This window comes from Tiliqua scincoides, chromosome 10 (genome assembly GCF_035046505.1).
Source record: "Tiliqua scincoides isolate rTilSci1 chromosome 10, rTilSci1.hap2, whole genome shotgun sequence".
Taxonomy (NCBI): Eukaryota; Metazoa; Chordata; class Lepidosauria; order Squamata; family Scincidae; genus Tiliqua; species Tiliqua scincoides.
The window spans coordinates 22944146-23086480 of NC_089830.1; the positions used below are offsets into that span (position 1 = coordinate 22944146).

The 142335-nt window shown below is 47.9% G+C and overlaps 6 protein-coding genes across 6 annotated transcripts; 3 read left to right on the plus strand and 3 right to left on the minus strand.

Moving 5' to 3' along the window:
• Window positions 1-15929: 15929 nt before the first annotated feature.
• LOC136661023 (sialic acid-binding Ig-like lectin 14) lies at window positions 15930-51138 on the minus strand. The gene is made up of 11 exons (XM_066638044.1): window positions 51126-51138; window positions 42385-42505; window positions 32812-32924; window positions 32280-32651; window positions 31419-31706; window positions 29570-29620; window positions 29024-29275; window positions 27772-28068; window positions 25830-25938; window positions 18972-19062; window positions 15930-16136 (listed from the first exon to the last, which is right to left on the minus strand). Exons 1-11 carry the CDS (start codon window positions 51136-51138, stop codon window positions 15930-15932), a joined length of 1914 nt encoding a protein of 637 aa, XP_066494141.1.
• A 3199-nt stretch (window positions 51139-54337) lies between these two features.
• Window positions 54338-72768, minus strand: LOC136661024 (sialic acid-binding Ig-like lectin 16). The gene is made up of 11 exons (XM_066638045.1): window positions 72644-72768; window positions 71447-71516; window positions 68933-69071; window positions 61158-61562; window positions 60156-60458; window positions 59974-60027; window positions 59191-59457; window positions 57152-57217; window positions 56766-57026; window positions 55684-55983; window positions 54338-54393 (listed from the first exon to the last, which is right to left on the minus strand). Exons 1-11 carry the CDS (start codon window positions 72766-72768, stop codon window positions 54338-54340), a joined length of 2046 nt encoding a protein of 681 aa, XP_066494142.1.
• A 9351-nt stretch (window positions 72769-82119) lies between these two features.
• On the plus strand, window positions 82120-102737 carry PPP2R1A (protein phosphatase 2 scaffold subunit Aalpha). Its single transcript, XM_066638631.1, has 15 exons — window positions 82120-82231; window positions 89761-89851; window positions 91271-91371; window positions 92024-92256; window positions 92382-92529; window positions 92640-92795; window positions 92890-93004; window positions 93974-94044; window positions 94858-94992; window positions 96151-96324; window positions 96659-96719; window positions 99530-99684; window positions 99945-100087; window positions 100263-100354; window positions 101370-102737. The coding sequence occupies exons 1-15, from the start codon at window positions 82154-82156 to the stop codon at window positions 101384-101386; spliced, it is 1770 nt and encodes a 589-aa protein (XP_066494728.1). The 5' UTR covers window positions 82120-82153; the 3' UTR covers window positions 101387-102737.
• A 7983-nt stretch (window positions 102738-110720) lies between these two features.
• On the minus strand, window positions 110721-118618 carry LOC136661715 (chemerin-like receptor 1). The gene is made up of 2 exons (XM_066639094.1): window positions 118553-118618; window positions 110721-111733 (listed from the first exon to the last, which is right to left on the minus strand). Exons 1-2 carry the CDS (start codon window positions 118564-118566, stop codon window positions 110767-110769), a joined length of 981 nt encoding a protein of 326 aa, XP_066495191.1. The 5' UTR covers window positions 118567-118618; the 3' UTR covers window positions 110721-110766.
• Window positions 118619-126831: 8213 nt separating this feature from the next.
• LOC136661025 (fMet-Leu-Phe receptor-like) lies at window positions 126832-127923 on the plus strand. The gene has a single exon (XM_066638047.1). The coding sequence runs from the start codon at window positions 126832-126834 to the stop codon at window positions 127921-127923; it is 1092 nt and encodes a 363-aa protein (XP_066494144.1).
• Window positions 127924-133092: 5169 nt separating this feature from the next.
• Window positions 133093-133719, plus strand: LOC136661026 (chemerin-like receptor 1). Its single transcript, XM_066638048.1, has one exon. It carries the CDS (start codon window positions 133093-133095, stop codon window positions 133717-133719), a length of 627 nt encoding a protein of 208 aa, XP_066494145.1.
• Window positions 133720-142335: the final 8616 nt, after the last annotated feature.

A 142335-nucleotide genomic window follows, 5' to 3' on the forward strand; every position in this document is an offset into this window, starting at 1 on the left:
GTTATGTGAGAGTGTCAAGAGCATCTCTCTATCCACTCTTTCAGGGCCAGCCGTAGGAGCTGCAGGATCCAATGCAAAATAATTTTTGGGGGAGGCCACCCCTGTGGGGTCTCCCTACACACCAGGAGGAGCAGCAGTGGTGAGGCCCCTGGCAGCAGCATCACAGCTTCTGGGGGCTCTGACTCCAAACCAGTCAGATCCAGGGACAGGCAGGAGGGAAGGCTGTCCAGCGGTGATGCTCTGCTTGCCATGCTCTCCTTGTGATGCATGGGCATGGTAGATTCCATGCCAGAGTATTCCATGCCAGGGCCTCTGATTGGCATGATTGGACAAACTGCCCGAAGGCCGGCCCTGCAAGGATATATTCTGCCACTCAACTTGAGCCCATCTCCAAAAGTATGAATGAGTCCATGAATTCACTAAAACTGAGAAGATGTACCAACAAAGCTCTCCTTAATTTGATGGCAGCCTAGTAAACCTCAGAATGCCGGAGATCATATGGTTCTTTCCACGCCACGTAAAATCCCATTGCAGAAGCCAGTTGCAGAAAAGCACAGAAGCCCCTCCTGAGTTGAGGCCCTTTAAAAAAAAAGGGGGGGGGACAGACCTTGGCCATCTGGTTGCATGGTCCCATATGTAACGAGATAGCTGCCACCCTCTGCTTCCGGCCTCATCGCCAATCACGCAAATGAGTAAGCCCACAAATGGTGAAGGTGGAGAAGAAAAATCTGCCCCGATTACTGTCCCGACACTGAGCGTGACATGCCACTTAAAGGGCGCAAAGGGGGTAACTAATCTGCATTACGTGACCGTCCCGCATCTGCGCCCCTTTGCCATCTCCCGGCTGTAGCGCTCCACTAGTTAACCCTGATGGAAATTAATTCCCTCTCGTTTTTGTCAGTGGCTTCACTCACACTTCATTTTGCAGGGTCTAAATTGGATGATCCATCACCGCTCCAAAGAGACACGGTCTTTTCCCCGCCATTAAAGGCAAGCGCAGAAGAGAAGTGCCGTTAAAACTATAACTTATTCTGGGCTTTTTGGAGATTGCAGAGAAAGGAAGCTTTGAACCGTGGGGGGCGCAGTGGGATCTTATGGTCACAGAGTGGCTCTGTGCAGTCCGGTCTCCTGGGGAGTACCCGCAGTTCTGGAAGGGGAAAGGGTTCTTGTGCATTTGAAAAGGATGTTGAAGATTTCACAGGCCTCTTGATTTCCATGGCCAAGCTGGGGAGTGACCGTAGTTTATTGGTGGTCTTCATACTTAGTACCTGCAGAAAGCCTAACTTCCATTCCTGGCAACTGCACACCTGACTCTGAAGCAGTGGTGTAGGCTAAGGGGGGCCAGGGGGGTCAATTTCCCCAGTTGCCATGCCTAGGGGGTGTCAAGGGGGTGCCTTTTGGAGGCTTTCTGAGGCCAGGTAGGCTGTGTGTGGTCTTCCAGATCCTGAGAAGGCCTGCTGGACAGGGTGACCAGATACAATGGAGGACAGGACCTTTAACCATTGTAGAGAAGAGGAAAGTTTGGCAGGTGCAGCCCAACATGGAAGGGTTTGAAAAGCTGCACCTGCCAAAATTCCCTCTTCTCTACAATAGTTAAAGGTATATCCTCCATTGCATCTGGTCACCCTGCTACTGGGTGACTTAGGAAGGCACTTCCTGTTTTAGTGAAAACCTGAAGTGCCTTTTGAAGGCATCTGAAAGCCTTCTGAGGTCCGGGGAGGCCTCCCCATACCTCAGACCCTGTATGCACCAGGGGGTACTCTGGCATCTGGCCCCCAGGGGGTGAGGTGATAAAAACGTTTGTGCCCCCAAGTGCTAGATCCTTTAGCTACTTCACCACTCTGAAGGAGCCCTCTCTGAAACCTTAGAGATGCCTCCTCAGGTCCTCTGCCTCTTCGCAATATCAAAACAAAACGAAAAATTCAGCTGTGTACAGCGCACCCTGTGTGGTTTCATCAACAGCCAGAACAAAAGATCTCCTTCATTTTCATGGTCCCTGTAAAGCAAGCAGGAAGTCCTGCGCTTGTTTGGTTTGTTCCTGGATGGTCAGCCACCTCAGACTTTCCCGTGAGGCTAAAAAATATGGGATGATGGTTGAAAAAGATAATAATAAAACATAGAAAGCTTGCAAGGCACAGGGAGAATCTGTGCTGGCCAGCTCAAGCCACACACACAAGCTTCATTGAGATGCCAGCTTGTAAATCCTTCACCTCCATCTTCTCCTTTCCGGCTAATCAATATCTGCTCTTTTTGCCAGAGTGACTGAACCCGTGAGCAAAATGAAAGAATCCCAGTTAATGGAGGAGGCACGAAGGTGATGCTGCAGACCTCTTCAATGGCTTGGCTTCTGCCCAAGTCCTTCCTGAATGTATAGGAAGGAACCCCCTTGCAAGATCCTGATTGTAGGGTAACCAGACCCTCTGCTTGAGATCTCCTTCAATGCAGAGAGGCAGTGGTAATGATGTGATACCTCATCCCTGTTTTTCTAAGGCAGGGGTGCCCAAACCCCGGCCCGGGGGCCACTTGTGGCCCTTGGGCACTCCCAATCCAGCCCTCAGGGAGCTCCCAGTCTCCAGTGAGCCTCTGGCCCTCCGGAGACTTGCTGGCCCAATGCAACTGCTCTCAGTGTGAGGGTGACTGTTAAACCTCTCACGTGAGCTGTGGGATGAGGGCTTCCTCCACTACTTGCTGTTTCACATCTGTGATGCAGCAGTGGCAGCGAAGGAAAGGCCAGCCTTGCTTTGTGCAAGGCCTTTTAGAGGCCTTGAGCTACTGCAAGACCTTCATTCATTCATATAAGTTCCATCTCTAATATATTCATTTATGTAAATTTATTCAAATTTTAAATGTAAATGAATTCTTTTTCTTTCCCGGCCCCCGGCACAGTGTCAGAGAGATGATGTGGCCCTCCTGCCAACATGTTTGGACACCCCTGTTCTAAGGCAATAATTTTCAACGGTTTTGCTCTCATGGCACACTGACCTCCGTGGTCATCTCTATGGTCTTCGCCTTTTGTGATGTCACTTTCGACTTCTGGGAGAGGGCCTGATCCAGAGACCTGCGCGCTGCCTCACCACCGGTGCGCACAGTCGCAAACCTGCTGTAAGGCACATTTGCGAGCCCTCACAGTGGGCCCAGCGCTGGAGCGACCCCAGCGTGAGCCTGCACTGGGCTTTGCCTCCGTTCCACTGCCTGGCAGTTGTCTGAACATCCTGGAGGCAGAGAGGTGAGTGAGGGTGTGGGGAAGGGGACATTCCAGGGCAAGGCGAGGCAGGGGAAGTTGGGCAGAGAGCGGGGAGGAGGCGTGGCAGGGGAGGGAGCACAGAGGGTGTGGGACCAGGGGAACTCCACTCCACCAGATCCTGAGCTCCGTGTGGGACTGCGCGGTCCGACAGGGGACTCTCCGATTCTGCAACAGCTCCAGAGCTACCATAGAATCAGTTAACCCCTTTGCAGGGCTGCTTCCGTTACCCTAGAAACAGACCCACAGAACTCGGAAGAGTTTTTTTTAGCAATTTTCAACGCTGTGCTCCAAACGCTGGCACACCTGCAGTCCTTTCATGGCACACCAATGTGCCACAGCGCATCAGGTGAAAAATCACTGACTTAAGATCTGCTCTTCCTACCTACTTTCTTGAGCTGCCTGAGGCCATGCTCAAGCTCTCCAGGAGTCACACCTCTCACAGCCCACCACACTGTGCGCCTACCTTACACATCCGCACCTGAATGCTCTTAGGCAGAGCCTGTACATAGGAGTGTTCTCCTTCACGCCCTCTCTCTCCACTACCCCAGCTCTTGGAGAGTCATTGCACCATAAGAAAACGCTCCTGTCTGCATTCATAGCCATCTTTCCGAATGAAATAGCTCCAGGTATCTCCAAAAGCCAATTAATTAGATGACAAATGAGTACCTAATCCAATTAAGACCCATTTTCCAGGGTGTAATGAAAAGGGTTTCCGTGCAGGAGAGGTAGCCGCGGAGTTAATTTTTTAAATGGTCAATTTGGCCTCCAAACAGGAAAAATAATCATAACATCTTAAAAGTGTTTATACAGAAATCCGTCACCCACTGCTGAGAAGCAGGCTGCCGTGGAGAAGTCGGAGGCCGCGGTCGAGGACGCGGGGGAGCGTTCAAACGCGGGGTAAATAACCAGTCGCTTCTGCAGAGACTGGAGGGCTGGGGAAGGGGCAGGTATTTAACCGCACCATTTCGGGGAAAATCAAAATCCGTTCCGCTGTTTACGTGGCAATTGGGTTCGCAGTGGCCGCGCCAGGATGACACTGTACCAGCATTTCCCACAGAAAATACATCAAAGGCGGCAAGCGGGCTTGGAGGGCCTGAGTCAGCGGCTGGCCCCATGGATTTGCTACTGCTGACCAACTCTGTGCCCGCTGTCTCAGGGCCCAATCCTATCCATCTTTCCAGCCCCAGTGCAGCTGCAATGCAGCCCCTTGGCGAGGGAACAAAAGCTCCCTGACCTTGTGGCAGCCTCCAGAACTGCCCTCCCACCACAGGATGCAGTGCACGCCCCATTGGCATGGCTACGCCAGGACTGGAAAGATGGATAGGATTTGGTCCTCAGCTTGTTGCTGCCGGTGGCGAAAAAGCCATCTCAGATTGTACAGCCAGTGCGTTGTCTGTTTGACAGCCAGCAGGGCACAGAAGGTAGAGAAGGGCTTGTGGATCCGTGGTTGGGGTTGCCAAAAGTTACCTCCCCACCTTTGCTGAGGCATTACAGAGTTCAGGATGGGATGCCAAGGCTAGGCTTGATTTGCAGGGGGAGAGCACACCCACCTTCGCTCTCGGTGTGCCGTGAGATGGAAAAGGTTGAAAATTGCTGCTGTATACATATACACAGAGGACCGTTCCAGCATGTGAGTCCCTCCCCCCCCAGTGTTCTGAAGTGGTACAGCCCAGCCAGAGGTTTACCGCCTCATTGAGAAGTGGGCCCCCAACTCCATTAAGTTTTGCTGGATGGCACCCAAAGGAGGAAACAGCTTGCAACTCACAAGGGGGTGGTCGAGCCAATTAGGGCGATGATGATGATGATAATGATGATGTTCCTACTTCCATTCCCCCTCCCCTTTGGTTGCAGGGAGGGCCATAACAGCTGGGGAAAACTTCACCGCCAACAGCTGTGGGAGTCTTCCCAGCAGTGACTGAGTGGGGAAGAAAATGCTGCTGCGGTTGGCCTCATTTCCTGGAACCTACCGATCGAGCTGCCAAGTTTTCCATTCTGAGTGGCTGAGTGCTGGGACACACAAGCCTGTCTGGAGACCACAGGCTGAGAAGCTAGACATGTGTGACCTGCTTATGCTTCTTGGACTGGAGCAGAAAGGATTCTGTGCATGCTCAGAGGAACTCTTGCCATTCCTTTTCCAGTGTCGAGATGAAGCTCTCTGTCCGAAACAGGGGTATTCCAGGGCAACCTTAATAGTAGGTGGGATGAGGCAGCCTGTCTCAGACAGCTGATTTGGGGAAGTCAATCAATTGAGTTATTGATGAGGAGAGTGCTAAACTAGAGTGACTCCTTTGTTCTCCATTTGCAAACGGCACACCAGCATCAACAGCATGCAAGAAGGTAGGGCCAAGACTCTCTCAGGGCCCAATCCTTTCCAACTTTCCAGCACCAATGAAGTCGCAGTGCAGCCTGGAGATAAGGGCCCAATCCTACCCAACTCTCCAGCTCTGGTCAATTAATTGACTTCCCCAAATCAACTGTCAGACAGGCTGCCTCATCCCACCTAATATTAAGGTTGCCCTGGAATACCCCTGTTTCGAAAAGAGAGCTTCATCTCGACACTGGAAAAGGAATGGCAAGAGTTCCTCTGAGCATGCACAGAATCTTTTCCACTCCAGTCCGAGCAGCATAAGCAGGCCACACATGTCTAGCTTCTCAGCCTGTAGTCTCCAGGCAGGCTTGTGTGTGCCAGCATTCAGCCACTCAGAATGGAAAACTTGGCAGCTCGATAAGGCGGCTTGACCTTTACCTTGAGGAGGCCTCTGTGACTGCCTCCCCACCAAAGGATGCAGCTCACATCCCACTGACACCACTGCACCGACCCTGGAAAACTGGATAGGGTTGGGCCCACAATCCCTCTGAATCAGGTGGCAGAAGAGGTAACAACCCCCCTCCACCCCCAGCTTTCTGAAAATCAGTTCCCTGAGGCATCTGCCTCAGTTTGCCTCATTGTGAGACCGGCCCGATCTACTTGTCCTGCTCTCTGCGCATTAACTGCCCAGGCGAGGCTCTTTGGTGCACTTTGCCATTCGCCTGCCTGCCCGCTCCACCAGCCTGGCAAATGGGAAGCACAGCCACCTCACGGTACTGCGGTGTGAACTCCACGGGCAAGCACCGTCTCCCGAGGCTCAGCGGCACACATGCAAAGGACTGCATTAGACCCTGCGCTGCAGGTGTCCCCGCTGAGCGCATTCACACAACAAAAAGAGTTAAATCTCTGTGATAGCACTCGGGGTTCACAACTTTTCTTTGAACAGGAAAGGGAGACAGATTTAAAGCCACACCAAGCGTTTCGGATGCGCTCTGCAGATGTCTTAAGAGCCCAGACAGGTTCCTTGTCAAGTATTGTAGTCATGGTGGGAATGCTTAAAGCGTTAAAGGGACGCTGGCGAGGCCGAGCTAGATGTGTAGCTGGGCTATTTTTTGGATCCATTTTTTAAAGCTGTAAATAGCAGCAACTGGGGGGGGCGGGCAGGACGACGACAGTCACTAACAGAACCATGACATCTAAGGAGGGGGGAAAGCTTTTCCGTGAGCCACAGTTCCAGCAAAAAGCACACACGCACCCAAAACTGTGCGTTTTGGCAGCTTTTCCTCTCCTTAAGGCAAAGAGCAGTTTTAAATGGGGACACACTTTTGTCAGGATTGCAACACAAGGGGAAAGGGTTAAATCCTCCCTCACGTTCTGCAATCCTAGACTTGTTCAGAGTGACGCATGGCTGCAGTTTGCAGCTGAAAATGAATGCAGGAGGCCAACCAATGGGTGTTACATTGCATGTGTTGAGTAGACCGGTCATTTCAGTGAGGCCTGCGGAAAGACGAGACCAGAGGCGTAACTAGAAGCTCTGGCACCCAGGGCAATGACATCATGGAGTAGTGTGACATTGTGATGTCACTTTGGGGTTCTCCCCGGAGGAGGAGGCACTGGTGGGTTTGCACCCACCAGTGGAGGCTCCCACTGGACAAGGAATGGGGGTGCAAAGTTGCCAGCACCTCCTCCTCTGGGGAGAACCCGGAAGTGACTGCCTTGCACTGTTTACAGTTCTCCCAGAGTGGCTTCTCACCCCTGTTTTTTCTCCTGTGGAGGTTCCCTCTTGAAGGGGGCACCCCGCTTGAAGAGAGTATGAAACCACCAGCTCCTCCTCCTCTGGAAGAAACATAAGTGATGCAAGGCAGTCATTCACACACACACACACACACACACACACACACACCCGGTATAGCATCTGGGGCAAGTGCCCCTCAAACCTCTGCCCCTCACCTTCACTCTTGTCACACCTCTGAGCGAGGCAGACACTGTGAACTGGAGGGTCCACCAAATGACTCATGGAAACAATATCAGAAGACATATTCACACCTAAGGTGGAGAATTCAAAAAGCATTTGAATCCTTTGGCTAATTAACAAGGGGCACAACCCCCTGGAAAGTTCCCCTGCCCAAGCCCCACATGAGCGGGAGCTATGCTGCACGTGGGATCTTGCACAGCTTATGTTCATTCTAGTAGGGCGTCTGGAAGACAAACTCCCGGTAGACTGTCAACCCATGGGTTAGACCGGTCTGGTCTTCCATTCGGCATTGTGAAGGGTGCCCCCAACAGTCCTTGAATTCTGGGGAAGGGGAGGTGGAGAGGCCTCGAATGGACTCTAAAAGCCCCACCCCTTTGTAACCTCCTGAAAACAAGCTAAAAGCACAGCCCAAAAGCTCCTGTCTCTGTTGGCAAGGCATGAAATCCAATCATTCCCTGCAGTGATGCCCCAACCTCTGCCTCTGCTCCTACTGCTGTTACCTGAAAGAAAGATGATAATAGCATGGAAGAGAGTATCAGGCCAACACTCTAGCCCACCATTCTCTTCTCCTACACACTTCCTTTTTCACTGTGGGCTAGAGATCAGACACCCAATTCCTCATGAAGAAGTCTGACAATTAAATAACTTGCAGCATATTTGGCTGCTGGTATTATGTTCTGGCTGCTTGGCTGTGATTTGCAGCCCCCTTCTCAGAAAAAAAAAAACCCCTTCCTGTGGGTCTACCCAAATACCACAGAGCATCCAGGCCCCAGACAAATCCATCAAATGCACCCAATAGGAAAAGCAATGCTCCCATTTCAAGGTCAATTTTATCGCCTGTGATATTTCTTAGGGGTCGGCTGGTCACGGAGCTGAAGGGGGGAATGAATCCATATAGCGCTTTCTCCTTGCCTTGCCCGCCCTTGCTCTTGTGCGCACTAACCTGTGCAAACCCAAGGCCTTCAACCCCACAGGCCACCTCATCTCCTCTCTCCCCCCCTCCTCGGCCCTTAAACGCTTTGCCATTCCCCCATAACCTCGCTATGATTAGTGCCTCATTTGCATTCCATTTGCATAATTAGCACTGTGGCGATTACAAAGCAGATTACAGGGCAATTTCCAAAAGAAAATAAAAATTTAAAGCCAATAATGTGCGCAGCAGCCGGAGCATTTAATTGGCAGGGAGAAGTGAGGTCTAGTGGTTAAGAGCAGGGTGGGAGCTGCGAGTCAAGAGTCCCAGCTTCTGAGCTCGGCTCCGGCCAGGGAGCGTCGCCTAGTGCTTAGAACACGGGATCTGGGCATGTGGTGTTGCTTCCTGCTCAAAAAAAGGCAGAAATATTGTATGGAGAAGGTGTGGATGGGCTTTGTGCAGCCACCAGAGGGTGGGCACTGCAGAGGCAGATTCTCCAAGATCTACCCAATGGTGGCCCTGGCATGAGGCAAAGTGAGGCTGTTGCCTCAGGCAGATAAATTTGAGTTTGATTTTCGGTTACAAAGAGGTAGTTCGAGCAGGTACAATTTTATTGGAAATTCTCTAGTGCAGGCCCAATGGAAATGAATGCAATGTAAGCCTCCCAGAAACATTCATCCATTTCATTTCACAAGAGAATTCCCAGAGAATTTACCACCCACGTGCCCTTCGTGATTGTCTGTTTCAGCCTCCAGTGTGCCTTTGGATGGCCTTGGGATACAGTCTGCCTGCCAGTGGGTAGCATCAGAGGTCTTCTAAGAGCCCTTCTGGTCACACAGACCTTAACTCTCAGCAGCAGAGATGGCGGTAATGCCCTAAATGGGGCAATTCCCAGTGCAGTGAATTGCCCCAGGGCTTTCAGTTGTCTGTCTGTGGGTAGCATCAGAGGTCAGCCAAGAGCCTGTCTGGTCATGCTGACCCTAACCCTCAGCACCAGAGACAGCAGCAGTGCCCCAAATGGGGCAATTCCCAGTACAGTGAATTGCCCCAGGGATGGCTGGCTGGCTGGCTGGCTGGCTGGCTGGCTGGCTGGCTGGCTGGCTATCTATCTATCTATCTATCTATCTATCTATCTATCTATCTATCTATCTAAGCCATTTGAATCTCCTCCTCTAACGAACCCAGTCTAATCTAATCATGTCTAATCTCACATTCTCTCTCCCTCCCTTTATCTTTCCCAACTAATTGATAGCTCTGCGGATTGTCACTGCCAGCGAGGAAGAGGCACAGACCAAATGAATGCAGATGGGGAAGATAAGCAGGCGGGCCTCGGGTGCCTCCCTGGTGACCCCGGCAGCCTGGCCCGAGTCAGGAAACAGTGATGGGTGGGGAATGGGGGAGGGATGATTAACAGGCCCAGAAAAGCCTGGAATGATGGAATCAGCTTGCTGTGAAATTGGTGTCGAAGGTTGGGGAAGAAGGGGAGGCCGGCGGATGGGTTGGCAGTAAGTGGGGACCGAGAAAGGAGGCACCCGCTGGTCGCAGGCACACGCAGTCTGGCCAGGAAGCTGGCATTTTTCGGTGGTACCTCTCAAGTGTCCGAGGGATGCCTGTCATTTGGTAACAGCTTCACTGGGTTGTCAGAAAGGGAGCAGCCAAGATACCCATCAGTGAGCAGAGCGATGCGCTTAGAGCTGCAGCAAATATTGGATCAGGAGCACTGGGAAAAGCAAAACCCCTTGGAACGCTTGTGAGCTGCATCGAGACAACCACAGGGCTGTCCACATATGCTCAAGCCTTTTTTTTATTGTTTTAGCAATCAAATAGACTGCATGCAAAAAAGATCTGCCATGCCTAAGGTGGTGTGGTTCTGTCTCATTTGACTGGGGGGGGGGGGCGCAACCATTCCTATCCATCCCAGTACTGCATCCCTCCCAGTACCTAGTGCTGGTGCCTTGTCTTTCTCTTTCCATTGTGAGCCTCTTGGGTCAGTGAACCACTTTCACATTCCTTTTGCTACGTACACTGTAGCTGGACCTCCGTATCCATGGGGGTCTGTCCCTGGACACCCCCGCCCCCATGAAAACCTACAGATACTTGAATTTGTGGGTGGTCACATCCAGGAGACCTCTGAGGCCTGGGGAGGCTGCATATGGCTTCCCCAAACCTCAGATGGCCTCCTGGAGGTCTTAAAAGGGCACCTCCAGTTTTTGTGAAAACTGTAAGTGCCTTTCTAAGACCTCCAGGAGGCCTTCTGAGGCCCAAGGAAGCTGCTCTCTGCCCCTCTCTGAATGGCAAACTGGCAGGTCTTGGGCAGACTACCTGGGCTTCAGAGTCTCCATTGAAAATACTGTCACTCTCTGGCTGCCTAACCAACAACAACAACAACAACAACAACAGTATTTATATACCGCTTTTCAACTAAATGTTCACAAAGCGGTTTACAGAGAAAAATCAAATAACTAAATGGCTCCCTGTCCCAAAAGGGCTCACAATCTAAAAAGATGCAAAATGAATACCAGCAGACAGCCACTAAAACAGACAGTGCTGGGGTGAGGTGGGCCAGTTACTCTCCCCCTGCTAAAAAAAGGAGCATCCACTTGAAAAAGTGCCTCTTACCCAATTAGCAGGGGTTAACCAGCTGCTTGAGATAGGGGGAAAAAGCCACATTGAGAGCCAAATTTTGCCTTGAACTTACCATGTAGGTTGTCTTGAAATCCAAAAATTTCAGATTCAAACCAAAGACTTGGGCCCCAGAATGTACGTATGAAATGGTACCACTCTGGTTCAAGCTATGGAAACTGGACAGCCTAATGGGCGAGCACTACCATAATGCCCTAAAAAATAAAGGGGCACCTGAACACCCAAAGGCCCACCACTCAAAGCGATGGCTCCGATTTGCCCATCTGGTGGTCTGTCTCTGAGGAAATAAACACCCCCAATATGGATTCTGCATTACTACTGTATTAGAAGCCAGTCAAATTCACTCGGCGGCTACAGCTCCCTGGAGGCTAATTCCGGCGACTTCACAGAGGGCTAATAAATTTGCTGGTGACGCGCTTTTGATTTTGTTTGGGGGAAGGAGGAGGGGCTCCCGGGCGAGCCATCCGTCAGCCTGAATGCCTTCATGAATAAATGATCAAATAAAAAAAGGGAGAAAAGGACCCCCATTAGAACTTAGTAGCCAGCGGATAAAAGTGTTTTGCCTTCTCTCCAGAGAGCCATTTCCCTCCCCGGAGCACTGAGGAGGAAGACAGATCGGGGCACTGGAGAACCATGGCAGAGAACGGCAGGTAGCTCTTTACGGGTCTCAGCGAATTTGGTGCTGAAAGGAGAAGGGCGTCCAAAGTCAGGCCTAAAGTTTTGGCTTGAGAGCAGGGAGGTGAAGTTGTGCCGATCGCCTCCCACCAATGTAGGCGCGAGGTGGGAGGTGGGATCACCTCCCACCCTATGCGGTCTGTTCATACAGTTTATGGGGGGTCATTGAGCGATAAACATGTACAAATGCAACCTAGAGCAGCAGTTCCCACACTGTATGTCGCGACTAATTGGTGGGTCCCAACTGGATTTTCGGTGTGTCACATAGGACAGAGCAGAGCCTCCAGTTGTGGAGAGAACAGAAAACTAATCACCTCAAGCCCTGAGGCTATTCAAAACTCAGATAGCTGCTAACTGCCCTGCAAAGAACTGAGCTCCTGCAGTTTGCAAGCTAGTGTTGTTGGCAACCTTCAGTCTTGAAAGACTCTGGTATCGTGCTCTGAATGGTGGTTCTGGAACAGCGTCTAGTGTGGCTGAAAAGGCCGTTTTGGGAGTGACAATCCCTTCCACACTGGGAGCAAGTGCAGTCTGTCCCTGGTCTGTCTCCCTGGCTAGGGGCCTTCCTTCTTTGCCTCTTTGCCTCAGACTGTTGGCCAAGTGTCTCTTCAAACTGGGAAAGGCCATGCTGCACAGCCTGTCTCCAAGCGGGCCGCTCAGAGGCCAGGGTTTCCCACCTGTTGAGGTCCACTCCTAAGGCCTTCAGATCCCTCTTGCAGATGTCCTTGTATCGCAGCTGTGGTCTACCTGTAGGGCGCTTTCCTTGCACGAGTTCTCCATAGAGGAGATCCTTTGGGATCCAGCCATCATCCATTCTCACAACATGACCAAGCCAATGCAGGCGTCTCTGTTTCAGCAGTGCATACATGCTAGGGATTCCAGCTCGTTCCAGGACTGTGTTGTTTGGAACTTTGTCCTACCAGGTGATGCTAGTGTAAATATAGGGAAGTAAATGTTTCAGAGTGCAATCCTAAGCGCCAGGCTGGGAGTACTATAAGGAATGTTTACACCTCCTTAGGAGTCAAGGAAGCTGGCTTGAGGAAGCAAGCTGGCCTCGCCACACCATATCCCCACCAGGCAGGTGTAAGTTCGTGCTGGTCTCAGGAGGTTGGCATGGGGATAGGGAGGGTGGGGAGGGCAGGCAGATGCCCAGGTAGGCAAATCGCTCATCTGCAGTTGCTTCCTAGCAGCTGGTATTCAGAGGCATACTGCCTCTGAACCTTGAGATACTACAGCGTTTCCCAAACTGTGGGTCATGACCCTCTAGTGGGTTGCAACCTTATTTTTGGTGGGTTGCAAGCCCACCAAGGCCAGGAAGCTGCAGACCCAATGTAAGAAATTTGGGGACCTCTGTGATTGTATATATGGCTGATCTCTGGCATTTAAAACAGGTTCAGAGGGCCTGTCCATATTGACAGAGGCCCAGACATTTGGAGACAAATGTTGATGAGCTTCCCAGGAGGATCCCAACAGAAGAGAGTCCTTAGGCATGCTCAGTGCACCAGAAACACACAGATTCCCCCAGGCACTTTCCAACACTTCCCTACAGAGCAGATTCCCACATCCTTTTGGCATGAAACATTCAGGCACTGAAAAAAAAAAATGTGCTCAAGGCACACACTGGAGAGAAAGAAGAGAAGCATCTGGCAACAGCCAGGAAAGCTGAGTGTGGAACATCATGCGTGTGAGCACATCGCCACCTACTGGGGCTTCTCTTGCTTTGCATCTGCGAGAGTTCCAAGGAAACTGAAAACAGCCAGTAGCTGTCACCAGAACAAAGCCCCACGGGACAAATTGACAGAAGCATTGATGAACCTTGATTAAGACTCATTGAAAAGTCACAGAGAACATAAGAAGAGCCTTGCTAGGTCCAGCCAAACGCCCATCTAGTCCAGCTTCCTTTATCTCACTGTGGCCCACTAGGTGTCTCTAGGGCAGGGGTGCCCAAATCCCGGCCCTGGGGCCACTTGCGGCCCTCGAGGTCTCTCGATGCGGCCCTCAGGGAGCCCCCAGTCTCCAATGAGCCTCTGGCCCTCTGGAGATTTGTTGGAGCCCACACTGGCCTGACACAACTGCTCTCAGTGTGAGGGCGACTGTTTGACCTCTCGTATGGGCTGTGGGATGAGGACTCCCTCCACTGTTTGTTGTTTCACATCTGTGATGCAGTAGCGGCAGCAAAGGAAAGGCCAGCCTTGCTTTGTGCAAGGCCTTTTATAGGCCTTGAGCTATTGCAAGACATTCATTCATTCATACAAGTTCATCTTTAATATATTCATTTATGTAAACTTATGTAAATTTATTCAAATTTCAAATGTAAATTACTTATTTTCTTTCCCGGCCCCTGACACAGTGTCAGAGAGACAATGTGGCCCTCCTGCCAAAAACTTTGGACACCCCTGCTCTAGGGGGTGGCAGAATAGCACTGAGGAAAGAAGGCAATGGTTCGGTGCTTTTAATTCTCACTCCTTTGGGTCCGGCTTGCCCACACCATCTCAGAAGTTGGCCAGGCACATGTGCGGACATTGGCCCCTGGTACACGCCCCACGCAGCCCACCCATAGAACTACTGTTATCTATCACTCTGGAAACAACATTTTAAAACTCACTTTTTAATTTAATTTCGGTATATAAAATATAAATCCCAATGAACACAAACATTTCCAAACAAGCTTCAAATGTCACATGTTCCTTCATTCTTAATTCGCTCCCCCCCCCATTCCCTCCCTGGCTACCTCCAACTTTCCTCCCCATCAGCCCAACCCAAGCCTGTCCCCTGCCAAGGGGAAGGGAACCCAGACTTAAGGAATCAGAGGGAAGTGAAATAAAAAGGAAAGAGCGGAAGGCAAACACACCCACACCCATGCCTGACCACACAAGCTTAGAATCAGGCATGGGAGACACACTCACACAGGTAATGCATGTTTGCTTGGAAGTGAGCCCTGTTCAAGAGTGCCTACTCCCAGGTAAGCAGGCATAGGAGTCCAGGGTAAAGAGGTAATTAATTTGTCAAAGATTAAGAATCGGTTCCTGACGATTTTACCCAGAATCCTGGATTCTCTCCTTTGGCAGCCTGAGATTCCAGGTAGTTCATTCAAAGTCAGAAGCAGGTAATAAATAAGTGCCTGTGACAGGCATGAGAAAGCTCATGTGCCATGAGTTGGCACCTTTGGTTGGCAGGCAAAACAGAGATTGGCCTGTACGACTTCTGAGCAACAGTTTTCTCTGCATCCCCAAGAGTCCAGTAAAGCTACTGCCTACCTTAACATTTGTGAAACAGAAAAACAAAACTTTTCTCAGAACTCGCGGTGCCCAGCAAGTCGGTGCCCAGCAAGGCAAATCTACCGCCTGTTACTCAGTGGTGCGTCAGCAGCTGTCACTCCTCCACCCCACCCCGCACCCTGGCTTGAGCAGTTGTTCAAAATTTTGTTCCTTTGGAGTAAGAGGAGTGGTGGAGACAGGCAGCAGACACCCCCAGCCAATCCATCACCTGAGGCAACTGACTCATTTGGCTTCACAGATGGGCCGGCCCTGAACCTTCTTCATTTCAAACCAACGTTCGATGGGGCTGCCAAATGGTCAGATTCCTTCCTGCTTTTTGTGGCTCAGGATTAAACACTGTCATTGACCGAGCGTACCGTGCAGCCATACATAGAGACAAATCACTGGTCCATTTAGCCTAGTGCTCTCAACTCTGATGGACAGTCTCCAAGACCAGAAGTCTCCCAGATTTCAGGCAGGGATCTTTCATTGAATTGCTGCTACCTGAGGCCTTTTAGCCAGAGAACCTGAGGTCCGAAGCTTAATTCTTTTGCATGCAAAGCCTGTTCTCCGCCACAGGACTGAAGACCCTCATCTCAAAGTCTTGCAGATCAAACTGCTGAAAACAGCGCATGGTTCAAATATTAGGGTTTGTAACAATCCCTTCAGCTTAATTAGATCTGATTTTTGGCTCAGAGATGGGGGGAAAGTGGGCAATCCATGCCCCCAATGAGGCTACATTTTTCTGGACAGAGAAAGGAGGAACAGCTGAAGTCCCCCGAAGAAGAGATCTCTTCCAAGGACATTCAGCACCCCTAAACTAATTATCAGAAGCAGGAGGTTTCCTTATTCCCAAGAGCCAGTGACCTGAGGAATCCCCTTGAGTCTGTTCATCCTGTCTCCCCTGCAAAGTCTGTAGGCTAGGAGGTCCTGATTTCAGCATATTCCGTGGTGCCCTCTTCCGAAGTCACCTCCAGCACAGGTTTCAATCCGCTGAACTGAACGGTTGCGTAATACAAATCTTGGGGGTCGGCGTAGCATTCATCAGGAGATTTTTCCGGTTTCTTGGGCTCTTCCGGGACACCCTTGGCTTCCTTCTGGTTTGGGGGCGTTGTGACATTGGAACCCTAGCACAGCAAGAGACAGTATTACATAAAGAAACACACGCCCGACAAGGGGGGGGGAATTCTGCAGTTTACCCACAAAGAGGGTGATGTGTATTCCAAAGATCCACCCTCTGGGTTCAAGGAACCCACGTTTGGCATTTCAAAGAATCCAATTCTGCATCCTGAATAAATGATGCACGTTTGCACAGGCTGATTCTCAAGTTGAAATCACATTTCATACCAATGCAGAAGTTGGTGAGATTGGCTACTTGAAGTGCCATTCAACATTTTTAATCTCCCCGCCCCCCCTTCACTTTTTTAGATTTATTATTTCGAGCAGCTTTAAAAGAAAGACTTTTATCTGCTTGTAGCTGGGCTGCTTAAACACACTCTATTAGGATTTGAACAGGGATGGGTACCCAACTCAACATACCGTTTTTGATGACTCGAGTGATGATTGTCATTGCCCTGACTTGTCTTGTGACTAGAAAATAGAAGCTAGATTTGAAATGAGTCCCTCTCTCTTTAGCATATATGTGTGTTCTTGCTTACTTAACACCCCCCCCCAGCACATCTTCCTTTTTTTCTGTGCGTTTTTGCTTAAGGACATGTGACTTGAAATGACTCCAACTTGCAGGCCTTGAAATGTTTTCAAGTCAAATTGTGATGGGCGTGAATGATGACTCACGAGTTGAGTGGCAGGATCAGTGTCTCATGACTCAAGCTTAGTGACTTGGGCACATCCCTGGATTTTAAGGGGCTTAAATGGCCACAAGATTGCCAGAAAGCTTGTTTAATGGGCAAAGATTCCCCATTTGTATTTCAAAAAAGGGGTTGTTCCTTGTATGTATTTGCAAAAATCACCAGGGCTGCAAGGGTTTGCCATGATAGTACCATTGATACGCCTGCTTTTTGGTCACAGAGCGGTTAACAGTGTAGCAATCATTCCATGGAGGTGCTTGGCAAAGTGAACACGCCTGTTGGAATGCTGGCGCAGAATGGAGACAGATACAGGACTGTTCACAAAGGTTTGAACTTTTATTAGCAAGCACATCGAGAGCTCTTGGAAGCTCAGATGTAAAGCATCTACCACCACTTCCCTGTTCCATTTTCCCCCAAAGCAAAAGTGTTTACCTTTCTGGGTGGGGAAGGCAGCAGCTGTGGCTACCTGAAGGGCCCTGGTTGAGAACTGTTCCTGGGTGGGAGCTGGGACTAACAGAATATACACTAGGGAACTGACACTGTTCGCACCTGGGAGAGGACCCTTGGAGACCCCTTCCTGAGAAGTGACAGAATAACCTTAATTTCTCCCTGGGGACTGAGAAGACCAAAAAAAGATGGTTCTGGGGTTCTAGAAGTGTCCACTGCCTTCCCCATACCTGAAGGTAAGTACTTTACCTGGGGGGAGATGTTTGCACACTGCAAACAGTGACCCTAAAAGCCGCTCTCAGCCAAAACCATGCAATGAAAAGACCCAATCCGTTCAAACACAAATTCAATGCAAAGAACAGTGAAGAATCCATGTTAAGAGCGCATCTTTTCTTTTCTTTTTAAGTATACTTTCATAGTACTTATAGGAGCCTGCAGAGAGGAGGTTAGATGTTACCCAAAGGGGAGATAATTCCACAAGATCCGTGTTGAGGATCTTTCTGGACTCACATGGGTCTTATTAACCAGTTACTGGTTAATGATCAATCCATTTCACGAAATTATTTGAGTGATGGGAAGGCCTGACATTTCTAATTAGGGAGCTACTCAGTCCCATTTTTAATCCACAGTCGCCAAAGAGGAAACTCACAGGTAGAACCTGAAGGTTCTAGCTTCCATTCTCCACCATTTGCCCTTAGCCTCTTCTGTTCAAAGGCATACGTCATTGGAACACGGGCAGGCCAGGCTATTTAGCTATTGTGACTAATAATCTCGAACAATTTGCCTAATCCCCCTTTTAAAGCCATTTAAGCTCACGGCTATCACCGCATCCTGAGACAGCAAATTCTGTACGATAATTGCGCATTGTATGAAGAAATAGTCTCTCTTTTGTCTGTCCATAATCTACTGCCAATCAATTTTTGCAGAAGAGCCAAGTTCCAGTGTTATGGCCAGAGAGGGAGACTAATTTTTCTCACTCTGCGTTCTTCATAATTTGTTAAGGCTCAATCAAGTCTGCCTCACCACCCATCCACCCCCCTCTCCGGCCTTCAATCCTAAATGCACTTCCTAGACAGTAAGTTCCATTGAACCAAATGGGATTTACTGCTTTGACATGCCTATGATTGCATTGTCAGCCCTCTTTTAATTTTAAATAGAAAGTCCCAACTGCTTTAAAAAATAAAATTAAGGTTTTCATAAATAGATCTGAACTTTAACAATGTGCACATAAGTCTAGGAAATTGACTCCTTTCGCCCCGGGACCCACTTTTTAGAATGAGAATCTGTCAGGGCCCACCAGAAGTGATGTCATGACCGAAAGTGACATCATCAAGCAGCAAAATTTTAACAATCTTAGACTGCAATCCTACCCACACTTAAAAGCATCTCCATGGAAGCCTGTTAAACCTACAGATCTGTGACATTTCCCCAAATGCAGTCAGGGTATAATTTCAAGGTATATCAAGTTTAATATATTAGTAGTAAAATATTGAAATGAATGGGGACCCACCTGAAATGGGCTCACGACCCACCTAGTGAGTCCTGACCCACAGTTTGAGAAAAAACTAGTCTAGGGGTATATGGCTCTCCCCCACTACTGGGGGATCCAGCTACTCACTGAAGACCCTCCATTTGGGTTGCGTATGCAAATCAAAGTGATGATGCAAATGACTTGGAAAAGGCAACAAAGAAACAGAGATTACAGACCTTAACATCCGAAGGGTTCCCGTTGAAAACAAGCATTGAACGGTCCGGGCTCAATTCTGGGTCAGTTGTGGATTTGCTCGTTCGCCTGCACCTGTAGAGAAAATGCAGTCCCTTTGCATTCAGTTTAGCCCCGATGATCTCCGATCCGCCCATACAAGACCTCTCCTTGACCAATACAACGTTCGCCTTCCCCAACAGCGATAGGAGGCTTTTGTTATTTTACTTTGTGATTTCTTGCACCCATTTATACCTTGCTTTTCAAACAAACAAATCCATCCAAGGTGCTTTACCATGGAAAAACACAAACTAAATGGAATTATGGAATCATCGAAGCAATGAGAGTTGGCACTGTCAAAAGCCTGGAAGAATTAAGAGCAAAAACAAAGTCTTTGCCTGGTGCCAAAGGGATAACAGAGTAGAAACCAGGTGAGCATGTATGGCAGTCCCATATGTTTGTTGTTGGCTGCCTTGAGAGTCCCTTAAGTTGAGCCCTCTGATGGGTGTGGAGTCTTGGCCAGTGAGCTGCTTGATCAATCCCCGATGTCACTCCTTCAAGGGGAAGAGCTACCTGAATAAGGGTCTCTGAAGGCCATTGTAGTGCATGGGAAGGTTGATCGTGGCAGCAGGCATTCCAAAGGAAGAGCTTTCCCTACAAGGCTACAGGGTAAGTGTGTCTTGCATGGGGACAGCCAAAGCGCCATACAAATTCTCAGTGCCAACAGATTGATTTCTTGACACCGTGCATTCCTCTCCCTTCAATTTAGCTTCGAATTATCACAGAAAATATTTATTTAACACATTCATACCCCAAAGCTCATCTGGTTCAAAACTAGACAAGGAAACTGAATTGATATTTCAATAGCACACACACATTGCCACGAATCTGAGCAACAACAATAACCGACATTCACGCAAAAACAGCTGCATCAATACAGAGACACGTCAAGAATCATAAAATTAGCTCTTTTGAAGGCCAAGGTGAGTGAGAACATCTTCACAGGGTGATGAGAAGGCATGGAGGTTCAGGCATCATCAGATGAACTTCTCTGGAGAGAGCATCCCAGCTGTGGAGTGCCACAACAGAAAATACCTAATGCCTACCTAATTAGGTAGTTACTGCCTACCTAATTTCAGAAGGTTCGGTGGGCACAGAGAAAGACCTTCTGTCATGTTCCCTTCCTGCCAGGATTGGCACAGATCTAATAAGGCCACAGAGGAGGAGGAGAAGGAATAGTTTTGGAAATGTTGGTTCTTAATCTGGCCTTGTTGGTAAAAGAGAGCATCCCAATGGGATGGCAGAATGGAATCTCTCTACATTTGGGCCAACTCCTACGAAAGAAGGTGATCCTTCAGACTCCTGGATCTCACATCATTCAACTAGTGTTTCTCAACATCTGTCCCCTGCCATACCACTTCACAAGGTCCACCTACTTGAAGTACCGCAGGACGTAACTGGCAATGACATCATCATCACCAGTTACTTCTGGGTTGGGAGGTCAGACATGACACAACAAACACCAGTAAGACTGGACAGGAGGGTTTTTTTGAGCTCAGAAAAGCTTGCTCTGAAGCCTCTTACTGGTGTTCGTTGTGTTACATTCCTGGTCTCGCTGCCAAGTGGCAGATATCCAGAGGTCCCACAAGCAGGGCTTTTTTTGTAATGGAACGCACCGGAACGGCGTTCCGGCACCTTTTTCCCCCCCTCCTGGCCCCCACCTTTTTTCTCCTCCCTGCGCTGCCCAGCTCTGCTGGCTAGGGAGGGATTCGAACCTCCAACTTTGTGCTCCAAAGCCCAGCACTCTCTCCATTGGGCTATAGGAAAGCCTAGAGTTAAAGTGTTCAGAACTAATATATAAGGTCTTGAGCCCAGTTGGTGGCTATCAGTGCCCCAAGTATTACTTCCAAACACTTTGAGCCTAAGACTTTCTATAGCTCAATTGTTAAAGTACTGGTCTGTGGAGCTAGAGATTGGGGGTTCAAATCCCCGTAAGGGATAATTTTTTTTCTTCTTCTTCTTTTTTTTTAGGTGGGGAGGTAAATAAATAAAAGATTACACTTGTTAATCTTAAACTTGCTCTTGTAAGTGGGTTCCTGCACCTTTTATTTATTTATTTTTACAAAAAAAGCACTCACCGCACTCACAGCTCTCGCCTGAGCCCAGCCTGCCTTTCCTCTCCCCGCGCTCTGCTTCCCACGCAGCTACCAAGCCGGTGAGGGCGTGGGGACATGTGCTGAGGAGGAGGAAGAGGACGACGAGGGACAGCCAGCCAGTCAGCCAGCCAGGGAGATGGGTTGCCGCACCCAGGTACTGGCTTGGCAGAGGAGGGGGGGAAGGAAGCTGGCTGGTGCAGCCCCTGCACCTGAGTAGCTCGCTGGTGCAGCCCCTGCACCTGAGACAACCTAGGCATGTCTACTTAGAAGTAAGTCCCCTTGTGTTCAGTGGGGCTTACTCCCAGGAAAATGTGGATGGGATTGCAGCCCAGGCCTATGCAGGTCTACTGAGAAGTAAGTCCCCTTGTGTTCAGTGGGGCTTACTCCCAGGAAAATGTGGATGGGATTGCAGCCCAGGCCTATGCAGGTCTACTGAGAAGTAAGTCCCCTTGTGTTCAGTGGGGCTTACTCCCAGGAAAATGTGGATGGGGTTGCAGCCCAGGCCTATGCAGGTCTACTGAGAAGTAAGTCCCCTTGTGTTCAGTGGGGCTTACTCCCAGGAAAATGTGGATGGGATTGCAGCCCAAGCCTATGCAGGTCTACTCAGAAGCAAGTAACTCATTCATTTTTATAGTTATTAATATAAGGCTTGGCTGATCTAAATTAATTAAGCAAAAATTATTACTAATAATTTAGTAGCTTTGTAATGTCATCAACAGGAGATTTAGGTTTTTAACTATGAATGGGGAAGCTTAAGTGTCCTTGCTGCATTATAATAACACTTAGGAAATATGTATTCCTCTGTGCAGTAGGTCAGATCACTGTTGTCTATTAATTTTTGGGTTTTTTTAGACTATATTTAATCACTATTATTATAATGGGGACATAGTACACAGGGGAAAGGGGAGAACCACAAAAGATGGGTTAATGAATTGATTAAGTTATGAAGTTATGAATCAAAAATCATGTGGTCACACACCCTCTATTGGTTCAAGATGAGTTGTAAAATAGATTATATTCCAGTATTATATAATTTATCTATTTTACAATTCATCTTTTGTGTTTATTCTTCTGCTCCCCCCTTGTGTGCTTATATTGCGCATTCATTGTTATCTGATCATATATTTCTCTTTTTTTTGCACCAATCATGTTTCAATGTCTTGAGCCAATAGAGGGTATGTGACCACATGATTTTTGATCCATAACTTGTTTATTAATCAATTAATTAACCCATCTTTTGTGCCCCCTCTCCCCTGTGTGCTAATTGATTTGGGTTCAAACAAATCTGTAGAGTGATGTAATGTAATCATTTTTTATATTTTGCCTTCATCAATTGTTTTAACCAATATTTATTAAATGTTTTAAAAGTTTTAATTAATTTTTTTGGTTGTTACATATTTGCAAATACATGCAACAAGCCATGATATAATCCTTGGTGTGCGCTCCCGAGGTGGTCCGTCTCTTTTTGTTCTTCTCTTTTGAAGATCTCCCCTCATTTTCTAGTTCTTAAGTAGTTGGGGAATGGGGATTTAAAGAGAGAGAAATGAGATGAATAAATAAATAAATAAAAGATTTATTTTATTTTAAATAAAAAAATTTTTATTTTAAATAAATTTAAAAATAAATAAATAAATAAATAAATAAATAAAAGATTAACAAGTCATGAGTTCCTGCACCTTTTTTTTTTTTTTTTTTTTTTTTTACAAAAAAAGCACTACCCACGAGTACCACCAGACACCACCTCAAGTAGCGCTGGTGATACCCCTACCACTAGTTGAGAAACACTGGTTTAAACCAATTTATTTATTCCTCTTTGCTGAAGCCCAAGATACTCTGATACCACCCCTGTTTATAAGGCATCTGTCCTTCCCACCCACCCCCAGAGGTTATCGTGTCCTCTCTTAGAACTGTATTTGCAGTTCGTACATGACCCAATATCCCTCATCCCCATGTAGCAGAAGGGGAGGAGAACACCTGGTAAGAGACATGCTCTGGCAAAGCTCTGCAATTATCACAAAATTAAAATAGAGTGAGACACGGCAGGAATCAAGGAGAGGCGCACTGCTGCCTGCTCTCCTGCAAGGAGTCGCTGCAACTGCATTTGAAGGGGCTTATTCCCAAGAAAATGTACACAGGAGTACGGCTTCTACGAGAGCGACAACAAATCTTGACATCTCAAAAGAGTCAGGGAAGTTAGTGGTGATCAGAGATTTTCAGGAAGCATAATTTGATTTGTGTAGAAGGAGGAATGGCATTTGTAAGGAGGCAAAGGAGCATTTGATTAAAGTTAGAGATGAAGACCAAGACAAAAGATAAAGAGAGAAAAGGAGGCTAAGAAGGAAGGGGCTTACCTTACCAGCTGAAGGACTAAAATTAGCAGCAAACCTGAAAAAATTACATGCTGGTTCAATAGGAAGGCATTTCAAAAAGCAGCGCTACCAGAAGCCACTTTTAGAAGTCAGATTCTATTCCTGCCGACATGAAGCACCCAGTGGCGCCATGGTTCGGTGTGAGCGCCACCATTTCAAAAGATGCTGCTATGCGAGAAAAGCAGGGTCGTCTCCGACTGACAGCAAGTACAGCAGTGCAGGCTGGCAAGTATCTCTTTATACTTGAGATCAGTTTGAGAAGAGGAAGGAGATTATTACCAAACGAATTAACTGGAGAGAAAATAGAGTATGGAGGAGGATAAACTCTTAAGGTTCCAAATGGATACAGGGTGGAGCGTTCTTTTTCTTTAAAGAAGACTTTGGAGGAAGGGAAGCCAAGAATTTCCTGGAAAGATTAATATGAAATTTTGGTTCATGGTGAGGATCCAGGACTAGCCAGCAAGGCCAATGGGTGAGCGAGAACAAGATGCTGTGCTGGTTGCCTGCCCTCTAGTTGAGAAAAGAGGCTTGTTTTATAACATGTAGGATCTTACCCTAGAATTGGCTATGTGACTAAGGGCGCAATCCTAACCCCTTATGTCAGTGCTTTCCAGCACTGACATAAGGGCAATGCAGCTCCGAGGTAAGGGAACAAACATTCCCTTACTTTGAGGAGGCCTCCATGAGTGACACCCAACTGCAGGATGCAGCACATGTCCCATTGGCACGGCTATGCCAGTGCTGGAAGGCCGATGCCCTTGGGCCGATGCAAGTCCCTTGTCCAGGAGTGTCGCAAAAGTTCCATAAAGCACTTTTGCGCCACTCAGCAGGGAGATACACCTCCCTCCCCACACCAACATGGGCCCCACACAGAGAGTGAGTTGCATTGGCTGAACTCAGCCAATGCAGGGGTCGGGGGGGGGGCATGGGGAGGGCGGGGAGGAGGCAGGAGGGAGATTTTTGGGGGGAGGGCAGGCGGTGGGCATTCCTGGGGGTGGCAAGAGTCAGACTCGGCAGAAGACAGCTCCATGCCTTCAGTCTCTTCCTAATTTGTCGCCCAGCCATGAAATCTCAGACTTCCCAATAGGGGCCTCGATATAAATTGACTGGAGCCCAGCATATTTAACACGATCGGTTTCATAAATAAAAGCTCATTCGGCTCTTGTAAATTAAATAATTTGTCGCAGTCAAAAAACAAGGCCGTAAAGGAACACACTGATGAATTGATGGGGTTTTTCTCCCCACTAGTTATAATGTTCATGAGAAAATTCGGCTAACCAGATGGCAATGCTTATACGAGGGGGGGGGGGCATTCACAAAGATTTATGCGTACCGGAATGAAAGAGGAAACTGAGGCAGAGAGGAATGCATCAGAGAGACAAAAGGTTGCACGAGCGTAAAGTACAAGATATAATCCTGACAAAGTTAAAGAAGAAACTTCTAAGAGGGAGACGAGGTTATCCTTCTAGAAAATTCACAGGCAGTTCATCCTGGCACTACAGGTGCGTCTGACAACGATGCCATCAGGCTGCTGCCTTCCCCACAAAAAAAAGATGGACAGCCATAGTTATGCTTGCTGGGAGCACATATGTTTCTGCAAGGCAACCAGGGAACTCCAACCCTCTGTCCCAGCAGACAGTTGGGTTGCCAACCCTTCAGGACCAGCCTGGAATCAACATCCATCTCCAGGTGACTATTGAGACTTTTCACAGAGTCTGAAGGAATGTCCAGCATGACATCATGTTGGCAAATATCCTTCCCTCCAGATGGCGCCTCCGACTGCATCTCTCCCTCCAGGACCCTCACCTCTGCCACAGCACAAACCGCAATATGTTTTGTTTTTTTTAGACCTTTATTGGCATAGATAATGGAAATACGAAACAACAACCAAACATTAAACATTCAGAACACACACACAATAGAATAAAACACTCGTAATCATCCAATACCCCCTCCCCCCATTCACCATAATATAGCGGAAGACCCAGAATTCCGTCCTGCCAGAATCCCAGAAACAAAGTTGGCAACCTTGTCAAGAGAGTCAGTTTCCTCTATGGAAAGAAGAGTTTGTAATTTAAATGAATCCTCCCAGCCCTGCATTTTGTTCAGCAGGGAGCCAGATAGATCTTACGAAGGGTATCATGGAGTGGGCAGTAAAAAATATATATGATGTAATGTCTCCGCACAATTCCTGTCACAGGTACATCTTCTTTCTGAGTAGGGAATGCCACAAAACCTGCCCGCTAGCAGAGCTGATGGAAAGGCATTGCATCTCGCAAGGGAGAATGCTCTGCGAGCCTGTGGGACCACAATATGAAACCCATTCACGATCACTTACTTTTGGTTTCTGGAAACCACGACAATGAGGATAATGATTGCCACAATGGCAAACATGATGAGGGCACCGACCACTCCACTGGTTAGGTTCTGTTTGAGAGAATCCTCTTCTGGTTGAGAGAAGAAGAAGAGGCGGAGTTAAGCAGTGCAAGCAAGAATTCACAACTGCCTTTTTGCAAGGGCACCTGGGAGGGTGTGCTCCTGTGGCACAGGCCCTGAGGCATAAACTGTGCCGAGCAAAGGATGCTGGCTATCCTATCTCCCTATTTTTAAACATGCTTGCAAACTGCAGGAGCTGAGCTCTTTGCAGGGCAATTAGCAGCTACGTATGCTGACTTTTGAGTAGGGCTTAAGGCTCTTGAGGTTATTAGTTACCTGATCTTTCCATCACCTGTGTTTTCATTGGATGTGCAGCTTGGTACTACACGTCCCACCAAAAATCAGGTCACAACCCACAATTTGGGAACCCCTGACCTAGTGAATTAAAAGCTATGGGGAGATTTGAGGTTCAGGCTCTTAACTCTTTCCTGGGGTCTTCGGACAATTGCCAATATCAGCCCCAGTTCAAGTGGCACCTTAAACCAATAGGATAATTAAAAGAAATGAAAAAATTAAAAGAAATGAAAGGCATTGTCTCGACAATTCAAAACACACACATGGAAGTACCAGTGCTAATCATTTTTTTTCCTTTTTTTGGCCAAGCAATTAGGAGAAAATAATAAACTTTTAACAGTTCAGCACTAAATTATTCTAATAGCAGTCATTTATCTCTCAAATTAAAGTTATTAAGGCAGCCACACTTAATAAACTCTCACTGACGCTTGCCTTCGGGCCAGATGCTGAGAGCTCTTTAGAGAATTGGGGAAGGATCATAAAACCTTCATTTTGAAGATACAATTGGGGCTTCTTTTTTCAGGGCCCCAGAATGTGCTTGCAACATCAGAGCTCAGCCCCAGGTGTTTGAGAAGCAGTCATGAAGAGTGTCTCTGAACATGTGCAGATTGTTGTTCTAACAGTGCCAAGTCAGAGTCCACCCCACCATATCTTGGGAGGAGGAAGGCTTCCAGGTCACTGAAGCTTCTAAGTACTCCCAAGGACAACAGTTGACAACAGTTGTTTGGGGTAAATTGCCTTTCACCCCACAGCTAATCTGGGAGAACATTCACTTCCCCTCCCCTTTCTTTGTTCCTGTTTATGTGAACTCAAAGCAGCCACGCAGAGTTTGATTTACTTGGGTGACATCAAGACAAGAGCGGAGAGCAGGGCTGGACAGTTCATGAAGCCACCTTGAGATACTTGTTTCTAGCAGTGAACAGGTCAAGGGTGCCTGCCTTCATCCACCTACCCTTCTCCTTCCTGCTCCCTGAATTCAAAAGGGAAGAGGGGAATGGAGATGAAGAGGAAGTATGGAAAGGAGAGTGGTGGTATCTACACATAGAGTGCCTCTGAAGACGCTCTAGCCCTCCACTCTCCTCTTCTTGGGTCTACATATTCTCCTCTGCTCCACTCTTTCTCTTTCATTCCTCTTCCTTTCTGAATGCCAGAGGAGCAGCAAAGGTAGCAGTGGGAGAAGCATTTGGCACAAAACCTTTAGGTACTAAGAGGTCTTGGGCAGTTCCTGGCTGAGAGGAGGCCTACAGACATGCTGACTATATCTCCAGCTTTTTTGCAGTTCCAATAGCCATCAGCAAGACCAAAGGGAGACTTTCCCGCTGTCCTGAATAGTGGGGAAAGCTTGACCTGCTGACCTTAGCCAGCGGTATCCCCATATTGCAAAATGCTTCACCTGCTGGCTTCTGCAGATCAAGCTGTTTAAGGCACAGCAGCAGGGCAAGGCAATTTGGGGGAGTCAGTTGGCAACCCTACATGTGGTTAGTTGGAGCAGACTGCCTCCTGGAAAAGGACACCCAGATAGTGGACTGATGGGCACTCCAAAGACTTACTGAAATTAAACAAGAGGAAATTCATGGAAGTTTCCCCACTGGAACTGTTTCCCCTGCAGAGAATCGAGCGATGTCCATTCCAGGCTCCCTTCAAGTTCAGGGTGCTGGTGGCCTGGTCTGTCATATACCAGGAAGTGACCACCATCTCCTTGTCAGAAGAGTTTCCATCCACGGTCTCCCCATTCACCACCCACTGAATCTCGGGCCTAGGGTAAGAGCAGATGGAGCAGTTGCACCACAATCCGTCGTCCTCCCTCCAGCAGCTGGTGTTCGCCTGACTGCATACCTTTGGGCTGTCTGAAAAAGGGTAGAACAGAATGACCCTCCTACTCTGCAGCTGTTTCAGTTATTTAATTTCCATGTCATCATCATGTATTGCACTTTACCATAGAATACAGGTCTCTGCCCCCAAGGTGCTTGTAATCTATACAGAAGGGAAATGACAGAAGGAGGGGAGAAGTGGCAAGATAAATTGGTCAGGAGTATGCAATTGTTTCCTGTACATGTATTCAGGCTTCGTTGCCAGTAGAGAGGTGCTGGAGGCTTTGTGGAATGAGGGAGGTCATGAAAGGTGGGTCTTACGGAGGGATTCAAAGGGAGAGAGGCAGGGGATATCTCAGGTGTGATCTGGCAGGGTGGCAAAGGAGAAGGGACAGAGCAGCAGGAGAACTTTGGGCAGCTGAGGATGGTGCAGCCAGCAGAATAAAGGATGCTGGATAGGGTGGCCCAGAGCAAGGCAGTCATGGTCAACTTTGAAGGGAAGGACCAGGAATAAGTGCTGGGTCCAGGAGTAGATGGGAAGCCAAGTTTAAAGAGGGACATGGTATGATCAGAGCAAGGAGAGAGGTGCATGATTTGGGTGGCAGAATGTTGAACGGTAGCGAGGGGCTGAGGTGGGACAGCTGGAGGCCCACATGGCTAGCACCTGACCCACTGCAGCCTGCAAAGGTTTGGGCCCAGCCTCCCAGCAGCCCATGTTCTCCTGGTGTCTGAGGCATCATGCCAATCACTGCCCCCCTCCATTCCTTGGGGTATGCCACTCTTTTGTTCCTCCTGCTCTCTGGACTGGAAAAGTGGGGAACAGAGTGGCAGAAGGAATGTGGAGGAGAGGGGAGTGGTGGGCCCCAGTATCTCCAACCCCAAGTCATGGGAGCAGATCCCAAGCTCATTTCACAGTGAAGCTGGATCTGCCTCAATAGACAGGATGTGCCACCCATAACCCTCTGGGTGGACCCACGCTAGTGATGCTTACATGCCATGTAGACTTGGAAAGTTGTCTCGCTGGAGCCCTCCGTGTTCTGTGCCCGGCAAGTGTATCCGCCCATGTCCTGCTGCTTCACACTAAGTGTCAGTGGATTCTCAGATGGAGACTGCTCGGGCTTGGAATGCGATCTGTGCACCCAAGTCACACCAGGCAAGGGGTTGCCCTCCGCTTCACAGCACAACTGGAGAGAATCACCTTCCTGTGCTTCAGTCTGGGAGAGACCTGTAAGGTTCTTTTCTCCTGCAAGATTCCAAAGGCACAATGAGAAGCTTGCAAATGTTGGCGTTGCCCCGGCCCACAATCCTCTGGGTGTCATCAAGCCCATTTTATAGATCATCAACTGAGGTGAGAGTGTGTGAGCCGCCCAAGGGCACACTACCAATCCACAACAGAGGTGGGAGTAGCTGAATGCAGGTCTGCCACACCTCCAGTGCAATGCTCCTGATGACACATCGCTCTTTGTTTCAAGTGGTTGTGGATTCAGGAGCTAGCAAATGGCCTGTGCAATTCTGTGGCTGTACACTGAAAACTTACCTCCACTTTTGTGTATCAGTTTCCCACTGATCCGTGGCCTTTGGGGTGGATCTGTAAAACAAGTAAAGACCTTATCAGTGATCCCTTCAGCAGAGTTTCAGCAGACTTTGGGGACTGGGTGACCAGACGTCATAACCACCAAAGAGGACAAGGGACCCTAAAATGTAGGACATCCAAGAAAAATGACACGACAAAATACAAGCTGAAAAGTCATATTTGATTTCATGTGGTTAATTTAAACACTAATTCCTTATTAAATTTAAAACTATATTGCATATAATTTATTAATTAAAAGAAGGTTATGTACTGCCTGCAGGGGCTGCTTGCAGGGGAAAAAAGGGACATTTAAGTTCTTTTCCAGGACACAAGGCTCAAAAAGAGGACACGTCCTGGAAAAAGAGGATGACTGACCACCCTGGCAGAGAGTCTAAGCCAGGGCACACCAGGCCAGCTTCCTTCCAACCAGGTAGACTCTGCCACTTGCTCTCTCCCACCTCTGCCCTTCTGCTGCCTCTAGTGGCTACAGAAACCCGAGGGCAGCTGCTGTTTACGTGGTATGGGCATGGCCTTGCTTGATCAGAAGACAGCATTGGGCTTCCTTCATCCACTGGCTCCTGAGAGCCAAGAAACAGACAGCTATGGTGGGACACTCGGAATTCCTTTCAGGTGGCACAGGCTCTTTGGAAGACCATCACACCATGGAGAGGTCATGTCTTCCTGCACCCTTCAGGAATGCCTGATAAGGGCACAGAATGACTAGTGCCAGAAGTGCAGAATTCCAAGAGCCTGGCCTGGGTTTTTCAGCAGAACCAGACCCGGCTGTGCTGCTTTCAGTCAGTAACCCACTGCCGTCTCCTTCTTCTCCAGGGCAATGACAAACTAGGCCCCCAAAGCCAAACTGAGATCCACGGTTTTTTTAGCACCAGTATTTATGCCCTGCTTTTCCTACGTACACAGCAGGACACAGCGTTCTCTACTATGTATCCACAATATTAACAGTTCAACAAAGCAACAAACTAAAAGGACAGGAACATCAGGACAGACCAAAAGCAGCCTCAGATAAGAAGGTCTTCAGCTGGCGGCAAAAATAAGACACAGATGGGGCCAGGAGTCTCTCTTGGGCAGGGAGTTCCACTGCCTGGGTGCTACTGCAGAGAAAGCTCCCTACCAAAGCCCTCCCAACACACCTTTGACAGTAGAACATTCCAGATGACCTGAGAGTGCCAGCAGGTGCGTGTGGGTAAAAGGGGGTCATTTTGAAGCTCTCTGGGCCCAGGTCATTCAGGACTTTAAAGGTCATGACCAGCCCCATGAACGGAGCTTGGAAGGGACTGGGCAGTCCCTGCAGCTGGAGCATCAACAGCGGTGCTTAGTTTGATGGACCAGCCCCACTCAGCAGCTGAGACCAGGCATTCTGGATGGACTGAAAGTCCCAGAAGCTCCTCAAGGAACACAGCACAGACATCCCATCTTTATGTCTTGCATTAAACCCTCCTAAGATTTGACCCGGATATTCCAGGCCGTTTATAAGAATCAATGATTGTGAACTAAGAATTGGAGAGTCAGTGATGGTTTTGCTCTTTTCCCACTGCAAGAGGGGAAGGGGTCTGGGGTCAATAGCCAGACTGGGGAGGGAAACTGACCTCTGATGAAAGGAGATGATCCATACCACTCACAACTGTTCTAAGCACCCAAGCTAGAATTTGTGTGCCGTCACATTCCCCCCCCCCCAGCAAACACAGTTCAGAACCAGCTGCTCCAGATATTAAGATATTAAGCATTGGGAAACCTCCCAGCCAGGTTGTCCCCAAGAGGACAGGTGTCAGGAGGGATACAGGAAGCCACTCACACTTGACATTCAAATAGATCCGTTCCTCACAGATCACAGGACTAGCAGATTCTGAGCTGTAGGTGACTCTGCAGGTGAGGGTTTGGTTGTTGTCTGCTGCCGAGGGCGCAAAAGTGGACACTAAGCTCAATGTGTTAGTGCCATTCGACAAGATCCCAGATATATTTCTTGCAAATTCCCAGGAGATTTGGGGGGGCTTCCAAGGGCAACTCGCAGCTGTGCAGGTCAGGTTCACTGGCTGTCCTGCTCGCAGCTCTCCTGGTATCTGTATTTTTGGTTCCGGTTTTGCTGTGAAGAGAAGACCGGAGTCACCATACTGTGTCCTCACCCAACCCCATCTTCTCTTTCCACCAACCATACTTTGCCCCATTGGGTTGGAGGCACCAAGTTGGCTTTCCCATCCCAGAACAGAAGAATGGATCCAGTTCTCTGTCTCGTCTTCTCTTCCACCACCCCCCATACTTGATTTTAAGCTCACAGCAGATGCCAGCCATGACAACAGTTGGCTGTAGGTTGTGTGCAACTCTGACACCGTGCAAGATATTGCCTCCATGCGGGGTCCCCGGTTGCTACCCAGAGAGCCCCCTGTTAAAATCACCACCTGCCTTTAGCAAATAAGGTCACAGCAGCTTCTCCTGCCTGTTTTTCCTGGGAGTGTGTGGGGGGTGGGGGGGGAGCAGAGGTGGGTACAGTACTTATTCTTTTAAAGAAAGGGGGTGACCATTCAATCACATGATTCCTTGGCTCCAACCCATGACAGTACAATCAGAGGAGCGCATGATATTTCCAAGCATGTAGACCTGATCAGATGACCGGGGGGAGGGGCTTCAACAGGCAGCAGGCATCCTTTCAGGCACTCACCTGTCACTGTCACAGATATTTTATTTGGGAAACTGTATCTCCCTCTCCCTTTCTCTATTCTGAAGTAATATGCCTTTTGGTCGCTTTCTTGGGCGTCAGTGATGAAGAGGGAGCAGTTGCCTTCCTCCAGTTTGTCGGACAGACGGAAGCGGCCACGAGCATCCTGCGCTATCTCCTTGCTCCCATCACTAGTGGCAAATGCAGGATTCCATGCATGTTGCTTGCCAAACTCATACCAGTACCCATTCAGTGTGTCTGCGTTAGTGAAGAATGGATGTGAGTAGGTGAAACTGCAGGGGATGGCGACACAGAGCCCCTTCTGTACTGACACAGAATTAGGGGCATGCAGCTTCAATCCGTTGCACTGCACACCTGCACAAAGGAGAAGACAAAAGACTCAGCCACCCAGTGAGAGATTCCCATTCTTCAACCCACCGCACCCCCCATGACTGGGACAGATTGAGCAGAACAACCTTCCAGGGTGGGCTCCACCTTGTTCCCAGAGGTTGGCCCCTCCCAGCCTCCTCCTCACCCTCCCAAAGCTGGGACATGGAGATCAGTCCTAGGACCAAGGTGGCCAGGGGCTTGCCCATCTTCTTCTTGGGACTGCAGACACTCTTTAACTCTGACGTCAGCCACAGGATCCTAGGAAAGGAGGAGGAAAAGTAAGCAGTTAGAGGCGGACTCCCCAGAGGGCAACTGGGCTGCCAGACAGTGGCCAGCTTTGGTAAGGCTTTAGTGAGGGTCGCTGGGCCACATGCGTGCCAAAACCTGGGATTTCTATGGCAGGGCCTGACGTCACTAGACTGCCAACCCTTGAAAATGGAGAGAAAAATCTAATGTCATGGTGGGGCTTGACCTTAAGGAGTCAGAGTCTCAAGATGCACCCGCTGCCATGCCCTAGATTAACCTTTAGCCAGCTGAGAAAGACAGCTGAAGAATCAGGGTGATTTGGGGCAAATCCACCAAATCGTTTTCAAGAGCGATTGCATTTTTGTCCCATTCATCTCATCTTTTCCAGGAGATGTTTGCTGGTGTCTCTTTTTTGTCCATTTTTTAAAATCATCTGGGACAGGGTTTTCATTTTTTCAGCTACGCAGAGCTCTTGGTAAACTCTTACTGAAAAGCAGTCCATACATGCACCGGTACTGGGGCTTGCCGAGGGCCCCTCAGGCTTCTCCCCCCCCAGTGCATTTGCAGGCCTTTTTTGTTGTTGTTGTTCAGTCGTTAAGTCATGTCCGACTCTTCGTGACCCCCTGAACTACAGCACGCCAGGCCCCCCTGTCTACCACTAACTTCCGCAGTGTGCCCAAATTCACGTTCATTGCCTCCATGACACTATCTAACCATCTCATCCTCTGCCATCCCCTTCTCCTTTTGCCTTCAGTTTTTCCCAGCATCAGGGTCTTTTCTAAAGAGTCCTTCCTTCTCATGAGATGACCAAGTCTAAAATTAGCCCTCATGTCCCCAGAGCTGACGTGACTGCAGGAACATCACCACCTCCTTCCCTTCCTCACAAGGACTTACAGTGGCCCAAACTCTCCTGGAGAGTTTGGGAACCTCTGATATATATGATTAGAATGGTAAGTTGATGCAGAATATACTGAAACAAACCGTGTTGAATTATCTGTGTTCTATCAAAAGTTATAGTCAAATAATCAGAAGAGGAAAACACAACTGCCTTATGTCACAAAAAGTGGATTTTCTTTACTCAAACTGACCAATGAGACTGATTGCTCTGAGAGCCAATGTGGTGGTGTTATGACACATTAGGGAACCAACAAGGTGTTAGCAGGAGTCAGCTCTCATTTCCATGTATCAGAGCTAATACTAGAAATTCTTATTCAGTTGTGACAGTGTCGTCAAGCTGGCCACTTTTTTTGTTGGTTACTGATATGTTGGGTGTTGGGTGTATAAATATTATTGAGTTGCTATTTATTTTTACATTTATTAGGAGATCCATTTGGGGTGATCACCCGGGAAGCATGATGGCTGAGTGGGGATTTGAACCTGAATCTTCTAGGATCCCCAGAAACCTGGTCCCACCCTTGCTCAGAGCGATACGGAGAGTCCCCAACAGTCATCAAAGGACAGGGTTAAGCTCTCTTCTCACCCCAAACAGCCTCCCAAGCATCACCATCAACACTGTGATCTGCCACACTTCAAATCATCATCTCTGTTCATCCGTTGTACCTACTTGGCTGCTCCTCTCTCTCAACCACCATTTTTCCAGGAACAAAATCCACAGGGGACCCAGCACCCTGGCCAGGCCATTCCCTTCCTCCTGTCATTAATGTTTAACCAGGAAAATTATCTGAAGTGGACAGACGCAAAGGAGGGTGAGGTTCCTCCTGCCCCTTTAGGAGTCTGTGCAGGAAAAAGATCCAGAGCCCATCCAATGTGTTCCCACACAGCTGCCTGGTCATTTTTATTTTTATTTTTTTTTTTTGGGGGGGGGGGGGACCCTAACCACAAGTAATAGTGTACATCATCCTTGCAATGGGGTACTTCAGTTATTAGCCTGATATCTTCTGGAAGTTTAGCTAGACTAAGAATGAGAAGTCTACTCAAATCTTGATTTGTCTTTTGACACCTTCATCATTGAGAAGGTGGAGGAATTAACAAAGGGAGGGGTGTGTCAGCTATCTGGACTTAATCCTTACCAATAGGTAAGGGTGAGCCAGGGTGGTGTCATGGTTTGGGAGTTGAATTTTGACCTGGAAGATCGAGGTTCAAATTCATGCTCAGCCATGAAGCTCCTCCAGCAACTGTTACCCTGCACATGCCTGATCTTGGAAGCTAAGCAGGGTCAGGCCTGGTTAGTACTTGGATGGGAGACCGCCTGGGAATACCGGGTGCTGTAGGCTTCTACCATAGTCTTTCGAGACTGAAGGTTGCCAACCATGAAGCTCCTGGATGACCTGGAGTCAGTCACCCTCAGCCTCACCTACCTCATAAGGTGAGGACAAAAGAAGGGGAGGAATTGTATACACCACCCTGAGCTCCTTGGAGGAAGGGTGGTAGAAAAATGTGGAAAATAAAACAGGGAAGAATCAAGGAAGTGACAAAGGCAGGGATCTGAGGCAAAAACAAGCAAGTCATGGTGGAATTTTATAAATATATATTGAGGGTAAAGAAAACTAAAGGGAGGCAAATTTGAATCCTGGATTTCGGGAAAGCTGAATTTAGGGCACCCAAAAGATAGTTAAGATATCTCATTAAGACTGTGGAAGGAGAAAGCAGCCCAAGAGGGATGGGATATTTTGAAAGATTGCAGAAGGCACAATTGCCAACAGGTCCCAGGAGAAGAAAAGTCCAGAGTTCTCTTGGGAAAACCGGTGTGGTGCACAAGGAGCTTACTGGAGAGTTGCAAAGTGAGAGAACAAGCACAAGCAGCAGAAAGAGGGAAATGTTAAAACAAAAGAGCGGCACACGGGTATAGCCCATACCAGCAGGGATGGTGTCAGGAGAGCTGAAGCACCAAATGAGCTGGGGCTTGCAAGGGATACCAAAAAAGGGGTGGTTATTCTTTGTGCTAGACCTGAAAGAGGAAGGTCAAAGAGATTATAGGTTTGTTGTGCAGAGAAGATGGGGAAGTGGCAGCAGACAACAAAGAGGAGGTCGAACTGCCAAACTCTTGTGCCATCTCCCACAAGTGGTCCAACCTAACAACAGTTGGGCTAACAAGGCATCATCACAACTCAGAGTAGGTAAAGAGACAGTAAGGGAACACTTAGCTAATTTCAATGACCTTTGGGTTCCCAGGATCAGATGAACCACATCCCAGGGTACTGAAGCATCTCTTAAAATGTTCAGAAGTCCTAGCGGACCTCAAGCTGAACCCGAGCCAGCAATGTGATCCAGCTGTGGAAGAAGCTAATGCAATACCAGGCTGCATCAGCAGAGACACAGAGTCCAGATTCTGGGAAGTTATAGTTCCATCCTGCATTTGGTCAAACCTGACTTGGAATATTGTGTCCTGGGCACCCCATTTTCACAGGAGGACATGGATAAGCAGTGGTGAGTTCAGAAGAGAGCAGTGAAGATGGCGAAAGATATAGAAACTACATCCTGTAATGGTTGAAAAAGTTTATGTGCTTATTCTGCAGAAGAAAAGACTACGGGTGGGGGGTGTGACGGCCATCTTCAAGTAGCGGAAGGGCTGTCACACAGAAGGAGGGGAGGTTCTTTGTGGCTCCTGGGGGCATGGCTAGAACCAGTGGTCTCAAACTAGAGTGTAGTAAACATACATACACAGGCACTAGAGTTTAATGTGTCTTAGCATATTTGGCATCAAGGACAGTCAGGCACACCTGCGCAGTTGAGCACACTCAACTGCCCTTGAAAATATGTTGGGTCATTGAACTCTGTGCCTGTGAGCAACTGAATGCTATGAAGGAGAATCTTATCTAGGAATGTGTTTGTGGTTAAGCTAGAACTAGCAAGTATGAAGCAAGGTAGCATCCTTGTGGAAATTTCCCTATTACGTAACCGTATATCATGTGTTTTGAGACTTAATAAAAAGCTGGGTCAGGAGCTGGGAGACTTCACTTCTCCCTTGATTTCATTCCTGCTCCTGCTTCCAGCACTTTCAACCTCTCTGAAACCTGTGTCTGTTGTCTAATTCTTGCTATGGCTTCTCTGCCACACCAACGCAGCATCTCAAGCTGCTCCTCAAGTAGCACCAAAATGCTACACTAGAGGGAAGTTCTTTGAGACTAGAGTGGAGGAATAATGTCTCAACTATAAGAGCTGTCAGTGCTGGATGCGTCTGCTTCATGCAGACATAGACTTTCACTTGGTGGAGGTTTTCAAACAGAAGCTGGACAGCCACCTGTACCACTTGCTTGTACTAAGCAAGGGGTCGGACTAGATGCCCTCCAAGGTGCCTCCCAACTCTGTGAATCTTTCTTTGCAGAAAGCCAGCTCTCTTCCCCTGCCCTGTTGGGCCCAATTTGGTCCAAGATAAGCTTGATCTGGCTCTCCACATTCTTGTGGTTGCTCACTACTTCCCCACAAAGAAGCAGAGAAAGAACTCTAGTACGTCAAAATCCTCTTCCCACTACACAGGCTTCCTCAATGAGTTCCACCTTTGGTGCTGGTTTACGAGAATCACTTCTTTCTAATATTCATAAGGAACTTATGATTTTACAAGACACATAAATGTGTGTGTTTTTTTTCAAGTGGCTTAGTTAGAGTCCACGTTTAAAGAATACTTCTAGGTCCACAGTTCAATATGGTCAATGACAGTATTATTCACCCTGAAACTGTCAGACTCTCAGCAGCAGGGGAACCTAATAGCCCTGCAGGATCAGGCCAAGGAGCATCTAGTCCAGCTTCTTGTTTCTCAGAGTGGTTCACCAGATGCCTCAGGGTGCACCCAAGACAACAAGTTACCTGCATCCGGTTGCCATTCCCTTACATCTGGCATTCGGAAATAAGCTAATTCTAAAACCTGGAGTGTGCATACAGTCATCATAACTTGTAACCTATGATGGAACTCCGTCACAGGTTCCTCCACTGGTCTGTCCAACCCCCTTTTGAAGACATCTAGGCCAGGTTTCATAACATCCTGTGGCAAGGAGTTCCACAAATTAATCACACACTGTGTAAACAAACGTTTCCTTCAGTGCTAGGTGGGCAAGTTTAGTACTAGGTGGGGAATGTCTTTAGAGAAATTAAGAACATAAGAACAGCCCCACTGGATCAGGCCATAGGTCCATCTAGTCCAGCTTCCTGTATCTCACAGTGGCCCACCAAATGCCCCGGGGAGCACACCAGATCACAAGAGACCTGCATCCTGGTGCCCTCCCTTGCATCTGGCATTCTGACATAGCCCATTTCTAAAATCAGGAGGTTGAACATACACATCATGGCTTGTAACCCGTAATGGATTTTTCCTCCAGAAACTTGTCCAATCCCCTTTCAAAGGCATCCAGGCCAGATGCCGTCACCACATCCTGCGGCAAGGAGTTCCACAGATCAACCACACGCTGAGTAAAGAAATATTTTCTTTTGTTTGTCCTAACTCTCCCAACACTCAATTTTAGTGGATGTCCCCTGGTTCTGGTTTTATATGAGAGTGTAAAGAGCATCACTCTATCCACTTTATCCTTCCCATGCATAATTTTGTATGTCTCAATCATGTCCCCCCTCAGGCATCTTTCTTCTAGACTGAAGAGGCCCAAACACTGTAGCCTTTCCTCATAAGGAAGGTGCCCCAGCCCAGTAATCATCTTAATTGCTCTCTTTTGCACCTTTTCCATTTCCACTATGTCTTTTTTGAGATGTGGCGACCAGAACTGGACACAATAATCTAGGTGTAGCCTTACCATTGATTTGTACAACGGCATTTTAATATTAGCCGTTTTGTTCTCAATACCTTTTCTAATGATCCCAAGCATAGAATTGGCCTTCTTTACTGCCACCGCACATTGGGTCGACACTTTCATTGTCCACCACCACCACAAGATCTCTCTCCTGATCTGTCACAGACAGCTCAGAACCCAACAGCCTATATGTGAAGTGTTAATTTTTTGCCCCAATGTGCATGACTTTACACTTACTGACATTAAAGCGCATCTGCCATTTTGCTGCCCATTCTGCCAGTTTGGAGAGATCCTTCTGGAGCTCCTCACAATCACTTCTGGTCTTCACCACTCGGAAAAGTTTGGTGTCGTCTGCAAACTTTGCCACCTCACTGTTCAACCCTGTCTCCAGGTCATTTATGAAGAGGTTGAAAAGCACAGGTCCCAGGACAGATCCTTGGGGCACACCGCTTTTCACCTCTCTCCCACTGACACCCACTGACACCATTGCCCATTGACACCCACTCTCTGTTTCCTGGCCTTCAACCAGTTCTCAGTCCAGGAGAGGACCTGCCCTCTAATTCCCTGACTGTGGAGTTTTCTCAGTAGCCTTTGGTGAGGGACCGTGTCGAACGCCTTCTGAAAGTCCAGATATATAATGTCTACGGGTTCTTCCGCATCCACATGCCTGTTGACCTTTTCAAAGAATTCTAAAAGGTTCATGAGGCAAGACTTACCCTTACAGAAGCCATACTGATTCTCCCTCAGCAAGGCTTGTTTGTCTATGTGTTTTGAGATTCTATCTTTGATGAGGCATTCCACCATCTTAACCGGTATAGATGTTAGGCTGAACGGCCTATAGTTTCCCGGGTCCCCCCTCTTTCCCTTTTTAAAGATCGGTGTGACATTTGCTATCCTCCAATCTTCTGGCACCATGGCTGTTTTGAGGGACAAGTTGCATATTTTAGTCAAGAGATCAGCAACTCCATTCTTCAATTCCTTAATAACACTTGGGTGGATGCCATCAGGTCCCGGTGACTTATTGATCTTTAACTTATCAATTAAATCTGAAGCATCTTCTCTTTTAACCTCCATCTGATTTAATTCCTTGGTCAGGAGGGACCGTTTGGGACAGTGCTATCTGCCCGAGGTCTTCCACCATGAAGACAGATGCAAAGAACTCATTTAATTTTTCTGCCATCTCTAAATCTCCTTTTATCTCCCCTTTCCCTCCTTCACCATCCAGAGGGCCAACTGCTTCTCTGGCGGGTTTCCTGCTTCCAACATAATGCACTCACCATTATAGATCTCATTGAACACTTCCCCCCATAAGCTTCCAAAGAATGTTCCCCACAACACAAAACCCAGTTGAAAAGTGACTACACAAAGGTTCAGGTGAACAAAAGCTTAGTTCTTATGCAAAAAGAAATTTACAAACTGAACATGAAAGTCAGATATATCTTAGGTCCACATTAGTGGCGACACTAGGGTTTGTGTGGCCCAGTGCGGGAAGCCAGCGCAATCACCCCCATGATGGACCTCCTCCCATGCAATGGACGTGGCAACGCCCTGGGCAGTGGGCATGGTGATTGCCCCACCCTGCTGGTTTTTTGGCTATAACTTTTGATAGAATAGATATATTCCAGTGTGGTTTGTTTCACTGTATTCTGCATGAAATTACACATCGAATGATATATAACATGATGGTATTAATTGAAAATATCAAGATGTTAAATGATTTGGCCAGCAGTGATGTCACCCCCATGTGGACATCATCCAGTGCGACCCGCACCCCCTGCACCCCCTTAGGGATGCCACTGGTCCACAGTTCAAGTATCGGGATGAATATTCCTCATTTCCAAATCAAGACAACACTTCCAAAGGTTGATTTGCAGATTAATCTCTTTATGACAGATTATGTGTCTTTTCGGCCCCCCTGGCTTCTAAGAAGAATGGTAGTCCTGGGCCATTTTGATGCCTGAAGCAGATCACCAAACACTGTTTGCCATTCCCCCCCCCACCCCCACACACACACACACATGCGCATTCACCCGGCTGCTTGGTAGGTGAGTGAGGCGCAACAGCTCCTACATCTCTGCTGAGTTGCCAAGGAGGAAGCGGGCTGCAGCCCCCAGAAGCAAAGGGAAGGATTTCTGCCTCTAGAGATGGGCTAGAGTGGAGCCACCTGCAGGGTTGGGCGGGCTACACTGGTGGACCACTGGCTCTGTGTTGCTGCAGCAGAGATGGGGGGGGGCAACTCTGACACATCCCCTATTTGTTGCCAGAGGGGACTTTCCACACCCTGGCCGCACAGTAGAATCCATGTGCCTTTCCTCCCTTAACATCCAGTAGGAGCACTAAGGGAATCCAGTGTATCCATTCTGTATGTCAATCACCTCTCCGTTGTCAGATAAGCAAGCCCATTAAGTCAGAGTGCTTGGACTAAGCTGACATAAGGCCAAGATGAGAATCAGGTACATTAAGGCCTGTATGGACCAATTTGTAAATACTCAATTTGTCTGTGTTTCAGAGTTACACAGAACGCTTCAGCACTCTCCATGATGCAGACTCCTGTGTCATTCCAAAAGAACATAAGAACAACCCCACTGGATCAGGCCATAGGCCCATCTAGTCCAGCTTCCTGTATCTCACAGCGGCCCACCAAATGCCCCAGGGAGCACACCAGATAACAAGAGACCTGCAAGGCCTCCTGGGAATTGTAGTTAAGAACATAAGAACAGCCCCACTGGATCAGGCCATAGGCCCATCTAGTCCAGCTTCCTGTATCTCACAGCGGCCCACCAAATGCCCCAGGGAGCACACCAGATAACAAGAGACCTCATCCTGGTGCCCTCCCTTGCATCTGGCATTCTGACATAACCCATTTCTAAAATCAGGAGGTTGCGCATACACATCATGGCTTGTACCCCGTAATGGATTTTTCCTCTTGTCCAATCTTGAAACTTGTCCAATCCCCTTTTAAAGGCGTCTAGGCTAGACACCAGCACCACATCCTGTGGCAAGGAGTTCCACAGACCGACCACACGCTGAGTAAAGAAACATTTTCTTTTGTCTGTCCTAACCCGCCTAACACTCAATTTTAGTGGATGTCCCCTGGTTCTGGTGTTATGTGAGAGTGTAAAGAGCATCTCCCTATCCACTCTGTCCATCCCCTGCATAATTTTGTATGTCTCAATCATGTCCCCCCTCAGGCGTCTCTTTTCTAGGCTGAAGAGGCCCAAACGCCGTAGCCTATCCTCATAAGGAAGGTGCCCCAGCCCCGTAATCATCTTAGTCGCTCTCTTTTGCACCTTTTCCATTTCCACTATGTCTTCCACTATTCCAAAGCCTGCACTTGCTAATCCCAAGGGCTTGAGAAGACAAAAAACCAAACCGCAGCTGAAAGTATCTCAAGTGAGAGAACAGAAAATGTCATGGAATCGCCCCCCCCCCCCTCCATCTCATAATGTAAGACAAGTCACATAACCAGGATGTTCCTGAATAACTAAGGAGGTTGGAGAGATCCCATCCATTTGACCAAACTGAAGAAATGTAGAGGGGAAGCAAAATAGCAATAAAAGGACAGTACACCAGAGTTAATTTCCTGAAAGTCTTTTTGAGTTCCGAAGCAGTTAAAGTCAGCAGTACTTCCAGTACCAGCCTGCTAATGCTTACTCAGAAGCAAGTCCCATTCTGATCAATGAGGATTACTCCAAGGAAAATGTGCCTAAGGTGGCAGCCTTAACATCCTCCACTTTGACCAGACGATGCCCAGCATTAAGAAGAATAAACCTTACCCGTTCCGGATGGCAAGAGCATGTGTCTGAACCCTCTTGGAGTCTCGGTACCAACGTGCCTTCTTTGCTGTCTTCTTACCACTGTGGCAATGCAGGAGACCAAAGTTATCAGGAAATTTATCTGGTGAAAAGCGGAAGTGAGAGTGTCTTTTATCCCCTGCTTCTCCAACAGTCGTAGCTCAATTGCCACATCAGTTCACTGTGAATGAGGAAATATGGGGCGGGCTGTGACCAGCAAAGAAGGGTGGCTGGAGGCAGGGCTCTCCATAAGGCAATTCCCACTTAGTAGTGGCTGCAACAATGTCTGAAAATCACTATAGCTGCCCTACCCCACCCCTCCCAGTGCACCTATGGTGCAGGCCCAGTATGCTCACGGGTGAAGAGGGTGGTGGCAGTGGGCAGGCACTGAGGCAAACCGGAAGTTTGTTGGTGACATGATGATGTCATTACGTCACTGCTCTGACTGACATCAGGCCCTGCAATGCCACTGCACTGGACAAGGGTGTCACATTCAAGGAAGCATCATTCACAGAAGAAGGAAGAAGAATACTGATAGAAAGTCATTTCCAGTAGGGAGGACAGGGTGCGTTGTCCTAATGTGCATAAAGGTGCCATATGGGCTAGAGATGGCCCTGCTCTACCTCCCAGCACAGCATCTTTTCCTGTGCCTGTTGGAAGTACCTCCCATGATTCCGAGCCACCTTTGGGACCAAGAATTGTCCTCTGACTATTGGGCAACTTAGGGTCCAAACCTATCCAATTTTCCAGCACCGGTGCAGCCACAGTGCAACCCCACGGTAAGGAAACAAATGTTCCCATACCTTAAGGAGGCCTCTGTGGCTGCCTCTCCGTCACAGGATGCAATGCACGCCCCATTGGCACAGCTGCACCGGCACTGGAAAATTGGATAGGATTGAGCCCTTAAGCAGCTCTGGGGCCTTTGGGGCGGTGGTTGAAAAGCAGTATGTATTCTAAACTAGTGTTTTTCAGTCTGTGGGTCATGACCCCAATGGGATTACGAAGTCTCATGGCTGGGGGGGGGGGGGGTTGCAGCAACCTTTCAAAGCTTGAGCAAGAGAGGGCTTGGTTCTATTCCAGCAGCAGGACTGCCTGATCAAAACTGAGTTCTTGATATAATCCTGCACAGCCTCTTCTTGCTGCCTTGCCCCACAGTTCCTAAGGCTGGCCCTGCTCAGGCTGGTATCTCACATGGTTGTTGTGAAGTCACAAGAGGTGGAGAAAGCAGGTCAGGGGGTGCGCAGATCAGGTCCTGGGAGGGGGGGGCGGAATCGGCAGTAGGTCCCCAGTCTCATACTTTATTTATTGGGCCCGTGGTACAAAGAAGGTTGAAGACCGCTGTTCTAAAGAATAAAGAGAAAGGTTTTTACAGGGTTACCATCATCAGGGCAGAGCAGCTTCCCAAGCTCCATTGATCTTCCTCTCTTCTATTGCTCAGCCAGAGGATAAAGCCTTTCTAACTTCACACGCTCGAGCTTTTAATGCAAATTCTGTTTTTAAATGATGCTACTTTTGCAGCTGATGCTGTTATTATTGGGTGGTGATTAGGTTGCAATTTTCAACGTCCAATTTTCAATGTCTAATTTTAAGGTTTTTTTTTCAGTGATGCGCAGCAATGACTTGGCAAAGTCACTTTGAGCTTTGCAGGAAAAGTGATGAAGAGCGAACAGAGCGCTCAGAGACTGAGCTGCCAATCAGGACTACCCTGGTTTGAATGGTACCTCTGCTCATGAACTGACTAATAGACTGTAGGCATGCCCCTCCCTCAGCCTCAGTCTTCCCTATCTGCAGTATGGGCTTAATAATAATTACCACACCAGGGTGTTGTAAGGATAGCAAGATAATGCAAGTGGCATGCTTTGCACACAAGGGTTGCAATTCTATGTACACTCCCTTGGGGATAAGCAGAATGGGGCTTACTTCAGAATGAAGCAGATATGCATAGAAAAGCCCAGCAATACATCACCCCTGTTTGTAAGTTCTTTTACTAAAATAAGCCCAAGCCTCTGCATGTTTACTCAGAAGTTCCACTGTATTCAGTTAGTGCACACAGAATTGCAACCTAAGGCTCCAAGCTTATCAGAAGCATCCTGGAGTGGGTGCCACCCAGTCCAGCTTACCTACAGGTGCTCAGTGTTTTGGATGGGGGGGGGGGGTTATGTAACATTGCCCTCCCCCTCATCTTCTGGGTTATCACTTGCCAGCAGGTGGCAAAAACATAATCTTTAGTGAAAGCATGAAGGGGCTGGGGAGTTGAGGTCAAGAGTTGAACAAGGACATTCAGTGAGTACATGGTAGAGTCAAGATCTGGACCTGTGAAGTTCTCAGACTCTTTGTCACTATACTACACCAATCCATTACACAACTTTAAGGGACAAGTGGAATCCCTTCTATATACAGATGTATACAGCAACAAGAAGCTGACGGAACATACCAAGATCCAGGTCTACAGAGCTTGCGTCCTGAGTACACTTCTGTACTGCAGCGAGTCATGGACTCTTCGCTCACAACAGGAGAGGAAACTGAACGCTTTCCACATGTGCTGCCTCTGACGCATCCTCGGCATCACCTGCCAGGACAAAGTTCCAAACAACACAGTCCTGGAACGAGCTGGAATCCCTAGCATGTATGCACTGCTGAAACAGAGACGCCTGCGTTGGCTCGGTCATGCCGTGAGAATGGATGATGGGCGGATCCCAAAGGATCTCCTCTATGGAGAACTCGTGCAAGGAAAGCGCCCTACAGGTAGACCGCAGCTGTGATACAAGGACATAGGGCAGGAGGTCTGGTCTAGAGGGTAGAGCCTCCATTTGCCTGAAGATTAACATCCACAAGGTCAGCAGTTCGAGGCCACCGGCACCGTGCGACCTTGAAGCAGCTGGCAAGCTGCAGCTGAGCTGTTCCATCTGCTCGGAGCGTGGGAGGATGGAGGCCAGAATGTTAAACCAGATCGGAGTGTAACATCTTGAATGTGGTGGTTCTTGAAAGAGAGAACCTTCTTTCAATTTGTAAAAATCCCTGCGTGGATTTAATAAGCCTGCCTGTGTAAACCGCCTTGAATAAAGTCTTGAATAAAGACCAAGAAAGGCGGTATATAAATACTGTATATTATTATTATTATTATTACATCTGCAAGAGGGATCTGAAGGCCTTAGGAGTGGACCTCAACAAGTGGGAAACCCTGGCCTCTGAGCGGCCCACTTGGAGGTAGGCTATGCAGCATGGCCTCTCCCAGTTTGAAGAGACACTTGGCCAACAGTCTGAGGCTAAGAGGCAAAGAAGGAAGGCCCATAGCCAGGGAGACAGACCAGGGACAGACTGTACTTGCTCCTGGTGTGGACGGGATTGTCACTCCCGAATCGGCCTTTTCAGCCACACTAGACGCTGTTCCAGAACCACCTTTCAGAGCGCGATACCATAGTCTTTCGAGACTGAAGGCTGCCAACAACAGATGTATATTTGGGTTTGCCGTACCAAGCCAACGTCCATTTCCAATTCACAGCCTCTTGCAGATACACACCAATTCTTTTCATACACTGCACCTCACCCTCAACTGCTATGATGATAACCATGCCTACTTCCACCCCTATCTCTACATCTTGTAAGCTCACCATTTTTCTTCACCTGTGAACAATTGAACTGTTCATTAACATTCCACGCCGAGCTATGAGCTCATTTCAACTAGAGTACGTGCAGCAAGTAGATATCAGGCCAGTCCAATCAACCTGATGCTTTGCACCTGGTAGGGGATAAGCTGTCATTACTAGCTAGACATTGATCCAAGCCCTATCTAGCCTAATCAATTTATACATAATTATGCAGACCTTAACATTTCAGGTTTGGCTGGGGTGGAGTTGAGGTGTGTGGTGTCTGTTGAAGTTTGATTGTTGCATTCAGGCTTCAGATGGATTTGGGCAACTTCCATCTCACAGGGTTTTATACAGCTTGCTGGCAGGATCCATAACACAAACCTGCAGCAGTTTTTGGATTTTGTTTGTTTTAAACTAGATCAAACAACAAGAGTTAAGGGGAATAGTATGCTTAAAATGATACAACATTAAATACACACACACACACACACACACACACACACACACACACACGAGAGAGGGAGAGGGGGGGCAGTAGTGGGTTTCTAACAATCCTCATTGAACTCACTGAGACTTAGGGCCCAATCCTATCCACCTTTCCAACATTGGTGGAACTGCAATGCAGACCAGAGATAAGGGAAGAAGTGTTCCCATACCTTGAGGAGGCCTCTGTGACTGCCTCCCCCACTCCTCCAGATGCAATGCACACCCCATTGACATGGCTGCACCAACAGTGGAAAATTGGGTAGGATTGGGCCCTTCTTTCTTCTAAGGAGACAGAAGGGATTACGCACTGGTAGAGACCATCTCATGTCTTTCTTGATCCTTCAGTTTTTGTCCTTGGTTCTCTGAGCCCCAGGAGGGTGGATAGAATGCAAATATAATAATAAAAAGATGGTGTGAACATAGAGCAGGAGTGGCCAAACTGTGGCTCATATAATAACATGGCTCGTATAATGTGCGACTGGCGGAAATATGTTGGCTGAGCTCCTTTTTGCATCGCAATATCAAAAAGTCAATAAGAAATGTTCAAACTTTATAACTACTTACCAGGTATAAATTGAGAGTCCACTGGATTAAAACGTAAGTTTAATGTTCATGGGGGGTAAATATATTGAATAATGCAAATGCTGCTTAAATATTGCACCTCTCAAATTTCTGAAGTTTATCATATGTGGCTCTTGCGTTAAGCAAGTCTGGCCACCCCTAATATAGAATATAAAGTAGTCAACCATTTGGATCCCTCTGCCCTGAGCCTGAATGACAGCTTAGGCCCATGTGTGCTTATTCACAACTAAATCATAACATTGAATGAGACAAACTTCCTAAAAGGTGCTTCTAAAGCTACACCATGAACCATTGATTCTCCCTGTAGCCTTTGGCTAATGTGCCAGTCTTGGAAGGGGCTTGAACTGTTTGTCACAAACATTTTTCAGAAGTCTGCTCTCCAGCATTTCAAAAGAGGGCCTGCCCTCCAACCCTTAGTGGATATTTTCTGCTCAAGGAAGTGGTGTTGAGCAAGGACGTTGCCTCACTCTGTGAAATCTGGCCCTGCTCCTTCTCACTATCGCCACACTCTATGACTTCCCCAAGAGGCAATGCAGATTCTTTGTGATTGGTGCAACTTCCAAGGAATCGACAAACCACAAAGACAGGGGTCCCAATCCAGCCATGGTGAGCTTGATCAATCACTTTCAATGGGATTTCAGTATCACCGTATTGGCGCTGTCTCTATGCCATCACGAAATGCACAGCGGAGGAGGGGGAACCACACAGAGCAGCCCTAGCTGACCTCCATGTGTTCAGCAGAGTGTCTGAACAGCGTCTAAACCAGTGCTTTTGAAACTGTGGGTCGAGATCCGCTAGGTGGGTTGCAAGCCAATTTCAGGTGGGTCCCCATTCATTTCTATGTGTATTTTATTTTTAATATATCAGACTTGATGCTGCCATGTAACTGCATTTGGGAAAATGCTACCGGTCTGTCCTTTTAATCGGCTACTATGTATATGCTCTCAACAATGATAGTCAATGGGTTTACTCCTGGATAAGCATGGATTGAATTGCAACCTTTGGGATGTTTGGGGAATTTTTTTTAAAACAGATTAGCAACTTCTTGGGAGGGTTAGAAGGGTTCTTCTTGACTTAATTTCTTTATTTTAAATAAATTTTTTAACTTATTGTAAATTTTTAATTTACTCACAAAATGAATTAATTTGATTTTTTTTCATATGGGGGTGTTAAAAATTCTCCTGCTTGATGATGTCACTTCACTTCCAGGTTAATGACATCACTGCTGGTGGGTTATCCTAAAAAGTGGGCCCTGGTACTAAAATGTTTGAGAACCACTGGTCTGAGCGCATGCAAGTGTACAGCAAGTCCTCACTGAAAATGGTTTCGTTCAACATTGTTTTGTTTTAAAGTTGGTTTGGCCTATGAGTCCTCCGCAGCTGCACAATGTAGGGCTACAGGAAGCCACTTCTGGGTCGCACAGGGCCTGCAACCCACTTCCTTGGCCTGTTCGCACCTCAGAGGGCCATGTAGTATCTGCAAAGCATTCTGGGTGTGACAATGCTTTGCTCAGCAAACCCACCACTTGAGTGTTATTGAGCCTGAGTATGGTAAAATTGGTTTCATTATACGTTGGTTTGCTTTAAGTTGCTGTTCCCAAGAACCTACTGACAACTTTAAGTGAAGCCTTGCTGTATAAGCACATACTTTTATCCCTACTTGCCTAGTTCCTTGCTGTCAGTAGCTCTGTGATACATTTTGGAGGGCAAGAACTCATCAGGACACCCTCATCAACATGTCCATCTAAGCCAGCATTTCTCAACCAGTGGTACTTGAGGTGGTGTCTGCTGGTACTCACAGGACCCCTGGACACTTGCCACCTGGCAGCAAGACCCGGTATGCGATGCAACAAACAGTGGTAAGAGGCTCGGCGGGCAGAGCTCCATAGCATGCTTTTCCACACTCAAAAAAGCTCTCCCGCCCACTCTGAGCCTCTTACTGGTGTTGCATCTGGCCACCCAACCCAGAAGTGATTGGCGATGTTGTCATCGCCAGTTACTTCTGGTGGTACTTTGAATAGGTGAACCATGTGAAGTGGTACAGCAGAGGACAAACCTTGAGAAATGCAGATCTAAGTCTATTCAAGAGCAACAAACTCAATTTTGAATGCCTCTTATTACAGCACAATGCTTCTGTTCAATGGAACTTACTCCCAGGAACACGTATATAGGACTGCAGCCTTAGAATGCTTTTTTTTTTTTTCCTCTTAGCACTTTTTCCTATGTTGAAAACTATTACACCTCATATAGAGTTTTAGTCCATTTCTTTCCAAACCCTTGCAGTTGTTTAAAACAGGAATTTAAACACGGAATTTAGAAAAGGCCATAAGAACATAAGAACATAAGAACAGCTCCGCTGGATCAGGCCATAGGCCCATCTAGTCCAGCTTCCTGTATCTCACCAAATGCCCCAAGGAGCACACCAGATAACAAGAGACCTGCATCCTGGTGCCCTCCCTTGCATCTGGCATTCTGACATAACCCATTTCTAAAATCAGGAGGTTGCGCATACACATCATGGCTTGTACCCCGTAATGGATTTTTCCTCCAGAAACTTGTCCAATCCTCTTTTAAAGGCATCCAGGCCAGTCACCATCACCACATCCTGTGGCAAAGAGTTCCACAGACCAACCACATGCTGGGTAAAGAAATATTTTCTCTTATCTGTTCTAACTCTTCCAACACTCAGTTTTAGTGGATGTCCCCTGGTTCTGGTGTTATGTGAGAGTGTAAAGAGCATCTCCCTATCCACTCTGTCCATCCCCTGCATAATTTTGTATGTCTCAATCATGTCCCCCCTCAGGCGCCTCTTTTCCAGGCTGAAGAGGCCCAAACGCCGTAGCCTTTCCTCATAAGGAAGGTGAGGCCTCATCCATGAGGCAGACTGAGACTGTTGCCTCAGGCTAAGGATTGGCGGGGGGGGGTGCTCACCTCTTGTCTGCCGACTCATTTCTATCATTCCTCCTCCCCCACCACTCCCTGAATTGAAAAAGGAAGGGGGGGAGAGAAAGAGCATTCGCACTCATAACTTTTATCTGTACTTCCTCTTTTGCTCTAAGTCAGTGTTCTTCAACCTTCGGGTCAGGATCCCAGTGGGGTTCTGAAGCCTCGGTTGTGGGATTGTGGCATCTTATGGGAACAAAATAGGTTGAAGACCACTGGACTAGAGCACCACCAGGTAAAGCGGGAGGCATCTGGTGTACTTCTTCGGGTACCAGGAGATTGTATCCCAGTCCAGTTCAGGTTCTTAGCAGTTCTGCTAAAATAGCTTTCACTGGGGCCAGGCTTCATGGTAACATTTCTGTCCTCTCTAACAATATTTGGTTACAGTGCTGGGAGGGCATTAACAGGGGCAGGGAGTGGGTGGTGACAGGGCAGGGAGTGGCTAGGTGGGGTCCCAGGTGAGGGTGGGATTGACAGTGGGTTCCCGGTCTCATACATTATATTTATTTATTGAGGTCATGGCAGGAAAAAGTTGAAGACCAATGCTCTAAGCCACCCCTCTCACGCCTCCTCCAACTTTCAAACCACTACACCAAACTACTACACTTTGTGTTTTGAAAGGATGGGAAGAAATCAACCCATTTAGCATCTGCTAACCACCCTGAGCGCATGACATGAAGGCTAAAGGATGCTTAAGGAGAGAGCGTTAAAATCTTGGCAATGTGCTTCTCCCCTGGGGAAAAAAGGAGGCGGTGAGCCAACCAACACAGCTGGATGCAACTGATAATCTAGGGTTTGCCAGTTTGGCTTATAGGGTCGACTTGGGCAAGTCCCTGGGCTGGTTTAGATGCTACTTTCAAGTTTGAATTGGCCCCATGCATTACATTATGTGCATGCTCATGGCATGCGCATGTTTCTCTCTTGCCCAGCTTTTTATCTGAACCACTTCCATAGGTTTTGCAGTGCATGTCACCCCATGTGATAAGGGAGCTTAACAAGGGAGGTGGGATGAATGGAGCAGTCAGGACATACTCAAGCCATAACTACACAAGTAATTTAACACGCAGACCTCGTTTGGACTTGAAAGAGGCATCCAAATGCCCCCCTTCTGTTCCTAACCTACCTCGCAAGGTCATCGTAAGGTCTCATGAGAGCAGACCTATAGAATTCTTGGTGTGTGAAAAGGGCAATAGAAATTAGGATAGTCAACATATAAACTGCAGCAGTTTCTAATACAGCCTAAAAAAGTTAAAATAACCACAGGCATCAAGAGATCCAGATATTTACTCAACTGACTACAAAAACAGAGCTGTACAAAATACACTTTTTTAAAAAAGATTTTCAAACCAAAAGTTTTGGATGTCTGCACACCATTGGTGAACACCCTCTTGTGGATAGTTTCCTGTTAGTAGTGAACATTCCATGACATCACAGCCCCTCAACCAATTGTTCAGAGACAAGCAGGCAGGCAATTTTTTAGTGATTTTGTTCATGGGATTTTTAGGTGTGCTCCCCTTAGGTGGCTTCTCCTTTCTTTTCCAGCGTTTCTTTCCCAGCCAGTAGGTGCATGGAAATCAGGCTGAGAAATGTAAGCCAATTGGTTGCTAGAATGTTCCTTCCATTTTGCTTGGTAACTGGCATATCCTCAGACTTCCTTTGTCTCATTCAGTGGGGTGGGATGAAGTCACTTTGAGAAAACGGTATCCAAAAATGGATTAATATAAGTCCTGTACGATCACCAGGGTGATCCCTTCACCACCACGTAACTGCCTCCTGGTACATCGAGATACGCTTGCTGGTCTTACTTCACTCTGACTTCTGAATACTCTACAGAGTCCTCACTCGGAGTGGGAGTCGCTCTGTTTTTCAAGTTGAACTCCAGAGCTGCATAATGTAATTCCCCTGGTTCCTCTGCGCTCAGCCGGGGAGGTCTGGGGGTAAAGCTGGGTCCAGAGTTCATCTCTCTAGCAGTTGCTTTGGGCTGGCCGACCTGGGGAGTTCTTGGATTCTGAAAGGGGGAAAAATGCAATGAGAAAAACTGTACTTCTCTTCCACCGCACCATTTTTCAAGTGGCAAATTCACTGTGAGATCATGTTTAAACCATTTCTGCCCAACAATGCATATACACAACAGGGATCAGATGCATACACCTGTGGGTCAGGCAAAAATGGCTTAAAGCAGAATCTTTGAACTCAGTGCCTCACTGATGTGCGAAGATAGTATAGCCATCCTATAGGTTTGGACACATAAGGTCGCTGTTGCAAGATCTGGGCTGCTAGACTTGAATCAGTGTTTCTTGCAAACACAGCTTTTCCAAAATTAACTGAGATAAGCTCTGCGAGAGATAAGCTTTGCAAGAGGTCAGTTGCTGCCAATAATGTTGGGGAAAAGGTTTTTAATCGACCAGTTGGCTTTACATACTTGCTTTTGACAATTCTTACTGAATGGGACCACATAAATGTAAAGATTAAAAATGGTTGGCCCAGATGTTACTGGCTTACTTACTGATGTTACATGGTCATAATCAGAGTGGTGCAAGAACATTGTTTTCCCCACTCTTTCAATGCAGATTTCTAACATGAATACTGATTTGGACTGCAGAACTGGAAGCTGAAAGCTAAGCCAGTTTAAGTAGTCTGGAATTAGCTTGTGTGTTTGCTCAGTGTACAAGGAAGGGCTATCCCCAGACCTCCCAGCCTCTGAGACAGCACACCAAATACCACCCCATTTTACACAGCGCTTTGCCGCACCAAATATTGTCTCTTCCTCAGGTGCACATGAGTTCTTTGTCCTACTGGATCAGGCCCAGGGTCCATGTAGTCCAGCTTCCTGTAACTCACAGTGGCCCACTAGATACCTCAGGAAGCACACAACACAACAAGACACCTGCATCCTGGTGCCCTCACTTGCACCTGGCCTTCTGAAGTAGCCTACTTCTACGAGAACCAGGAAGTAGCACGTATCCATCACGGTTTGTAACCTGTGATGGAATTTTCATTCATCAATCTGTTCAACCTCCTTTGAAAGACATCCAAGCCAAATGCCATCACCACATCCTGTGGCAAGGAGTTCCATAGATTAATCACACATTTACAGATTAATTACAACGCTTACAGCTAGGAAAACATTGCCATATATCAGGCTTGGGTTCTTGGTACTCGGCTGCTCTACATTCACAGTACCCCTGGGCTCCGGAACGCCTGCTTTGGTTGATACTTTCTTCTTCTTATAAAACCTAAAACCCAATTGAATAAAACAGTGTAAAGCTTGCATGCTTTTTAAAAAATTATTAGTTGAAATTCTAGCCTGCGCTTCCTCCAGGGAGCTCAGGGCAACATATATAATTCTCCCCCCCCCAACAATTTATCTCCACAACAACCTTGTGAGGTAGGTTAGGCTAAGATAGTAACTAAGATATTAACTAGTGAATTTCATGGTTGAGAAAGGTCTGGAATCTGGACCACCCAACTCCAGTGGACACTCCACTCCAGATCAGCGAGTGTCCACATTGCAGCAACAGGTAGAGAGTTGGAGGTGCAATCACAGAAAGAACAGAAGAGTGGTAGGCTAGAGTGTCTCTGGCATTCTAGCCCACCACTCTTTTCTCCTGCTCCATTCCCTTGTGGTATGATTAATGAGAGTTCAGGCAGTCTGTAACGCCAGGGTCCTGCTCCTCTTGGATACTTGCCTGAGATAGCTCAGGGAAGGGACTGAAAGAGGAAGTGTGGAGGGGAGGGAAATAGTGGAGTACAACATTGATGATGGATAGCATATGGGTATCAGCATATGAATGGGCCTGCCCCAGCCAGAGACGACTGTTATGGCTGGGGTAACAATAAGTAAGTGATTGTTGGGAACCCTAGTGAAGGTGGTGGGGTGGTTCCAGGCAAAGGCACATCTGGACAGCAAAGGGAAAGCAACTCACCTGAACAGGAAGAAGCCTATTAGACAGAGACAGGCTGCCAGCAAGGCCCCACAGAAACCAGAAATAAACATAGCTGCATGGGAACCTGCAACGATAAACCAAGATTGCATGGTGGAAAAATTGGGATGGGAACTCGGGAATCCTGGTTCCATCCTCCCTCCAGTCATTCAATGCCCTCCTTTCCCAGATTTTCTCTTTAGGAAACATGGAAGCCACCAGTGATGTGCGGTGAAGCAAATGACCTGGGAGGAACTTGCTGTGGTGCCTCAAGGCATTCCGGGGGGGGGGGGCTACCTGGAAGCCACAGTATGTGTGCACAATCACAGTGAAGGCTGAGCTCTCTCTGCCACAAGCTCTTGACTCTCCCTGTATAGTAACAGGCACATTTGTGTTCCTATACAGAGAGAGGCTAGAGCTGGTGGCAGACGAGAGTGAAGCTTCCCTTGTGATGGTCCAGCTTCGAAACTGGATGGAGTGGATGCGCAGTCATAACGGAGACTATTTTCCTTGGAGTATGACAGGTGAGGCTCTGCCTCCCTTGCCTTCCCTAATCCCACATCCCTGGAGGCCACATTTGGGAGGAGTGCAGCCCTCTCCTGGTGAAGGTTCTTTTTTGGATATAGCTGATTCTATGTGACATGTTCCTCCTAAGTAAAAAAACAAAACAAAAAAACCCTTTATTTCTTCACTGTGAAATTGTCAGGCTGTTGAAAGGTCTAATTGTGCATGTGCCCGATTGTGCAAGATTGTGCAAGACTGGAGAAGATGGGTTAGTTTTATTTATAAATAGCAAGAGGGAGAGCCACACTGTGTGACAGAACAGCAGCAGTGGGGAGTCGGGGGGGGGGCAGCTTTACTACTTTCCTTCCATTGTGGTTTTAACCCTGATTGTGCACTCAACCATCCCCCATATGCTTTTTTAAATTGAAAACAAACTTCCACTGGCTTTCAGTTGACGATTTTTTTGTTCTTCAACTAAAAATGGGAGGGGGAGACAATTGGGGATGTTGTACTAAAGCCACACTATCCCACCAAAGTTTTGTCACATTTTATGTCCCCCTTGCTATTTATAAACAAAACTCACTCCCTCAATCTGACCATTAGGCACATGTCTAGTTTGGTTCTAAGCTGATCCATGTTCCTCCCATTACTTTGCTCAAGACACACATGGGATGTGGAAATGATAGAGGGAGACATTGGACCAACTAGATCAAACCAGATCAAGCTGCCTGATCAAACCATACTTTTTTGCAAGAGCCCCCATGCAATTTTTATTAAACTAGGTTTGGTTAACCAGAAACAACAACAACAACAACAACAACAACAACAACAACAACAACAACAACAATAATAATAATAATAATAATAATGTTTTTTAAAATGCCATCTATTCGTTTTAAATTAAACTTTAAAATTTAAAATTCTTATAAAATTAAATTCATTTAAAATTAAAATCAGGACTGCCTGATATGGCCATAGGAAAGCTCTGTCTTTTGCTTTTTAAACTAAGAAAGGCAGCTGATCCAGTTGTCACTGGGTTTATTTTTAAGACGGATGAAAGGGTCAGGACTCCGAAATCCAGGTGAGAAACCTATAGGACATTCCTAAACATAAATACTTGGAAGGAACGTCTGTTGAAATAGGTGAGACTTACTTCTAAGTCAATGTGGTTCAGATGAGGTCTCAATTTACGTTTTAGGAACATGTGGGGATTGGCAGGTGCGCACAGGGACCCAGAATGTGGTGGAGTGTTACCTGTTTGCAAGGAGCTGAGCAGGAACTGCATTGTGTAGACTCCAACTGAATTGTTTCCAAGGCAGATGATGCTGTGGTCTTTATCCAGGCTGTCGTTCAACCTCAGACGGCTGGTGGCCCTCTCCCCCTGGAGCCAGGAAGTCACATTCAGGGATCCACTGCTGCTGTTCCCGCTAAGGGTCTCCCCCTCCACTTGCCACCGGATCTGGGGCGGAGGCCAGGATTGCAGGGCGCAGGTACAGAGGAAGTCATTGTTCTCATGCCAACAGGTACTATTTTCTCTGATCAGTTTGGGGGCAACTGGTGAGAAGTGAAAAGGCACATTGAAATAAGGCAAATGGATAAAACAAGAGATTATGTTGCAATACTGCAGTGCATCCACTAGAGGCACTGGGAGCACTCTGGGACAGGGGAGAGCCTCTTGCGCCAAGACACTGCTCTGACCTGATTTCCCAAGCGTGACTTCTAATGCACTAGTGGCATATCAAGGCCATTTGGCACACACAGCCCATAAATTTTTGGCACCCGTAAGATAAAATGATTTTTGGCAATAGTCATACCATGAAATGAATAATAATAATGGGCAGAGAAGAAGAGCAGACAGTGAACATTATCTATCTATCTATCTATCTATCTATCTATCTATCTATCTATCTATCTATCTATCTATCTATCTATCTATCTATCTATCATACCAATAAAGATACTTCTCTTGCAGGCTGCTGCAGTCAAATCACAGCTGCAGCCACCCCTGCTGCCACCTTCTGGGGGTGGCCTCTCAGACAACCCCCTGCAGACTGGCACCTGGGACTGCTCCCCCCCGGGCCACCCTCTTTGTATGCCACTGTACAACACAAAGTACTGTACATGCTCCCACTGCAAGAAGCAGGACCAGTTTCAAAAGCGTTGGAGAAGAAATTCAAGTGATGTGGTCAGATGAACTTAAGCAGATAGCAGACCCACTCGTCGGTCTGCTACCTTAGGCAACTATCTCAGTTGTCCTCAGAGATGGGCCGGTCCTGAATAAGAAGCTGTTGTTATTAATATGTTTCAGGCATTCACATAAGTCATGACTCACTCACATGCTATGTCAAGCTGGAAGGTGCTCTGAACAGAGGATAAGGTGTTCCGGGCAAGGCAGGTGTATTCACCCTTATCCTCAATGGTCAAACTGCTCAGCTCCAACCAGTTATCTGGGGAAGAGCTCCACTGCTTCACGGTCCTCTTTTCCTTGACCCAACTCACTTCCACTGGTGGGTGGCCATCGGCCTTGCAGGACAGCTGCAGTGTGTTGCCTTCTCGAGCCGTCAGCTGGGAGCCATTGCGCACTACCCTGGGGGCATCTGGAATTACAGTAAATGACAGCCGGTCACCCCCATGAAGGTGAAAAAGAGCCCCATGGAGCCAGCATCCTCCGGAGGAGAAAGGCATCACAGGCTGACCTTGGCACCCTCACACTCCCTGATACCTTGGCCTCGCTCTGGGTCCCACTCGTGAGTCTGGGAGACAATGAGTTGCACTGTTCTTGGAGGATCTGAAACACAGGCACAGAATGTTCATACATGCGGCTGCCCCTTCCACCATCACACTACAGAATCTCCAGTCTGCCGTTGAGGGTCTCCAATGTCAGACCTCTGACCCTACTGGGAAATTAGGACTGGCAATGGCTCGTCAAGGAACTCTTTTTCCCCCTGCCCAAAGTGCGCACCAGGGTTTTACAGCACCTTATTTTGATACTGACATATCACAGCCTTAAGACTCTTAAGTGGCGCTCCACTCCCCCATAAGATTCAAATTCTGCTCCCCAGTCTCTGGAATCGGAACAATCTTCTGAATGCATTTTTAAGTCAAGGATTGCGCATCTTCACTTAACCCTTCACAGTGTGTTCCACCTCCATCTCTAGCTATGTGTTCCATTTGTATTTTTGAAAGGGGATGTGGAGAGAACTCAGACAATTAAAAGGGAATTAATTGTTTTTTTCATCATCATGAGGACTAGAGGACTAGAGCTTGCATCATGAGGACTAGAAACTTGCTTTTGTGAAAAAAGGAAAAGTGAAGCTTCTTGGGATGCCAAAGCAGAGATTTGATTCTGCACTTTTCCATAGGTATGGAGAAAGCACACAGGCATTTCCTATGGTGCGGCAGCCTAACATATGGGAGGGAGAAGCAAGATGAACTTTGCAAGCTGAACCCAAGGCCATCTGTTCATGATGCCACATAATCAAAGCTTTAGGCTGGATGGGAGAGGAAATGTCCTGATGCTCCTGGGTAGCAAGCTGATCTCCCCTGCCTTGATGAACCGCGGGGCGGTCGCTTGATGAACCGCGGGGCGGTCGCGGGGCGGTCTCTTGGACTCTCACTGGAGTAAAACGCTTGAAGCAACAGAACATTGGGAAGTAAGGTGGGTGAGGGTTCGACTCCCCTCACTCTTACATAACTTAGGGCACAAGCCTAACCAGGTCTACTCAGAAGTAATTCCTGTTTTGTTCAATGGGGCTTACTCTCAGGAAAGTGTGGTTAGGATTGCAGCCTTAGACCCCAATCCTATCCAACTTTCTAGCTCCGGAGTAGCCACAACGCAGTCCCATGACAAGGGATCACAAGTTCCCATACCTTGAGGAGGCCCCAGTGACTGCCCCTCTACCACTGAATGCAGCACACACCCCACTGGCACCACTGCATCAGCACTAGAAAACTGGATAGGATTGGGCCCTTATACTGGAAAAATTATACTCCCCTCACTACTCTGCCCTACCCCTTGCCCTACTAACCCCTGCTAACTGGGTAAGAGGCACTTTTTCTAGTGGGTGCTCCTCTTTTATTTAGCTGGGGGAGAGTAACTGGCCCACCTCACCCCAGCAGTGTCTGTTCTAGTGACTGTCTGCTGGTGTTCTTTTGCAACTTGGGACAGGGAGCCATTTAATTGACTTGTCTGTAAACCACTTTGTGAACTTTTTGTTCAAAAGTATATACTGTTAATAACAGGGCAGCCACATGGACAAAAAAAAAAGTAAAAGAAAAATTCCTGGATCAGGTTTAGTTTTACCCCATGTATGAAACTAAAACAAAACAAAACAAAAAAAAACCCTCCACTGGTCATCTCATAAGCTGTAGAAAGGTGCCCTCTTGTGGTCAAAATCACAGATTTCAGACACTGACTATTTCCAGTGCCTGAAATTTGTGGTTCCACAACCAGGTGTGCTCATGTCATGTTTGTGGAATAGCTCCTTAGAAAGCTCTGCAGTTCTCAACTCATTCTGTGACCCCTGAAGTCGTGGTCAGGCCGCTGTTCAATATTTGCACATCCTGTTGCAAGACTCTGCAACGCAATCAAATTGGGCAGATTATCCAGAAAGCCTAGTACTGAGTGCACTGTGCTTCTCATGTGCTTTGGAAACCTAAGTAGGAGTGCTTCCTGGTGTTTAGTGCCACTCAAATCTCCTAGCGTAAGATGAGTGCCTGCAGAGGGAGGCCCCTCCCAAGAGTCCTGCCCGCAGATCTTACATTGCACGGTCACACGAACAGCATTTTCGACTGAGCCAAGTAGATTCTTTGCCTGGCATTGATACAGCCCGGTGTCCTCTGGACGGATCTTGGGCAGCAGAAGGTAGTGCTCCTTGGCTTGCTTGGAGTCATTGAGGGTCGTGTCCCACTTTGTCCAGCTCAGGAGGGGATCGGGTATGCTGTTGGCTTGACAGACCAGGCTGACATTGTTGCCCTCCTGGGCCACAACGGAAACCGGATCCCTTTCAGATTTCAGTGAGGATGAGCCTGAAAGGGAAATAGAATTGGCTTACAATTGCCAGGAAATTCCTACCACCAAAGGAAAGCCCTGAAGCTGAGACATTCTTGTGTCTAGTGTAAGGTGATGGTTTATGCCGGACATGCAGAGCTGTGACCAGTGTTGGCCCAAGATTTCCTCACACTCAAGGCAGAGCACAAAATGGTGCCCCCCACCTATGCCCCAGAATGTACCAGCTTCTCTCCCCCTCCCCCCACTCCCAGGTTTCAAAAAAGAAGAGGGAGGTGGAGCAGAGAAGGGAGACAAACCCAAATGGTTCATGTAGCCCAGATGTTTCCTCATCCTGTCAAGTTATCAGCCCCCCCATCTGTCCCTTGCTACCAATCCACTCCAATAAGAATTTCCCTTGCATGCACCCACCTCCCCGAGATCCTCAACCAGTCTTCTGCCCAACTGAGGTCCATATGGCACCTCCACAGTCTTGCACATGCCCAGAAAAGAAGGGGGACTCAAACATCAAAAGAGTGTCAAGTTTTGAGTCTTACCAAGGTGACCGTTGCTTGTTATGTTCACTGTGATATGGACTATCTGAGGTGCATCTGAAAAGCAAGAGAGTGGCAATGGCATAAGGGGAAGTGTGGAGATTTTTATTTTTTTTAAAGGAAACCAGATCCCTGGAGAGAGACTGGCAGGTTAAGGGCAATACAGAACCGAAGGAACTACTCACAGGCTATATCAACACGGATGGTGTTCTCAGTTGTTGGCCATCCTGACCCATAAGTGACTCTGCAGGTGAGAACTTGGCCCTTGTTGTATTCGGAAGGTGTGAAGGTGATATTTGATCCATAGGTCATGCTCCCATTGCTGTGTGGCTGCTGCCATGGTTTGCTATCATCATATATGAAGTAAGAAGTCCAGTAGATTTGAGGTTTGATCCCTGAGCAAGTCCCTGGTGCCTGGCAGCTGATGGTGACCGGCTTCCCCAAAAGCAGCTCGGATGACTTCCGAATCTCAGGTTTCTCCATCAGCTCTGAGTGAGTGAACATTCCCAGGGAGGAATTACCAAAAAAGCATTGCGTTATTGACTATCCCACCTTTCATCCAAGGGCCAAAACGTGACCAAAGACCACGTGAGGCAGGCTAGGCTGAGAGACAGTGACTGGCCTAAGGTCCCTCAGGCAGCTTCATAGAAGGGCAGGATAAGAACATAAGAAGAACCCCGCTGGATCAGGCCACAGGCCCCTCTAGTCCAGCTTCCTGTATCTCACAGTGGTCCACCAAATGCCCCAGGGGGCATGCAAGAGACCTGCATCCTGGTACCCCCCCTTGCATCTGGCATTCTGGGCCACTCTAGGATTCATCCCTCTGTAGGGAAGAACGTTGAGCTCCCTCTGCCCTCACACACCCCCATTGACCTTCCCACAAAACTGCCCAGCTTTCTCTCTTCACAAAACTTGCTGAAGTCCAAGCTGAACTTCTTCCAAGCTGAAGTCGAATAACTACACACTCCAGGGCTGGGTTGAGGGGAGTGGGCGTCACAGTCTCCTGCCCCCTTTCCATCCGGGGAGCCCAACCAAGACAAAGGTCCTCTTCATACGTTGGGGAACCTGGGACCAGGTTTACAGATTTTCTCGCAGCTATAGATAGAGGGTCTTCCGTTCCCACAACATAGAAATGATTGAAACTGTCAGGAAAAGCTAAATTGACACATTAATAAGAAACTTCTTACCTGTCACATCCACTCGAGGCCGGGTATAACTGTTCCTATAACTGAATTTTATTGACTCTCCTTTAATAATTCTGAAGTAGTAGTGCGCCCGGTCCGTAGATGTGGCATCGTTGATGCGGAAGGAGCAGTCGCCCTGCTCTGGATCTCCTGTTAAGCGGAAACGTCCTGAAGCTGAGCTGCCAATAGTTTCCCTTTCATCATTGGTGGCCACAAGAAGACCTGGAGGGTAACCACTGTTGTAATAGTGCATGGTCCTCACATCCCGGAACCAGTAAACATACAGTTGCTCATAGGATTGACCTGGATACGTGAAAGTGCAGGGAATATGAACGCAGAGGCCCCGCTGCACCAAGACATTGGCAGGTGCTGTCAGTGTATAACCTTCCACTTGCTGGCTTTGCATTCCTGCCAGAGGAAGAAGAGAAAGGTGAGCTGGTGTGCTGACAGATGCTTCAAATGCCCAGTTGTGCACCAACCCCCTGACGATTCCATGAAGGCTTCCCACCACCAGCCCACATCCCGGGAAGCCCCAAAAGTTATCTGGCATGCAGGGAATGTGCTGCACCCAGCCCCAGGGGCAAACCCCACCCCACCACAGCTTCAGCAACATTTCCAGTGGCTTGGTGTATTTGTCTGGGGTCACAAAGGGGGAGACTGCTTGTTTTGGCTGTTTAGCTCTCCAGTCCGTCTTCCTGCTCACAGAAGGGAGGCTCGAGCCCCTTGACCAGAAGGGCCCAGAAACCCACGTCCACTTTGAGTGCCCACCTGGGTGAAAACCCAGATAAAATTGAATAAATAAATAAATAGAATAGCTGAAAACCTGGGGCGGATCCCTACACAACTCCAGACTGCAGCCCTGGATGCTGCTTGGACACAGGTTCCCATTTCCAGCCCTCCAGCCCCCCTACACTCCCATCTACTCTCACAGTGTTTGAACAAGCAAATACAGGCTGAGAGCAACTGTTAAATCTATGACAGTTTCCCCATCCGCTGATCAAGACCTTCTCGCTTGAACTCCCCAACACTTAGCCAGCCTGTCCTCTCTTCATCACAGTGATGTCCTGTTCCTCCTTTGGGACTCTTGATGCTGCCTACATGCAGGGCTGGCTTTAAGCCAATCGGACCAACTGGTCCCAACTGTGCCTAAGGGTCCCCTGTGCTAGGGGAATCTCCTCTGGTCTTGTCAAATATACACAAGACCTTTGCAATGGCCACCTAACCCCACCCTACAGGTTTTAAAGAGAACAGGAAGGCGGGAGCAGCCGGAACGTGGGAGAGGGAGCAGGGGATGTGCAGTCCTCATATCCTCCTTCACAGTTACCTGGGAGGAAGCCCCACTGACTGCAGTGAGACTCGGAGCCCAGTCCTACCCAACTTTCCAGCACTGATGCAACCATGTTAATGGGACACACAGTGCAATCCTGCAGTGGGAAGGCAGTCACAGAGGCTTCCTCAAGGTAAAGGGAACATTTGTTCCCTTTCCAAGAGGCTGCACTGTAGTTGCATTGGGGCTGGAAAGCTAGAGAGGATTGGGCCCTCAGACTTCTGAGTAGAGCTACATTGGATCATAAGTCTTTGGCTACTGCAGGCAACCCTCCCACGCACCCGTCTGCTGGCTGCTTCTGTCCCCTCGCTCACGCCGCCCCTCCTGCCTTTCGGAGCTCAGACACCTTTGTCCCTGCTGGCTTGTCCATGCTTAGTACTATTTCTCAAAGTAAACAAGGGAAAGCTCCTGGGCCAGATTTGGTATTGTCAGAGATCCTGAAAGTGAACCCCAAATGGTGGGCCCCTATTCTATCCTCATTATTCACAGTGGTGGACCAAACAGGTATAATACCAGCTGAATGGACAAATGCTACTATAGTGCCTATTTACAAAAAAGGCGACCATCGTGATCCCTCCAATTTTAGACCTATAAGCCTTTTATCAGTGGGGGGAAAACTTTATGCAAAACATCTTTTAAACAAGCTGCTATCCTGGATGGAAGATCTGGGCCTTCCAGGGTGGGATCAGATAGGATTTCAAAAAGGATCTTCACCAATTAATCACTGTGCTGTTTTAGCTCATTTGATTGACAAGTACACAAGGCTAAAAAATCAAAAATTATATGTTGCTTTTCTGGATCTTAAAGGAGCCTTTGACTCCGTTAATAAATCGCTGCTATGGGACAAACTAGTTAAACTCAATATAGACCCTAGACGTCTAACTCTTATTCAGAATCAGGAATTGTGATGTGAATGGGGGTGAGGTGGTGGTGGTAAGTTTCGTAAGGAACCAATTGCTTTCTACACCACTACTCACTCAAATAACAGCACAGATTTTGTTTACATCAATGACACGGAAATGCTGGTGTTGGCTGGTTGAAGTGAAGGACTTCACCAGGTCGTTGACAGGCAGCAGATGGGATGGAGACATCCAGGCAGTGTGTTAAATGAGAACTCTGACATGCACCCCCCACCAGCACCAACACTTCCCAGTGGTGAACCTCTCATTAAATTTGAAGGGGCAAACGCCCCAGGCGTGAGCCTCCAAGACCCCATGGAAGCCTCTCTGACGGGGTTGGAAACTTTGCTTCTGGTTTCCCAGATGCACGGTTTATAGTGTGAATCTTCCCTGAAGTGGGCTCAGGTTGCATGAGGCTCTGTGAGCCTCAGGTGAGGGGGGGGGGTGGATTTATGTGTGGGGAGGGCGGTGACAGCTGGGGGGGCACCATCACAGACCTTTGCTTCGGGGCAAAGGGTTAGGGAAGTCGGCCACTGGCACCTCCATTTTTTTTGGTGAAGCTGAGGCTGACTCGCAGCTTGACTCGCTTTCTGAAAAGAATCGAATTCGAGTCACTGGGCTCTGGACAAGTCGGGAAGGTTGCCCGTTATGATTCTTTTACAACTCAAGTCAAGCAGGTGGAGACTCGGGACTTGACTCGGGGGTATGGTTCTGGCATATCCCTGGTCAAAACTCAGAATTGCAGCTCCAGCCTGCCCAGTGAGGATAGACAAAGCATCATTATATGATAACTGTATGAAACCTCCAGGTACTAGAGGTAGCCTGCCCCTGAATGCCACATGCAAGGGATTGGTACAGGAATGCTGGTCTCTTGTTGTCTTATGTGTTCCCTGAGGCATCTGTAGGCCACTGTAGATACAGGAAGCTGGACAAGATGGACCTTTGGTCTGATACAGCAGGGCTTTTCTTATGTTCTTATTAAGACTTTTCAGGTCTCCTATGCCTTCAACTTGAATTTAAATGAAAGGAAGGGGCCACAGTAAAGTGACAGAGCACAGGCTTTGCACACAGATCATCTGAGGATCAATGACCTCAGGCAGAGCTCAGGTGCAGCCTCCTGATTTTAGAAAGGGACTATGTCAGAATGCCAGGGGAGGGCACCAGGATGCAGGTCTCTTGTTGTCTTGTGTGCTCCCTGGGGTATCTTGTGGGCCACTGTGAGATACAGGAAGCTGGACTAGATGGGCCTATGGCCTGATCCAGTGGGGCTGTTCTTGTGTTCTTAAACTACAATTCCCAGGAGGCCTTGCAGGTCTCTTGTTATCTGGTGTGCTCCCTGGGGCATTTGATGGGCCTCTGTGAGATACAGGAAGCTGGACTAGATGGGCCTATGGCCTGATCCAGTGGGGCTGTTCTTATGTTCTTACACAGAGCTGGGAAAGACCCCTCTGGAGCCCTGGAGAGCTGCTGCCAGTCAGTACTGAGAATTCTAAGTGATAGGAAGCAACCGTCAGACTCAAGGGCAGCACCACCCTGCATTTTAATTCTGGGCTTCAGTTACTTGGCTGCTACTTGCAGGGACAGGAAAACAGTTAATATGATCAAATTGCATCACATGTTTTGCTAGATGTTATCAGTGGACATGCAGGGGAGATAAAAATTGGGCACAACCACACAACCCCCAGAATGTATAGTTAGTCTCTTATTGATTGATACATTTCCTTTCCAAAGAGCTTCTGTGCTGGTCGAGATGACACCAGGCTGCTCAAGATGCATTACTAGGCACAAATCTGCACATTGCCGTTATTATTTTTTAAGGAGAATACAGGTGTGCTCCACTTAACAAAGGGGATACTTTCTCCAATCCCCGTTGTTATGCAATTAGGTTGTTAAGCAAACCAGGGCCGTAGCTAGGCTGGCCCTGAACCACCAGTTCCCCCCCCTAGCATTTTTTTTCCAAATCTGGCATCAGTTGGGGGTGATTTGAAGCCATTTTTGCAATATTTTTTGTGCACAGGAAGGTGCTTCTGGCAGGGATTGGAGAGGAGAGAGAGAGTGCATGTGTGTAGATTGAGTAGAACAGCGTCCTAGGGGGCTCCTTGGAAGTTATGACCTCTGTTCACTCTGCCCCCATCCAGAGCACATGGAAAGCGGGGCTGGTCAAGAGCAGCTCCAAAAAGCTTGCCACAGGAAGTGGTGATGGCAACTTGCTTAGATGCCTTTAAGAGGGAACTGGACAAATTTCTGGAGGAAAGTCCATCACAGATTACAAGTCATGATAGGTATGTGCAAGCTCCTGATTTTAGAAGTAGGCTACCTCAGTGCCAGATGCAGGAGAGGACACCAGGATGCAGGTTGTATCTTGCTGTCTTTTGTGCTCCCTGAAGCATTTGGTGAGCCACTGTGAGATACAGGAAGCTGGACTAGATGGGCTTTTGGCCTGATTCAGCAGGGCTCTTCTTATGTTCTTATGTACGCTACAAGCTCAGTCAGGAGCCCAGGTGTACCCAAGCAGGTAGACCTGGCCTCCAAGTCCAGGTGGAGCTCAGACCCAGGTCTGCCTGCCCAGCAAATGTCCACAGAAGCGATAAGCTCAAGCAGGAGCCCAGGTCTACACAGCAGATAAACTTGGGCTCCAAGTCCAGATGGGATCCCAGGTCTACCCACCCAGCAAATGGCCACAGAGGTGAAAAGCTCAAGCGGGAGCCCATGTCTACCCAAGTGGTAGACCTGGGCTCCAAGTCAAGAGCCCAGGTCTACCTGCCTGGTTGACCTGGGCTCTGAAGGTAGTGCTCATGGCCCCCTCCCAAATACAGACATTGGATCCACCCGGTTCTAAGGAGATTCAACTCAGAAAACTGGAAGAATTCAACTCAGCCAGATAGATTCCATACATTCAAATCTTCTGTACTTTGCTTTTTAAAAGTAATGAATATTGTAAAAAAAAAACTAGTGTTCCAACTGCGTTACTGTATTTGACTAGCATATCTTCCCTCTTGCTTTTATGCAAAGTAAATAAATTTTATTTTAATATGTATCAATGCATCAGCAATGTGTCATTGACAAATGTTATATAGGAGCTAGATAGGCGCTAGATAGGCGTTATATAGGTGATAGGTGCTAGACAGGCATTATATAGGTGTTAGATAGGTGCTAGAAAGGTACTAGATATGTGCTAGATAGGCACTATGCACTCGATAGGTGCTAGATAAATACTATATATGTGCTATATAGGTGTTAGATAGGTGGTAGATATCTAGCATTAGATAGGTGCTAGATATCTAGATAGGTGCTATATAGGTGTTAGATAGTTGTTAGGTACTAGATAGGTGAGATATGTTCTGTATAGGTGTTAGGTGCTAGATAGGCGCTAGATAGGTGGTAGATATCTAGCAATAGATATGTGCTAGATATCTAGATAGGTGCTAGATAGGCGCTATATAGGTGCTAGATAGATCCTAGATAGGTGTTAGATACATGTTGTATAGGTGTTAGATAGGTGCTAGATAGGTGGTAGGTATCTAGCACTAGATAGGTTCTAGATATCTAGATAGGTGCTAGATAGGCGCTAGATAGATGCTAGATAGGCGCTAAATAGGTGCTAGATAGGCACTAGATAGGCGCTAGATAGGCGCTAGATAGGTTACATAGGTGCTAGATAGGCATTAGATAGGCGCTAAATAGGTGCTAGATAGGTGCTAGATAGGTGCTAAATAGATGCTAGATAGTTGTTAGATAGGCGCTAGATAGGTGTTAGATAGGCCCTAGATAGGTGCTAGATAGGTGTTAGGTGCTACATAGGTGCTATATAGGTGTAAGATAGGCACTGGATAGGCGCTATATAGGTGCTAGGTGCTACATAGGCGCTAGATAGGTGGAAGATAGGTGCTAGATAGCCGCTAGATAGGTGCTAGATAGGTTAGATATGTGCTAGATAAGCGTTAGATAGGTGCTAGATAGTCGCTAAGGTGTTAGATAGGTGCTAGATAGGTGCTAGATAGGTGTTAGATAGGTGTTAGGCTATAGTTAGGTGCTAGGTAGGTGCAAGATAGGCGCTATATAGGTGCTATATAGATGTTAGATAGGTGCTAGATCAGCACTAGATAGGTGTTAGATAGGTGCTATATAATAATAATAATAATAATAATAATAATAATAATAATAATAATAATAATACTACAGGTATTTATATACCACCTTTCTTGGTCTTTATTCAAGACTTTATTCAAGGCGGTTTACATAGGCAGGCTATTTAAATCCCCGTAGGGATTTTTACAATTGAAAGAAGGTTCTATCTTTCAAGAACCACAACATTCAGATGTTTCTTTCTGATCTGGTTCCACATTCTCCCACGCTCCATCCTCCTACGCTCAGAGCAGATGGAATAACTCAGCTCAGCTTGTCAGCTGCTTCAAGGTTGCATGGTGCCGGTGGCCTCAAACTGGTGACCTTGTGGATGTTATCTTCAGGCAAATGGAGGCTCTACCCTCTAGACCAGACCTCCTGCCCATATATAGTTGCTATATAGGCACTAGATAGGTGTTAGATAGGTGCAATATAGGTTAGGTGCTAGATTGGTGCTAGATAGATGCTAGATAGGCACTATATGTGATATAGGTGCTTATATTGGTGTTAAATAGGTGCTAGGTAGGCACTAGATAGGTGCTAGATAGGCGCTAGATAGGCGCTAGATAGGTTTTAGATAGGTGCTAGAAAGGCCCTAGATAGGTGGTAGATAGGTGTTAGGTGCTAGATAGGTGCTAGATAAATGCTATATAGGCGCTATATAGGTGTTAGATGGGTGCTAGATAGGCTAGATTATTGTTATATTGCTTGGCAGATAATGAATGCATCTTTAAAAAAAAAACAACCCAAACTATTTTCTATTTATGACATTTGGGGGAGTTACAGGTATGTGATGTTTCTCCAGACTTATACTTTCATTTTGCCCACCAGTATAGATACCTGACATCATTGCCCCCCTTGGAAAAATAGTCCCACCCCACCTCTAGAATCCTGGCTACGGGCCTGAAGCGAACATTCAGCCCAATCTAGTGCCTTTATTGTGTCAACAGCCACTCCCTGTCAGAAATTAATGGCTGTACAGGCTACTGGAGATAGGTTGCCTCTTCCTTGCATTAAGGGCCTCTTTGTTGTGTAAACAGGCACTCTGCTGCAGGCTATGGGAGACCTGACTGCCTCATTAAGAGCCTCTTTGTTGTGCTTCAACCACTGTCATATATACGGTCCGTTGTTAAGTGGAAGGTTGTTAAGCAGTGGGTGACTATATTTATAAATCGCTTTACAAGAAAAAGTGCCATATAAAGTAGTATATCAAATTCCGAATATGGTTTCCATAGCTAAGCAAACACATAAATGGCTCCCTGTCCCCAAAGAATGCCCAATCAAGTGAACCTCATTATCCAGAGCCACAGGGTATAAGATGCTGAGTTCAAGAAATGTCTCATTTCTGTGCATCATACCTACCTAGAATGCATTTCATGCAGAAAGATGGGATGCATATGATATGAACGAACTAACTCAACACCTACCTTTGCAGAGAAAGGTGAGGATCAGAACTGCCACTGTGGTTGTCAAAGAGGCCCAGTTCTTTTCCTTCCAGGGTGGATCTGTGAGCTGGCATGTCCTTCTCTCGCTTGGCATCCTCTTCGACCTGGGAATAGGAGCTCTCTGCAATGGAGCAGTGCAAATCACTGTTGGAGCAAAAACACGGTGCCCTTCCCTACAGGGGCACTCAGAGATTCCTGAAGAATAAAAATGTGGAAGGACAGAATTAGTCAGGAAGTCCCAAGGTCCAACCTCACTTTGATCATCATCTTATTTTATGCAGGTGGCAATCTTTTAGGAACATGAGAAGCTGGAGCTGGTCCATTTAGTTCAGTGTTGCCTCTGCTTTCTGGGGCAGGGGTCTTCCTAGCTGGCAATAGCAAGGATTGAATCTGGAGCCTTCTGAACACAGAGCATGTGCGTTACCACTGAGCTACAGCCCCTTCCCCTTTTGGAATATGATAACTACAGAGGTGCATCTTAACAGAGAATGAGATTACTGGGAGGCATGGGATACAACTTCCCAGTGGCCCTGTCATGAATATGTACAGTTCAGGCCTAGTAGCATTGCAAGGCCTGAACCTAGCTAAAACAGTAACACCGAAGTGGTTTGCATTTCCTAGCTGCTAGGATTTACAACTCAATGGAAGGTGATTATGTAGCACCTAGGCAGCCAGAAAGACGCCCATCAAGGATGGAAGGCAGCTGCAGATCTCCAGGGGGGAGGGAAGAGCTGAGAGGGCGAGCTTCCAGCCCCACTTCTGGAGGACAGGGTCTTTTGGTCTTTGTTCCTTGTCTCTTGGTGAGAGAGGTGGTGGGTGCACATCCTGCCCCGCCAGGACAATGTGGCCATAGGTAACTGGCCTGAGGATCTACAAAAGAAGCTGACCCAGGTGAGGGTTAGAGAATAATAGAGTTAGCCAGTTAGCTTTGTTGTTTTATGCTGATATGTTTCCTAGAAGTTTTTTATGCCTCTAGCATTTGCTGCCTTTTGTAACCTTTTGTAACTCTATGTATGTAATAAAGTAAAAATCTTTTTACCATGTTGGTTCATTGTCTGTTGGGAACAAAGTTTCAGAATCCTGCCTAGCCATTCAGCAAGCTACCAAATCCTCATTGAGGACTAGAAACTTGAGGACTGAGACTTTAAGTAAAGAAAGTGCTCAGTGCCTACAAGGGATATAGTTAAGCCTAAAGGGTATCGGGTTCCCTGGACTGAGGCACTGGCTCTTACAGGGTGGTGGCAGTACTACCGAACAGGGATCTTTGAGGGCTCTAGGGTTCAGAACCAACAACTCTGAGCACCCAAAACCCTGGGAGTGTGAGACCAAGTCTACGACAGGCGCTTAGCCCTCTGCTGAAGGCAGAGGCCAAACTGTACTTCCTCTCATTTCTTCAGACCTTGAGCAACTATAAAAGTTATAGTTCTTCTCAGCTCCTGCAGTTGATCCTTCTCAGACCAATGGATGAGACCAAGCTGGTCTTCTCCTTGCCACAAAGGTCTTCCTGGGAGGCAGGGGATACCACATCTCAGTGGCTCTTAAGTTCTTTATTGGATCCTTCTGTACCATTTTCAGGCATAGATGACCAAAGAAATGTATAAAATCTCCATCTAACCTTGGAAATAGCAAACCAGTCGTTCTGGTGAAGGAGGGCATGCATATGGCATGCAAGTGCATCACATCCAAGATAAACATTAGGAAGATAGGTGCATCTAAATTGAGTGTGCAATAAGGATTTGTGGATCATAGTCCGTCAGATTCATGGAGCACTATCCTCCTTTGATAGATGCACCTAAAATCCTGACTCTTCCCCTCTGAAAACTGAAATAGTGCCCTTGATGTGGTAAGGAAGGAAGCCATGTAAACTGGAATAAATTTGTCATGCATTAGACGCAAATCCATTTAGCAGACGTAGAGTTGCGCTCTTAAACCTGTGGGTTCGTGAGCTTCAGTATTTTTTAAAGGTCCCCATTTGATTCTGGTTCAGACACTACCAGCACAATGCCTGCTTAGAAGGAAGTCCCATTGCATTCAGTAAGACTTACTCCCAGGAGAGCATGTAAAGGATTGCAACCTAAATTTCAGGTAAGTTGCCGATTTAACATGGAACCAGCTGAGATACATTTTGCTAGAAGTATTAACATTACACTGTTACCACTGAAATAAATGCAGCAACTGTTACCCTGCACATGCCCTATCTCGTCTGATCTCGGAAGCTAAGCAGGGTCAGGCCTGGTTAGTACTTGGATGGGAGACTGCCTGGGACTACTGGGTGCTGTAGGCTTATACCATAGTCTTTTGAGACTGAAGGTTGCTCACAAAAAACGAAATATTTGACTTGAGGGGGAAAAATGATCATAAAGCAGTTTGTATATACCGATTCCACATCCAGACAGCTTTTAGTTGTATTTGACCCATGAATCAAATAGTAGCTTACAGAGAAGGGAGAAAATTTAAACTGGGGAAGTGGCACCAGATTCGGCCCATCCATGATACCAGCTGAAGCTGTTGCCTCAGGTGGTGGATTATTAAGGGGATGCCCATCTCCACTTCCTCCTCCTGCACCCTGGATTTGAAAAAAGAAGAAGGGAATGGAGACGAAGAGAATGGTGGGTTACACTTTAGCCCATCACTCCCTTCCCCTCCACACTTCCTCCAGCTCTGACCCTCCTCTTCCTTTTTCAGTCCAGGGAAGAGCAGAGACTGACACATCACCCAGTAAGGTGGGGAGGGAGCATTTGGAACTCCTCATCTGGAGCTGGAAGGACTTGGGCTGTCCCTGAGCAAAACAGAGGGAAGGGCTCAATCCCCCTCAACCACTGCCATGGTCCTGATCCGATCTTCCTCTTCATTCCTCACCCCATAAGTGTGATCCATTTTAGCCAAGGAAGTTCTTCCTTTCTTTCTGTGATCAGAATCTTGGGGGAGATTCCGATCACGGTGCTCCGAAGTCACGTTTAGTTGGGAGAGAAGCAGTTTCCACTTGGGGCCGACATCCAGCGGCCATCCCAGCCTGTGTGACGAGAAGAAGCTTCTTTCTTTTGCTGAGTTAGTTCATCTTGCTCAACATCGGCCAAGCTGTGGGTTGCAACTCTCAAATGGTTCTTTCCCACTGCCCGGAGAAATGGAACTGGGGAGCTTCTGTATACAAAAACTGTACCCTATTGCAGAGTCACAGCCACCCTCCCACCTGCTCCAACCCAGACCCTTCTCCTGACTGTACCTTCTCCAATAGTTCCCTGGGAGATGTCATCTCTTTAATTTGCCTGCTCCCTCAAGGTTGGAAGAGAGAAACAGCAAGAGGAGAGCCCTTTCTTACAAACCCCCCCCCCCGACACCTCCTTAAGGAGCTGGGTTGCAGCTCATGCTCTGCTTTGCATGCAAAGAGATCCCACGTTCATCTTCTCCAGGTAGGGCAAGATTCCTGTGCTGGCAATGCTGAACCAGCTGGGATAATGCTTGAGATCAGCTGGCAGTAATTTCCCCATGATAAAGAATTACCACTTTTTGTGATTAAGTTTTGGGTCTAATTAAGGATTAAGGCAACTGGGAGATTTTAGGGTCAAGATCAACCCCATTTCACTAGGGAAAACCCTAGTGAAGAGTCTTTGGGGTCAGGTTAAGATTTGGTTCAATGTCCCAGCAGCAAGGGGAATCTCTGGCTAGTACCAACACAGAGATCAGGAAGGTCACCATGGGCTTCTAAGTGGGAACATGCCTCGGTAGGTGTGCAATCTCAGCTCCTTCAGTTTATCGTCAAATCTGTCTTGCTCCCTGTCCTCTGGCTCTTTCTTTCCCTCTGAAATGGGTTTCCCCATCTTCTCTCAACCCTCTACCTACTTACCCTGCAGCAGGAGAAGAGCCCTGGGTAGCCTTGTCTGTCTTCTTCCTGGGCTGCTCGTGGTCTGACGCACAGGGTGAAATTTGCGCAAAGCAAAGGGGAGTTTTGAAGTGACAGAAACATTAAAAAAAAAAAAAAAGCAGAAGTGCCACAATCAGCTTATGCAAGGAGATTGAGAGGTAGGATGACACTCTCAGATATTTCCCCTTCCATTTCAGGAAATCTCATGGTATTGCCCCGGTTACCATATATTCTCGGCTGCCTGAAGGTGACCGGCTGGTGGAAAAATGCAAAGCATGGAAAACAGACATGCTAGTTGGTGCTCCAACCACTAGACTCCACCCCCTTTTGCTTGACAAAACAAACTGTCTTGGGCACCACATCTCTTAAAGCCACTCTGAAAGCGGATTGAGAAGCAGCCAGTTGGCAGTGTTGTTCAGGCACCGAGTCCCAAATGGCTGGCTTGCTCATGGCCAAACTTTGACCACTCATCAAATGGAAAGAGACCTGCTGGACCTTTGTTATGAAGCCTTGATTCCCTGGAGCTGACTCCCAGATTCCCAGCACTTTTGATGGGAATTCCCAAATGCCGCCACCACCCTTAGCAAGTAGCGCACCAGCCACAATTTCTGTCCCTACTTTTGTCACTCAAGATGTTCTCTATGTGTGTGTGTGGTCAATCCAAAGTAATTTGTCAAGTGGACAGCACAATAATTCTGTCATCTCTCTGCACCTCTGGTGGAAACACCAGCATGAGAGCCTGAGCCCACCACACATCTTGAAGCCATAGGCCCCGTTGCATGCTCTGTGCATGCTTGCACAGCTGCGATCAAATGCTCCGTTCCTGGCAAAGAACTACTTGATGCCTTGAAGAAAGTTGGGGCTGGTCGAGGCATTTTCAGCATACTTTGCATTCAAGCACAAGTGAAAGGCCAAGAGGATATTCAAATTGTGATGCAACGGTCTTCCGTTTGTGGAGATTGCGCATGCCTCAGCTGCAGGCACGATGTGAACATCAAGAGGAAGGCTGTGGTCAGGTGGGAAATTGCAAGAGAGAGAGAGAGAGAGAGAGAGAGAGAGAGAGAGAGAGAGAGAGAGAGAGAGAGATATGTAAATCAGATTCTGTCTCCAGTCTTGCTTCCTGAGGAAGGCCCTCTTGCTTCAAAATATCTGTTGAGAAGATTACAGTAGAGCTACAGTATTACAGAGGCGTCCCTAGAAGGATGTGGGCAGAGCGTGGGCCCAGGACAACTCAACGAGTGCAGGGCTCCCTATAATGGTTATATATTGGTCATGAAAACACAGGGCCCAGGGTGGTCACCCCAGTTGTCTTACCCAAGGGATGGTTCTACATGGTAGGGCCAATCCAAACTCAACAGGTCCCTCAGGAGAACCATGAAACCATGCATCTGAGTAGCAGAGGCACTCTTCTAGGCACCCCCTGTTCTTCACCCCTCCATCCTGCTTCGGAGTAATAGAAGAGAGTGGACATCTATGGCAAGAGCATCTCGGAAGCTAAGCAGAGTCAGGCCTGGTTAGTACTTGGATGGGAGACCGCCTGGGAATACCGGGTGCTGTAGGCTTCTACCATAGTCTTTCAAGACTGAAGGTTGCCAACCATAATAAAAGAGAGGTCATTAGGGTGCAGGAATAATAATAATAATAAATAATAATACAGGTATTTATATATCGCCTTTCTTGGTCGTCAGGTTTCTCCTCAGACTTTATTCAAGGCGGTTTACAAAGGCAGGCTGTTCTAAATCCCCATAGGGATTTTTACAACTGAAGAAAGGTTCTATCTTTCAAGAACCACAACATTTCAGATCGATCTTTCTGATCTGGTATCACATTCTGGCCTCCAGTTTCCTCCCACGCAAGCTGACAAGCAGTTCCTTCATCTCTCACATGGAGGGCAGCCAAGACGCTTCTTCGCTCACACCAAAGAGCAGGTGGAATAACTCGGCTCGGCTTGTCAGCTGCTTCGAGGTCTCACCATTCAAGGTGCAGGTGGCCTTGAACTGGCGACCTGCAGATGTTATCTTCAGGCAAACGGAGGCTCTACCCTCTAGACCAGACCTCCTGCCCTCAGGAAGCCACATGACTCACTTAGCACGTATAGGCTTGTAACCCTCTCTAGTGACCCAACTAGTAGCCATCTACCTGTCTGGCATTCAGACAGCCTTCCTACATTGCATTCCACCATAGAATGGTGGCAGGTTTTTAAAGACACATCAGATTCTGGATAACCACTGGAGGCACCGAAAAATATCCTGGCGTTCGTGTTGGAGGGCAACTCTGGAATCTAGTACGACCTCTGAAAATTCACCACTCCAGGTCTTGATAATAGTAATAGTGAATGCATTCCAGAACCTTGGCATCTCCAAACAGCCCTGATTGTAGTGTGCTTTGAGAGCATCTTGTGACCCAATAGGGTCACCGGGTATGGTCAGAGAGGTTCTGATTTGCAATCTGGGATGATGATGATGCAGCAGTGAACAAGGGTCTTGCCTCCTACCTGTGTATTGAATCTGTCCATACACAGTTCACCCTACCTCCTAGCCTGTGTATTGAAGCTGTTCATACACCCTTCACCCTAACTGTACTGATAAGCCTATAGGAAGCTCTTGTGATCTGGATCTTTCGGAGACAGGAACTGTGGTCATGTGAGAGGATGTAATCGATAAACTACACAAAAGTTGCTTCTGCAGTACTAAGGTGTGACAGGAACTGCTATCATCTAGTGTTAATATATACATTAACACAGGAAGCTGCCTTTCTAACCTTGGCCTGTCTAACTCTATATTGTTAACCCAGAATGGTAGCAGCTCTCATGGACTTCAGACCTGGGTCTTTTCTCAGTTCTTATCTGCTGATGCTGCAATTGGAACCAACAACTAGCCTGGCTTCTCCCCTTTAGAAGGGGGCTCTTCCCCAACAATTGGGGTGTACCTCCAAGTCAGCAAGTTCTTTCTGATTCTCCTGCGGCTGGAATTGGGCATTGAAACATTTTGTGGATCAGAGGATACAGTATGGATTAAGGCTTCCTTGCTTTGGATGCTTCATGAGAGAAGGCAGAGGTCTGTTTTTCACTTGGTTTCCTTCCATTTGGATTCCACCTTGCCAAACCTGATCCACCTTTCTGGCCTTCCTTGTTCTGCTCCATCCTGGTTTACCTGTACTTATCCTGGTTTACCTGTACTAAGCAAAGCCTGCGCTTACCTATGCAATCAAATTCCCAGGACAACTGCAAGGCCAATTCCCTTGCAGAGAAAGGCTATTGAAAACTCTTGAACTCTTTGTGGTTGGTTCCCTACTGAGTTCAACTCAGTTCCCCTTTCAGTTCCAAATAGTCAAGAAGAGGGCAGCATGTATCCTTGGCAGAAAAGGCTCATTTATAAAGCCACACCCCTCCCACCCCCAAAATAGCACATCCTTTGGTTCCAACTGTCATTTGCAAAAGACAAAGGACACAATCCTAACCAGGTCTACTCAGAAGTAAGTCCTGTTGTGTTCAATGGGACTTACTCCCAGGAGAGTGAGGTTAGGACTGCAGCCAAAGGCTTCTGTCTACCTTGCTAGCTATATTCCCTTTGTACTTGAGCATCCAGGTAGTTGCCCCCAGTCATCCAAGTCTTGTGTAAGCAGACATCGCTATGCAAAATTTTGCCCTAATGGTCCAGAGGTGATCAGGTGATGTAGTCCAGCATAGCCCCAGGATTTTCAAGAGGGGGATTTAGCCACAGTTTGAGAAGGACTCTCAAGACATCAGTGCTAACCTTATAAAAAGTTTTATTTTGATTACAAAATCATGAGATTAATTATCTCCGTTTGCCAATTTGCCCAGATGTTATTTTGCTAATTTTATCCTGAACAGGTGCAGGTTCATCTCACACACACACACACACACACACACACACAGAGGTTGCTGGAATGGGGAGCTCTCAGGTCCCCAGTGGGGGATCCTAGAAATGAAAGAGCTATATATCAATGCTGCTTCTTGCTGGGTAAAAGCAACCAGAAGATTGTGGTGGAAAAATGAGGTGGGCTGCCAAACTTTCAGTTCCTCAAATACTTCGATGCACAGAGATCTCCCCCCAGGGGAACAATCTGAAAAACTGAAAGTGACCAGAAAACTAATAAACATCAAATGCAATAGCATGTGTGTTCACATGACATATTCCGGGTAGGTGAACATGTGTGGGAGGGGGAACCTTGTGCATTCAGTTGCATGTCCTCCTGAAATCAACAGACCTATCACTGCTTGCTGTTCCTGATGGCACAAAAGACCTCTTTGTATGATGTATTCAGAGCGTAGGGCTGTGCGTACAGCAGAGAGCAAGATCGCAGTGGCCAAACCTGCTCCTAATCAATGCACACTCAGTTAAACATGTACAGGGTGGCGAGTACACACTTACAATTGTACATACACTGGGAGGTCCTGTCCTCAAGAGGCAAATTGGCAAGGAGGGTGCCTGCCCCCTGCCTGTCTCCAACAGCCAGTGGCGTCACTAGGGTTTCGTCCCCGGGTGTGGGAGGCCAATGTGTCACCCCCATGATGGACCTCCTCCCATGCGGTAGGCAGGGCAACACCCCAGACGGTTAGCATGGAGATGTACCATTGCCTTGCCCCACTGGTTTTTTGGCTATAACTTTTGATAGAATAGAGATAATTCAACACGGTTTATTTCATTGTAATCTGCATGAAATTACACATTGATTGATATATAACACGGTGGCATTATTTGAAAATACCTAGATTTTAAAAATTTTGGCCAGTAGTGGTGTCACCCCCCACTGGTGCAGCCCACACCCCCAAATTTATATAATCATATAGTCTGTCCTTTACTTGAGCACATTCTGTCTCCATTTCTGCAGTCAGTATCTCCATTCCTGCAGTCAACATCTGATGAGAAAGGCAAAAATAAATGAATAAATAAATAGAAAGCCTGAATTACCCTAGAATTTACATTCTGCCCCAGATGCTGACTCTGCTGAGAATTGCAAGAAGGCTGAACTGCAGAGGATGAGAAGCCTGGCCTGTTTGTTTGAACCTGCAGCTGGTTGCACACACTGCAGGGAAACTTCCCTCTGATGTGTTTGTTCCCTGCCGATAACAAAGACAGAAGATGGGAAACACAAATGGGGAAGCTGCCCTCCACGGGCCTTAATGTGGTTGTCGTGAAGGGGAAAGAGAAGAACGGTCTCCGAATGAGAAAGCCAAACATGAAGCCCGGCCACAGAACTGACTGCTGCTTCCTACAGCCCAGCCGATGAGCCTGTGCAGGAAATTCCCAGCCACGAGATGATTCTGGTGCATGCAGAGCAGGCACGTCGTGCCACTGGAGCGTATTTGGGCACATGATCCCAGAACGTTCCCCTTGCCCTTTTTTCCGTTCCGCCTAAAGTCTGCGAACGTGGGAGAGAACTCGACCGACACAGGCTGCACTTTGGCACGCAGAGCGGCTTTGAAGCAAAGATTGAAATCGGACAGATGAAATTGACCTTAGCTTTCCTGGGGGAAGGACACTCTCAGCCCTGCAGGGCACAAGGCTTGTGCAATAGTTGCACACTGCAAGACAAGAAGCAGACCCAGTTAATTCAGTCCAGCATCCCATAAAACTAGCCCCCACCTTCCCAAACCACTGACTGCTACCCCCTGTATTAGGAAAGGCTCTTATATACTGGTTAAACTATACTGGCAGTGACAGCAGAACCATATCTACTCAGAAGTAAGTCCCACTGAGGAATTACTCCTGGGAAGGTATGTATAGGATTGCAGCTTAAAAGCGCAAAACTTACACAATCCTATGCATGTCTACTCAGAAGTGAGTCCCATTGTGTGTAATGGAACTTACTCCCAGGAAAGTGTGTTTCGGATTAGTAGTTGGCAACCTTCAGTCTCAAAAGACTATGGTAAAGACTCTGAATGGTGGTTCTGGAACAGCATCTAGTGTGACTGAAAAGGCTGATTCGGGAGAGACAATCCCTTCCACACTGGGAGCAAGTGCAGTCGGTCCCTGGTCTGTCTCCCTGGCTATGGGCCTTCCTTCTTTGCCTCTTTGCCTCAGATTGTTGACCAAGTGTCTCTTCAAACTGGGAAAGGCCATGCTGCACAGCCTGCCTCCCAGCGGGCCGCTCAGAGGCCAGGGTTTCCCACCTGTTGAGGTCCACTCCTAAGGCCTTCAGATCCCTCTTGTAGATGCCCTTGTATCGCAGCTGTGGTCTACCTCTAGGGTGCTTTCCTTGCACGAGTTCTCCATAGAGGAGATCCTTTGGGATCCGGCCATCATCCATTCTCACGACATGAGGCAGCTATATATATTTGCACAAGTGGCAGCTTACTACACACAAAGCCAGGTGAGGACGTGGGCAAGCCAGATGGAAGACCACCCAACAGACTTGATCTAACCAAGGTAATCCTCACTGCATGTTTATCCTTGATCACCTGTGACACAGGCAAGAAGAGGACAGGGAGGTAGGTCTTGAACATCTAGACAGGCAGGATGGTTTAGTGGTGCTGAACTTAGAGCTGGAAGATCCAGGTCCAAATTTTCCTCTCACTTGTGAAGCTTCCTGGTGACCTGGGGCGAGTTGTTCTCTGTCAGCCTCACAGACCTCATAGGTTTGTTGTGAAGACAAAAGGAGGGGAGGAACCATGCACATTGTCCTGAGTTCCTTGGAGGAAGGATGACATGAAACTATAGGAAATCAAACAATACTAGCCAGCCTATGGGGCAGCTTTCTAAGCACTCAGTCAAAAGAAATGATGTGCAAAGAACGCCTCATGGGGTCTGCCTAGGAATGTTGGCAGGGGAGGCTACCAGTTGGACACTGACATGTGCTTTTTCACCATAAAGAAGAGGATCCAGTAATAGGCACACCTGATTAGAAGACTCGAGAGCACATGAACAGAAGGGGAAGCACTACATGAGTGAATCATTTGACTGGCATGTGATACAGGCTCCCCTTTGCATCCCTGCCTGCTAAGAAAGTCACAAGCGTGATCCAGTCGCAGCTTTTACTCTTCAGAGATGGAGCAGCGCTGGAAAGAGGAGCACGCCAGTGGGGTTGTCTACCCTCTCATCCCAAACATGGTTTTATTCGTTGCATTCTGCATGAAATTACACGTTGATTGATATATAACATGATGGTATTATTCAAAAATATCAAGATTAAAAAGTTTTTGGCCAGTAGTGGTGTCACACTCCCTTGAGCATCAGCCAGTGAGACCTGCACCCCCTATGCCCCTCTAGAAACACCACTGTCCACAGGAGAAGGAATGGGGGCGGGGGCACGAAGTTGCCTGCACCTCCTCCTCCAGGAAGAACTGGGAAGTGATGTCACAATGTCACACAACATCATGATGTCACCGCCCCAAGCGCCAGGGCTTTGAGTTGCGCCTCTGAGTAAACGACTCCACTCATATTTATTTATATTTATACAGGTATTTATATACCGCTTTTCTTTGGTCGTCAGATTTCTCCTCAGACTTTAATCCAAGGCAGTTTACATAGGCAGGCTGTTCTAAACCCCCATAGGGATTTTTTTACAATTGAATAGTTCTAGTCTTTCATAGAACTCCTTGTTCCAGCTGGATTCCATCCGGGGCTGGCCTCTCTCTGGCCCTTCGCCTCCCACGCTCCACTTGACGGCAACTCCTCTATGCCACCTAGGGTGAGCTCACCAGTATATCAGCGTGTCGTCAGTTCTTGGGTACTTCCGCTTGTTTCGAACTGGCAGCCTCAGATCTTCAGGCATACAAGGTGGCAGCTCTACCAACTGAGCCAGACCTCCTAAGGCTGTTTGTGCAAAGAGCACCCTTGGAGTACAAAGTGCCCTTTTCTCCTAAGGGGAGGGGTTTGCTGAAGCAGCTGCTTCAGTGGCAGACTGGGGAAGGCAGCAGGTTGGCAGAGGGTGCCTGGCTGACACCCACTCACCTCCACCTCCCCTGACCTGAAAAAGCCACTTGCACCGCTCAGAGAACAATTTCTGCTTTGTTGGCTTTCTAGGATTACATATATAGGGTAAACCTAGGAAGCCAACAAAGCAGAAATTGTTTTCTATGTATATATGTATATGTATATGTATACACACACAAATGCATATATACATATATTTTATTTATTTTTATTTTATGTATTTTATGTAAATATAAATATTTTATATTTTATATATTCTATATTTTGTATGGATTTTATATACACATATACATAAACATACATATAAATACACACATGCACATATACATGCATGTATATATACATATATATATATATACATATATACATACATATACATATTGTATTGTATTGGCAACCTTCAGTCTCGAAAGACTATGGTATCGCGCTCTGAAAGGTGGTTCTGGCACAGCGTCTAGTGTGGCTGAAAAGGCCAATCCGGGAGTGACAATCCCTTCCACACCGGGAGCAAGTGCAGTGTGTCCCTGGTCTGTCTCCCTGGCTATGGGCCTTCCTTCTTTGCCTCTTAGCCTCAGACTGTTGGCAAAGTGTCTCTTCAAACTGGGAAAGGCCATGCTGCACAGCCTGCCTCCAAGCGGGCCGCTCAGAGGCCAGGGTTTCCCACTTGTTGAGGTCCATCCCTAAGGCCTTCAGATCCCTCTTGCGCATAATATATATAATGTGTGACTAAATATGTATGTATATGTATCTATATACGTATGTATATGTGCATGCGTATATGTATGTTTATGTATATATATTATACATATATGAGAAATTTGGTAAGAAAACACGTTTTCCAGCACAAATTATGACGCCAGAGGCACGCAGGCGGTGACGTTGCGCGCGCGATGACGCCACTGTTGCCCGGCAGCCTGTAAGCGCTCGCCTTCGGAGCCGGAGCCCGGGAGCAACCCTGCGATTAGATTCTAATCACAGCACCGTCAATCAAACGGCGAGAACCAATCACCTTTCAGGGAGAGAGCAAGCGCCGTCCAATAGCTAGCCAGTAAGGGCGGGACTTATTGCTTGGAATGAGTGAAACCTGGGATTGAGCTGATTGTGAAATTCAGCCAATTACGTGCCGCGAAAGGCGGGCCTAAGAGAGCGCTCAGCCAATAGAGATAAAGATAAGGGGTGGGACATGGGTGTTCTATCGGCCAGTAGCATTTGGAGGACGGATGACTGCTAAAATATAGTCCAATGAGCAGCAAGGAAAGAAATGATTGACAGGTGGGCGGTTCAAGTAGGATAACGAGGGAGGCGGTGCTTGTGGGAAGAGAACCAATCGGCGTCCGGAAACGGCGTGAGCAACGTCCCGCCCAGCCAATCGCAGCCGCCCCGCCCCTGCAAGGCGTTAGCGTGAACCCCGCACACCCTTCAGAAGCCGAGCCGGGCGCTAAGATGGCGGCTGCCGACGGAGATGACTCGCTTTATCCTATCGCAGTGCTGATCGACGAGCTGCGGAACGAGGACGTCCAGGTACTGCTTCGCGGCCATGGACCCCGCGCTGGGTCTGGGGGAGGTCTCCCAGCGGTTGCCTGGGCCGCGGCGGGCTGAGACCGGATTCCCCGGCACGGTAACCAATCAGCGCCCGCGCTGCATGCGGCGAACCCTGTGCAGGCGATGAGAGGCCGTTCTGGATTGGCTGTCAGGGTCTTCATTGGGGTCAGCGAGGGGGGGATGTTGGCGAATGGCAGGGCCCCTTTCATCCCGTCACCCCCTCCGTCTCGTGGTTGTTGAAAGCCCGCACGCAATTGGCCGAGGCGCTTTAGGGGTACCCAAGAACACGGCTAGTTCTGACCTGCTCATTGTGTTCCATAGAACGTCCGGAGGCGGCTCCTGATTGGCTGGGGCGGTGTCTCCCATTCTTGACGCGGACCAATCAGGAGCGGGGTCTCCAGCAGTGTTTGGGGCATTTCTGCACCTGGTTCTTTGGGCCACCCTTGCAAGGCACCTTTGGGTGGGGCCCTTTTCTTGCAAGGGGAACTGCCATGGAGAGGGGGCTGGTCCTAGGGGGCTGTGGTGGGTGTAGCCTGCTGATGCTGAGAGGGCTGTGGCTCCTGCCCCTCCACCCCACCCTTGGGGGGGCTGTGGCTTCTGCACCCCACCCTTGGGGGAGCAGTTCCTGACCCCAACATCCTGTCAATTGGGGGGTTTATAGATTTGGGTGGGTCTCTTGCGCTGTGAACATGCCATGCGGTGCAGCCCTGCATGTGTCTGCCTGGGAGGCCGCCCTTTGAGTTCAGTGGGACCTACTCCCATGTAAGTGACTCCAGGGCTGCAGCCACAGCGGTGGTCCCCGTCTGCGCTTTGGCTGGCACAAATGGCTTGCACTGCTGGGGTTGGGTGGGTTCGTCGGCACATTGGCAGTTGTGCAGTTTTGGGCTGCCGCTTCCCATCTACTGGAGCACCTCCCTAATGAATAAAGGCTGCTGCAGTGTTTCTCCACCCCTGGTACGGGTACCGCCAGCGGGCCATGAGGTGGTGCCCCTGGACACCTGCCACCCCGTCCCGAATAAGCAAAGCAGTGCGACCCTGCGTGTGTCTGGCTATGAGGCTCCCCCCTTTGAGTTCAAGCCTTCAGCTGTAGGGTGGTCCCCTTCTGGACCTCTGAAAAGGCTCACCCTGCTGGGATCGGGCAGGTTGATGTGATGGCCGGGGTGCAATTTTGGGGTGCCATTTCCTACCTGCATGCCTACTTACTGGACTGGGGCACCTCCCTTACGAAGAAAGGCTACCGCAGTGTTTTTCCACCCATGGTACGGGTATCCCAGTGGGACTTGGAGGTGGCTCTCACAGTGGTACCACTGGACACTTGCTGTTGGGTCTGGAATGTGCCACGCAGTGTGGCCCTGCATGTATCTGCCTAGGAGGGTCCCCTTTGAATTCAGTGGGGTCTACTCCCATGTAAGTGTCTTCCTTGCACCTGGCATTCTGAGACAGCTTGCTTCTAAAATTAGGAGGTTGGTTTCATGGATTGTAACCTCTGATGGACTCTTCCTCCAGTGGTGATACCCATTTGGTCTTTGACTGGCACAAATGACTTGTGCTGTTGGAATTCGGTGTGTTGGTAGATGCTATGATCAGGGTGCAATTTTGAAATGGGCTGTTTCCCACCTACTTACTGGGCCAGGGCATCTCTCTTATGAGGAAAGGCTGTAGCAGTTGGGGCTCTGCAGTCTAGAATCGTGTTTCTCAACCTTTGGTACCAATAGCACCAGTGGTACTTGAGGTGGGGTCTGGTGGTACTCGCAGGACCCCTGGACCCCTGCAGCCTGGCAGCAAGATCAGGAACACAACACAACAAACTGCAGTAGGAAGCTCTGCTCAGTCAGCAGAGCTCTGAAGCATGCTTTTCCATACTTGAAAAAGCCCTCACGTCCACTCTGAGCCTCTTACTGGTGTTTGTCATGTCGCGTCTGGCCCCCTAATCCAGAAGTAACTGCTGATGACATCATTGCCAGCACCACTTCTAGTGTTACTTGCACTAGGTGGACCACGTGAAGTGGTATGGTAGAAGACAAATGTTGAGGAACACTGGTCTAGAACTATGTTTTTCAACCAGTGTTGCTGGTACCACCAGTGGTACTTGAGGTGGTTTCTGGTGGAACTTGTGAGGTCACCTGGCAGTGAGACATGTCTCACTGAGCATTGTACTGGTGTTTGTCACATCTAATCTGGCCTCTCAACCCAGAAGTAACCAGCAAAGACATCATCACCAATTACTTCTGATGGTACTTCCAGTCAGTGGATCATTCAAAGTGGTACAGCAGGGGATAAATGTTGAGAAAGCCTGGTATAGGAAAAAGTCCCCCAAGGGGGGGGGGACACATGAGTGAGACTTACAAAATTATGCATGAGATGGACAGAGTGGGTAGAAGGATATTCTTTTCCCTCCCTTACAACAGCGGACCCAGAGAGCATCCACTAAAATTAAGGGGCAGGAGAATTAGAACATACAAAACGAAGTACTACTTTACCCAGCATGTGATTAGACTGTGGAACTCCTTGCCACAGGATGTGGTGATGGCATCTGGTCTAGATGCTGTTAAAAGGGGATTGCGCAGACTGATGGCTGAAAGTCCATCACGGGTTACAAACCATGATGGGTATGTGCAATTTCCTGGTTTTAGAAGCAGGCTGTCTCTGAATGCCAGATGCAAGGAAGTGGCAACAGGACACAGAGATCTTGTCTTTTGTGTTCCCCGAGGCATCTGGTGGGCCACTGTGAGATACAGGAAGCTGCCCTAGATGGGCCCATGGCCTGATCCAGCAAGGTTCTTATATACTTGCCAATGGACAGATTTGAATGGTTTTGTGATTTTCTTTTGGGGGGGGGGGTAATGGAATGACACAAACAGTGGTGTGGGTCTCTGCCCTGAAATGCACACATTCTGGATTTCAGCAATATGGATGAATGAGGCCAGGGTAGCATGTCCAGAGAGTTGCACACTTGGCCTCTGAGGGCTTGAGTAGTCAAGATGGTGGTCAAGAGGACTTGGGGAAACCAGCCTTGGGAGTTCAAACCTGATTTTAAAACATGATTAACTTATTGGCTTCTGGGGCCACATACATTGTCTTCTATCCTTGATTCTATCTTTTACTTGTGTGTTTAACTTCTGACCCTTGCTCCATGAAGGATCCACGAATTTGTCTAAGACTCTAGCCACTGTACTTTACTGTCCTTGTGTTTTCCATGCTGCCACATGTGGGTTGTAACTTAAGGGCAGAAACCTGACTTGTTCCTGTGAAATAGTGTAGCACCAATTGTGGGTGCTGAATAAATAGTGATAGATGATGCATATCAAAGTTGAGGCTGGGGAAGGCTGCATTTTAGTATTGCCTGATTCAAAACATGTGGCAGCCAGTCCTCAGCAATCAGCTTGCTTTCTCATTGGCCAAAATGCTGTTTTTTTTCCTTGTGGTCAACTCTGGACACAGCATGTCCAACCTGCCTTATTACCTGCCCTGTGTTCCCTGTTCAAATCTGACATGAGCCACACCTCACTAGACCTGCATAGCCAAAAGTCAACTTCCTGGAGGATATATTGGGTGGAGGGGGGAGGAGAGTTGGGACTGGCTTAGCAAGTCATCACAGTGACAAAGCATGGATTTTTCGTGTTTGAACTGAGTTCATTAGTGTGTAATGGGGCGTTCTTAGTAATAACTGATGGGACCTGTGTATATCTTGTAGAACAGTGGTTCTCAAACTAGTGGGTGTTTGCTATACTAGTGACCCACCAGTTTGTGTAAAGGTTCCCCTGTCCCTTTAAGGGGCAGGGGAAGGGGAGAGACAGAGAAGCTATCCTGTCGCTAAGGGGGGGGAAGGGGGCGCTTTAACTTTAAGTAGTTAGGGCTGCTGGAGGGTACAGGAAGTGTGGGGAGCCTTCCTTTTTTAATTTTTTTTAATTTTCCAAAAACTACAAACAAAAACACACAACATAAAAACCATCGCTACACACAAAAAACAACAAAGGGTGCAGGAAATCATACATCACCATTGTATATCATTAAAACTAATAAATCATTACGTATCTTAATCAATTTCCTCTTCTAAATTTACCTCTCAATATCATTTTCCATCCATAATTCATATATCATATCAAATATATATGTAATACAATCATGTAAATGCCTTATCATATATTTTTAAAACTTCATTTTCTACCAAGCATAAAAGGGTTTTTTTTCCATTACTCAATTTTTATTGGCCTTGGTTACTGATCCAAAATTTCCAAAAGTCTGTCCATCTCCGCCACATTTATCACTTTCTCTCGTAATTCATTTTTATTGGTATTTTAAAATGCTTCCAATATCTGACTCATAAAATCCTCGCTACAATTAAAATCATAACTAGGTATACATCGTTTTCTTTAATATCTAAAATAATATAAAATTTGCTACATTTTGAGATGCCAGAAGAAATAGTAAAATAATGCATGATAAAATGGGTGCAAAATATAGACCATAATATCACAATAGATCAATGGGAACAGATCTGGAATCATAATAAGAAACTTTAGTAAGTTTCTTATTATGATTATTTCTATTGTGATGGTCTATATTTTGCACCCATTTTATCATGCATTATTTTACTATTTCTTCTGGCATCTCAAAATCCAATAATCCATCTTGCAATGCATATATTTCTTTTGATCTCAGTCTTTAATATAAATGGCAACAGCTCTTTTTTTCCATCTGAAGCCACAGAAACTTATCCTAATTTTTTATTCACCAACAATGCCCTATTCATTAGATATCACGTTTCTTTTTACTAGTCTTCCTCTCTTTTTGTCTTTTTTTGTTGCTATTGGTGAGCGCCTCTTACTCGCTCCTCTAGGCTCTTCCCTCTCTGATTCCTCTGTTGCTTCTAAGTGATGTTTTCTTTTCATCAGACTCAATTTCTGATCTATATTCTTCTAATTCTATTCTTCTCTATTTCTCTTCCTCCTTTTCTTCCTTTCTTATCTCGTCTTTCATCACTGTACTCAAGACGTTTTCTGCTTTCATTGTTGAATTTATATTTTATCTCTGTGTCTGATATTGAAAAAAACATTCCTTCTGGAGAAAGCCATCTGTATGGTATTTGCTTTTCTCTTAAAAATCTTATCAGGTTTTCATATTCTTCTTCCTCAGTCTCCATGGAACATGTCTCAAAATGTTGACTTCGTTATCATCCACTGTCCATTCCTTTTCCTGTGAGGCCTTCAGTAATTTATCTCTGTAAAAGGTTCTGATGAATTTCACATGGATTTCTCTTGGTAATTCATGTTTTCTCAGATAAATAGTGCTCACTCTTCTCACTGAGTCAAATTCTTTAGATATCTTCTCCATCTGTGTATCAATCCATTCTGATATTAATCTGACAATCTGTTGCGATGTATCTTCTCCTTTCTCTTCTGGTATATTTTGTATCTTCATCACTCGAGCTGCACTATCCATCTGAATTTCCATTAACGTTGTCTCTGCATTATGCTGATTTTCTTCTATCTCCAATATTTTAGCTTGATCTTTTCTTATCTTTTTTCCCCCGATAAATAAACAATCTTTTGTTTATTTTCTTCTGATGTAATTTTCACCTCTGTCAGTTGTCCACTAAGTTCTTCTAATCGTTTAGTTAAAGCATAGTGTGGGGAACCTTCCACAGTGTTCCCCAATGCTTGGAATGTTCAGTAAAAGTAGGCGCAAAGCACTGAATGTTCCAAGCCTCAGGGAGGGCTGTGCAGGGCTCTCCATTCCTCCTGCAGCCACAAGCAGCCCTACCTACTTAAAAGTAAGTGAAAGCACCCCCCCCTTTGCGATGCAATTCTAGGGGTCGTGTTGCTGGCTTAGCCCCTCCCCTGCAAAGACTTACTGAGGGAGTAAACCTCCCTTAAAGTCTGAGGACCACTGTTCTGGAAAACCTCACTTCTGGGGCATCCCTTGATCCATTGTGCTGCTTCAATGAGGATTCACATAGGAAGGCATGCAGCCTGCTTAGCTCTACTGTATGGCCTTGGAAGGCAAGGTTGTGAACTCTCAAGAGACCCCCCCCCCCGCTTGCTTACAATTCCTGTGGTCTGCTAGTAGCCTGTTTAGTAGAGCAGGCTTAAAATCATGCATGTAGTTAGAGCAGAACATGTGAGGTTAGAGCAAATTTAATTATGTTAGTTGGTCCAGAAAAGTGGTTCTCAAACTTGGTCATGGTCACAGTGCCCTTATTTTGTGGCGGCCTCTACCTCCTGGCTCTCCTGGGTGCCACTATTGTGGATCGTAGGAGATTTTACTCAGTCCAAGGTGGCAGCACCTGGAAGAGCTGGGAAGAAGAGCCCACCAGGGACATCTTGCTGCACCCTGTGAGTTTGCCATGGTGCCCTCAGGAGGTAGGACAGCGCACAGTTTGGGAAACTAATTTAGAGCAATGATGCTTCTAAGTCTGTAAAGGCAGATTTCCTTCTGGAGTGAAGCACGTAGGAGAGCATTTAGTGGGGGTCACTAGGAAAAATGTTTGGTTTCATCACACTTATACACACTGGTCTGGTTCAGGCCCCAGGTGGGAGGGCAGTGAATCTTCCTAGTGAAGCTCAGTTCTTTGTATGTTTAAGTTCCACTGTGTTCAGTTAGACTTACATCCAGGGAAGTGCACATCAGTGCCCACAGTGGAATAGCATGGAATTTTAGGCACCAGGATGACCAGACAACTGGGACTTCTCAGTTTTCTTTGGAGGATTATCATAGATTTACAGAGATAGCAAGCCGGGTTTTGTGTTGGAGGTCTTCTGCAAGGAGCAGCCTGTGTTCTCTAGTGTGAAGGTGCAGCATACATCATTTACTAAGGAGTGCAAGGGATAAACAGGTTGATGTGAAACTTGGCTGTCAGTGTATTGGTTTTGGCTGAGTACCAAAGTTTGAATTGTTCTTGTTTTGTTATAGATTACACTAGAGCTAGTCCAAGGCTTTGCAGTTTTTCCAAATCAAGGTGGGTGGGTGGGGTGGTAGTGAACATAGTCTGAGACTTAGGAGGACATGTCTGGGTGGGGTCCCTGGTTCATGCTGTTGACCCTGCACACACTTTTTGCATGCAAGTATAACGCTGCATTGAGAGGCAAGTATATGAGTGGCTGAGTTCATAGGAATTTGGCCTCTTTCCTGAGGCAAGTCTATTCTCCCCAGCACTTTCAGCTAGAAGTGCCTGCCAGTTCCTTGCATATTCCACCTCGCTTGCCCCATAAATGGATATGTGCGTACATGGCCGAATTTGGCAGCATGAAACCAGAGTACGATTTCTATGCATAATTTCTCTGCCTGTGAAAAGGAGGATGTGCTGTCTCATTCTAGGTGCATTATATAAAAACAAAAGATTGCACAGTTATTTGTAATGGTTCCATAAGTGCCACAAAATGGGTCCATCAGACCTAATTATCTGTCAAGCTCCAGCAATGCTGTGTGCAAAATTGAGGCAGGCGGATTTTCTTTACATCCTTACATTAAATAATTTTTTTTTCTTAATTTCTCTCTCCCTTGCGCAGCTTCGTCTGAACAGCATCAAGAAACTCTCTACCATTGCGCTGGCCCTGGGAGTTGAGAGGACGCGGAGTGAACTCTTGCCTTTCCTTACAGGTAACCTGAAACCAGAGTCTGTATCTAAATTCTGTCTTTGGGGATAATGGTCACTTTTGGGGTCTAATTTGGCCTAGCTATGAGGCTAACTGAAGCGGGTGGCTGGTTATCTGGTGGCACCCACTTCCATCCATCTGCTCACATCCAACACTGCTCCTTCTCTCACTTCCAGAGGTGGGAAATGGAGCAGGAGAGGAAGTGTGGAGGAGGAAAGAATTGTGGGTTAGAGGAGAATTTTCAAATGATGTGCTGTGCAAGTTTGGAACACACTGGTTGAAAATCACTGAAAAACTCTACTGGATTCTGCAGCTCTGTTTCTAGGGCAGCTGTTCGTAGTAACTAATTGGCTGTCCCTCTTTCTCTGCTAAGAGGGACAGTCAGTTTGTTACTACAGACAATTGCCCTAGAAACGGCTGCAGAACCTGGAAGAGTCTCCTAGAAGTGACATCACAAGAGGACCATAGAGGTTTGTGTGCTGTGAGGAGAAAACATTGAGTGTTAGCCCACTACCCTTCTTTTCTCCGCTACCTCTCTAACCCACTACCCTTCTTTCCTCCACACTTCCTCTTCCTTTCTATTTCCCTTCTGCTCTTCTGAGGCTCAGAGGAAGAATGGGGAAGGCAACAGCTGGTGCAGTGCTGGCTAAGCAGTGAGGTGGTATTTGGCAATCTGCCTCTGGTGCCAGGAGGTCCTGGGTCATCTCTGAGCAGACTGTGTTGTGTTTGAATTGGAGCTTGGGCAGCACTTTGCTTCAAATCCCTTTGCCAAAGATTTGAGTAATTCCCCTTTTGAGAGATGTAATCTGAGTGTTCAGCTCCACTCAACAGCCCTGCAGTGTGCTAAATAATTCTTTGCGTCAGGCTGAAGGCAAAGCCCTGCCAGAAGAAAATGTGTATGTATTTTGTACAAAAAGATCTGGACTACCTCCTTGTCGAGCAGAGCTGGCCAAAGTTTCCACTTTGTAAAACAGTTAAGGCACTCCCACCCTTGTTTACTAAATGTCTTTAGTGACGTGTTGAAGAACAAAGAATATTTGACTAATGGAGGTTGCTGTAAGTAAACTATTCCCCGTCGGCGCTAGGAAGCTATTATGCTTAGAGGTTGGCATGTTGGAACAAGGACCAGGGAAACCCAGATTCAAATTTCCACTCTGCTATGATGCTTCCTCTCTGTGGGTGAACCTGATCACATGTTTGCCCTAACCTGCCTTATGAAATTAATGTTAAGGGTAAAATGGGGTTGGGGAGAGAACCACAGGCGTGATCTCTCCGTCTCCTTTGCGACTGAAGCAAAATAGGTAACGTTGTATGTGAAGTGGCCATCTCCCCTGCAGTTTCCATAGACTACTTGATTCGTCTCCCTGACCGTGCAGATTTTAGCTCCCCATTTACGATGTTTTGCTTGCTTTTTCTCTTACAGACACTATCTATGATGAGGATGAAGTGCTTCTCGCCTTGGCAGAACAGTTGGGAACCTTCACAGCTCTGGTTGGGGGCCCTGAATATGTCCACTGCCTGCTGGTAGGTTATGGGCCCCTTTCAATGAATACCTGGGGAAGGGTTCAGATCCCAAAGCAAGGGACAAGCTGGAGGTTGGAGGGGATGTCTGTTCTCTGCGAACCCTGGTTGTCAGGCTATCTTGAGGTGCCTCTTTTATCCCTGAGATAGCTTAGTTGTCTGAATTGTACTACCAAGCATTGAGGATTTGTTGCCATGCATCAGGTGCCACTGTTGCCATCCAATCCACCTTTTCTTTGGACATATGGGATACTTTTCCAGGGCACTTTGATTAAAACAGTATTACCTGCATAGTGCAATTGTTGTGATCTGGCGCTCTGCTCAGTTAATTCAAAACAATTGAACTCCATCCCTTTCTTCCCACTTCTTTCCCATTTAGTCTTGTATTGTGGGTGGCATTCCTCTGTTAACCAAAATTAGGAAGACTGGATTAGAAGGCTGGATTTTTTTTTTTTGAATTCCATAGAGGACTGTGTGAACAAGGGCATGATTGTTAAAATCTTCCTGATAGTTTGTACCTAGAGGTGACTTGAGCGTTTAAAAAAAATGTTGAAAATTGTTTTCATTGTAATAGTTGGTCACTTTTATATTTGTCATAAATCACGAGAAATCTTAAAAAGCTTGTATGCATATAATGTGTTCTCCTTTGCCACAGCCCCCACTTGAGAGCCTTGCCACAGTTGAGGAGACGGTGGTGCGGGACAAAGCGGTGGAATCCCTGCGCGCCATCTCCCATGAGCACTCTCCGTCGGACTTGGAGGCCCACTTTGTTCCCCTGGTGAAGCGCCTGGCAGGAGGTGACTGGTTCACTTCCCGTACCTCGGCCTGTGGCCTCTTCAGCGTCTGTTACCCCCGAGTTTCCAGTTCAGTCAAAGCTGAACTCCGACAGTGAGTGAGATCTTGTATTAAAGATGGGACCTGGCAGGCTACTCCGTAGCGGGAGAATGAGAAATCTGATTAAATGGGTCCATCTTGCTCAGCTCAAAGCCGTTGCCGCTTCTTCCCTTCTGCAGGTATTTTCGGAACTTGTGCTCCGATGACACCCCAATGGTGAGGCGAGCGGCTGCCTCCAAGCTGGGGGAGTTTGCCAAGGTCTTGGAGCTGGAACATGTCAAGAGTGAGATCATACCCATGTTCTCTAACCTGGCCTCCGATGAGCAGGTGTGTATGATGCACAGTCAGTTTGGGGAGGGAGTAGAGCCTGGAGGGCTTATAATGGGAATAGGGTGCAATGGATATGTGAGGGTAACCATTTCTTATTCATCCTACAGGACTCTGTACGCTTGTTGGCTGTGGAGGCATGCGTTAACATTGCTCAGCTCCTGCCCCAAGAGGACTTGGAGTCCTTGGTGATGCCAACGCTACGGCAAGCAGCGGAGGACAAATCTTGGCGAGTTCGTTACATGGTGGCTGACAAGTTCACAGAAGTAAGTACGAATGCTCTTATGTTCTACTGTGCCTGGTGATTGAAAGGCTTGGGAGCTGTTACCTGATCAAGTGTGGCTGCTTTTCTTCCCGTAGCTCCAGAAAGCCGTTGGGCCGGAAATCACCAAGACCGACTTGGTCCCAGCCTTCCAGAACCTCATGAAAGACTGTGAAGCTGAAGTGCGGGCTGCTGCCTCCCACAAGGTCAAAGGTCAGTTGCAGCCACTCTGCTTAGAAGGCAGCCTTCCGAGCCCTGCTGTGTCTCCGTGGGTCTCCATACACTTCCGTGGTTGTGGAAGTGTTTGGTGGTTCAACAGAAAAGGAGTGTGGATGGGGAAAAAGAGCATCAAGTAGGTCTAGCAGTGATCTGTGTCTTTAGGGTGACTGTTATTGGAGCGGTCTTGGGTGTTGTAATAGCACTCTGAGAGCTGATCCTGCCTTCTCCATATTAATAGGCCAATAAAGATGTAAAATTGACTATAGCATGTGATAGATCTGCAGTAGACTGTTCCATAGACACTACTTTCCCACCACCTATGTTTGCAGTGCATTTAGTTCTCCTAAACTAGAGCCCATCAGCAGATTTCATTGTGGTTTTCGTATTCAGCACATCATAATTAGTAAAGATTAGCTATTTTTATTTCAGAGGCAAATTGTGCATGTGTGCAGTGATCGTTCCCCAAATAGGAGTCAAATGCTTTAAGGAAACAGTATATTCAACCTGCAAATTGGAATGTATTTATCCACTACTGTCGGATGACAAGAGGTTACATCCCTATCTCAAGGGGCTTACAGTTCGTAACTTGGACACTGCAGAGATGGGAGGAGTGGGGAAATAAACCAGGGGAAAAAACATAACAGTGATTTCAGCTGCACTTGCGTTGAATGTAAGGGCTAGATGTATTTTTTCTCATTTTGTGTGAATGTTGCTCTGTGTACTTGCTGCATGTTGAATCTGCCTGTCACCTTGAATTTGGGTAGTGTGAGGGTTAAAACATTGCACATAATAGTTGTAAGCGTTGGAGCTGGTTAGGAAGCTTAACAGCGGAGTGGAGAAGTAGGCTCTAACCATAAGGCTGATCACTTTCAGATTGATCACTGCTGGCCAAAAAACACAATAGTTCCATCAGTCTGGTTGTGACGGACCTTCAGTTTGAAACAATTTCCTTGTCTATTTTAGAGTTTTGTGAGAACCTGTCTGCTGATTGCCGTGAAAATGTCATCATGACCCAGATCTTGCCCTGCATCAAGGTGAGTAGCAGGGCGTCCCTGGGGAGTCTTGAGTGTCATTTCTTAGTGGATCATTCAAGCTCAGTCCTGTAATCGCGACTGAAGAAACAGTAGTGGCAGGCTGTGCTCTTTCAGGCAGCAGAAATGTCATAGAGGAGCTTCTTGACCTAGAATCCATCATGACCCAGATTGTGATGGATTCTGGGGCAACAAAGCCTTGGCTCACAACACTCCTGTCAGTTTTTGTCCATGCACGCTCTCCAGCGTTTAGAAGGATTTTCATTCTGTTCTACACTAAGACTCAGCAAATTTTGATCTGCAACTGATGCATCAAAACATAACAAGACTCTTGTAGCACCTTAAAGATCAGTTTATTTCAGCAGAAGTTTGTGGGTTACAGTCTGTGAAAGCTTATGCTGAAATAAAGGGGCTAGTCCTTAAGGTGCTGCAATGCTCTTTGTTGTGTTTGCAGCAGCAGAAGAACACAGCTGTCCCTCTGGAAGCTGATCCTGGAAACCAGTCGTCCTGCTTATGCTTGCAGATTATCAATTGTCTTAACGTATGAGTAAGATTAACGTCTTGCTAGTGCTTGTTGTGGTACTGCCCAGGGGCATTGTGTTACCAACATGCCCATCCCTCCCTCTGCCCGTTGATGCATTAAAATATTTTCACCCTGCTTCTTCGATTTGCAAACCCACAAGGTGACTTGCAAGGAGACAAGATGGCTTTATTTGATGGTAGAAATGGGGAGAAGCAAGATGGTTGCCTGTGTCTGATTCGTCTTGTTTTATTTGAAAACGCCATTAATTTCATTTATTTGAATATGCCTTCTAGGAGCTGGTGTCGGATGCCAATCAGCATGTCAAATCGGCATTGGCATCCGTGATCATGGGGCTGTCTCCCATTTTGGGCAAGGACAACACCATAGAGCACCTTCTGCCTCTCTTCCTGGCTCAGCTGAAAGATGAGGTAAATGGGTCCCCTTTTCTTCTGTACCATTTGGGTATTAAGAATATTATACAGTAGACTCCTTTATGAAAAGAGTAGTTCATAAGTGATTTACAGGGAAATGAATCAGTAAATATTTCCTTGTCCCCAAAGGTTCACAATCTAAATAAAATATGGAAAAAAAAAACATCAACAGCCACTCTGTTAATAACATTCTGGGTACCATTCTAGTTTTTTAGGAGTGACTCAGTGTAGCATTTCCCTGCCCTGATCTCCCAAGCGGCATTATGGGATTGTTTGGCTCCTCATCCCGCAAGTGCTTTGGGGAATGTTTTTAGTACTAGTCAAGGGAATAGAACTGCACATCGGAAAACTAAATGCAGTTCTAACCTTTTGCAGCTTCCCCCAAGGGAGCCCTAAGAATTGGACTTTGATGAGGGAGATGTTCCTCTCGCTCCCTTAAAAACAGCTCGGGGATAGAACTTTACAGGCAGAAGGGACAACCTTCAACTTGTGTCATCTTTCAGTTAATGGCTTTCTGGTACCAAGACAGGGAGGTGCCTGCATTTAAGGACTGTTGACGCTGATTTGGCAGCACTAAGCTGGATAGACTTAACAGTCTAAAACCATGGTCTCGTGTACGGCACCATCCCTGCTCACCCAACAAACAGGGTTTCAGGGGTTAGGTAGAAAGAATCTGAAGGAACCCACTAGATCATCTAGTGCAGCCCCCACCTGTAGCAGAAATCCTCCTCATCTCTAGCAGGTCCCTGGAGAGATTCAAGGAGAGGCTGTACAATGAGGGAGAATCCACCACTTCCCTCAGCAATCCGTTTTCACTGCTGTACCGCCCTTATTGTCAAGAATGCCTTCCTGATGTCCAACTGGAATCTTCTCTCTTGCCGTTTGTAGCCAAGTCAAGCCAGCTCAGATTAGGGTTTCTGTTTTCCAGCTATGAAATGGGTGGCCCACACTCCTCATGTGTGGATTGTAAAGTCACAGCTCTTTTTTTAGGTATGTCCTTTCAATGTTAAGTTGTCTGGGCTTGCCCTGAGGAGAGAGCAGGAGGATGGAAAAAAGTAGCGCAGGCTCTTCTAAGTCCTGAGTTTTACCGCTAGGTTTTCAAGGCTGCCACAGGCAGGGCTTTGTTCTGACCTCAACTGCCTTCCCTCTTTGCAGTGCCCTGAAGTCCGACTCAACATCATCTCCAACTTGGACTGTGTGAATGAAGTAATCGGCATTCGGCAGCTATCCCAGTCCCTGTTGCCAGCCATCGTAGAGCTGGCGGAAGATGCCAAGTGGCGGGTGCGGTTGGCCATAATTGAATACATGCCCCTGCTGGCCGGGCAGCTGGTAAGTGCTCCCTTGGCAACGAATGAACAAGCGTGATGTTTTGGGGAACGCAGTGTCCGGAATGTTCCAGGGTTCAGCAGGCGTGGGCTGAAGGTGGCGATTTCAAGGCTGGGTGGCAGCATCTGACTTGCCTCATGGTGGGATCTGGTGGCGTCACAAACGAACTTGAGAGTGTTGACTGCTCAGCCAGCATCCTGGGACCCTTCATTCTCTGTCTTGGTTTTCCTTGCCTTGGCTAATTTCTCCCAAGTTATGTCTTTGGCTGTGAGAATCTCACAATTAGTCATCAGAGTTAGCCTGAACTCATTGTACATTTTTTAATTCCCCCTTTCAGGGTGTGGAATTCTTTGATGAGAAACTGAACTCCCTTTGTATGGCATGGCTCGTGGATCATGGTAAGCCTCTTGAGTTGAAACTGAATTAGGCTCTGGCTTCATCACTTGTTTTTTTTTTTTATCGTTTCATGTTCACTGCATCTGTGTGTGCCACTTCCATTGAAATAGACCAAACTGTGTTAACAAATTTGTGTAGGAGCAAAGAAAGGCAAACTGGTACACAGTTGCATCCTCTGATTAACTTGATTTTCTTAAAATTAATTTCTTATAAGTACTTGGCTTCATTGTAGTTGGAGAGGGCAATTGGGAGGGAACATTGAGGCAGGGCTTCCCCAAAAGATGCTTCAGGGTGAGTGGCAGCAAGGGGGAATGAAGAGTCTTTTACCAAAGCAGAAAGCCTTGAGGGGGATAAGAGTGAAGGAGTTGGAGGGGCAGGCAAATATACAGGGCTGTAGCCTCACAGGATAGCCCCTGCCTTGTATGTGGAATGTCCTAGGATCAGTCTTTAGCATGGCCATATAGAGCTGGGAAAGACTCCTGCCAAAGGTCCTGGAGCTAGTACTGATGTAGGTGGCCCAGTGGTCTGATTCCCCCTCTGTGTGTTTAAATGCAAAATGCCATAATAGAAAATTAAGGCAGGAAGGTGTTGGACTTGAACCTGGAAGATCTAAGTTCGAGTTCCCACTCAGCCAGGAAGATTCCTGGGTGACCTTGGGCCAGTCACTCTCTCTTGGCCTCACCTACCTTACAGGGTTGTTGTGAGGACAGAAAGTAGGGTGGGGCTATATATAGCATCTTGAGCTCCTTGGAGGAAGGGCAGTATAAATATGTGAAAAATAAAAATGAATTAGTAAGTTGGTGTGGGAGAACTTTAAACTGCTTAACAAGGAGACTGGTGTGAGATGTGAAGATGGTTGTTGCGGGTTCAGAACAGTGGGAAGAGTAGATGAAGCAGGGTTTTGAACAGAGGTGTGGAGATTGAAGTGTGACTGGGGGGAAACTATAGAGATGGTTCCAGTAGTGAAGGGGTCAAAAGGTTTTATGCTCCCTGCCTGTAAAAGAGGAGCCATAGCTTCATGGCATGCTGAAGGAGTGGTTTGGATGTGACTGAAGCTCTTGACATTGCTGGGGCTTTTCTACCTAACCAGCAGCCTGCAATGTTGAAAGTGTATTTAGGAGCTTTATGGTGGGGAGGGGAGGAGTGGCATTCTGTAATCTCCTTTACCAGCAAGGGGGTTGACTCATCACAGCTTTTAGTACACAAATAATAGATGTTTTGCTGCATTTCTGTGTGTTTTGTTTCTTTGGAGACACAGATGCAATTAAATTTGAAGAAATGCCAGCATTTTATAATAATGCAAAGGGGGTGGACTGATCTCCCTGGCTGCTCACTGGCATAAGTCGTTGTGCATTTGGTTGGCAACCTTCAGTCTTGAAAGACTATGGTATAAGCCTACAGCACCCGATATTCCCAGGTGGTCTCCCATCCAAGTACTAACCAGGCCTGACCATGCTTAGCTTCCAAGATCAGACAAGATCAGGAGATAGTGTTCAGTATAGGGAGATGGTTGGCAACCGTCAGTCTCGAAAGACTATGGTATAAGCCTGCACCACCCAGTATTCCCAGGCGGTCTCCCATCCAGGTATTAACCAGGCCTGACCCTGCTTAGCTTCCGAGATCAGACGAGATTGGGCATTTACCAAGGGACATTCACTGACCTTTTAAAAAACCATTTTCTTAACTGTTGAATCATCAGGAGGCAAACAGATGAAGAGCCAAAATTTCAATATTTGTTGTTTTGGGGGCATTGGAAAGTATGAGAGCATCAAGTTCTCCCTTGGGGAGGGAGGTATTCTGCCATGGATGTCTCCTCCCTCATCTTCCACCAGGTGGGGCTATGCAAATTGGAACCATCACACCTTCCATGGGGGGACCTCCCCAGATCCACTCCTGCCTACCTAATCTGCAATAGCAAGATGGGGCATGGGCTGTGCTCTGTTCTTGGGGTATTTATTTTGGAGAGCATGTCTCTGGGAACAAGCAGGAAGGAGAAATTCAATCTAGGTGGTTGGGTTGGGGAAGGAAGATGGCTGGGTATGTTCTGCCCAAGTAAGGGCATCTCGGGGAGCATGCAGTGGCCATTGCGAGCATGTTTTGAGGCACTAATGGAGGACAGATTAGGATAATGTTAGGGAAATCTGATAGCCTTGGGAAGGGACTAGCTTATTGGCCTAGGGATACATTTCACACTTGGGGTGCAGACGGTCCTGGGCTCAAAGCGATGCACCAGAAAATGAAAGAGTTCCCATGTACTCTCAGACAGCACACTGTGCAACCACTTCGCTGAAGCTTGTAATGATCTGAGTCTAGCTGAGACTTGGGTGGGAGACCGCCTCCAAACTCCCTATATCACCCTGACTTCCATGATGGCAGAAGGAGGGTGGAAGGGGTGTGTTTTGTAATACCATGTAAAGTAGATGTTTCATCATGCAGGATAGTCTGTGGCATCTCCAGATGGAACTGGGTAAGAGCTCTGTCTCAGATACTGAGCTAGGTGGATCTGGCTCTGTGGAAAGCAGCCCCATCCAAAGGGTGGAGGTGGAGTTTTGGGGCCACTGATTCTTTCAAATGTTTCAGACCCATGTCCATCAACGAACAGAAAATACTGGCAGATAAGTTCATGTTTTCTTGCAAAGTTCTCTCTAGAAAGAGGGAACCTCCTGCAGACAACCGTTTTTACTCTTCCTGAGATGTTTGTTTGTCGCATCTGGTGGATGTAGTTGCCGTTTGATTTGTGGTGTTGCTCCTTTGGCCCCCTGCCTTAATCTGCACAGTTGATTCAGATGTCTTCTCTCTTCCCTCCCCAAAGTCTATGCTATCCGAGAGGCAGCTACCAGCAACCTCAAGAAACTGGTGGAGAAGTTTGGCAAGGACTGGGCTCATGCCACCATCATCCCCAAGGTGCTGGCCATGTCCAATGACCCCAACTACCTGCACCGCATGACCACACTTTTCTGCATCAATGTGAGTGAAGGGGGAGGGGTGCGAGAGGGGGGAGAGGGTGATCATGGTGTGAGTGTTTTTACTGGGGAGGCAATTTGAGAAGAATGTGTTTCAGTAAGTTGAGGATTGCAAGTTTTGCATCCTGGAAAAAAAAACCTTGCTGCTGAAATAAATTGCGTAAATTTGCCAGGGGCAGAAGGAAGCTGCAGAGCTGAGAACTCTTCAGGTCTGGAGTGTGCAGCCCACATGATCAAGCACTGTGATCCCTTTTCCTTGTCCAGGTGCTGTCAGAAGTCTGTGGTCAGGAGATCACCACTAAGCACATGCTCCCCACTGTGTTGCGGATGGCAGGGGACGCCGTTGCAAACGTCCGCTTCAACGTGGCCAAGTCTCTGCAGAAAATTGGACCAATCTTGGACAACAGGTATACTTGGCTGAGCCCCACCAAGCAGCTATCTGTATCCATGGCCGCAGGGTGCAGTTGGAGGGAGGGATGAGAGAGGGCAGCACTGAGTCTGTAGCAAGCCCTGGATACTGTCCATGCTTTCTTCTTTCCACTTCCTACTTCTCACCTCCTGCCCACTCTTTACCCACTACAGCACCCTTCAGAATGAGGTGAAACCAGTGCTGGAGAAACTAACACAAGACCCTGATGTGGATGTCAAATACTTTGCCCAGGAGGCGCTGACTGGTGAGTTGGGAGGGACTCGTCTTAAAGCAAATGCTTAAATACCTGCTTTCGGCCGTGTGGCTAACCAGGAAAGCTGCTACATCAGACAAGTCTGGCCAGATCAGACCAGACTATGAGCTGTGGCGCTCCCGGGGAGCTATGGAAACCAGCCAGGGAAGCCACTGAATCATTATGAAAAACCCACCACCCTTTATAATGTATAAGATGGTGGCCATAATGAGGAGCTGCAGCCAATGGCCCAGTAGGTCAAGGAGCCGCTAGTTGAAAAAGTTTGGAAACCACTGCACTATGGCCCGCCAGATGGTTTTGGAGTTTCCACAGGCAGCACCTGATGGCAGTAGCTCCCCCAGCAGCTGGTATTCCGTGGCATTACTGCCTCGGCAGCTGGAGGTTTGATTTGAAGCATTTTGAATCCTGCCCTTCAGTTGAGGGGGGCTCCCAACCTGACTTGTGTGAAATCAAACCAGGGGAAACCCTAGAGGCAGCTGTGCATAGGCCACTGTGAAGGGGCACAGTCCAAGCTGGCTCCACAGATTGTACATTGTATGGAAAAACTGCTGCCAGTCAACTTGAGTGGGTCACTCCCACCTTTTGCTGTATCAGAAGGAGACTTCCACTGCCTGCATTGCTTGTTAAACCTCCTCCCTCTTAAATGAAAAGCTCCAAAACCCCTTCCAGCCTAAGGAAGATGCTCCTGAGTCACTCTGCCTTCTCTCCACTCACCTGTGAGATACTGCAGTGGGTGGAAGCAAGTTCTGCTCCCAGCCTGTGTCCTGTAGGGTCACCCTGAGACCAGGGAGCACAGTGGGAGAGAATTAACACCTCTAAGATGGACTATTTGTGCTGGCTCTGGGAGCGGATGCTTGTGTTCCCTTTTGCTGGCGCCCATGGAACTTTTTTATAATGCAAGGAGAGGAATCCGTTCTGCAGATAAGCTGGTGGTAAAAGATTGTGGAAGGCTTTTAAAGTGTTGCGTTGGTAATCTTGTCCTTTTTTGTGCCTTTCTCTCCCACAGTGTTGGCGCTGGCTTGAGCCCCAGGACCTGACTGTGTTAGTTCCATCCACTTGAGGCTATTGGACCGATCCTGCCCACCCCGACCCCAGTGTTTCCTGCATGTGTATGACCAGTCCCTCCCCTTCAGATCCACATGGTGGTATTGGTCAGCAGCCGACTCTTGCCCCCCTCCCCATTTTCAGGAGCCCATCTCCTCTTGCTCTTAGCTCCATGTTCATACCTTCCTGGGCAGCTATGATATTCTCTCCCTAGTTTCCAGTTTTCTAGAGAGGTTCTGTTTTTTTTTTTCCACCAGGAGGCAGCAGCCTCCTGTTCTGCACCCTGGCATAGCAGCCCTTGAAAACTCACACTTCGCACGACTTAATGTGAACTTTTTTTTTTTGTGGGGTGGGGCAGAGAAGGGGCCACAGCCTGCTACTTTCAGCGCCCCAACAACCGTTCAGCTGCAGTTTGCGTGATAGAGCCCCACAGTGTAGCTGTGCATGAAGTATTAATTGGCCTTTTTCCCAATTGCTTCTGTAATTCTTTCCCCTAACACACAACACTAATTCATGCCCAGCGTTCCTCTTTTCACTGTTTTATTTAACACCCAGTGATCTGACGAAGCGTTGGGTGCAAAATCGGTAGCCAGGCAGAATCTTGGCTCAAATTCTAACACAGCAGAGCCCGTGCACCCTCGAGGGGTGGATAAACCCACTTCCTGAAATAACTTGATCTAGTTAGTGGTATTAAGTTTGAGCTGTCTTTACTGTTCATGTGCCTAATGAACGTCTACCCCACTGCTCCCAGTTACATAGCATTGGCAGCCCCCTTGGCTGGAGAGTGGAGTCATCTGTAGGTAGTGGGAAAGTGAGCCCATGGAAGAGAACCTTAGTGGAGGGTGTAAAAATCTGCCTCTTCTGGCCAAACGCATAGTCATGCATTTACTGTTTATGTCAACAGTTGGCCCTTGCTGAACTTGGGCGGGGGGGGGGGGTTGCTTGGACAATATGGGAAATTAATGACTCTAGTAATGATTGGATCACCCTGTGGGTGTGCAAACCCAGTGGAACTTCCAGTTTCTATCATGTGACTAAGCAAATTGGACAAAGTTCTCTTTCGTGCCCCCACCTCAAATTTTATCCCACTTGCCTCCTGCCCCCTCTGTCTTTTAAAAATTTATTCCCACTGCTGTACAATGCAAGAACCACAAAGGCAGAAAAGCAAGTGTGTGTTGGAACGACTTCCTTCTAACCCAGGCACACTCATTCACACACACACGTACCCTCTGTTAGTGGCATGTCATTTTAAAACTGTTGGATTCTTTTTGTGTGTAGACTTGTTTTGTTTTTTGTTTTTCCTCTCTGATTAATAAAATGCTCGATCGTTGTTGAGTGTCCTGTCACTGTGGGGTGGAAGGAGGGGAAAGGGAGCTGGGGCAAGGAGCTTTTTGATTTGGTGAAATGGAAAGCTTTTAAGGAGAGACTGTTTCATGGGCAGGAATAGGAACACAAGAGTGCAATTTCACAGCCCTGCATCGCTTCAGTAGGGTATTGTGCAGGAGACCTTCCCAAAGGGTTGTTCCTAAGTGTGAATCAAAGATCTTGTGCAGGCAAGTAGAAAGTTGGGGCCAAATTCTATCCAAGTTTCCACTCCTGGTGTAGTGGGGTGTGTGCTGCATCTTGGGGTGAGAGAGTAATTATGGAGGCTTCCACAAAGTAAGGGAGCATTTGTTCCCTTGCCTTAGGGCTGCACCGCAGCTGCACCAGCCCTGGAAGGTTGGATAGGATTGGACCCTTATGCTGGGTCAGGCATGGCAGTGTTGCTATTGTCATCTTGAAGCTGGGATGGTATCACAGTTTGGGAGTTGGACATGGAAGATCCAGGTTCAGATCCCTGCTCAGCTATGAAACTTCCTGGATGACCTTGGGCCTGTCTCTCTCACCTACTTCACAGGCTTGTGAAGCCAAAAAGATGGAAGGAACCATGGACACCACCCTCAGCTCCTTGGAGAAGTGGTAGTATAAAATGTGAAAAATTTTGCCATGAGGTTCAGTGCTGTGCAATCAAAACAGTAACCAGGGCTAGAGCTCCTAGATGAGATGCATCTTTGAGATTTTAGCTTTGGAGGGACTGCTTTTGGCCAAGCTCCCTCTCCTACCCCAACAAAAAATCTTCAGTAAATTCTCTCATCTCTGTGTCCTCTCTTTAAAAACTGGAGCTTGCTCTTTCTTCCCCCTTCCTGTTCCTTCTCTTTCCAGTTGGACTTGGAAGGGAAGAGTTGATTCACAACAGGAAAAAAGGGGGGGGGCCTTGGGCTGCCGACTTGCCCGCTCCTTTTACTTGGGGGTGGGTCCCATGTTGCAGCTTGAGATGAGCCCTAGCTGGATACCACTTCTAGAACTGAAGCTTGAATCAAATGATTTCTCATCTACGGTACACAGCCGCATGCTCTTCTTGAACATCCTTGTCTAAAGTGCATCCCACTTTATCTAGTGAATCAAACCCAGATAATTACTTGCTTCCTCCTATATACTGTCTGCCAGACAGCTTAATTATCTTTCATGCTTCCTTTTTATTCCGTTGCTCTTCTAGACAGAATTGTTCCGAATGCTTGAAAACAGCTCAACAATGGAGTCCAAAGAAAGGCCCTGCCTGCTGCAGTATTTTGAAGGATGAGGCCGAGATGCTCGCTGGGGAGTGGAGTGGAACTTCAGCCCCCTTTCAGAACTTGTCAGGACTTGGATGTCTGATGGGAGGGGAGCCTGCAGTGTGTATTTACAAAGCACTTTTTCTGAGTCTCCAGCTGTGTGCTTTCCTTTAGTAAATATTCACTGCATCTCACATCTCCTGGGAAAGTGGCAAGAGCCGTTCTGGAGACAAATTGGCTCCTTTGGCTTGGGGCCTTTGATAGCAACTAATATTCCCTGGTGTTTCTACATCTGAAAACCTCATGTATTCAATCTCCATTGTGTATTCCAGTCATGCTTTTGACAGGTTGCTTGGGGAAACGACCGCACGCATGAAAATTTACAAGTGGTGCCAATGTCATTGTTAGCCCTAATGAAAGAACCTGGCAATAATGCAGTGGGGCTTAATTTATTGACATCTGCCTGCAGAAATGCACGTTAATTAAGATTTAAGCCAAGCAACTGGTCTAGATGAGAGTGTTGGAGGGTTGGTGTTGGCAACCTGGGAGGGGGTGATTTGACTAAGAGGATCAAAAGTGAGAGGAATGGGATGGGGGCTGTTGCATCAACAGCCTGGGTCCAACAGCTGGAGCATGAGAACTGGCCACATGCAAAGTGGCTTTTGTAACAGTCTGGAATGGGGGGGGTAGACCTTTCACATTAGATGACCAGACTCTTGGGGAGCCCTGGCGCTTTCCATATTAAAAATAGCCTTTCTGAATTGAAACCCCCTTCCGTGAAGATTGCCTTGCTAGAGCCAGGTCAATCAAATAAGAGGGCTGGGATTTATGTGGTGCATCTTAAGTGTCCCAAGCACACAGGCTAAGGTTCCTGCAAGGTAGGCTGGTACAATCACTCTGGATCGTGTGTTAGTGAAAGACTGGTGATTTGCTAGAGGCCATCTACAGCAAGGAAGAGCAGAAGATGGAACTGGGTCCATTTTGGATTGCTGCCAGCCTATTTCCACTCTTCAGCGGGAGAATTAGTGAGGGTGCCTGCTAAGCTGCTTCTCCCCTCCCCCTTTTTTGAATTAAAAAAGGTGGGACTGGAACAGAAGCAAAGGAGAAGAGAGTGGTGGGCTAGAGTGTTGACGAGGAAGTGTACAATTTTTCTGACCCTCTAGCTCACCACACTTCTCTCTGCTCTATTTCCTTTTTTTTTTTTTTTTTTTTTAAAAAGGGGGGGGAGTGTATTTAATAGACAAGAACATGCAAGAGAAACCAAGAAAGAAACCAAGGAATTGAGCTGGGCCAAATTAAGGTTGTACTGTTTCCTTGACGTATTCATTCTGGGCACCTCCGGGTAACCACAAGGAAGTAGTTCCACCTTTTTGAACTCTTGTAGGAAGGCAGCTCTACGTATCCCTCTGAATCTGAACTGTATTCCAGTCACAAACCAGAACATAGAGACTGGGAAAGGTATGCACGAGCTGAAAGCCTGCAGTGCAACCTTGTGAGACCCCTGTCTTGACTGACCTTTGTATGACCACAGACACAGGTTCAATGTGTCTTAAGCATCATCTTGCCATTGGGCTCCATTGATGATCTTCTATCACAGTAGTGAACAGACCAGTTTCATAACCCGTTTCTGCCCAGCCCACAGGTGTACACATTTGATCCCTGTTGTGTACATGCAATGTTGGGTAGAAATGGCTTAAGTCAGTGTTTCTCAAACTGTGGGTTGTGAGCCCATTTTAGGTGGGTCCCTAGTCATTTCAATATTTTATTTTTAATGTTTTAGACATGATGCTATCATGGCATGTGACTATTTGGGCTGTACTTTTAACAGGCTACTTGTTGGCAACCTTCAGTCTCAGAAGACTATGGTATCATGCTCTGGATGGTGGTTCTGGCACAGCATCTAGTGTGGCTGAAAAGGCCGATTCGGGAGTGACAATCCCTTCCGCACTGGGAGCAAGTGTAGTGTGTCCCTGGTCTGTCTCCCTGGCTGTGGGCCTTCCTTCTTTGCCTCTTTGCCTCATCCTGTTGGCCAAGTGTCTCTTCAAACTGGCCAAAGAGGTCTGGTCCAACAAGAAGCTGACGGAACATACCAAGATCCAGGTCTACAGAGCTTGCATCCTGAGTACACTTCTGTACTGCAGCGAGTCATGGACTCTTTGCTCACAGGCTACTATGTATATTCTTTTAACAAAGATAGTAAATGGGACTTACTCCACAGTATGTGGGTAGGATTGCAGCCTAGGATTGTTAAAAATTTTCCTGCTTGATGATGTAATTTCTGGTTATGACGTCACTTGTAGTCCTGACATATTTTTGTTCTAAAAGTTTGAGTACCACTGGCTTAAGTGGTCCTGGGAGTGCCGTAGGAACCAAGTGGATGAAGCATGCTGTGTGGTTTATCCAAGCACAATGTATTAGCATATCTAGAAGACCAATCTGATTTCATTAAGCAGGCTGAAAGCGGAGCTTTTTTCTCTTCTCAGTGGGGACCAAAGTGTGCTGGAAGGAGTGGTACAATTTCTGGAAATGAGGTCGCAGTATAACAACCCCAGTGTCCTTTTTAACACTGATCCATTATCCCTTAACTGTTTTTATAAAGAGGTCCGGAGTTTGCATTTTGAACATTTAAAATGCAAGGGTGAGATCCCTAAAGATTCCCTTTTAGTGGAATGTACAGCTGGAGGCTGACCTTTGCCGTTCTATTCTCAGTAGCCAAGATGAGCGGAAATGGAAAAGCTCGGACGGGATGCTGAATGTAGCCAATTGCACTTCTCGTACTTCTGAAAAGAGACCCTGGAGAGCTCAGAGTATGGTGGGCTTCGTAGGAGGTCTGGACTGATGGTTGAACTGTTGCTACTGCTTGAAGAGCTACGCAGGAGAATCAGTGGTTGTGTTTTTGGATGGGAGAGGGAATGCCAGGCTCTGACAAGCTGCAGTACCCGTTGTGGCAGGATGGAGTCGCTGTTGAGCTGATTAGCTAATTAGGCTTGATTTATGATTGACTTGATGGCACACAACCAGAGGAGGTAGCCATACCATGAAGGCTGAGGGTTCTGTGATTTTTAAAAACCCCATTGAAAAATAGTGGTTTAGACTTGCCTGCCCATGTAAACCCCTTGATAGCTGTCTAAACAACAGAGAAAGGTGGTATGTGTGTATGTATGTATATTCCTTGCCCTTCTTAGGGAAAAGGGGTGCATCAGTGACAGATTGCCTGCTCTTGAATGCACAAGGGCCTATGTTCAAACCCTGCCATGTCCAAGAAGTGTTGAGAAAAACCCATGCCTGTGAGACCCTGAAGAGCAACAGCCAATCGGCTGATGAGATCCCGCGGGGCATAATTCCACTTCCTAGACTGCAAAACGGGTGCAATCTTAAAACTCCTAAAAGAGACATTCTGGTAGCATCTTTTATTTCCTCGATGCTGTTCCTTCCCTGAGTGATCTGTATATCCAGGGCAGATGATATTGGGCTTGATTTCCTGTTTAGATGAGCACACTGGAGGCTTGTGGTGTCTTTCTATCATTTGTTTTATTTACAAATATGCAAGCAGAGCTTTGCCAAAGGCGGAAGGGAGACACTCTCACAAGGCAACAGATAAACAATGCATGAGAGGCTTGGCACCCCAAGATACCTGACTCAGTGCCATGCAGTGCATTCACTTTATGTGCCTGCTTGAACTGAAAAACTGCTCTCACACACGCATCAGGCGCATAACTGTGCACTTGTCTTAGGTACCCTCTTCCTGCTCCAAACGTGGCTCCGGAATGATCGATGCAAGACCCTGAACAGCTGTTAAAGGAACATTAACGCTGTTTTGTTAAAGCCATGGGGCCCTTGCTCTAGGGCTGGGCAAGAGATCATGTGCAATAGATAAACACAAGATGTACAATACGAGGAGTACAAGGCATCCTGAGGAATTGGAGACCCAGCTGTCTGCTCAGGATCTCTCCTCAGGAATGGAGCAGTGAGGCTGGAGGAATGTCTAGCAGCCTGTGGGGAGGAAAGGTGGGGCTGTTGAGAGACAAGAATAATTGCCTTCCACCCACAGGCACATGCATGCGCACACTGCAGCATGCGAGATGAGGCAGAGCGTTGGGTTCAAAGCACTGTTATATCATGAGCCATTCCTAAACAAAACAAAACAAAAACACATACCCTAGAGCAGGGGTCTCCAAACTCTTTGGCCAGAGGGCTGCATCAAATATCTGACATGGTGTTGAGGGCCGGAAAAAAATATTTAAATATAAAATTGATATAAATACATTAGAGATGGAACTTAGATGAGTGAATAAATGAATGAGTGGGCTCATTCATTCAACCTCTCTGCCCTTAGAACACCCTCCAGACGCAACCAGAGCACAGCTCCAGTCATGTTCGGCCAAGTAGACCACAGGCTTTCGGGGCACAAGAGGCTGGCCGCGGGCCAGATAGAGCCTTGCCATGGGCCGCATCTGGCCCCCAGGCTGGGGCTTGGAGACCCCTGCCCTAGAGCCATAGGTTTATGGTACACCTTTGGCAAGGGCTGCTGTGACACTGTCAGTATTGTTCGTGTAAACCCCGTTTCCATCCTCTGAGGACTGTCTGTCTCTGCAGAGAAAACACAGTCTGTCTTCTATCCTTGGATGTGGAAACCAACTCTGGGACCCTGAAGCTTCTTGCACTTGGTGCAAGATCTGCTTGCTCCATGCCAAGGTGCTGCCCACAGACCTGTTCAGCAGATACCTCTGCTGCTGAGCTGGGCACCAATCACTTTAGCCTTCTGTTGAATTGTCTGATTTTTGTATCCTGGCAAAATAAACCTGCTTTTGTTGACAAGTGTTGGTTAGACGATAGATGGTCCCTAAGTAACTTGCAGTGATTCTGGCTGAGAATTAAGGCTGAAGGAGGGGAAGTGGAGAAGGGAAGTGGTGCAAAGGGAGTCTTTATGCGCTTCCAAAAAGAGGATGTGGTCGGACTTCCAGAGGTCACACAGTCAGTGAACAACATTTGATGTGGACTTGCACACTTCATCCGTGGGACATCTCATCAGCCGTCCTTTTACAACAATCAAGTTTCTAGCTCTCGTGATTGAAGAAAAAAAATCAACACATTGGGAGATTTAACAGCTGAGCTATAGGTGTGGTCATGCCCTTACTGGTTACAGGGGACCCCCCCTTCCACCTTTAGATGGAAATCCGTTCAAGTTATAGTCTCCATCCCTTATCTACAGTACAGTAGAGACAGGTACAGGCAGACAGGCGCAAGGGCTACAATCCTTTGGATGTTCTCCTGGATCTACGAAGCTGCTTCCTATCGAGTCAGGCTACCGGTTCATCTAACTCAGTATTAAATACACTAATAGGAAGTAGTTCTGGATTTTTCTCTTGAAAAAAGAAAAAAAATGGAGATGTCAGGAATCGAACTCGGGACTTTCTTCAGGCAGAGCCGCAGCCTTTGGTTGCTCAAGCCCCATTGAAGTGAATGGGATCTGTGCGTACTCCTAACACATCTCCTGTTTATTTCTGTGGAGTTGGTGCAGGCAACTTCCTCAAGGGGTTGGGACCTGTCCTAAATGGCTTGAGTTGGGCCTGAACCCTGAGACTCTACTGTCAGGGCCAGCCTTTCAGTGTGGAGGAGTGAGCTGGCAAATATTGAATGTCATTAAATACTGGCTCAGTGTTTATTTTAATGTATGGAACGGGGTCCATGTGTGTCAAGCCAGCCTTCATCACTGTTTCCAATGTAGCAATGTTTCTCAAACTGTGAGTCGGGACCCACTAGGTGGGTTGCGAGCCAATTTCAGGTGGGTCTCCATTCATTTCAACATTTTGTTTTTAATAGATTAGACTTGATGCTATCCTGGTATGTGACTGCATTTGGGGAAATGTGACAAACGTATACTTTGAACAAGCTACTATGTATATTGTTTTAACAATGATAGTCAATGGGACTTACTCCTGGGTAACTGTTGGCAGGATTACAGTCTAGGATTGTTAAAAATTTTCCTGCTTGATGATGTCACTTCTGGTCATGACATCACTTCCGGTGGGTTTTGATAGATTCTCATTCTCAAAAGTGGGTCCCGGTACTAAAAAGTGTGTGAGTACCACTGCAATGTAGGATAGAAATCTAGGTAGGGGTGGAGCTCTCCTTAACAACTGCATATGCTCAATGAGGCTTATTCCCAACAATGTGTGCTTATGACTGCAACCTGATTTGGTGATGAAGCAAAAAAAAGTCTGTTGATGAGCGCTGAGAAGCCCCCCCCCCCATGGGCAGAGCTCTCTGCGCACGTACAGAAATTCTGTAATCACACTACACAAGAGTAGACTTTGGGTATCTGTTTTCCTGGGAATCTCAGCTTTTGTTGTAAAAGAGAAAATCAAGCTTCTAGCCCTTATGCTGACAAAAAATCATGCTGAAAAGGGGTGGAAAATTTTAGGAGGAAAAGTTGAGGATCCCAGAGGGAGAGGCCGAGCAAGACTTTCAGGTGTCAGAAATGAAGGTGTCTACCTGTGCCTTTCCTATTTCCTTGTCTCTTCTTTAATTAGCTGAAGCAGAATAAAGTATGAACAGTGAGAGGCTAAATTTCTGAATGAACACAAATCACAGCATTTGGCCAGTGATGGCACAATCTTACCAGCATTTGGTGCACAATTTTTTGTTTTAAACGCACAGTGTACATGATGGATCTGCCTGGTGGGTTCTCGCCTCATCCCAGCAGGGCAGCTCCTGCTAAGAGCACAATGGAGCAAGTCAGTGGACCGGCACATCCTGTGCCTTCTATCAGACATTGGCGGCAATTGGTACTTCCTCAAAAGCCGACCTGAAGACCTGCAACAGGGACCTCCTCACCACATCCTGGAACTCTTGCCCTGCAAAGACATAGAGCAGAGGGTTGATGCAGCTGTTGAACATGGCCAGGCACTTGGAGAGGGGGATGGCCACCAGGCGCACAGCATCTGGAACGATATCCACAGAGATCCTGGCCAAAGCCAGGGCGTGGTAGGGCAGCCAGCAGAGAAAGAAGCAGAAGATCACCCTGGTGACCACCAGCAGAGGCCTGCTGGACTTGTTGAGCTTCTTCTTGTGCATGGTCACCACCAGGATGGTATAGGAGATGGAGATAACCAGAAGGGGGAGGAGGAACTGGTAGAGAAAGATGCAAATGGTGAGGACTTCGGCTTCCTGCCAGTCCTGAAAGATGTCCAGGTTGTTGCAGGAGCTCCGGTTGTTCATCTCCACTGAGACCTCGGAGAAGAAGTAGGAGCTGGGAACGAAGAAGGCCAAGGAGAGGAACCAGAGGAACCCACAAGCCATCCACATTAGCCGTGGAGTGCGGTAGTTCTGGCACCAAACAGGTGCCACCACAAGAACACAGCGGTCCACGCTAATGCAACTGAGCAGAAGCACTCCACTGCACAGGCTCAGCCCAAAAAGGCAGTTGGCCACCTTGCAAGCCACCGAACCAAAGGGCCAATGCAGATCCAAGGCCAAGTTCAGCACCGTGACAAAGATCAAGGAGGTGGATGCCAAGTCGGCCAAGGCCAAGTTGAAGAACCAGACTGTGTTGGACGTCCAGCGGAGCTTCCAGCTGATGACCCACAGCACGACCCCATTGCCAGTCACACCAGCCAAGAAGATGATACTGAAGACCACCGCGGTGGTGACCTTCACAGCAGTGTGAGCTGAGGTTTCCCCAAAGAGCAGAGGGGATGAGGTGTCATTGGCTGCTGGGATTGTTGACATCTCCCTGTCAATGAGAGAGAGAGAAGATAAATGTCAAAGAGACTCTCTCTGGATTGGGTTACATGGATCAACCAAGAAAGCTGAAGAGAAGGAGAGTTGGGGGGGGGGCTAGCTTGTCTCCTGGAAACCTCAGCCCCCTTTTCTAATGGGATAACACCAACACCTTGCAGCAAGCCTTGCAACAGTGCAAAAGGTACGTACAACAAGATCTCACTTAAAGTTGTCAACAGATCCTTGAATCTGCAACTTTAAGCAAAATGACTTATAACGCAACCAATTTTACTTGCTACCCATGAGGCATTCTGGGGCATGACAAGCCCAAGGAAGTGGGTCATGGGGCCCTACAATGTGCAACTGCGAAGAACATGGAGGTCAGAAGATTAAGAATCGCTGACCAACTTTAAAACAAAACAAGAGAGGGCTTGCCTGTGCATTTTTACTGAGAAGGAAGGAAGGCCCACTGTTTTCCATAGGATTTATCCCAGGTCAATCTTCATAGGATTGTGGCCTTAATGGAAAAGGGGGTAGCCTGGCTCTCAGGTAGCCTTTAGGAAAGACAATGACCTAGAGCAGCAATTTTCAACCTTTTTCATCTCGTGGCACACTAAAATTCTCAAGGCAAGAGAATTTTGCCTTAAAAAAAAAAAAAGACACTAAAACTCTCAAGCGACATCATCTGGTTTTTGACAGTTGACAAGGCATACCCACTGTTAATGGGGGGCTCACATCCCCCATTGGCCCCACTAATAAATGACCTTCCCCCAAATTCCTATGGCACACCTGTGGACCACTTGTGGCACACCAATGTGCCACGGCACAGTGGCTGGAAATGGCTGGCTTAGAGAGTCATAATGACATATATGGCCTTAGGCAAATGTCTCAGCTGTCCTCATGCTGAGCCTGATCCATTTCTCCTGTCAGATTTGCTGAAAAAGAAAAGAGTCTCAAAGGCAGCACCTGAGCACTGTTGCTGTAGTGCTAAAGGATTGCAGGCAGTCCTGTTGGGTGTGCTACTGGTGTTCTTCCAACCCTGTCCTCCAACTCCATCTATGACCACCACCCCCCTTCTTCAAAGCTCCTCCATTCATTACAGTGTGAGCAGCTGCAAGTTGAAAGGTGTTGGGCCAGTCTTAGGCTTTGAGTCTCTTCCAGGCCACGGAGCGCATGAAGTCGCAACTAATAGCAATGGGAGTAATTTGAGGAACCAGGACACCGGGGTTCTTTTCTAAGTTACCGTAAGCTCTGTAGTCAGCTCCACCATCCTCTCCCTCGCACCCACCCCCTTTGCAGCAAGCTAGCCTTTTCTCTCTCCATAATTGAAATGGAGGGGAGGAAATTCAAGGGCAAACTCAGTTGCTCTGGTTACAGCATCGTTCTCTCTGCAGCTTGGAAAATTACACAGAGAAGGGTGGGGAGGGTCAGTGACTGAACCTCTGCAAAAGCCGGGAAGTTGTTAAGGAGTCTTTTGTTACCACAGAATTGAGGCCTGACCATGAAAGTTGGATGGCCAACTTGAGTCACTGGTTTTGAGGACCAAGAAGAAGAGCGTAGAGACAGATGCTCACATTTGGCCCACGGGCACAAACCAAGAGGGATCTGCCTCTGACGTGCATCCTTGGTGAGATGCAGTTCCTATCAACAGCACTTGTGTGGGGGGGGGTGTCCTGGGGGGCCCATGCTCTGTGTTAAGTAGCATTGGGACCCAAGATACAGGAGAATGATAAATTATTTTTCACATTTTATACCGCCCTTCCTCCAAGAAGCTCAGGGTGGTGGCCATGGTTTCTCCCCTCCTTTTGTTCTCACCACAACCCTGTGAGGTAGGTGAGACTGAGAGAGAGAGAGAGAGCACGTGACTGCACCCAGGTCACCCAGTAAACTTTGTGGCTAAGCTGGAATTTGAACCTGGACCTTCCAGGTCTAACTCCCAAACCACTACACCATCCTAGCCCCAAATTAACTGGAAGGGGAGGGCATCCACTCTCTCCCTTTACAAGCTGGAAATGTAGAATTTGGTGTGTGATTCTTGGTTTGTGTTGAGATTCTAGAGGTATAGGTACTCGCATTTCAGAATGCAGACCCTGCTGATTCAGATGGTGAGTGTGTTTAAACGGAGGAGAACTTTTCAGTTCGGCTTGTCTCCCACCTGCTTTGGATGAGCTCAGCTCAGTGACGCACTCCTGTTACACAAGGCTGCTGTGGCAGTGTTGACATAGCTGTTGGGGTCAGTTGTATAGGGGGATAGCTGGAACTCGGAGTGGCTGCTATTGAGCAATGGCTCTAAGAGATAACTGCCTGGGCTGTTTGACAGACAGATGCACCTAGACGTCCTCTTTACCTCTTAGGTAACAGGTGCTAATTCATCTCTTGCTTGAAACCAGATGCATGCAGGCCAAGCCCATCTGGGATATGTGCACCAGGGTAGTGGGGAGAACCTTAAGCCCCCCGCCCCCCCCATTGGTTGGGGATGTTCCTGCAGCATCCAAGGCTACTCTTAGCTTTTGTGTGGATGTTGTAGAAGTGGAGAGAACTGGCAGTGTTTGTTTCTTAAATCCAGCAGAGGGCTTTGGGGTTGCAAGGCAGCCATTCAACAGGTGCAGCTTTCTTTTGTCCCGCTCCACCCTGTTGAAGTGGCGTCCCTTAGGCAATTGTCAAGAGCTCTTTTTAGAAGGGGAGGGAGAGAGATCTTGCAGCCTGATCCTAGACGCATTTTGTCAGAAGTTTTATACGAGTTTGTTTTAGTTTTTAAATATTTCTGCATGGCTGTAATTCGGTGCACAGTTACTGGAGAGCAAGTCCTGTTAAATTAGTAAATTAAATTACTTTTGCACAAACCAGCCAAGGAATTGAATGCTTTTGTCCCCCCTTTTCAACTTGAGAATGTCACCTTTTTGCAATAAAATGGGCTTATCCTATTTGCAAAGGAGCGCAGTCTTAGCTCTGATGGAAGCCTGGGTTTCAAAGGCAGACATTCAACAGCTGGTACTACTCTCTCAGCTTTCCATTGCCATGCTGGGGTGGGGGGGCAGGCTATGACACACTCTAAGAACATAAGAACAGCTCCGCTGGATCAGGCCATAGGCCCATCTAGTCCAGCTTCCTGGATCTCACAGCGGCCCACCAAATGCCCCAGGGAGCACACCAGATAACAAGAGACCTGCAAGGCCTCCTGGGAATTGTAGTTTAAGAACATAAGAACAGCCCCACTGGATCAGGCCATAGGCCCATCTAGTCCAGCTTCCTGTATCTCACAGCGGCCCATCAAATGCCCCAGGGAGCACACCAGATAACAGGAGACCTGCAAGGCCTCCTGGGAATTGTAGTTAAGAACATAAGAAGAGTCCTGCTGGATCAGGCCATAGGCCCATCTAGTCCAGCTTCCTGTATCTCACAGCAGCCCACCAAATGCCCCAGGGAGCGCACCAGATAACAAGAGACCTGCACGGCCTCCTGGGAATTGTAGTTAAGAACATAAGAACAGCCCCACTGGATCAGGCCATAGGCCCATCTAGTCCAGCTTCCTGTATCTCTCAGCGGCCCACCAAATGCCCCAGGGAGCACACCAGATAACAAGAGACCTCATCCTGGTGCCCTCCCTTGCATCTGGCATTCTGACATAGCCCATTTCTAAAATCAGGAGGTTGCGCATACACATCATGGCTTGTACCCCTTAATGGATTTTTCCTCCAGAAAGTTGTCCAATCCCCTTTTAAAGGCGTCCAGGCCAGATGCCATCACCACATCCTGTGGCAAGGAGTTTAACTCTGAAGGTAAAGAGGAGAAAGGCACATTAAAGGGTTAAAGGAACAGGACCACATTTTGTTAACTTCCTCCTCGTTTTTTGCTTTTTGTGTGGATGAAAATGGGTGAGAAGCAGGGGTCGTTCCAGATGCAGTAAGAAGGCATGGGCTTAAAGGCAGAAAGCCAACCCGTTGGGTTGAATCTTCCACAGGAGGGAACTGCACCTGTTGAACTCCTGCCTGTTAGGTCCTTGCTGGAAGATGCCAGGGCCGTGCGAGACTTGTTGGAGCTCTGCTCATTTCTGCCCTCCGCAGAAGGGGGCTGCACCTGTTGGACTCCTGCCTGTTAGGTCCCCGCTAGAAGATGCCAGGGCTGGGCAAGGCTTGTTGGATTTCAGCTCAGTTCTGCCCTCCCGCTGTTCATTCCCCAAGACGCCTCCTACGGACACCCCCCCCCCTCCGCCACTGCCTTTAGCAGCGCTTTCTTCATCAGGCTCATTAAATAAGCCTCCCCCCATTGGGGAGGGGGCGATCATGAAGCCCCTTCGCCAGCCTCCTTTACTGCCTCTTCAGGGAGCGCAATAATCACACATTAGGATGAGCAGACGAATTCCCTGGCCAGGTTGGGTGCCAGGAGGCGCCTGGGGAACCACCCGCCACGTGCTTCGAGGGCTTGTTAAGGGCACTAATGGATGCGCGCCCGGCTACCCGCGGGCCGTGCCAGCGCACCAGCAGAGGCGCGCCGTGGTTGCATTAAGGAGCTCGTTTATTAAGCGCTCGAAGCTTTAATTGAGGCTTGAGAACACCAAGTCCTGGCAGTTCCGCGCTAGCCACTAGGCGCCGCTGCCATCTGGGGAGGGGTGGCCGCGGCCACAAGGCTTTAAAGAGGGAAGGGCAGGTCAGAACAGCAACAGAGCTTTGCTGGGTCAGGTCAATCTGATACTCTGCCCCCCCCCTGAACCTGGAGGGGCCATGACTAAGCAGGGATTAAGAGGCTAGTCCTCTTTATTTAAACCCCCCACCCCAGGCTACTGACTTGCTGCCAAGTCCTGGCAGTTCCGCGCTAGCCACTAGGCGCTGTTGCCATCTGGGGAGGGGTGGTGGCCGCCACAAGGTTTCAAAGAGTGAATGTCAGGTCAGAACCGCAACAGAGCTTTGCTGGGTCAGGTCAATCTGATACTCTGCCCCCCCTGAACCTGGGGAGCCATGACTAAGCAGGAATTAAGAGGCTAGTCCTCTTTATTTAACCCCCCCACCCCAGGCTACTGACTTGCCACCAAGCCTCAGGCTTTATCCCTTAGACCCCATTCTCATGCCTGCCACCTCCCAGTTTGCAAGCAAGAGAATCTGGGAGGCTGTGAACCCTGGCACTCTAACCACTAGCCCTGCTGGCTGTCACTCATTCATCCCTTAAAAAATCCTGCTTTCCGGTCACAATCCCCTAGGTTAGTGGTTCTCAAACTTTTACCACAGGGCCCCGCTTTTGAGAATGAGAATCTGTCAGGACCCACCGGAAGTGATGTCATGACCGGAAGTGACACCATCAAGCAGGAAAATTTTTAACAATCTTACACTTACCCTGGAGTAAGCCCCATTTACTATCATTGTTAAAGCATATGCATTGTAGCCTTTTCAAAGTACAGATCTGTCACATTTCCCCAAATGCAGTCAGGTACCACGGCAGCATCAAGTCTAATATATTCAAAATAAAATATTGACGTGAATGGGGACCCACCTAGTGGGTTCCAACCCACAGTTTGAGAAACACGGCCCTAGGCTAGTGCCATCACCTCTGTGATGGCTTTAACCATTGAACCCCATTCCCATGCCTGCCAGTTTGCAAGCAAGAGAATCTGGGAGGCTGTCAGCCCTGTACTGTAACCACTAGCCCTGTTGGCTGTCACTCTTTGGTCCCTTAAAAGATCCTGCTTTCCAGCCACAACAGAACAACCCTAGAATGGAATGGCTCCAACAGTTTCCAAGGAGTCAACTAGGTCTCAGTATTGCACTGAAAGGAGAGTCACAGTGCTTTCCCCTGAGGGCCCCCCCCCCCCCAAAAAAGGTACAGATTCATCTCTGGCCAGGAGCAGAACTGGGACCCACTTTTTAAAAAGGCACTCTATTGGGACCCACCTAGGTTTACCAGAGTTTTTTTAAAAAAAAGGAGATCAAGAAAGTAATATTTTATTTTTAAGTAATAACAATCAGAAAAATCACCCTGAAATATTTATCTTCCTATATTTACACATGCTTGCAAACTGCAGGAGCTGAGCTCTTTGTAGGGTAATTAGTAGCTATAGTATCTCAAGCCTCAGGGCTTGAGACAATTAGTTTTCTGATCTTTCCATCATCCTTTGCCAACCCACCCAAAATCAGGTTGAGACCCACCCACAGTTTGGGAACCCCCAGATTCATCAAAGTAGTATCTAGACTGTAAGCGCACTGGGGCAGGAAGGTGTCCTTTCTCTTTTAGTATCTCTCTGATGTATATGTACATGGCGCTAGATAATGATGATGATGAAGATAGGTTCAAACAGCAGGAATCCTATAACCATATCTATCTCTGATTCCCAGGATTTTGGCTAGATCCCAAATTGCAGACTATAACCACCCAGCATAGACTGTGATGGAGTATGATGATGATGATAATACCCTTATATTATTAGTTCGTTCCACCTATATAAATTAAACTAGTGAAGTACAATGTTAATTAGTGAATTAAAATGAGCTATTAGTTCATTCCACCCATATAAATGAACTAATAGAAAAGGCAAGGTGAGAGGGAAGCAATAGATGATTATTAGATGATTATTCTTATTCTTTTTTGTAATTTTTTTTGGCACAGATGGAGGGGGGAATCTAAAATATGTAGGGGGGGTTGCCACCCTCCCTTTTTGGATGCAGGTCTAACCTGTTTGGGGAGAGCTGATTTAAAAGAAGTTGTATGTCTCTTTCAGGATAGCTATGGAAAGGCTATGTTAGCATTTGATGATTAATAATAAATAGTAATCATAGAATAATTAGGTGGAGGGGCAGGTTGGACAAAAGGGAAGCAGGGAGAGCTCTGGATCGAGGAGTCTTACCTTGATGCTGGCATGGTCTGTCTCTCCAACAGGTTACAGTGGCTGTCTTTCCCGGGTCTGGCAGTCTTCCCCTATGTCCATCTGTCAGGTGAAAATGTAGGTGACTCCCCAGACCCCCAGGGTGGGTGACACTGTTTGATTCAGACCCAGTTGCACTATCTGAGCTTTGGGCAGGGCTGCGGTTTCTCCAGAGAAGCCCTGGGAGTCTGCAAAGAAGTGTGAGAGAAGCGGATTAGCTGTTCTTTAGCTTGAGCTGCGTGCGAGTGAGAAGGGGAGAAGAAACCAGTGCTGAAGCTGGAGGGAGTGAGCAGGTCTATCAGCAGAGATACTCAGCTACCTAACAGGCTCAGAGTAATGAGTAAAGGATCTCCGTTCTTCATGCTCTGAAGGCATCAGTCAGTTCCACTCATCCTAGGTTCTTTTTCTACCTCTCTTGCAGCTTGAACGCTCTAGTGTAGCATATAGAGGCTGACCAAGAGCTAGGAAGTGGCGGTCACGGGTTCAAGTGTCAGGTCAGCCACAAACTCCATGGATGGTAGATACCGAATTGAATGCTGCTTTAGGGACTCTTCAGAGCCAAAAAAAGCAGGATAAAGGATGCATAAATAAATACTGTAACAATACACTTCCCCAGCCTATCAGTCATTTTATTCGTTTATTTCTGGGTTTCTAAAAATGTCTAGGTTTTCCTTCACAAAGCTGCTTCTGATGAGAAATCACATGACAAATGCATAAAAATAAACATTAAAAATGTTGTCCTATGGGCTGATCGCACCAGCCTACCTTCCAGGGCTGTTGTAAATAAGAGTCATTGAAATGTTTGTGAAGCGCATAGAGCATGAGAGGAAAGAAGCATTAGGCCAGCATTTTTGAACCAGTGTGCCACATGGTCCTCAGGTGTGCTGTGGACTTTAGGGCTGGCTAATTTATTAGTAGGATCAATGGAGGATGTGAGCCCCCACCGGCAGTGTGATGTGCCTTGTCAGGTGTCCAAAAAACCAATGGTATGCCCTGAAAATTTTAGCGTCTCGTCGGTGAGTTGTGAGATGGAAAAGGCTGAAAATCTGCATTGTTGGAAAAAGTGAATCTCTTTCTTATGCTCATAGATAGAGCTTTCTTCCTATGACATTTGTTTGCACATGAACATAGTCATGGAGAGCATGACACCGACCAGTCTCAAGCATTTTGAACTAGAATGATGACAAAAGGCCTTGGATCTTACTGGCCTGAAGTAAGAGACCACAGCTTGGATTTTTAGAACTCCCCCCACCCCAGTACCCTAGCTCAGGGGTGCTCAATAGGTGGATCGCGATCTACCGGTAGATCGCAAGGCAAAATGAGTAGATCGCGGAGTGCCAACCCCCCCCTTTCAGGTGCCTCTGGGAGGAAACGCCAGGAGTAAGGCCCATAGTACTCAATGGGGCTTACTCCCAGGTAAGTGTGGCTAGGATTGCAGCCTCATAGCCTAATCCTAGGCATGTCTATTCAGGAGTAAGTCCTGTTATACTCAGTGGGGCTCAAGGTACACCAACATACATTGTACATATAAATGTTATATGTTATGATGGCGCGAACATTGTAAAAAAAACTCTGGTAGATCTCCGGGCCTTGCTGGGTTTCAAAGTAGCTCTCGAGCCAAAAAAGTGTGAACACCCCTGCCCTAGCTGGTTCGACCTGGCGTTCTCCATTGTTTAACACCCTGCCAAGGGTATGGCAACAAACCTCACTTAGAATGGGACAATGCCAGCTTCTGGATCCCCTACAAAGTTGAAGGATCAGGCCTCTTGGCTGGCAATGCTAATCTTCCGGATCCAGGCTTTTTCCTATAGAGGCTGGTCTGTTTAATTTGGCGTGGTTGCTTCCTTATTTATTATTTATTCATATTTCTATACTGCCCATCCTCCAAGGAGCTCAGGGTACTGTCCATGGTTCTTCCCCTCTTTTTGTTCTCACAACAACCCTGTGAGGCAGGTGAGGCAGAGAGAGAGAGAGAGAGAGAGAGAGAGAGAGAGAGAGAGAGAGAAAGCATGACTAGCCCAAGATCACCCAGGAAGCTTTGTGGCTCAGGAGGGAATATGAACCTGGATCTTCCAGGTCTTAGTCCATCTCCCAAACCACTACAGCATTCTGACTCTCCTTACATTCTTGCAAACCACCAATGTTTGAGTCATTGAGTCAGGGCTGACTTTGCCTTTTGTGTTGGAGGAGGGCAGTCTCTCAGAAACCCAGGATGAATGAATGAAATAACGCAGAAGATCTACTGGTGTTTTGAGCTGGGCTGCCACCTGCCATCACTCCCTCACCTGGTGAGACGGTGATGTTCCACATCCTTGTCCTCCACCGCCCTCTGCCACCCCCATTCTGGAGCCCTGGGTACAAACAGCAGCTGGAATGGCACTTTGTGGGCTGATGATTATAAGAAACACCTACGTTGTGGCGCTCCTTCGTTCTCATTACGGTTCCATTAGCATCCATTTACACTCCTTCTGGAGCTTTTAACCAACTCCTTAACATACCTGCCGGCAGCGGAATGGTTTCAGTGCAGAATGGGATTGGAAATCAGTTGCTGGAAGGAGGTGAGGCTGAAGCCACTTTGCCTCTAATAACTTTTTATTTCAGCCCTGGTGGGTTTCAACAAGCCCGTTGACACTTGGCTCAGAAAGGGGTGAATTAAGCCGGAAAAGTCGTATTCCGCAGCCACCTATAAAAGCCACACAATTACTGCTAATGGTTGCCTATTTTTTTCCTGGAAATGCATGTATTTGGAAGGCAACCAAACACCACCTGCGTGTGCACAGGTGTAAGAAAGGAGCTGTCTGTGGCGATGGGCACATGATGCAGATCTCAATGTATCCTTTCTACAGCCAGGGAATTTTTCTTTGGGGATTCTTTTCTGGGCTCTTGCCCTGGCTCAGAGCTGATGGAGGAACCTGAAATCAGGAAGTCACCCAAGCCAGTTTGGGGGAAGCTGGTCTGCAGAGGCCTAACAAGGGCAGAGCCTGAGGGGCACCTGCCCCGGGTGCTGTGCCAGGGTACATGACTGCCTTGCACTGCTTAGAGTTCTCCTGGGGGAAGAGGTGTTCGATGTGACAGCTTCACACCCCCTTCCTTCTGCTCAGTGGCACCACTTCTCCTTCAAAGCGGAACCTCACAGGAGAAGGAACGCGGGCGTGAAGCTAGAACTGCCTCCTCCTCTGGGGAGAACCCAGAAGCAGTGGCTTCATGAAGCTTTGCATCACCAGGTGCAGGAGACCAGCCGCCCCTATGATGGACCTCCTGCCATGCAGTGGGCGGGGCAACACCCCGGGCAGTGGGCGTGGTGATTCACCATTGCCCTGCCTCCACTGTTTTTGTTGTTGTTGTTTTTTGCTGCATAATTTTTAATAAAATAGAGATGTTTCAATGGTCGGCACACTTCAGTCTCAAAAGACTATGGTATAAGCCTACAGCACCCGGTATTCCCAGGCGGTCTCCCATCCAAGTACTAACCAGGCCTGACCCTGCTTAGCTTCCGAGATGAGACAAGATCGGGCATGTGCAGTTGCACATTGATTGATATATAATTGTTTAAAATTACACATTGATTGATATATAACACAATAGCATTATTTGAAAATACTAAGACTTTAAAAATTTTGGTGAGCAGTGGTGTCACACCCCTGTGCGCGTCACCTGGTGTGGCCCACACCCCCAAGTGATACCACTGCCCCAAGTGATGTCACACTGTCATATGGCATCTTGACATCATTGCCCCAGGCACTGGAGCTCCTAGTTTTGCCTTTGTTGGGTTGATGGCATAGATGAGACACCAGAAGGCACGTTTGCACAGGGAGGTCCAGGAAGCAAGCTTTTCACGAGGCTTGTATTCCAAAGTGAACAATGGTTTGATTTTAAGGAAAGTGTCTTTATAGGAAAGGATGGACTTGGATCTTCAAGCTTGTCTAACAGCCACATCTTTTCTAGAGGAGGGAGAAAAAGGGCTGAAGGAAGCAAGACCTGAGAATAACACACCCGATAACCAAACAACAAGTGTAATCAGAGAGTACAAAGACAGAATGGCATGTCCCCAACTACGATCTAACTAGCCTTACTTCCCCCTGCTGGTACAGAGGTGTGACAAGAAAGCAGGACTGCATATAACAGCAATGGCCACCTGCTAGACCAGAGATGTCAAGCTTGTTTCATACAGCAAACTGAATAGCATTCATGGCACCTGCTGAGGGTCAGAAGTGATGTCATTAAGCAGGAAGTGACATCATTAAGCAGCTGATGGCCATAAATAAGCACTTTGTTCTCATGTAGGAACTCATTAGCTGCAAATGACAGAAGAGAAAATGTGCAAATCTTGGTCGTATTTCCAAGATACGGGAGAGCCCAATTATGATGTGGGCTGCCCTTTCAGTGGTGCCACTTCTGCCAAGATGCCACTTCTCAGTTCAGCAGCTGAGAGGAGCTGATGGTGGTTCTGGGAGAGCCTGATTATGAGAGGGGCCTGAGAAGGAGCTTCTGCAGGGTGTATTCAGCTCACAGGCCTTATGTTTAACACCTTTGCGCTAGCCACCAGACAGCTGCTCAGGGATCTCACTCCATATCTCCTGGACTACCAAGTCAAAAAAGTGCAGCAGGTCTCCATGGAGCCCAGTGACATGGTAAGGGGAGCTGGACCCCTGCATTCTCTAGTAGACCAAAGCCACACTGCTGCATGGCTCACCTGGCATTGTGGATAACAGCTGAGAACATTGTGCACCTTGAGATGTACTGTGACTGCTGTAATTAGTGGGGCTGTTGTCCTTGCATAGGAAGCTGAGTCAGACCTTGATCTTTCTTTGCTTTCCCTTTTCCTTCCTCTTGAATGGATGGGCTCAAAGTCATTTAGATTCTTGCAGAATTACAGAGTATAATTCCACTAAAAATAGCCATACCAGTCCCCCTTAGCTTCATGACCTGAAACTGGCCAGCCTCCCTTGGTATCTGAGCTACACATAAGAAGAGCCCTGCAGGATCAGGCCAAAGGCCCATCTAGTCTAGTATCCTGCATCTCACTGTGGCTCAACAGATGCTTCAGGGAACCCACAACATAACATGATGCCATATTATGTTGCCATTCCCTTGCATCTGGTGTTCAGAGACAGCCTACTTCTAAAACCAGGAGGTTGTGTATACCCATCACGGCTTGTAACCTGTGATGGACTTTTCCTCCAGAAATCTGTCCAATCCCCTTTTAAAGGCATCTAGGCCACGTGCCTGTGGCATCCTGTGGCAAGGAGTTCCACAGTTCCATTACTAAGCCAATGATACCTACAGGAACTATGAGCACTTCTGCCTACAAAGACCCACTGTGACACTCTAGCCCAGCACTCACCTTTCTTGCATACTTTCTCTTCTACTCCTTTCTCCTCTATCTTTCATTGGGGAGGGGAAGGAGGAGTGACAGAGGCACCACCTGGTGGGCTGCTGGGTAAGGGTGGGTCAATATTTGATGTGCTGCCTCTGATGCTGGGAGATTTTCAGCCTACCTTTTTTCCAGGCCGTGTTGCATAAAGAATTTCAGCATTTTAGTCATTCCTGAATGACCCACAACTGGTGACTCTACAGAACTTGGCCTCTGTCTTATATCAATAATTTCTTTAGGGGGTCTGGTTCTGAATATGAATGTCCAAATTTGCTTTGATCTAATAATTTAGGATGCCTGCCTGTGAATATGAACCTTGAAGTCTAATTTAATCTGATTTAATAGGGAAACTTTAGATACAGATGTGCTTTATTGGTTAAGAGTTAAATGTAGGCATGACCTTATATGTAAGTTACTAATTGACTGTAATCAAGAATATTCAGAACTGGGGGGGGGGGGAAATGCCTTTTCGAACTCTGGTTAGTTGACCATAAAATAGGATGGTCAAATGTTAACCATGATAGCTACGCCAATAAACATACTTTAAACACGGGGGCCACTTAAGAATAACTGGATTGAAGTTAATATATGTTCATGTTCTGTATAAATTAGGGAGCGGTACTTGAGTCAGGGGACTCCAGAAACTGATGTCTTCAGTGGTCTTTGTTGCCTGGTTCTGCTTTCAGGCTTGAAAAGTGTTTGCAGACTGTATTATGGGGAAATGAAACACGTGTTTCAAGTGCATGTGGCACCCATGTCAGCCCCAATTCCTTATTCTCGGTTCTAGCTCTTAGTCATGGTGGCTTTGTGGAACCTTCACTTTCAAGGACAAGCTACTTTGGAATCCACATTGCTTGGGGGAGGGCGCAGTTGTATTGATACTCCGATTGCGGGCTTTCAAGGGGCATCTGGTGGGCTGTATAAGATACAGGACAGTGACGAGATAGATGGGCCTCGTAGATGGGCCCTTGGCCTGATCCAGCACTCCTTTTGTTGATCTGTTCAGAAGTGATGGATTTGGGGGGCTTGATCCAACGCTGCAAGCTCCTTTGATGTTCCTTCCACCTTTCCGAGTCACGCTCCCCAAGTCACGACAAGCTCCAGGGTTGCTTGCTTTAGTTATAGATGCCTCTTACAGCCCAAGGAAGAGTTTCAGTGCCTGTGTGACACTTGCTTTCTTGGAAAACATGCGCCCAGCGCACAAGTGGTAGAAAACGGGTACTCTTACCACAATAGGAAGCAAATTCCCTGACTGCAGCAGAACAGAATATTTGCTCTCCATTTGATACCAAATAAGAAATTGAGCAGCTCATGAAATTCATATTGCTACATTCTTGAATACTAAAAGCTGCTACTACATGTTGCAATTCCTCATCCCCCTTCGATGATCACACTCACTCTCCCACACCCACGCCCATGGAAGTGAGAGAGATCTAAAACCTTCGGTTTCTGAACCTTTACCAGACCTGCGAGAGGAGAACCCAACTTCTCAGCTGCTTTGTTGTGAATGAATCCCAGACAACATCAAGTAGCATCTTTTATTTTAATTTTTTTAATAGATAGGTATTCTGTGCTATATGCTGCCTTTGGAGCTACACAGAATTCCTCTTCATTTTACATAGTCTGATGAGTTCTGTATAGGTTATATAGGAGGAGGCTGCACCAGCTGAATTTCAGAGAGGAGCTGGAACAAAAAGTGGAACCAGCTCTTCCTCTCTCCAATGCGCTTCACCAAATGATATCTGGTGTCTTCTGCTTAACTCAAGGTGCACTGTGCAAGAGTCTTTCAGGAGCCTGAGAGAGCCCAAGCGTCCTCGCTCTAAAGAGTAAGTACATCAAGCTGCTCCTGTTAGGTTTCTGCCTGATATGTATCTGCTAAAAGCCCAGAGGTGAAAAATAGGTGGTGGTGGGGGGGAGCAACCCCACAAGAAGAAGGTAGGAACAGGCAGGGCAGAACATAAGCTATTAGCGAGGGCTTGAAGATCAGTTGATTGGAGAGTCCACCTGGTGCTTTGCTGAGTTTAATTTTCTGGGCTTCATGATAGATCCTCAGTTGGGAATACCCTTCTAAATCAGATCAAATGTCTATCTAGTTCAGGATCCTGTTTACCACTGGGGGACATCAGCGGACTTGATCTGGGTGCTGGCGGATTAGAACTTCCCTGACCTTGTCACCTCTCTGTCTGTGCCATAGTGGTTCCTATGGGAAGGTGGATGTCATATTTGCAATGTGCGTGTGGTGTCATTGGACATCTCCCCATGGTTTGTGAAAGTGGCTGTACCTACATTACTCAATCCTGGAAGCTGCTGGGTGACAGTGGCTTCCCCATGGGCATGGACATTTGCCCTCATTCCCTCCTTGGCTCATTCTAGTACCTTGGGATTTTCACAGATGCTGGGAGAGCTGTGCAGGTATGAGGTGGTGCAGATCCAAGCAGAATGGAATGACCAGGGGCCACTTTGTGCCACTCGGACATAACTGCTGGATCCTGGCCCTGCCTCTCATTCCCTGCCTGCCCAGCCCCACCCCCCCTCCCGCTTCATCCCTGCCCTCCCTACATACCCCCAGGCCCTTCCATCGGCTGAGCTCTGCTGACACAACTCACCCTTCCTCCATGCACCAGCCTATCTCTTCTCAGTGTGGTGCAAAAGTGACTTACACTTGTGTGACACTCTCAAGCTGGCGGAAGGGGCTTGCTTTGGCCCAAGTGAGGGCCAGGATTGTGCCCTAAGGGAATCATTCTAGGAAAAACCCATAGTTTCCAATTTGTTAAACATGGACCTCAGTGGATATAGGTCTGGAGCAAACCAGCTGAATTTATGTTCTTCTGTTATTTTCATCCAGGAAAAGACAGACAGAGAAGGACGGAGAATCTTCTCCAATAGCATGGCCAACATAACAGGGCCAAGACGTTTTGCCATTGCTTACAACAATGATAACGACTCAGAAGAGGATATTTTTGTGTATGAAGGTTGGGAGTCTTCATCCAAGATGGCCCTTGAAAAAGCCTTGGAGGAGAAGATGGCCATTTTCTCTTTAGTCATCTACACCCTTGTGCTAGTGACGGGTGTCATGGGAAACGGGCTGGTCATTTTCATCACTGGTTTCCAAATGAAGAAGACGGTCCACACTCTTTGGATTCTCAACCTGGCCATCGCTGATTTCACCTTCACCTTCTTCCTGATATTCAACATTGCTTATTTAGCTCTGGGCTATCACTGGCCCTTTGGCCTGGTCATGTGCAAGCTCATCAGCACTGTAGGTCTCCTCAACCTCTATGCCAGTGTTTACCTCCTCCTGGTCATCAGCGTAGACCGATGCATTTCTGTGAGGTGCCCAGTCTGGGCGCGAAATCACCGGACACCCCGGCTGGCTTCCTTTGTGGTTTTGGGTGTTTGGATCCTGGCTTTAGTGTTGTGTTCTCCAAATATCCACCTGAGGGAAATAAGGGATGTGCAACGCTACGATAAGATCAAAACTGTGTGCTATTTAAATTTTCACAGGGAATCGGAGAAAAGAAAGACCATCCATCTCATTCTGGTTATCTTCCGATTCATCTTTTCCTTCGTCATCCCCTTTGGTGTCGTCATTTTCTCCTATGGGGCAGTTGTCTTGAAGCTTAGGAAGATCAGGTTGTCCTCATCAAACAGGCCTTTCAAGGCCATCACTGCTGTCATTGTGGCCTTTTTTATCTGTTGGGTCCCCCATCGCATCTTTTTGTTCCTGGAAACAAAAGCTGTGGAGGAACAAGACCTGCAGTTGATGACACGGATTGGTGTCCCCCTGACATCCAGCTTGGCTTATTTCAACAGCTGTCTCAACCCCATCCTGTATGTCTTCATGGGGCTTGATTTCAAGGAGAAGCTGAGATGTTCCCTCTTCTCTGCCCTTGAGAATGCCTTCACTGAGGACAGCAGCCTCGGCCCAACAAACACCAAGGGCAGGTTATCAGTTGAGCTAGTGTCCCAAAACTTGTGAGTTCTGCTGCCTCTTTCTTCCCCTTCTTTTTCCAGTACTCCATATTGGAACACCAAAACTAGATCTGGACAGCTCTACTCCATTAATGCAGGTTAATTAATTAATTAACCTCTCCAATTTCCTCTCCAATTTCCAACACAGTCCTGGAACATGCTGGAATCCCTAGCATGTATGCACTGCTGAAACAGACGCCTGCGTTGGCTCGGTCATGTCGTGAGAATGGATGATGGCCGGATCCCAAAGGATCTCCTCTATGGAGAACTCGTGCAAGGAAAGCGCCCTACAGGTAGACCACAGCTGCGATACAAGGACATCTGCAAGAGGGATCTGAAGGCCTTAGGAGTGGACCTCAACAGGTGGGAAACCCTGGCCTCTGAGCGGCCCGCTTGGAGGCAGGCTGTGCAGTATGGCCTTTCCCAGTTTGAAGAGACACTTGGCCAACAGTCTGAGGCAAAGAGGCAAAGAAGGAAGGCCCATAGCCAGGGAGACAGAGCAGGGACAGACTGCACTTGCTCCCGTTGTGGAAGGGATTGTCACTCCTGAATTGGCCTTTTCAGCCACACTAGACGCTGTTCCAGAACCACCTTTCAGAGCGCGATACCAGAGTCTTTCGAGACTGAAGGTTGCCAACATGCCTACATGAGCACCCAAAGCTATTGCTTGCATCTTAGGGCGCAATCCTAACCCCTTATGTCAGTGCTTTCCAGCACTGGCATAGCGGTGCCAATGGGACATGTGCTGCATCCTGCAGTTGGGTGTCACTCACGGAGGCCTCCTCAAAGTAGTAAGGGAATGTTTGTTCCCTGACCTCAGAGCTGCATTGCCCTTATGTCAGTGCTGGAAAGCACTGACATAAGGGGTTAGGATTGCGCCCTCAGTCACCTACTAGCTTGCCCGCCATCTTCCCTTACAAGGTCCAAATAGTCCCATGGGGATTTCTGGCTGCTTGAGACCCTTTGTCCCCTTGTCCCTGGGTAAGCCTCGGCAGCCACTATGGGTCACTTGGACCCACACCAACTATATCACTGGCACAAGCCTGAGTTGATCCATGCAGGTAGATTGGGCCTGGGCTCTGGGTACTCTGGGCTCTAGTACCCATATTCTCCACCCCACCCCACCCCAAATACAAACATGGGATCTGCCCCTGGGAGCAGTGGAGGCATGCCTCAATGACACTGCATCACAGCATGGGACTTTGGTTAGGATTGGACTGTTAAAAAAGCTTCTTAGGAAGGCTGTATCATAATTTCTTGTCATCGAGGCTTACAAAAGGGCTACATGTACTCATACACAAAGCAGTTACAAATAAGATAGCAGCTGGAAATGGGTGAGATACCTACATACCGATGGATTTGACTCACATCCCTGTTAGATACTCTTAAGCTTAAGTACTTCAAAATGAAGAACAATGTAGATCAATTTCTTTTCCCCGCTGAGCTTCTGAAATTGCTTGCATAGTTCCACACATATAATTTGCGGTACCACCACTGTGCGACGTGCTGTTTAACTCCACTTCTGGAGTCTCACTATGTGTTTCAGTTAATGCTGCTAAGGAGACAGCGCTCAGTCTTGCCAAGGACCTTGTGTGAGAGTTGTGTAACAAAACAAGCCTGTTTAAGCTCCAGGTGGTTCATCTTTCCATTCGGAAGCTGAATAAAATATTTGATGTGTTGCTTTCATTGTCGTCATTGGTACCAGTGAGTGTGGGAGGGGACACTTTGCCCTGGTACTCTCCTCCAGAACCCCCTACCAGTAATTCAAATTGATAGTTGAATGTAGCACTTTCCAAACTCCCAGTGTTCAGAGGATCATTTCCGCATCTGATTGTCTGCTTTGAACCCCTTACACGTTGTAGAGGGTTGCAAGGATGAAAGATATTCTTTGGGTAGAGGGATGTGCACTCAGTTCACGTGTAGGCATCCAAGTGGAAAGATCAGGGTAGGGATTCCATAGACCACAGCTGCGATACAAGGACATCTGCAAGAGGGATCTGAAGGCCTTAGGAGTGGACCTCAACAGGTGGGAAACCCTGGCCTCTGAGCGGCCCGCTTGGAGGCAGGCTGTGCAGTATGGCCTTTCCCAGTTTGAAGAGACACTTGGCCAACAGTCTGAGGCAAAGAGGCAAAGAAGGAAGGCCCATAGCCAGGGAGACAGACCAGGGACAGACTGCACTTGCTCCCGTTGTGGAAGGGATTGTCACTCCTGAATTGGCCTTTTCAGCCACACTAGATGATGTTCCAAAACCACCTTTCAGAGCGCGATACCAGAGTCTCTCGAGACTGAAGGTTGCCAACAACAACATTCAAATTTTAAATTGTAAATTAAGGCTTTCTTTCCCGGCCCCTGACACAGTGTCAGAGAGATGATGTGGCCCTCCTGCCAAAATGTTTGGACACCCCTGATCTATAATATTTCTAGTGGAGTGCGATAACTCCACTTTCACTTCTGATGAGCTGGGGAGCCCTGCAGAGGCTCAAGCAGGGCTCCCCGCTCCCCAGGACAGCTGCTGCAGGGACTGTGGAGTGCATCCCAGTCCCTGCAGCCCTGTTAGCAACGCGATCCTGGGGATTGCATCACTGCCTTCTCCCTGCCTCTTCCCTGTCCCTACCCCTTAAGGTGGCAGAGGCTGGAGCCTCCAGTCTGGGGCATCACAATGCCCCAGTTTGAACACCACTGGGTTATACCAATGTCTGGATGTTTTGCTTTCCAAATTTCCATCATTCTTTTTTGAAAACCGTGGACTGACAGTTTGGCCTTGTAATGGCATTTCATGATTTCTCGATTTTTGGATGGTTGTCCAAGTTTTGCATTTGGGGTTTACCAGTAGCATAGCAGCAGCCTGTCTTGGCTCCTCAACAGGAACTGCTGAGCCCAGTGGCCCATTTATCAACAGACGCCCAGGAACCATCGCATCTCATGTGGTCCTTACTGACCCGGGCAACGACCGATCAGGTACGAATTTCTGTTTATTTTTCACCATACTAAGAATGGGTTTGGGACACATTTGGTCTGACTTCTCAACAAAGGCCTGTCTGGTTTTGGTGGCCCTGTCCAACTTAGCATGCATGCCCCACCACCACTACAAGGTAGTGCCCCATGGGGGAAATTATTATTGTTATTATTAATGTATCACTTTAAAATAAAACAATGTTTACAAAGCAGACAGAGTTCAAATACTCCCTTCCCCCAAAGTGCTCACAATCTAAAAACAGGCACAAAATAGGAATGAAATAGAAAGCGGAAATTATCACAAAAGTTAAAGACAAAGTCTCAAGCCATCAAGTGGGTGCAACCCCCTCTGAAGCCCAGGTGGGTTTGGAGAAGAATCTCACTTTAAGGCAGGAAAATGGGACCAATTCATTGGTTGAAGGAAAGAAGGAGGGAGGGAGGAGCCCAGGTAATTATTAGACTGCAGTTCAAGTTGGTCACTCACAGAGTCCATTAAACAGCACTGCTGTGTGTGTGTGGAGGTCTGATCAGAGATAAGTTGCAGATTGAAGATAGCAGCACATTGGAGGCAAGAGTGGAGTCTTCAGGAGTGAAGGTCAGTGGCCCCTTTTCCATGACTCCGTCAAATGTAGAGTTGAGGTTATTCCCCTGTATGAGAATATGTAAACTTATATTGCATCTTTTACATAGAAACATACCTTATGCAGTTCATATCTCTAATATGGGGAATATCTCTATATATCAGGACTTGGGACGACTCAGAAAGAACAGATTTGTTGTAGAGACAGACTGAGAGACAGATCTATGCGGTCCAATAAGGGAGTCATTGGTAATCTCCTGCTAACTGGGCAAGAGGTAAAACAGAACATTTATTCATTGCACTGACGTATCACCATCTCTCCAAGGAGTTCGGGCAGCAAAAATTGTTCTCCGTGCCCTCTTTTAAACCCACAACAACCCTGTGAAGTAGGGTAGGCTGAGAGAAAGAGAGTAACTGGCCAGAGTTACTTTGCAAGCTAATTAAGGCTATGTGTTGACATGCATCCATATTTGACTTTCATCCATGCTCTGAGGAAATTGCAAGGTGTTGCTGTATCTATACATGCAAAATGCATTAATGACTAAAGGTCTATCGGGCTCTAGCGCTAGCGGTATGCTCAGAGACGATCGGGCCCGGTAAGAGGGGCGGAGGCGGCAGCAGGCTGTGCCGTCATATCCTATCCTCCCTGTTGGCATGGGGAACCTGCTCGATAGTGGGCACAGATCTGAGGAGACCCACTGGGGCAGCGTCGCCATTACCCAGGGTCATGGAGCCATTTTGGCACTGCTGTTCCTCTGAGTGCCGAGGCCCCATAGGATTGGGCTGCCCAGCAGCAGTTGGAATGGGCAATAAACTGTTAACCCCTAAGGTAGGAGTCCCTTTGGGGCCCTGGCGCCATTGCCCGGGTAAGGGAGCAAACGCTCCCTTACCCTGAGGAATCTCCAGCAGCTGCTTGGCACCCATAGGATACTGCAGGTGCCATTTCAGTGCCACTATTCCTCTAGGCACCAAGACCCCAGAGGATTGGGCTGCCCAGCAACTTCTGGAATGGGCAATAAACTTGCAACCCTTCAGAAGGAACCAATTGGCATGGCTTTCGTTTGCTGATGGGACAGGCGGGGGTATCAGGGGAGCGTTTAAAGAGAACTCTGACAGGCATACACAGCCCAGCAGCATTTCTGTATTTTTCAGCGGAGCTGCAGCTGACTTTTTTACGGAAAAGTCTTGAGACTCGAGTCCCCAAAACACTCGGGGTGACTTGGAAAGTCCTCCCATTAGGACTCCTTTCTAGTCGAGTTAATGGTGGCAGAGACTTGTGACTCGGCTCGAGCCAAGCCGTGCTGGATTTGCCCTTCTCTGTGTAAAGGCATGCTACACCTGAAATCCAGGCACTTCCTGAGAAAGAGGGAAGGCTAGCACTTTCGTGCCTGTCTTTGGAGTCTTCAAAGCATTTTGCTATAGCAGCTCTTAGAAAAAGATTGGTGAACAAATTGGCACATCTTCTTTTATTCCAGACAGGAAACAGAAGAAGACAGCATTGAAGAGAGATATTCATTCAAGCAATGGAGAACGCAACTCGACCAACAAGTCTTACTACCCCCAATAAGGAGCATCTGGACAGGAATGTGGGTCATCTCCTGAATATGTTCTCCATTGTAACTTACAGTATTGCTTTTGTGATGGGGACCATTGGAAATGGGTTGGTGATTTTCATCACTGGCTTCCGAATGAAGGTCCACACTGTCTGGATTCTCTGCTTGGCCGTTGCTGACTTCACCTTCAGCTTCTTCCTGCTATTCCACGTTGTCTATAGAGGTCTGGGATATCATTGGCCATTTGGCTATGTCATGTGCAAGCTCAAAGACACCATCACTTTCTTTAATCTCTATGTCAGCATTTACCTCCTGGCGGTCATCAGCATAGATCGTTGCATTTCCGTATATTGCCCTGTGTGGGCTCAGAATCACCGGACACCCCGGCTGGCTTCCCGTGTAGTTTGGGGCATTTGTATCCTGGCCTTGGTTTTGTGTTCTCCATATTTATATTTCACGGAAACTTACTATGATGCCAATAAAAATAAAACTAACTGCTCAAGCAGTTATCTCAAGAAAGATGAAGATGTAAGTGTCTACTGGGTTGTGGTTCTCACCCGATTCATCTTTGGCTTCATCATCCACTTCAGCATCATTGTGGTTTGCTACAGGGCAATTGTGGTGAGGCTCAGGAAGGACCAGTGGACACAATCAAGCAGACCCTTCAAGATCATCACCACAGTGATTGTGGCCTTACCATGCATTCCCCAATAAATACAGCCGACAACAGGTATGGGATTAAATGGGCCACTTTATTAACTTACAACAAGCGCAACAAGGCAAAATAGGAAACAATACCCAAACTAAGTGCGGGGTTCTAAATGGGGGAAACGGCCTAGCCGTCTACGTCCCCCAGTCTCATGGGGCGTCCACCCAACTCCAGGCGCAGCTCAATTGTTATTAAGCCCGCCTTTCACTGTCGCCCAAAGAGGGTAAGCCAGCCAAACTACTCTGCCTTCAGGTCACCCCTGCAAGGCCCCAAAGTTCAGACCAGGGGCTAGCCAGCCTGCCTCCTCGAGCCGGACAAGCATCCAAAGAGCGGTTCTGGCTCACCCCTGCCCTTGCTGGCTTAGATTGGACGCCGGAGAAGGTCTTCTGTCTATCCACCCCGCACTTCTACCGCCAGTGACCAGGACAGTAAGAGGTATTATGCAAACCCAAACACGCTCCATAGCCAGTCTGAGGTAGGCGAAAACAAAGCACCATCATATTGCCAATCAGATAATGCTCAAAAATTCCTACCCGGTCCTCCGTAGAACGACCAGCTAATCCCAGACTAGCTACAGGGCGGGTGGGAGGGGGTCGCTTCCAGGAACGGAACTGAGCCGGGTCTAGCGCCTGCGCGCTAGATCAGGCTCAGTTGTCCCGCCCCCCAAGGCCAGCCAGCCAATCAGCTGGCAGCAAAGCCCTGCTGCCGGCTGATAGGGGGTTTAGCCTGGCAATCAGCGCTAGCGTGCCCATACGGGCACGCTAGCTGCCTTTACCATGCATTCCCCAATAAATACAGCCGACAACAGGTATGGGATTAAATGGGCCACTTTATTAACTTACAACAAGCGCAACAAGGCAAAATAGGAAACAATACCCAAACTAAGTGCGGGGTTCTAAATGGGGGAAACGGCCTAGCCGTCTACATCCCCCAGTCTCATGGGGCGTCCACCCAACTCCAGGCGCAGCTCAATTGTTATTAAGCCCGCCTTTCACTGTCGCCCAAAGAGGGTAAGCCAGCCAAACTACTCTGCCTTCAGGTCACCCCTGCAAGGCCCCAAAGTTCAGACCAGGGGCTAGCCAGCCTGCCTCCTCGAGCCGGACAAGCATCCAAAGAGCGGTTCTGGCTCACCCCTGCCCTTGCTGGCTTAGATTGGACGCCGGAGAAGGTCTTCTGTCTATCCACCCCGCACTTCTACCGCCACAAGGGAAGGTCAGCCTCGCGCTTGGCCTTCCCTACACCCAAAAAGAGGGCCAAGCCTTGTTGCAACTCTGAAAGAAAGCGCCCATAACCCATAGGAGAAAGGTGAACCCCATCGCCACGGTAAAGAGCAGGCTCCTCAAAAGCAATGCTGGGATGATGGATAGCCGCTCCACCAAGCTCCGTGACGACCCTGCCCAGGTAAGCGTTGACCCTTTTTCGTGCTACCTCAATTCTTTTTACACAACTCGCCCAGTGCCAAATTCTCCTAGGCAGCATGTCAGACCACAGGATAGTAATCCCGGGAAACTGACGGACTAATGAGTCAAAATCCTTGCGGGCCTAGAGCCTCAAGGACATGGACGTCCTCTGACCCAAGTCGTTTTCGCCCAAGTGCACCATGATTACCTGCGGCAGGGGGTTACCAGCAATGTACTCCAAAATGGCTGGGCAAAATTGGCCCCAACACATACCCCTCTTGGCCAATCAATCAATGTGTGCAACATCACCCAGCGCCAGCTGAGAGCTGAAACTGGATGACATGGCATGCTTCCAGGCCCAAAAAACTATGGAGTGTCCGCAGATCAAGACCCTGGCGGGGCAGCTCCTTCGCGGACCTGTGGGAAAAAGAAGCACATCGAGAGATAAGCTCACTGGACAGGCCAAGAGAAAGGAGGAATCCTTCCTCCGCTCTAATACTCACTCCCATGGCCAGTCACGGACAGTGACCTGGTCCACCTTAGCTAACTTACAGGACCCCACCTACCCCCTGCGCCGACACTGGCGCGGCAAACGCCCTCCAAGCGCTGCCAACAGAGCCTACGCGGCTCTGACACATCTCGCCAACACTGGCGCGGCACACGCCCTCCGAGCGCTGCCAACAGAGCCTACTCGGCTCTGACACATCTCGCCAACACTGGCGCGGCACACGCCCTCTGAGCGCTGCCAACAGAGCCTACCCGGCTCTGACACATCTCGCCAACACTGGCGCGGCACACGCCCGCTGAGCGCTGCCAACAGAGCCTACTCGGCTCTGACACATCTCGCCAACACTGGCGTGGCACACGCTCACTGAGCGCTGCCAACAGGGCCTACATGGCTCTGACACATCGTGCCAACCTGGCAGTGCACACATTGTGCCTGCTGGCGTTGCACACAGAGCCCTGGCGGCACCTTTCCGCACTTAGGATTTAAAGGCACCAGAGCGCCATCTACCGATGCGCCTGATGCCCTGGGGGGAAAAAACCAATGCTGGCCGCAATGGATGCTGCCCCAATCCTAAATGAATGCTGCCCCAATCCTAAATGGATACTGCCCCAATCCAAATGAATGCAGCCCAAACAATTCAGGCCGCAGGCCTAATTGAGACTGCGCTCGTTTAATAAATGGCCCGAAACTGGTAAAGGGGAAGGGGTGGGGCGATCCTCGTGGCGGAAGCAGCACTGTTCCCTGACAGATACTGGACAAAGACACCGGCTCGGAGCCTGTTACAACTGAATCCACTGCCCACGCCCTAACTGGTATATTATGGATAAACTCCCAGACCGTGACACACAGTCCCCCCACTGAAGGACTCTGTCAGGGGGGGGCAAACCGTGACCTAACCAAAGCAGCCGTGGGGGCCTGGGATCTGGACACAGCCTGGCCGCAAGGCCAGCAGCCAAAAGCGTTCCCCCTGAAATCGAGAGAGAGCGTCGGCCATGCTATCTTCAAGCCCCGGCTCATGTCTGGCTGATAAAACAGTGGTGACAGCAAGACACTGTTTGACAAAGACTCTAACCAGATTCATAACCCGGGACCCTAGGGCGCTAGTCAACATCCCTATCAGCCTATCTAATTTGTCCTCTGGCAGGCGGTTGGTCTGTGTAACCGAGTCCAAATCGATACCTAAAAGGTGAGCTTGCCAAGGCCCTCTGTCTTCTCGTGTGCCAGGGGGACCTCCAGCTGCTCACACAGCACTGTAAAGTCACCCAGGAGCCGAGCACAGATGCCAGACCCAGATGGTCCCATAAAAAGTAGTGGGCAGTGGATCGTAACACGGTTCTGAAACGCACAGTCATTCCAAAATGTACTGGACGCCTCAAATTCCGAACAGGAAATTGAACACCCCATTGGCAATGCCCTATTGTCTGGCAGAAATCCTGGGGGTGCACTAGAAGCGATCAAAAGGCAGACTGAATATCTGCCTTGGCCATCAAGGCCCCAGGGCCACACTTCTTGAGGCAGGCAACCACCTTGTCTAAAGAAGTGTATCTGACTGAACACCGGTGGGTCGGTATCCCGTCATTTATGGAGGAACCCTTTGGAAAGGACAGGTGGTGAATCAGTCTAAATTGGCCCTGGGCTTTTTTAGGCACCACACCCAGGGGGGATACCTGCAATTCCTCCGTGGAGGAACCGCAAACGGTCCAGCTACTCTACCCGCTTCTAACTCCTTGGCTATTTTTACCTCGCACCACCTCCTCCATGTCAGTCACTGACCGGAGGTTGCAAGTGAACGTGGGGCTAACTGGAGGCGGGGCTAGGATCTCGAAACCAAGCTGAAAACCCTCAAATACTCTGGCTGCAGAACGATCTGTATAAAATTGCAGCCAGTAAACCAAGGAGGGAATCTCAATTGGCGTCGGGCCCTTTGCCAACACCAGTTGAGGGTCCACCACCCGGCTTTTTACCACGGAAGGGGCGGAAACCTTGCCGTGGTCCACTGATCCGTGGACATTTTGCCACGGGATGCCCAGCCCCACACATGGGGCAGCCATGGGAAAACGAACATCCTGGCCTGTTGCATTTGCCAGTGGCATTAAATTGGAAGCAAGCGCAAGGGGACTGAACCCACTGCGCACCCTCAGGTGACGCAGGCTGCTCGGGTCTGGAACGAGCAATCAAATGCCCGCTATCCACCCTATCCCCCAACGTTGCCCTAGCCGGCAGGACTAATTGCACCCAGAGTTCCCACTGGGGTATAGTCCAGTCCAAAGATGGGTCCTGCGCGGCTCTGATGCGAAATTGACGGTCATAAGCCATCCAAGCCGCACCAGCATGATCACGCAAAGCACGATGAATAATGTCCAGGTATTTGAACAGTTTCCCCACCTTTTTGGGGTGCAACTGGACAGTGACCCCAGCATAGACAATGAACCCATTCGGCCAATTGGTCCAATTCTTGTCTATCTTCCTCTGCCTGACGGTTTCCTCGTCACGCACAGGGTCTCCCACTTTGGGGGTAGGCTCAGGCTCAATGTGAAGGAGACTGAACATGTCCACAAAGTCACCCCGCCATATCTTCTCCTTGACCGACATGGCGAGGTGAGAGCCCAGAGGGATGGCGATGATGCCATACGAAACCGTAGGCTTCTCCCTCTCCACCACCAATCCCAATGACTCTTCCCCCCAGTCCACATCCTGCTGGTCCAACTCTGTGTCGGCCGTGGCAGGATAATGATCACACTGGGGGGGGGGGGTGCCATGCTTGCCCTGGGACCAGATTTGGGACAGGGATACGTCCGACCCAGGGCCCAGGGGTACTGGGGGTAATTGGGCCCCTGCCAGAAGGAAGGAGGCCCCCAAGGAGACCAGGGCTGATCTGGTGCAGCCCGGCTAGGTGCCCAAGGAATGCCTTCCTTGTCTTCCCACACAGACTCTGCACTGTGAACATAGACAGAGGGTTTATGGATTTGTGCTATTATATCTTTGAGCTAGTTTTATCATAACCTATTTTAACACCAAGAATGCAAAGAGGGAAAGGGCCTAACAGATTTCCCTCCGAATGCAATAAAATGACATTTCTGGCTTCAAAACAAGGGCATTTCCTGAGGAAATGTAAATCTGACATCCTGCACAAGTCAGGTGGGCATGAGCATTTGACTACGCAGGAGGTGAAATAGATCGGAAGTATTGAATCTGGGCATTGGAAATAAGCGCCTGGGTTTCCCACTAATCACCCTAAAATGCTTGGCAACTGTAATCTCAAAGTCTGGGGAATAAGCCTACAACACCCAGAACTCCCAGGCATTCTCAATGGTATAAGCCTACAACACCCAGAACTCCCAGGCATTCTCCATGTTATAAGCCTACAACACCCAGAACTCCCGGGCGTTCCCCCTGGTATAAGCCTACAACACCCAGAATTCCCAGGTGTTCTCCCTGTCCAGCAGTAACCAGGCCTGGCCCTTGCCTAGTAACAAAATGGCCCTGGGCCCTTATGGGCCCCCCCGTGCCATGCAGCCACCCTAAAATGCCTCCACTGCCCATAAGGCGTGCGGAGCCCGCGGCCTCCTTGCCGGGTGTGCGACTATGCGGGCGAGCCTCAGCCTCCCACTGCCTCGCCTTTCGACGGGCCTTTTCTTTTTGTCTCGCGTCGTAGCAAGCCAAGGCCTGCAACTGTGGCATTTACTCCTCATCATACGATAAGGAGGAAGGGAGGGGAGGGGGGGCCATGCTAGAGCTGTCTTTTTGGTGGCCTTGCCACCCGACTTCTGGGCTTTCTTCCCCATGTCCACCCCCCAAGTGAAGGAATATCCCCAGTGGGGCCCCCCGCCCCCTGTGCTCTAAGTTTTAACTGGATACGATACGCCTCAGCAGTCCGGAATCTTGGCCTTCCGCGCTGTGTCAGCAGACCGCTGTGACTGGAAGTTGCCCAACTCTGAAAATAAGAGACCCTTTTGGCAGTTGGGGCCCACAAAATGGCCGACAGGCTGTATTTAAATAATCAAAATGGCGGAGCACCATGAGGCAGGGCCCAAAATGGCGCCCAGACACGAGGCACCCCCCCAATGGCTGCCAAAATGCGCCCCAACAGGCAGGCCCGCCCCAGGAGGAACGTGGGGCGGCTGCCCACCACAGGCGCCTGCCGCCCCACCGGACCCCCCAAATTGCACCCGCAGCCGCGGGGTGCGCAGATCTGCGAAGCGCTGCAGCCCCGCGGCCGGCAGGGCGCGCAGCGGGCCGCCCCCTACCGCTGCCGCTCGGACAGAGCGCACAGCGGGCCGCCCCCTTCGATAGCACCCTGCAGAGCGTGCAGCGGGTCACCCCCCCTGACGCCGTCTGCAGAGCGCGCAGTGGGATGCCCCCTCAAGCTCTCACGGGGCTGCTCCGACGCTGAGCCCCGGAGCTAAAGTCGCAGAGCGCGCAGCTCAAGAGAGGCTACCCACTGCCCGAAGTGACGGGAGCCTGCAAGCGCGGATCTCCGCGCCTCAAGCCCCGTCATGGGGCAGCCTCTCTCCGCTCCTGGATAAGCGACCTGCTCGGTCGCTTCCAGGAACGGAACTGAGCCGGGTCTAGCGCCTGCGCGCTAGATCAGGCTCAGTTGTCCCGCCCCCCAAGGCCAGCCAGCCAATCAGCTGGCAGCAAAGCCCTGCTGCCGGCTGATAGGGGGTTTAGCCTGGCAATCAGCGCTAGCGTGCCCATACGGGCACGCTAGCTGCCTTTCTTTGTCTGTTGGTTTCCCCTTTCACATCTTTCATTTCCTTAAAGTGAAAACTTTCTATGAAGCCAGACCGCCTGTAGCAGTGTCTATAGGTCACCGTTTGTCATACACTTGGCTTCTTTCAACAGCTGCCTGAACCCCATCCTGTACTTCTTCATGGGGCACAGTGTCAAGGAGATGCTGAGGTGCTCCCTTTTCTCTGCTTTTGATAGTGCCTTCACCTAGGAGAGCAACCACAGAACCATAAAGATGAAGGCCAGATCCTCTACTGAGCTGGAGTCCCACAGATTGTGAATCCTGAGGCTCACTCCTTTCCAACCCTCCCAATTTTCTGCTGAACATCTTTCAGTCCATTCTTTCCTAAATGTATCTACCATTCATCTAGTATGCACTTTCTACTCTTCCACTTCTTCATTTCTGTAGAAAGATTTTCTTCACTGTTTTTTTCTTCTTCTGAAAATGGCTTTCACAACTCTGAATAAAGTGTTGTGTGCTTTGATCTCATTGTTGTGCTGCATGCTTGTGAGGGAGGGTGGAGACACTTTCCCTTCTTACCCCAACCACAATCCCCTGCAAGTAACACAAACTGATGTCTGAAGAGAGTAGTTTGCAAATGTCCTGTGTGCAGGAGATTCTTTGCACATCCATTGTTCTGTGATCAAACCCTCAGTGGTGGATCAGGTGGGGCCGAGGGGCAAATACCCCAGGAACCGCGCATAAGGGCCTTGTGGGGGTGGCACCACCACACCCTCTGCGCCATAGCTGCTGCCTCTGCCCACCATGCTGCCTCCACCTGCCCTCTGGAACCTGCAGGCGAAGTCCCACATGGCGTTCAGGACTGCTCCAAAAACCTTCTGAGGTTTCCAATGAAGTCTTAAGCAGTACCTCCAGGAAACCGGTTTAAGACTGTCTTGGAAGCCTCCGAAGGCTTTCAGAGTAGTCCTGAACACTGCATGAGGCTCTTTGCGTCTAGGTAAGTATCCTGGGGTGGTAGGGAAGTATGATGCAGGTGGGGGAAGCTCTGCGGACCTCTGTCCCGGGGCCTGAAGGGGCCAGGTCCCTAACTGGGAATGCTTGTATGTTGTTGAAGATTCCACAGCTGAGGAGTGTTTTGGGGACTTGAATGCACAGCCCATGTGCAGAAACTCAGGCAAAATATACAGTAGCAATTTCATGGTCATTTTCCCTAGAAGGTAACCAATCCCTACAAGAGGACTGGTGCCAAAGTAGCATCTCTGTGAGGTCACCCTCTTGCCTTTGCTTTGGGGAAGGCAGCATCCACTTAGCAGACTCTAGTTCTCCCCCTAGGCATCAGTAGTAGCATTGCAGGCAGAAATTTTATTTCTTCATTGTATTGATGTAGATGGGTTGCAGAAGCCTTCTTTAGAAAGCCTGGTTCAAGAAATAGACAATAAGAAACTGCTTATTTTCAATTAGCCCCCTGCTAATTGGGTAAGAGGCACTTTTTCAAGTGGGTGCTCCTCTTTTATTTAGCAGGGGGAGAGTAACTGGCCCATCTCACCCCAGCAGTGTCTGTTCTAGTGGCTGTCTGCTGGTGTTCTTTTGGCATCTTTTTAGATTGTGAGCCCTTTTGGGACAGGGAGCCATTTAGTTATTTGATTTTTCTCTGTAAACCGCTTTGTGAACTTTTAGTTGAAAAGCGGTATATAAATACTGTTATTATTAATTTAATTAAGAAACTGACATTTGTAGCAGATCCAGTTGCTTGAAGAATATTTTTGAAGGATGCACTTTAATTTTCAATTGAATGGCCCTCAATTTGGGGTGTATTCCTTTTCATTTTTCCACCATGAAAGCAAGATCAGACAGAGAAACTTCTGATGACCACTGTTTCTGGACAAGTAGTTTAATTCAAACTATTTATATAATTCCCTCCAGATAAATGGAGCACTTAAAGCAGCATACAAACCTAGACGGGGGGGGGGGAGCCAATCAAATGGGAAAATAAGAATATGAAATACAATCATTGCAAACA

Coding starts and splice junctions, on each gene's coding strand:
- LOC136661023 (XM_066638044.1), bottom strand. Junction 19,063..25,829: donor GTGGTTTCCAGAAACCAAAA/GTAAGTGATCGT, acceptor TTTTCTCTACAG/GTGCAGGCGAACGAGCAAAT. Junction 16,137..18,971: donor GGAACCCTTCGGATGTTAAG/GTCTGTAATCTC, acceptor TTGCTGTGCTAG/GGTTCCAATGTCACAACGCC.
- LOC136661024 (XM_066638045.1), bottom strand. CDS start 72,768: ATGGGGAAACCCATTTCAGAGGGAAAGAAAGAGCCAGAGGACAGGGAG. Junction 71,517..72,643: donor TTCCCACTTAGAAGCCCATG/GTGACCTTCCTG, acceptor TTTCAAATCCAG/GGTGCAGGAGGAGGAAGTGG. Junction 57,218..59,190: donor TGTTCGTGTGACCGTGCAAT/GTAAGATCTGCG, acceptor CCTGTGTTTCAG/ATCCTCCAAGAACAGTGCAA.
- PPP2R1A (XM_066638631.1), top strand. CDS start 82,154: ATGGCGGCTGCCGACGGAGATGACTCGCTTTATCCTATCGCAGTGCTG. Junction 82,232..89,760: donor TGCGGAACGAGGACGTCCAG/GTACTGCTTCGC, acceptor TCCCTTGCGCAG/CTTCGTCTGAACAGCATCAA. Junction 93,005..93,973: donor TGCCTCCCACAAGGTCAAAG/GTCAGTTGCAGC, acceptor TGTCTATTTTAG/AGTTTTGTGAGAACCTGTCT.
- LOC136661025 (XM_066638047.1), top strand. CDS start 126,832: ATGGCCAACATAACAGGGCCAAGACGTTTTGCCATTGCTTACAACAAT.
- LOC136661026 (XM_066638048.1), top strand. CDS start 133,093: ATGGGGACCATTGGAAATGGGTTGGTGATTTTCATCACTGGCTTCCGA.